The sequence below is a fragment of the Plectropomus leopardus genome, chromosome 17 (genome assembly GCF_008729295.1).
Source record: "Plectropomus leopardus isolate mb chromosome 17, YSFRI_Pleo_2.0, whole genome shotgun sequence".
NCBI lineage: Eukaryota > Metazoa > Chordata > Actinopteri > Perciformes > Serranidae > Plectropomus > Plectropomus leopardus.
Genome location: NC_056479.1, coordinates 11,225,123 through 11,345,610, shown reverse-complemented (window position 1 = coordinate 11,345,610; position 120,488 = coordinate 11,225,123). Strand labels below are relative to the sequence as shown.

General features: G+C 39.9%; 7 protein-coding genes across 9 annotated transcripts; 5 read left to right on the top strand and 2 right to left on the bottom strand.

The window, feature by feature from the left end:
* Positions 1–1,736: 1,736 nt before the first annotated feature.
* aclya (ATP citrate lyase a) lies at positions 1,737–27,300 on the top strand. 2 transcript variants are annotated; one of them, XM_042504698.1, is made up of 28 exons: positions 1,737–1,852; positions 4,664–4,843; positions 7,583–7,705; positions 10,739–10,801; positions 10,948–11,138; positions 13,711–13,790; positions 14,372–14,502; positions 16,992–17,110; positions 17,836–17,972; positions 18,062–18,123; positions 18,218–18,335; positions 18,441–18,595; positions 19,491–19,584; positions 21,054–21,195; positions 21,354–21,522; positions 21,610–21,714; positions 21,800–21,996; positions 22,074–22,155; positions 22,245–22,355; positions 22,478–22,605; positions 22,719–22,812; positions 23,809–23,963; positions 24,051–24,201; positions 24,291–24,434; positions 24,623–24,736; positions 24,830–24,912; positions 26,132–26,208; positions 26,310–27,300. In XM_042504698.1, exons 2-28 carry the CDS (start codon positions 4,685–4,687, stop codon positions 26,402–26,404), a joined length of 3,279 nt encoding a protein of 1,092 aa, XP_042360632.1. In that variant the 5' UTR covers positions 1,737–1,852; positions 4,664–4,684; the 3' UTR covers positions 26,405–27,300. The 2 variants fall into 2 exon arrangements, with proteins under 2 accessions (XP_042360632.1, XP_042360633.1); XM_042504699.1 differs by having other exon boundaries at positions 1,737–1,857.
* Positions 27,301–28,660: 1,360 nt separating this feature from the next.
* Positions 28,661–33,998, top strand: LOC121957278 (kelch-like protein 11). The gene is made up of 2 exons (XM_042505839.1): positions 28,661–29,757; positions 30,741–33,998. The coding sequence occupies exons 1-2, from the start codon at positions 29,201–29,203 to the stop codon at positions 32,323–32,325; spliced, it is 2,142 nt and encodes a 713-aa protein (XP_042361773.1). The 5' UTR covers positions 28,661–29,200; the 3' UTR covers positions 32,326–33,998.
* A 1,037-nt stretch (positions 33,999–35,035) lies between these two features.
* Positions 35,036–46,077, top strand: LOC121956698 (cytosolic 5'-nucleotidase 3-like). Its single transcript, XM_042505062.1, has 9 exons — positions 35,036–35,143; positions 35,548–35,646; positions 35,739–35,808; positions 35,918–35,964; positions 36,849–36,934; positions 37,023–37,112; positions 44,332–44,494; positions 44,578–44,778; positions 44,920–46,077. The coding sequence occupies exons 1-9, from the start codon at positions 35,141–35,143 to the stop codon at positions 45,028–45,030; spliced, it is 870 nt and encodes a 289-aa protein (XP_042360996.1). The 5' UTR covers positions 35,036–35,140; the 3' UTR covers positions 45,031–46,077.
* A 1,426-nt stretch (positions 46,078–47,503) lies between these two features.
* Positions 47,504–53,101, bottom strand: LOC121956626 (peptidyl-prolyl cis-trans isomerase FKBP10-like). 2 transcript variants are annotated; one of them, XM_042504940.1, is made up of 10 exons: positions 52,823–53,101; positions 51,536–51,681; positions 51,260–51,449; positions 51,031–51,176; positions 49,999–50,188; positions 49,774–49,919; positions 49,454–49,643; positions 49,087–49,229; positions 48,833–48,996; positions 47,504–48,721 (listed from the first exon to the last, which is right to left on the bottom strand). In XM_042504940.1, the coding sequence occupies exons 1-10, from the start codon at positions 53,017–53,019 to the stop codon at positions 48,536–48,538; spliced, it is 1,698 nt and encodes a 565-aa protein (XP_042360874.1). In that variant the 5' UTR covers positions 53,020–53,101; the 3' UTR covers positions 47,504–48,535. The 2 variants fall into 2 exon arrangements, with proteins under 2 accessions (XP_042360874.1, XP_042360875.1); XM_042504941.1 differs by having other exon boundaries at positions 52,928–53,101.
* A 3,736-nt stretch (positions 53,102–56,837) lies between these two features.
* Positions 56,838–63,868, top strand: p3h4 (prolyl 3-hydroxylase family member 4 (inactive)). Its single transcript, XM_042505419.1, has 7 exons — positions 56,838–57,367; positions 59,479–59,628; positions 59,715–59,886; positions 60,598–60,726; positions 60,831–60,976; positions 61,472–61,555; positions 63,240–63,868. The coding sequence occupies exons 1-7, from the start codon at positions 56,927–56,929 to the stop codon at positions 63,387–63,389; spliced, it is 1,272 nt and encodes a 423-aa protein (XP_042361353.1). The 5' UTR covers positions 56,838–56,926; the 3' UTR covers positions 63,390–63,868.
* Positions 63,869–66,536: 2,668 nt separating this feature from the next.
* LOC121957020 (disintegrin and metalloproteinase domain-containing protein 11-like) lies at positions 66,537–88,125 on the bottom strand. Its single transcript, XM_042505507.1, is given in 27 exon segments — positions 66,537–66,618; positions 66,999–67,016; positions 68,408–68,498; positions 69,302–69,413; positions 70,946–71,114; positions 71,226–71,345; positions 72,049–72,154; positions 72,245–72,308; positions 72,391–72,441; positions 72,531–72,611; positions 73,519–73,611; positions 73,701–73,772; positions 74,034–74,133; positions 74,786–74,837; positions 75,351–75,441; positions 76,866–76,950; positions 77,039–77,205; positions 77,391–77,462; positions 79,082–79,263; positions 79,597–79,657; positions 79,781–79,844; positions 79,963–80,045; positions 81,872–81,938; positions 82,300–82,376; positions 86,182–86,372; positions 87,693–87,833; positions 87,836–88,125. Coding segments are annotated over 27 exon segments (2,481 nt in total). The 5' UTR covers positions 87,891–88,125; the 3' UTR covers positions 66,537–66,602.
* A 3,085-nt stretch (positions 88,126–91,210) lies between these two features.
* Positions 91,211–93,838, top strand: si:dkey-208k4.2 (P43 5S RNA-binding protein-like). Its single transcript, XM_042505508.1, has 9 exons — positions 91,211–91,386; positions 91,495–91,595; positions 91,674–91,770; positions 91,919–92,007; positions 92,285–92,358; positions 92,541–92,621; positions 92,707–92,936; positions 93,194–93,247; positions 93,556–93,838. Exons 1-9 carry the CDS (start codon positions 91,252–91,254, stop codon positions 93,817–93,819), a joined length of 1,125 nt encoding a protein of 374 aa, XP_042361442.1. The 5' UTR covers positions 91,211–91,251; the 3' UTR covers positions 93,820–93,838.
* Positions 93,839–120,488: the final 26,650 nt, after the last annotated feature.

Sequence of the window (120,488 nt, the reverse complement as noted above, 5' to 3'; positions counted from 1 at the left end):
TTTGACTTAAGTAAAAGTACAAGAGTATAAGCATCAATATACTTAAAATAGAAACATTCATTTCAGAATTCTAAAAATATTTTTTTCCTATTTCCCTGTGGTGGACTATAAAAAGCTACAGAAACCCTAACAGAAAATGGAAATACTCAACTAAATGTAGCTCAAAATTGTAGCCTTCTTAAGAAGCCTATAGTGCTTAAGTAAATTTAGGCCTATTTGATTACTTTCCATCATTGTAAATATCAAATTTAGAATAAAAAAAGGCAGTTAAAACACGTTTTTAAACATGCAAAAGATTGCATATTTCATTACATTTACACTATAGATTTAATACAAATACCATTTAACTGAAATGTCATAAAAGCCTTTTAAATATTGCATAAAACGGTAACAAGTGAGTTTACTCTCCACATTGCTGTAACTAAAAATAACTGGTGGTATTGGTTTAGGTCAAGGACAGGTAAAAGGCCATGAACTGGTGCTCTACATTCACACAGCTCACCTCAAAGTGCAGGATGATCCATGCAGGACTGGATGTGCTGGTTTTGTGCAAGATGAAGTGATTTCCTCATTGGTTGGTGTGTAGATAAAGAACAATGTCAACCAATCAACACCAGCCCTGAATGGTGTATGAGTGTGAGCTTTGTTAAGAAAGTAATGATGCCTTCAGGTGCTTCCCGGAATATTATGGGTTGATTTTGTCCAATTATCTTACATGAGGTTTGTGGAAAACTCAAGTGCTTTTGATCAGTTATAATTACATAGAACCAGTAGTGAAAGAAGTATATTTTTATTTGTTTATAAAAAGCCTTATTAAGTAAAAATAGCAATAACAAACAAAAAAACCCCCTGTTGCTGGTAAAACTACTGCATTCAAATGCTACTTGCATGTAGGTAACACAAAAGTAAGTAGAAGTATGCAGTGCAAACTAATGGTTGCTGAGTGTTATGTTAACTTAAATGATTATTACTGAAGCTCCTGTTTTTTGAGTAGCATGTAGTTGTTGTAGTTGGTAAAGGTTGAGCTAATTTAAAATATTTTGCATACTGTTACTGTCAGTCTACAACAATGCATCATACTGTATAAAGCCCATCATATTTTTGGTATATATAATTTTAATTTGTAATGTAGGCATAGCTATCAAATAAATGTAATGGAGACAGGGGCAAATCACATGACTTGGACTTGTGTCAGACTCTAGCCTCAAATTTAATGACTTTAGACTCAACTTGACAAAATCAAAAAAGACTTGCAACTCGACTTGGACTTACACCAATGACTCATGACTTTACTTTGACTTGAGCCTTTATGCTTAAAAAAAAAACTTGACACCTTTCCCCCAGGTCAAACATTTTAAAAGTATGTTATTTAAAAACTGTGCCACACATAAATTTGTTCTTTATTTCCTAAATCAACTAACAATAACACTATTTATGTCCAGCAAGTCGACATTTAATTCCCCAGATCCACTTTGTAGGTACCAATCTGACAACATCTATTTATATCTATATCTATATATATCTATATAGATAGATAGATAGATAGATAGATAGATAGAATAATTTAATAATTTCTTGTCTGTCTGTTTGTGCGCTTCTAGCCGCGTGATTCCAGTATTTCCCAGCGTCCCTGAAGGCAGCGATAAAACACGGTTTGGAATGAACCAATCAGAATCCAGGAAACATCAGCCAAGCCTATCGGCAGATGGGCGATGGAGACAAAACTCCCAGGAAGCTCTCCGGCACCTCTGGTATCCACAGACGGCGTGAGGGAAGCAACACTGCCGAGAAAACATACTCTCACAACCTCTACTTACTCCCAAAACCGCCAGAGGAAACAAAAAAAACCAAGGTAAAGTACGTATTGTTTTTAAAATGGGCATTTATTCTTTTAATCCTTCCCTTTACTCTGTCTGTTTCTGTCTTTGTGATGAATAAAAGTAAAACAACTTGAACTGCTCAGTCAACCAACCTTAACTTACATGATGATGGTTATCAAGAAGTTTGAGTAATGACTGTAAGTTTTCCCAGGAATTATAACTAAAAGATATGCTGCTGCCTGACCGGTTTGTAAATGAATGAAACAGTGAATCTATGACCTTTGACAAGTAAGGCAGGTTTTTACTTCATGACTCAGCAGGTAAGTTAAAAATGAACATGAAGATAAAACTTTTTTTTTTTCTCAGTGTGTTTGATTTGTGCACCCACACTGCTATGCATCATCCCCTGTTTTTTTTTTTTTTTTTTAATGTAATTGTGTGTCATTTGAACTATTGTTATTGCTGATGTAAAGCAGTGATGTTTAACACCTGACAGGTCAGTAGTACAGAGAAAATGGATGATGTATGGGACCTGGATGAGCTTTGGATAAACCATGTTGGCCTGGCCTGGGACCAGCGCTGTGGCGATGATCAATAGTGAGAAGGGACTATGACAGTCCTATTAATCCATTTAAGAAATGGCTGCCAGGGGCTGCAGAGCAGAGCAGGGAGTCCTCTTTGAGCAGACATTGGGGCTTTCAGCCTAATGAACCACACAGAAGAAACACATTTTGTAGGTAATCCCGTCAAGGTTACATGATACACAGCTTTGATTTAGGAGAGATGGTGATTAGTGAAAGCTTTTGTATATTATATACTTCATAAGCCAAATTTTCCAATACCAATGCACATTTGGTTTGAGGGATAAAATTTGCCTTGCAGGGAGCAGCTGGTCCAGTGTGCATAACAGCTGGTGTTGCATCAAAAATCATGCCAAAATACAATGCATCAAAATATAGATATTTGCAAAAGCAAAACAAAAACCCTAATAACATTTATATTTGACTTTAATGTCAGATCAATTGATAATTGCACTGCAGTAAGTTTAAGTGAGGGGGGGTTTGCCTTCTCCAATAATAAAATCGATTGCGTTTTCAGTCCACGAGATACAGATTTTTTGCTGCAATAAAAATAATGAGCATGACTGAAAACAGGTGTTAACAAAGTTTTCCCTTACTTTTCAGTTGAAAAAAGGTAATAAATCACAATATAATACAATATATGTTATTACAATACCCAGCATAATGCAAAACTATTAAAATCACAATTAGATTTTATCGTGACCTAAGTATTGCAAACATCATTTCCTATCAAGCTGCTATATTTCAGGATGGATTTAATGTAGAAATGTCAAAAGGGAAGTGCAAACATCAGGGATGGCTTCAGTGACGTCGCCAAATTTTTGCCGTTGATGTGGTTCAAAAATACGTCATTCATTTTCCTGTTTTTCCTGATCTGGGTCTACTCTGACAAAAAAAGATTCCATGTTATGTTTCTCTCCTAGAAAGATAAAGACACTTCTGTACGGTAAAAAGACAGCACCAGGAAACGCCACCAAGAAAATATCTGTTTATCAGATTTGGATTTATATGACTGTTTATATGGGAGTTCTCGTTGGTGGAGTGCACCTTCACACAGCTTTGGTCCGATGCCAGTATTTTCTATGTTAGTGCTTCCTCGTAGGAAGAAATTATTGGATATGACTTTTGTTTTAATATTCAAATTCTGATGCCCTGTTGCAGTTTAGTGTGTTTTATCCAGGCATCACACAGATAACAATAATGATATCACAAACCGTATAAACAAAATCAGCAGTCTATGTATTGAGTGGTGACTGAAAAGGCTCAGGCAGAAGCAGAAGCTTATATATGCCTTTCTACATTTTTATCAATTAAAGCAGCCCTCCAAACTAAAAAAATAAATGATTCAGGCGTGTAACACTCAAAAGTAGCTTTCTAATCATTCTTTTGAAAACCAAAAATGAATGCGTGCGCTGCGTGTGTTGGTCCTGCTGGAGATGACCTCATTGAGTGAAGCTTGTGGCCAAAGTGTAAAGGTCAAAACTCCTCCCTTTTGCAATAAAATTTATGAATGCTATTACAATTTAGTGGATTTCCTACTTAACCTCCGGCATATTCTGACGCTCACTCACAGAATGCATGCATGGAGAATGCATCCAAAAAAAAAAAAAAAAAAAATCAATGTCTTGTTTATGCTGTTTTCCAGTGCTGCCAATAACTGGTCAAATCAGATCCACCTGTCACTGACTGAATGATTTTTCCCTGCAGGCGTAGGCTGGTTGCGAGAGTCTAGTTACAACACTCTGTGCACTCTCTGCTGCAGGAACCTGATTGTTCAAGTGGCAAATAAGAGCTCATTAGTGTGCAGGTCAAACAAACTGAGGCTAATTGTGCTGGATTTAGCTTCTCTGTCTGTGTCTTGCTGGGTTCGGCACACTAAAAAAATCTGACTGTGCAAAAGGACAGACGGCCTGAATCTGCAGTTTGTATGTAATCTAATTTTCCAGTAGTCTTTCTTAATTCGGTGCAGTTAAAATGCATTATGTCCGGCAGTTCTTCTTCAATTTAATTACAAATTGCAATGTTGGTTATTGCCTCTTCTGACAATAGAGGACATCTAACAACATTTTTTGTTTTTCTCATTTGTAAAGGAGTTCTTGCATGATTTTAGAAAGCTGTAAAACACTGTAAATTCTTGTGCTCACTCTCTGTCCTGTCTTTTTTTTTTGTATTCATCCATCCCTCCACATCTCTATATCTGCTCTGTATTCATCCATCTCACTGCTCATCTGTATATCTCACAATCCCTCACTCTCCACTCAGACCAGTCCATCCTAAACAGTCATGTCGGCCAAAGCCATCTCCGAGCAGACAGGGAAGGAGTTCCTCTACAAGCACATCTGCACATCGGCAGCCATCCAGAACAGATTCCGCTATGCCAATGTGACTGCCGAGACCAACTTTGACCGGCTGGTGCAGGAGCACCCGTGGCTGCTCACAGAGGTGAGGCAGAAGATTGTTTTTTGTTTGTTTGGTTTTTTTTTTTTAATTTGATGAATGCATTTTTCAGTACATATACATGCAAACATTTCAGCAGACACACTCCATCCTCCCCGGACGCCTACAAAGTAAATAAATTAGAAAGAAAAATAAATAAATAAATAAAGACAGCCACCACTGCTCCTGCACCAGCCGGTCAAAGTTGGTCTCGGCAGTCACATTGGCATAGCGGAATCTGTTCTGGATGGCTGCCGCACATATATATTTTTATATATAAATCTAAATGAATATAAGGGTTATAATTTGAACCACTCAGTAGTTTACCAAGTACAAAAGGATATACACATATAAACATGCATACATATGTGCACACATAAATAAGCACTGCAGCAAACTCACATGTAAATATATGTACACATCCACATATCTTAATGTAAATATTTAAATATTTACAGAGAGATATGTATATCTTTTTTTGCTCATCAGCACTGCCACATACTGTAAATAAGGCAATTACTCTTTTTTTAACACATCATCTATTCCTATGAGGTAGAAGATTTTGTGACAGAACTGTATACATCTAATTGTGTGAGGATTTCCTTTTTTGTCCTGAGCGAACAGTCACTTTGTTACATCACAAATTTAAAGCCCATAACAGCCTGACGTGCAGTCCTCCTTAAGCTTGTGGAAAATGATCTCCTCTTTATGGAGACAATTACTTAGGCTGGCAGCAGAGTGCTCTCTTGGCGCTTATTAGCTGACGTCTCAGAGAGCAGAGTGATACTGCAGCTCGGTCACAGTCTTGGTGGAAATGAGGTGTAAATACTAAAGACACCCGAGCAGGAAAATGCTCTTTTTCTCTCTTATTCTTAATTGGTAAACACAGAAAGTATCACTGGCTCTGTCGACGCGGCAGTCGGTTCACTTCAGAGTTCAGTGAGGATTTCTTGAGCTCTCCAGGTACAGAAAAGTCGCATCGCCCTACCTTCAGATCAACCCTCACTACTCTTCATAGCGAAGCACTCGCAGATAGACGATCTGTAATAGAAGTTAATTGAATTAAGCCGTGACTCATCTGGCAGGATAAGATGACATTCCCCCCCATGTCTCCCTCCCAGCTGAAGGATTTTATCTGGAAGGTATGAGGAGGATGTGGAGAGCAGATACATGGAGATATGTGCTGCGGCAGAATTGATTAGGAAATTGCATTAACTTTCACCCTCGGCCCTCTCCTTCTTTGCTCACTGGCGAGCACCCAGATACTAATGGCTCCACTGTCATAAGTCATTCTCTTTATCTGGCTGGCAAGCGAGAGGCAGAGGACTCAGCTGGTGGGGGTGGGATGTAATTTTGCTTTTGCGTCAGAAGGAGAGATTCCTACCTAAATAATGTTTACGTCAGTATTCAGGTGACAAATTTTATCTGGATTTACCTTATAGACCCAGATATCCCTCTATAATACCATCATTAAATAAGTAAATATCAGATTCACTTATTTGAAATGAAGTCAAACAGAATGGACAAAGATCATCCATCAAGTTTTATTTTATTAAAAACTTTAAAATGCATTTATAAAACACATTTCCTTGCTGGATTTCAGATTTGTGATTTATTTATGTGGATCCCCATTAGCCACTACCAGGGTAGCACCTACTCTTCCTGGGGTCCACACAGGATTGACATTGAAATTGATACATGTCTGTTGGATCTAGGGCTGCAACTATTGATCCATCCCCATTCATTTGCCTTTTTTTTTTATTTTTTTTTTTTTATTGATCGCTAAATAAATTACTCTGTAAGTTGTCTAAAAACCAGTTAAAAAAAATAAAAGTTGAAAACTTCAAACTGTTAGTTTTGTCTGGACAGGAATCCAAAACCCCAAAATACTCACTTTACTTAATTGGAAAACTAACTGAAAAACACTAACAGTAAGAGATAAGAATCAGGAACTGGTTTTGAATTGTCCAATTCATTGGAAAATATGCCTCCAACCTCCTCTAATCCTTTTATTGATGCTGGCATACTTTTCTGACAGTTGCACATTGCAAAACTTGCAAAGATGTCGGACTCAAGCATCTATGCTTCTGGAAACTTGCAACAAGGAGTTACTATTGTTTTCTTTGACTAAGAAAACCTTAAAGAAAACAAACATTGTACAATTTTTTTAATTCCTTCCACACTATGTCCAGAAAAATGATAAAACAGGGTCTTGATGCTTCCCACACACAGAAAATTGATTAGTAATAAGGAAATTAATGAAGCACTGGACCCATAAGCAGTATAGATATCACATAAGATCTTATCCCATTCACATTAAAGAAGTAGCACCTTCTGATTTTTTTGTGTGTCTGACTTTATTATGTAATCAGCTTTGGGTTGTGTGATGACTAATTGTTTCAGTTTGAAATCTAAAGAAAACTAATCAAGAGTCTAATCAACGGTCTCTGTGAAATGTCATTAAGAGTTTGACATTTTAATGACTGTTTAAATAAATGACCATGTTCAGCTATCATCGAATAAATATTCTGTCATGTTGTTAATGCAGCAGAGCAGCTTGAGAAATGGCATTTATGAAAACACGTTCAGCTTCATTTTTCTTTCAGTTTTACTGCCTTGAAATATGTAACATGAAATGCACTGTGGACTGCTTATCCTTTTGAAGATAACACATCAGTTTTAAGGCTCAGTGTAGGTACCCGTTGGTCCCGCTAAAATCAACCATTATTTATCTTTTTCCTCCAGAGGCTGGTGGTGAAGCCAGACCAGCTGATCAAGAGGCGAGGGAAGCTTGGCCTGGTCGGCGTCAACCTGGACCTGAACGGCGTCAGAGAATGGATGAAGCCACGCCTCATGAAAGAAGCAACAGTACGTCATCCACCCCCTCCTTCTCTGCTGTTTCACAGCTGATTGCTTGTAGCCAGTCTTCTGTCTGAGAGTGTGCACTTTGCTGAACACCCCTTCAATCAATATTATCCAAGAGCTTCATCCAGACCCCCCTCCTGCTGCCCTTTCCTTAACCCTCCCCTTCCCTGTTTTGCATGGATGCATTTGGTTTAGGTTTTTTTTTTTGCCTGATGTATGTTTGCCTAAACAGCTGCCTTATTGCTGAGATATTCAGTATCAGTCCACTGGTAGTGAACCAGTCCAGTCAGCTGAAGTGCTGGTGAATAAACAGACAGTCCATCTATCCAGTCAGCATAACCACAGCACAAAAGATCCATCACTGTTCCACCGAGACACCGCTTTGCCTCATAAACCAAGACACAAGTTATGGAGGGACTAGGATGGTTCATAAAACACTGGAGAGTGTCAGTGTGTGTGTGTATGTGTGTGTGTTGCGGCACTGAGATTGCGTAGATGTATCTCTTCACAGATGAGATGCTGAGATGGAAGTGTCAGCTGCTGCTTGTGGCAGTTAATAAAAAGGAATGAAGCTCTATGAAGCTCTTTTGTGGACAGTTGGGACAGTGTTTCAGCTGGTTTTGATATTAATTGTATATATGTGTGTGTGTATATACAGTATATGCAAACAAATATATGGTCGTAGTCCATTCTTATACATATTTGTACCTGTCAGAATGACCTACGCCCGTATTTATACTGGTAATAGTCCATTGTGAAAGATATTTTTACAAATTTATTGCGAGGTAACTGAAAATTTATTGCAATGTCTGTGAACACAACACAGGCAGAACTCTCCATGAGTTTTTTTTTCATCAGCAGCAGTTTTTCACGTGCAGGGTGGATAATTGATCTTTCAATCCATTCAGAGCGATAAGATCAGATGGATAGATGAGAGGAGCAGCTGTTGCGAGTGAATGCAGACCTGTAGACCCCGCAGAATGAATGGTTTCACTTTCAAGGTGCCAGACAGTCTGCTGCTCCGTCTGTGCCCAGAGTATGCTCTACACTCCAAGAGGGTGAAGCCCTGAATAACTGAATGGTATATTTTGCGCTCCTAATGAACAGTTCAGCTCCACAAATAGAAAATGTATTTTTGGTGGCAGATGTTTTAATCAAGAACAAGATGGCGATGGCCGAAATGACAAATTCGGTAGTATATGGTTTTGACATAGTTTTACTGTTGTTGAACTTTTACTTCTTTCACCAAGATTTTCCTACACTTCTGGATTCTTTGTAAGTTTGCAGACATGTGAAAAAGACAAAATTTCCTTCATGAATTTTAAGTATCATAGGATGAGTGACTGATATAAAAATAATCATTTTGTGGGTGTAGTATTTCTTTTAAAATGTGTAATGTGCATTAAAATAGACATAATCTTCAATCTAATGTAACCATCTTGGTCTTATGATAGGAAACAAGCTGTATTTCATAATGTTAATTTAGCATATTGCCACTTACATATAAGTATCTTGTCTGATTATTACTGCTAGTCTGCTCCTTGTTTTGTGAGCTTGCCTGACATATTATTTTAGACAAATCAGAACAAATCAGATTAGATACTGGTAGCTTTGAATAACTTCATTTAGCAACCCCATTTTTACACTCAACGTATCTTTTTCACTTCCTTTGTTTTCAGAAGTTGTTCTCTGCTCTTCTGTGCTGCAGTTACCCACAGTGCTTCACTTTATTAAATGTCTGTATTTTGTGTTTTGTGTAATCATGTCACTATAAGTGGTTTAAATTTAATCATTCATACACAAATTTCATTCACAATGTGAATGGCTTTTCTTTTTCTCTCACTGTGAGGTGATAATGGAGGTGTCACTTCATTTGTCTGAATTGGTCTGAGCCCCTCGGGGGGATTTCAGTCACATTCTTTTTTTCCGTCCCCTCATCAGACAGCCTTTTTATAAACGCACTTCGAAATGGCAACTCCTTTTTTTATGATTTTGTTCTGTTCTCTGCGGCTGGCTGCTCTCAGCCGGTCCCTGGTTACTTTGTGCCTGTTGGCCTTTGAAAGAGGAGCGATGACAGCCTCAGCAAATGAGCTGGGGCTGTGTTAGTGGGCCTTTGCCTACAGTAAAACATGACATTTCCTTTATCCTTTTCCGCAACCTGTCTCCTTCTTTCTTTTAAAATGTCAATTCATTTTTGGGGACTGATTAATTAAAGGGTAACTTCGGATTTTTTAACCTGGACCCTATTGTCCACGTTTTTTTGGTGACTAATGGGAACGACACTTTCAGAAATTGGCTGATCGTATTGACTGAGATAGTTTCTGCCAGCAGCTGTGAAACGAGCTGCAATGTAACCACTAAAGGCAATTGTGCACCCTCATTGTTTGCCCCTAAAAGTACTTGGTATTGTCACTGACAAAAGCATTTATTTCAACCAAACAGAGTTGGTTGCTGTTGGATCAGTGCAAATATAAAACAAGATGGTTTTGTGAGTTTTATTTTGTTTCTGTCAATCTGAATGAGGTGTGCTTTCCAATGATAAAATTACTGTTTATTCAAATGGAGTCTGGTGGCTTTGGCGATGGTATATTCACAGCTGTTTCTTGTTAAACAAAAAAGATCTTTAACAAAAAGGTTTATTTGTAGAGATCCTTTTCATAATGTTGTCAGGCACTTATAATAACAATCTGAGTCTGTCAGTGACAAAAACAAGTACTTTTAGTGGACGTACATTAACAGTGCTAACATGCCCAAAATGATAACATCACAGCCTGTTTTGTGGCTGCCAGCTGCGGCTCCCTCTTACTCAGTACTTGACTTAAAAATATGTTTTTCCTATTAGTCAGGTAGACACAAAGGCATGGGGAATAGATTACAAGTTTAAAAATAACAGTGTTACTTTAATATGGAAACACCTACAATCTGAAGACAAGTCAGGTGCTGAGCCAATACCAACACATTGTTTCGCTTTCGTTTTTTCTTAATCTTCTAAACATTTCATCTCCTTTAGAGTATTATTTTGTTGATCATCTACAGGTGGGAAAAGCCAAGGGTGTTCTCAAGAACTTCCTCATCGAGCCGTTTGTCCCCCATAAGCAGGTAAAGCTCTTATCACACATCTACCATCTCCATTTTTAGATGCATGTATTACTACTTCTACCAGACTCTGTAGCAGCAGTGATGATGCAAAATGGCAAAGAAAGATTTATCTATTGACGTCTTTGTTTTAACGGTCCATTGTTCAGGAGGAGGAGTTCTACGTGTGCATCTACGCAACCCGGGAGGGCGACTACGTGCTGTTTCACCATGAGGGAGGGGTCGATGTGGGAGATGTGGATGCCAAGGCCAAGAAGCTGCTGATTGGAGTGGACGAAAAAATCAGTCAGGACTCTGTGATGAAAGAGCTGCTGACTCACGTCCCCAATGACAAGAAACTGTGAGTTGGAGTAGTGTACATGCAAAACTTCAGCTTTGTGTCAGTGATAGAGCCTAAAAAATTACTAGGACTGGACAAATCCAGACACTCCAAGAGTATGAGAACGTGAAAAAATGAGGAGGAATTACATTAAAAAGCCTTTATTATAGTGGCAAAATCATTAAAAAAGCCAACATGTTTCAAACAAACACCAGTCTTCAGTAACAGTAAAAGGTATTTTATTTTTTAATAGCCAAGTGAAAACTCTCTAAAAACGAAAGCACTCAAACACTTCAGATGTGCTTCAGCCTTAGACAACAGAAATCTGCAGACTAACAATGATTTTGCTTTCCCTCTCAGTTCGTCATGACTTATGACTTTAATTATGAATAGCCCAGTCCATTTTATCACTGCCGACAGATTACGGTAGCTCCATACTTAACTGCTAAAAATACCCAAAAAAGACAAAACAGTGGCATTTTTCATGATAAAATTAAACATCTGTCCAATGAAGGAAAACAAAAGCGTCACACAAATACAAGTAAAAGAAAGCACTTTGATATTGGCAGTTAATTTGTGGGGAGCAGGAGGAGATGGATGGAGGGTTTTCATTAGACAAATGACAAAGTCTCCTCTGCCTCGCCTCTCTTCGATCAGCCTCCACCCCCAGCCTTTTTTACACACAGCCACATTCACAGCACGTACGTTTATTTTGATGGGTACAATACAGTCGCTCGCTCCCTCCAAACCCTCCCATCCATCTCTCTAGCAGTCCTCTCGTGACGGCAGATCCAGGCCTGACCCACTGTCTTGGCTGACATTGAAGAAGCTGCCCCAGAAATCTCTCTGCCAACCCCAGCTGGCCTCCTCACCCCGTACTTTCTCCTCCTCACACTCGCTTTTAAAAACAAAAGCAGCACTCAGCCAGTCTTCCCACCCTCCCATCAGAAGCTGAGTCACTCAGGGGTTCGGTCACAGTTTCCCCCACAGGCCAGTCGGAGCCCTGACAACAGGCTGACGTGGTTACAAAGGCGCTGAGCTGCCTACACAACTGACAGGCAGGAGAGCAAAACGCTGCCTTCCCCTGCCTCCTTCTCCATCATCCCCCACTCCTCACTGCCTTGTTTTGACAAGTGAAGGAGGGAGTAAATTAGATTATTCTTTCTCTGCAGCAGGGCTAATTTACAGGTGGACTGTTTCCTGTCCAGCTCAGCCTTAACAATCTGTCAGTGATATTGCCTGTAGTTTGTCATGGTTTGAATTATGTGGAAATATTGAGATATAAACATAATACAATAATATAATAATGTATGATGGATAAATAAACAGCCATCTGCTGTACAGAGTAGGAGTACTGCATAGCCCAGTATCAAAGAATTAAGAATAAAATGATTTCAACTTTACTCTTGTTGTTGTTCCAAGGGAGATCTGGTCTGCAGATCAGAAAATGTAAAAGCAATGTAAAAATATACACGTAAGGATTATTAATAAATACCATATAGTTTTTTTGTTTACCTTTGGGTTTAATAATAAAAAAATATATTTTTAACAAATATACTGCCATAAATTAAAAAAAAAGACTAACTCCAATGCAAACTATAAAAACAATGAATATGTTTAAGAGTTTTGCTTTGCAATATTGTGAAGGTTTAGCGATATAGACGATAATTAAATGTGCATTCGGTTAACTAATATTTTCCTTTTTCTTCTACTTAAAGGTATACTATGCAAGATTGTCGTTTATTGTTTGTAAACTCACTCACTAGCTCAAGAAAGTAAAAGCCAACCTCAGATTCACTCTCATTTGGTGTTTTGCCTAACTATATATGTTTTTTTCCGCACTGTATCACTTGGATTCCTGCTGCTTACGGTCTGACACCTGGTCGCCACCTGTTTATAAATCCCCAACCTCATCGAAGCGCTGTGGGGGCACACGCCCATAAACATCCCAAACACAGAAAATAAGAAGAAAAAACAGACAGAGGGCAGAGTCTCTGCAGAAAAATACACAGCCACACACTGAGTGTGGGTCACAAGTGATGATTCAGAGGGATTACTTCTGTAGAAGTCTTCTGTGTGAGGTTTTTAGGGAAATCCTGTGTAAAGTTTCTTAAAACTTACAGCCATCCTTCATATTTAGGGCTTCAACTATTTTTTTATTGTCAATTAATCTACCTGTTATCTTCTCAATTAATCAATTGTTTGGTCCACAAAATCTCAGAAAATAGTAAAAATGCCTGTTACAATTTCCCAGAGCCCAAGATGACATCTTCAAATTACTTTTTTTGTATGACCAGCATTGTTAAAACACAAAGATGTTCCATTTACAATGATATAAAACAGAGAAAGGCAGAAAAAAATCACATCCAAAAAGCTAGTACCAGCAAACCGGTCACTTATCAAAGTAGTCAGATTCATTTTCAGTGGCTGATACATGGTATCATCATATCTGTGTTATTAACATAAGATCAATATTTAATTTTTAAATATGGTTATCATCAATATTGCAACACCTCTACTCCTTATGTTGTAACATAATTAAGCAGACATCCACAGTGATAAGTTTAATGTTTTGAACGTCGTCTCTCTGCAGAGTTCTGGCCAGCTTCATTGTCGGGCTCTTCAACCTGTATGAGGACCTGTTCTTTACATACCTGGAGATCAATCCACTGGGTAGGTTGCTTATTTTTTCTTGCTTGTTTATTTGTTTTTCCCTCAGTACATTGATGTGTTACATCTGAACAAGCAGTCATGATGGCATATGCATTTTATTCCAACACAGATTCATAAATATGTTATCAGATTATGAAATTATAAAGCGGACATCAAAAGGAAATTGGAGATGAAAACATCAATGCATAATAAAAGATCATCTTAAAGCCAAGAGGCAGGAGTTTATTCTGCCACATTTTTAACACTAAGGGAGGAAACCATTCAATAATTCATGCACTTCCTGTTTGATGAAGGCAGCGTGTATTTAGAATAGAGTAATTGGGCACCAGTATGTGCCCTCTGGCAGCTGTTTCTGTGGATTTAGCAGAGGCTGCTGAGACCAGCTCCCTGCTTTGATTTCATACCACCTCCTCCCCATCTTCACTTCCTGTCAACCTCCTGCAGGGACAGCAGGAAGGTTGTGGTCACTTGTAAGTTAGAGCATGCTCCTCCCAGGATAACATCATGAAACTCAGTGGGTGGGTGTTTGAAAACTTGTTGGAGTATAGATTTCAACACAGTTTTTTCTCCTCGTCTTTCAGTGGTAACAAAAGATGGAGTTTACGTGCTGGACATGGCAGCCAAGATCGATGCCACGGCCGACTACGTCTGCAAGGCCAAGTGGGGCGACGTGGAGTTCCCTCCACCTTTTGGCAGGGAGGCCTATCCTGAGGTGAGGGCGGACTAGAGAGACAGAGCGAGCATCAGATTTCAACCTGTTAGCATTAACATAGTTGGTGTTGTTCTCCAAAGAGGGAAAAAAAGCTAGGCAATATCACAACATGGCAACATCTATTTTTTGTTAAACAATTGACCAAATTCTTCTTCTTAAACTAGTCATGATGGGAATCCAGGCCGTGGAATCTTAACTTGCTGTGTGAAAAACACAAAATCCCCAAACCGTCCAGAAATGGCAGATATTTCCCAATTTGGTTGGTTGAAGCAAATAGATTATCATAATATGTTCATTGTCTCCCATGTGTTTCACTCAGTGCGATCCAGCATTTGATGTGGATAATCAAATCTTTTGATTGGACGAAAAACACTTTGACAAACTTTTCTTCCTTCAGTTTTAGTTATCGGAGTGGCACTAAAAAAAAGTCTTAAATCTAACTTGCCTTAAGCTGTAGGAATCCTGATAGCAGCCCCTGTCACAGCTGCCCCATGTGGAATTAATAAGGGAGGGCAGCAACAACACACCGCTGTTAATCAGCCTTTATGACTCATTCGGGAGAGGTATGGAGACGGGGAGGGATCCTCAAGTAAAGGTCGTCTGGGTGGAGATCTGTGCAAAAAGACTCAATATGTTGATGTCATGTTCTAATGTAATAAGGAACTGTTTGTTTTTTTATAAGAGGAGCAAAATGGAGAAGGCAAATAATTCTTAATCACTAGGAAGAAAAATAAAGTTTTTTATTTGGCATCATGGAGGGACATTCAAATGGTCATGTTTTGTATTTATTTTGAATATCTACTGAACCCCAAAACCCACAAGTGGGTGTCAAAGGCATGTTTTCTTTAGAAATCTCCAAAATCACATTATTTGTTTTAGCCAGAAACTGTGAGATATAGTCACTAATTGTGAAGGGAGCATCATGCATTTCCCTCCAGTCACTCAGTGAGGCTCAAGGAAAAATGCTTGTACATAGGTCCAATCCTACGCCAAAGTTCCTTAACTAACATTTTGGTAACTAATAGTTCGGATTGTGGCGCTACAGCAACCGTCTAAACTTTAAAGTTTTTAAATTTATAACAAATCATTGGCACATGCTATCACTTTGCAGCTTTCACCAAAATGTGGCCTCAGTTGAGTAGAAATTTTCACGTGCTTGGGCATTCAGGAGTTCTGAAGTCCATTTTTTTCTCTGCTCAAAAACTGTAAAACAAATTAATCTCCTTCCACATTTTTCGCTCAATTCACACCAAAGTTGCCGCACAGCATCTTCAGACTGTGCTCCACGAACGATCCAGTCAGATTTTTTAAATATAAGAATTTGAGCCCACAATGCATACAAATATTTTACTGTAAACAGTACTGTGAACAGTTACTGCAAATTCTTGTAAATAAATCTCCAATGTTCATGAAAAAAGGCCAAATTTTGACATCAAGGTTGACATAATCTCAAAACTGAATTTTTGACAAGACTTGAAATTATATTCTCATTTAAACTATTTTAATCAGTGGAAACAAAGAGCATAGTTAGTATAATCCTTTTGAAAAAAACTGACACCTTAATGTTGTCTAGATGGAGCACAAAATATAGAATTTTGTCTCTTTTGTTAACCGAATTTTTGACACTAGTATGAAATCGGTCTTTACATGCAACCCTGCTGATTGCCTAATTCATTGTGTTAGGCCAGTCTATGGTTTCTCACTTGGCTGGCAGCTTAAAAAGATCATGACTCAACCCTTGATGTCGCAGGTTGTGAGTTTGAGTGAAGCAGAAGAAACATGCTATTGCCTGCTAAGGCAATATGCTGTGTGGATGAGACACATGATTTCTATGATATTTTTTAATTTAAGAAGTTTTGAATAGTTATGGTCAAGGCAGTTCTGCTAACGGACCCTCCTGTATTTCTCATTTCTTTTCCTCTTTCTATTTCTTCCACCTCGAAATGCCAGACTTCTGATTTTTAGAAACTATTAAACTACTAAACTAACTGTCTTTTCAAACCCCTCAGTATTTACTATTGAGGAATGTAATTTGAATCACCTGCATGATAGAGCTCAGTAATATGTATACAGCACTTTATTTTCTATTTTTGGCTGATGCATGTAGGAGCTTGTTTGAGGCAGACTGTCTGTGTAGCAGACGGGCTGCTCTAATTGGGCTGCTGTGACTCAAGAGTGGAGATGAGAGACAGCGGGTGTCTTTGATTGGGAGCTTTTTTACTCTCAGTCACCAGCTGTGGCCCTGACTGTCACAAACAACCAATGAAGCACATCACATCCGCTCTCACTCTTAAAATTGCTACAATATTTCCAATTAATAGCTCTTAAAAGTCAATGCAAGAACAGGAAATGAATTGCGGCCAAATGGAGAGGTGCTTGTGCAAGTCCTGCTCTGATTAAGGCTGTGATCACACACACAAACTCTGTACTTATATAGCATTCATAACTGGTCTCTCACCTCTTTATTAACATTTTCTTTAACCTTGCAGGAGGCCTATATTGCCGACCTTGATGCCAAGAGTGGTGCCAGCCTCAAACTAACCCTGCTTAACCCCCGAGGCAGGATCTGGACCATGGTGGCCGGAGGAGGTGCCTCAGTGGTGTACAGGTACACCCGGTCCCAGTGCCAGTTTACATTAACTAAAGCCTGATTAAATAAGACAACACTGTCCATTTCTCTGAATAATCCTACTGGATGTTTTCTTCTGACTGTTTAAGTTGTCCCCTGACTTTATCCTCATTACATTGATTACACTGCGCATAAATGGGTTTAGCATTAGGAGTTTATGCCAGTGGTGCAGGAGTGAGACTGATGGTGCAGCAGCTCAGACTCTGCCCGTTCAGCTGCAGCGAAATTCAATTTTAAGATGTTAATATTTTAGTGGGAGTCTGGAGGAATGAGCAGCGTCACTTTACCGTCTGTCGCAGGTGTAAAGCGTGACGTGCAGATACATCAGCCGTGACTAATTATTCCCTCTGTGCACTGTTAAGTCCTTGTTTCTGTTTACAGTGCAATAATAATTCATAACAAACAGGAAAAGTGCATTTCTGTTTAAGTTAAATCTGAAGTTGAGTGCTCAAGTTAAAGGAACAGTTTTCCCTACAATCAAAAGTACATATTTTTCCTCTTACCTGTAGTGCAATTAATAATTTTAGATTGTTTTGGTGTGCGCAGGGGAGTGTTGGAGATATCAACCACTAGGTAACTTTACAGCTAAGCAGAGGAGGACACCATTAATGTTTACATCTCAAACTGTCACCGGCATGAGCCTCTCATCTATGTATCTCTGATTCTGTGTGGGAGACCAATGTAACTCCGTCTCTTTCTTTCAGTGACACTATCTGCGACCTGGGTGGCGTCAACGAGCTTGCCAATTATGGGGAATATTCAGGAGCACCAAGTGAACAGCAGACCTACGACTACGCTAAGACCATCCTGTCTCTGATGACCAGAGAGAAGCACCCTGATGGTAGGAAAAAGGCTCTGATGAAACGTTCTGTGTGTAATCAAAATGGTCTTTTTCTTCTTCTAAAATGATGTTTACATCGTGTTTTCCAGGAAAGGTTTTGATCATTGGAGGGAGCATTGCAAACTTCACAAATGTTGCAGCCACATTTAAGGTACAGTATCAGTTGCTTTTTGATTATTTGGTAGCTTTTCATAGCATTTTCTCAGTACCACGGTATTCACTGAGCACATCGTTGTCTTTGCTAGGGGATTGTTCGAGCCATCAGAGACTACCAGGTGCCACTGAAGGAGCATGAGGTGACCATTTTTGTCCGCCGTGGTGGCCCCAACTACCAGGAAGGTCTCAGAGTGATGGGAGAAGTTGGTGTGTTGTACCTTCGTACTTTACACTGATTTATACTTCTTGAGTACATTTTTATCTGAAATCACTGATTTTCACACTTAATTTGCATCTGCCTGCTCTTCTCAGGAAAGACCACCGGGATCCCCATCCACGTCTTTGGCACAGAAACACACATGACCGCCATTGTCGGCATGGCACTGGGCCACCGGCCAATCCCCAACGAGCCTCCTGTTGCTGCCCACACTGCCAATTTCCTCCTCAACTCCAGCGGCAGCAAATCGGTATGACACATACTGACTCCACTGAGACAAATAGGCTGTCGTGATGTTGTGTCCGCTCACTGTGCAGCGACTTAATATCATCAGCTTCACCAGTAGTGTGCTGCATTTTAGTGGCAGAGTGAACAGAGGACTCACATGCCACAGCCTCTGTTTCTGTTACTGTCTTGTCCTTTTAGTGAACCAGATTATCAGAAGCCCAATGGCTCTTTTGTGTAAGAGCATTGTTCGGCATTGTGGACTGCTCCCACTCAGCTAGTTGTGAGACCGCGGTCTGTAACGCACTGCGACTGCCCCGAGGCATCCATTAAGATTGTGTTGTGCGTAGGCTTTCAGGAAAGTGAGTGTGTGTGAGCCCACACGTGTGCACACACATGCATGTATTTGCTTGTTTGCTTCAAATCTAGAGGTAGACACGATGGGTGATGGAAAAACTACAAAGAGAAAATAAATACTATATGTGAAGGTTAATGAAACACAGCAAGTAACACTTATACACAATACAATACAACACAATATTTATTTCATGAACAAAAGCATGCATTTTTATGAAAGTTTGACCAGATTTTGTAAATGCTTCTGTATTTGTAGAATTGGGTAAACGTTTCCACTCGAAGGCTGAAATGAAGTCAGCAATCCTTCACAAAGCTCTACTTGTTTAGCCGATGGCCTGAAAAATCAAAACACACTGTTTAGCTTTCTGAGGTGACGTCTCAGAAAATAAGCTTGACCCTGCTCTATTATCAAGTTTCTAAAACATAAAGGACCACTGTTTTGCCAGCTTTTAATGTTTAATCAGATCAGTTCTCAGCAGAGCTGTCCTTATTAGCACACACAATTTTTAAAATGTGCATAGCAGAATAAAAAAATGATGAATCTTTTATTTTGTCATTTTCAGACCCCAGCATCCAGCAGAACTGCTTCTTTCTCTGAAAACAGAGCCAGAGTTGAGGGCTCACCAGCCAAGAAGGCCAAAGCTGGAGCTCCCATTGGTGAGGAAGCACACACACACACACACACACACACACACACACACACACACACACCACATACACACCACCATTGCACAGGGAAATATTTGCACTGTGAATGCTGGGGCTTTGATGTGTTTTCATGCATGGGTCCACCGCAGCAGGTTGGGGAAAGCCTCGTGATCATGCACGGTTGAGTTTAGGTATTACAGCTCCCCCCTCGGACAGCAGGGGGTCTCTGCAATCCAAACTCACTGAAATGGAAGTTCAGTGCACTGAATTTTGATTGGACACATACATGCCTAACCCAATACATGTTTAAGATGGATTGGGTTAATATTTATTGTTTGTTATTATTCAATAAAAAATCAGTAGTCAACAATAACAGACTCTTAAATGAAACATTTAATCTGTCTTCTTCATTAATGAAGCAGACAGATGACCAAAAGGTGTAACTGACCTGTTAATCCTCATGTCTGCAGTGTTATTGTTTATCTTTTAACTTCATTCAGTGTCAGTTCTGTTCATGTGCACCTGTTACTTTTTGGGTGTGTGAAATACTAATTGAATAAACTTTATGGAAACCAAAATAAATATAATCATAGTATAGAGGTTTTTATGTATATACATTCACAAGACATAAAAGAAGAAATAGCATACATGTTTGGGACAAACTTGGTATTTCACCAGGGAGACAATGCCATTTTTCCTGCGTCACACACAGAGTTATGTTTGCCTGATGCTTGTTTTTATCAGCTCACATTGGGTCATCTCGTCCCTTTTTGGATAAGTTAGTTAAACCAAAACTTAAAAAGTTAAAAAGTAACCTAATCTTTGCCTGAACCCCAAGAATCAACCTACAAGAGACCTTAAACTGAACTCTAAATGGAGATGATTTTAAAAAAATGTTTTTATGATCATCATTTTACTAAAATACAATTAGATTTTTCCTCCTAACATCAGTTGTTTCACATGATATTACCTGACTACTGATAAATTCTCAAACTGACCATCATTACATTATACTGATAAATATGTAGAGCTAAATAGAGCTTAAGTGTACTGACATTTAGCTGGACTAAATTATGTCCAACAACAAAAATCAGATTCTGGTGGGGGGGGGGTCTATAATCTGACATCAGTGTATTATCTTGTGCCAGTAGATGCCCAAACAGGCTTGTATGTTCTGAATGCCTTCATACGTGATATACATCAAATAAACTGATCTCATATTGTATGTCTGTCCATTATTCAATCTAGCTCGCCTAATGTTCCGAGCTTTAGAAATAAAAGTAGCCCATACTTTTACACACAGTCCAACATCTCATTTTCATCAAACCAAAATGATTCAGGATTTTTGTTCTGCATTCTCACAAAGTTGGGCACAGGTTATTGTATAAACCTGCACTCATGGGCTGAGACAGTCAGTCAGACAGTTTTTGTGACCTGGTATTCAGATTCGATCTGTAACAGCGTTCCTTTTCCTTTAGCCAAGGCAACTACCCTCTTCAGCAAACACACCAAGTCCATAGTATGGGGTATGCAGACTCGGGCAGTACAGGGTATGCTGGACTTTGACTATGTCTGCTCCAGAGACGAGCCATCTGTCGCTGCCATGGTCTATCCATTCACGTAAGTTTGCTGTGTCCTTCCTTCTTACTTTGTGTTCACATTGTTCTGCTGTCAGATTAATAGCTCTTAATTGTACATTTATTGGATTAAAAAATCTTTAAAGTAAACAGCGTCCTTTGACTGTGTGACAAATACTTCTCTGTTTGGCTGCCTTTCAGTGGAGACCACAAACAGAAGTACTACTGGGGCCATAAAGAGATCCTCATCCCTGTGTATAAGAACATGAGTGACGCCATGAAGAAGCACCCAGATGTGGATGTGCTCATCAACTTTGCCTCTTTGCGCTCGGCTTTTGATAGCACCATGGAGACCATGCAGTACCCACAGGTAAATGCACCATCATCCTGAACCATCTGCAAGGTGCGCAACATCTGAGAAACACAAAGTCAAGCATTTCTGTTCATTTGCTTTCAGATTCACACAATTGCCATCATTGCCGAGGGAATCCCTGAGGCCCACACCAGGAAGATCATTAAGGCTGCAGATGAAAAGGGTGTTACAATCATTGGACCAGCAACAGTTAGTCTTTTTATAAGATTCATCCCAGTTTCACTCTGCTTTCTTTTATCTGAGCAAACCAGCAAACCTCTGTGTTTTTGTCCAGGTTGGAGGAATCAAGCCAGGCTGCTTTAAGATCGGGAACACAGGTGGCATGTTAGATAACATCCTGGCCTCTAAGCTCTATCGTCCAGGCAGTGTGGCCTATGTGTCCCGCTCAGGCGGCATGTCCAATGAGCTCAACAACATAATCTCCCGCACTACTGATGGTGTTTTTGAAGGTGTGGCCATTGGCGGGGACAGGTATGTAACTGTCTTTTGGTCTGCACTGTTTAAGCATGTTGGTGTGAACTGCTGTGTAATTTTGTCATCTTCTGCAGATACCCTGGCTCAGTGTTTACTGACCACGTGCTGCGTTACCAAGACACTCCAGGAGTAAAGATGATTGTTGTACTGGGAGAGGTGAGGAATAAATCTACACACAGTGGTGACTGCAGCTTTTAAAGAGTTTTTGATTCATGAAATCCTGATTGTGTGTCTGTCATCTACAGATTGGAGGCACAGAGGAGTACAAGATCTGCCAGGCTATCAAACAGGGCAGGATATCAAAGCCAGTGGTGTGCTGGTGTATCGGCACCTGTGCTACCATGTTCTCCTCAGAGGTGAGAGGGCCGGAGTAGAGCCTGGTGCATTTCAGGAACCATCAGGCAGCAGCATGATGACAGATTCAGTTCATAGCTGACTAATTTTAATTACATTGTTGCAACGTTATCGTTCCCCTCAGGTTCAGTTCGGCCATGCAGGAGCCTGTGCTAACCAGGCCTCTGAGACAGCAGTAGCTAAGAACAAAGCTCTGAAGGAGGCTGGTGCCTTCGTCCCCAAGAGCTTTGATGAGCTGGGAGAGATTATTAGGTCAGTACACATTGTTATATTCATCCCTTCACTTTATGATTACATAAATATTATGTATGACAACATTTTTTGCATTATTTTATAACGATCCCTGCCTTTTTTTATTCGTGCAGTTCTGTTTATGACGACCTTGTTGCCAAAGGAGTTATCCAGCCAGCCGAAGAGATGCCTCCTCCCACTGTGCCAATGGATTACTCTTGGGCACGAGTGAGTATGCAACCAAGATCGCATTAATGTATAAATCAGGAGGTGCTGGAGCACAGACAGGCTGCTGATCCAGTGGGTCGGGGGGAGGAAAAGAGTCACTAAATATCAAAACCACAGTGCCTGCTGCATAGACAACACCATGCTGTTACTGTGCTGAAACTAAACAAGAATGACATAAACAAAGCAATGTGCAGCGCACTGATAGCAAATATTGTTGCGTCTTCTGACATGACAATATCACACTACTATGAGTCTGGTAAACACTTAATCACCACAGAGAATTTTAATATACTCATTTCACTGCACAGCACAAACACTCACTCGCTGTGGGGCTTACAGTAATAAGCTATGTCAAAATTTTACTTGCACATGTCATGCCCACAACAATGGGACTTCCAAGTTTTCATCAGCTATTTTACCATATCACAGTGCAAATGTCCACTTGTATGACTTAAAATAATTTAATCATATGTTGCAATGCCCCATTCATTGGCCTGATGCATTCATCACCATCATCCTCATCACCTTCCTGATCAACGGTCAACACTGCACAGCAAAGAATAGTAATAAAAAAATATGTGCTTACCTTTTCTGTTTATTGTCCAAAACACTCAAAAAAACCCATAGAGCAAAACAGAGTCGGTGAGCAGTACCCAATGCTGCACAAACCTCAAATGCTAAGTGACTAAAGTGTTTCTTGTTCTCTCTTTTAAAAAAAAAACCAGATTTAAAATGCATCCAAAATTAGCATGCAAGCAATTTACAAGTGACTTCAATAGAAATGACATAACAGAAAGCATTAAATATTACACAAAATTGATTTACAGATTTAGTAAGCGACGAAGCAGGTACCGGATCTGCACAAATAGGTACTGGAACACATGAACACGTGAGGAAAGAACAGATCATATTGTTTTAGATTGAAACAGATGGATCTCAGCATTTACATGCAGGGTAAACTTTCCTTTTCTCATCCTGTGTGTGTTTGCCCTGCAGGAGCTGGGTCTGATCCGTAAGCCTGCTTCTTTCATGACCAGCATCTGTGACGAGAGGGGTCAGGAGCTCATCTACGCAGGCATGCCCATCACTGAGGTCTTCAAGTCCGAAATAGGCCTGGGAGGAACTCTGGGGCTTCTCTGGTTCCAGAGGAGGTCGGCTATTTAATCATGTGATTAAAAATCTGAAAAATTCTTGCTGCACATAATAACTATTGTTGTTTTCCCTCTTTGTGTGCGCAGGCTGCCGAGATATGCCTGCCAGTTCATCGAGATGTGCCTCATGGTGACTGCTGATCATGGCCCTGCTGTTTCCGGTGCCCACAACACAATTGTCTGTGCTCGAGCTGGCAAAGATCTCATCTCCAGTCTCACCTCCGGCCTTCTAACCATCGTGAGGCGTTTAAGACTCCTGTGATTCATGTACTTAATTTTCAGAGCTGCTTAAAGTCCACCATGAACATGCCTTTTGTCACTCTTTAGGGTGATCGCTTTGGAGGTGCTCTGGATGCCGCAGCAAAGCAGTTCAGCAAGGCATTTGACAGCGGCATGCTGCCCATGGAGTTTGTCAACAAGATGAAGAAGGATGGCAAGCTGATCATGGGCATTGGACACAGAGTCAAGTCAGTGAGTAACACGGCTCTTTAGCATGTGTGTTCCAGTGTGCACATCAGCAGAGTGATCTTTAAATCGAGGAACAGAGCTGTACGACACTGCCAAATCATGTTCAAGGACAAGAACAAGAGGTAAAGGAAAAACAGATTGGTTGGAAAAGAACAATTTTTAATGAAAGGGAATTTTCTGTGCTTTCTCAGATTAACAACCCAGACATGCGAGTCCAGATCTTGAAGGACTTTGTGAAGCAGCACTTCCCGTCCAGCCAGCTGCTGGACTACGCTCTGGATGTAGAGAAGATCACCACATCCAAGGTGAGATTTATCACTTCTTCTTGTCAGTCACAGCCTTTTCTAAACAGTGTCACACTTTTTAAATGACACAATGTGTTGATTTTGTTCTGTTAGAAACCAAACTTGATCCTGAATGTGGATGGCTTCATCGGTGTGGCATTTGTGGACCTGCTCAGGACTTGTGGTGGTTTTACACGGTGAGCCAATAAATACGACCATATACTATACGTCCATCCGTATAATGTCTTTATACAGTTTACACCTCATTGCCCTTTACTGTATTTAAAACAAATTAAAGAAATAAGTATTAAAGTTGCATTTCTGCATTGAAGTCATATGACAGGAGAATGGAGATTCAAGGCTGTTTAACAGCTCAGATTGTTAGTTTCATGCTTCTATCACATAGAGTCATTTAAAGACAAATGTTTGTCATGTATTTATATAAATCAAAAAGGTGGGATGAAATGCTGGATCTACACGGAATACAGTATTTGACCATACTAAAAAATACCACTTAATTAAAGGGCAGGTCATCTAAATCAAAAATACATATTTTTCCTCTTGACTGTAGTGGTGTTTGTAAATCTAGATTTTGTTTCGGTGTGAGTTGCTGAGTGTTGGAGATATCAGCTGTAGAGATGTCTGTCTTCTCTCCATTATAATGGCAGTAGATGGCACTCAGTTTATGGTATATATTTGAAAAACTCAACAGCAAATTTCTTTCCAGAAATCATGACCCGGTAACTCAAGATAATCCATAGAGCTTGTTGTGAGCATTTTCAAGCAGGAATTATTTTCTTTCTACTTAACTACACCCGCCAACTGTATCAACGCACAGAGGGAAGCTACTTATGGATGAGAGACTTGTGCTCGTGACAGCGTGAGATGTAAATGTTAATGGCAGCTGAGCTGTAACGTAAGGTAGCTCTGTGGTGAGCTACAAGCAGATGCACGCTTCCTTCTGCGTGATGATTCAGTTGGTGGGTGTAGTTTGTTCGAAAGAAAATAGTTCCTACATTAAAACTGCTCACAGCAAGGTCTGTGTATTATTTTGAATAACCCGACTAACACTTGACATCTAGTTCATCGTGTTGTAGAGAAGGCAGTTATCTCTACGGCATATATCTCCAGCACTCTGTCACTCACAACAAAACAATCCAGTTTAATAAAAAGCACTTCAGGTAAGAGTTAAAAAAATATTTATTTTTGATTTTGGGGTGAACTATCCCTTTAATGCCCAAACTGCACTGAATAATAATAGTAATAATAGTAACAGAAAAAGTGTCAGCATGTGAAGTGTCACTTCACAAATCTTCAATATGTTTAAGTCTAGTCACAAAATGATTAGTATAATATCTAGATTGTGTGCAGCCATCTTTTAAGTTCATCAGCTCTCATCCATCATGCCCACCACAGGGATGAAGCGGATGAGTTTGTGGAAATTGGAGCTTTGAATGGCATCTTTGTCCTGGGACGCAGTATGGGATTTATTGGTGAGTCATTTCTGTGTGCAGACAATCAGCTACAGTAACATCTGCTAAATGAAAACATAAAAACATTTTCCAATCAATCCTCTCTGTTTGTATCTCCTTAGGACACTACCTGGACCAGAAGAGGCTGAAGCAAGGTCTGTATCGCCACCCCTGGGATGACATCTCCTATGTGCTCCCAGAACACATGTCCATGTAATCAGAGGGACTAAACCAGAGAGGTCGGCTTCTGTCCCCTCAACCCAGCCGTCGGTTCCCCACACATCCCGTGACCTGTCCCCTTCAAGCAGTGGCGTGATATAGGGAAGATGTTACTATTAATATAGCTGTAAATTGCAAAATGTTTAAAGGAAGAGTATGTTTTTAGTTTTGGAAACCTGTCAGTGCTGCAGTTCTGTGAATATTACTTAAACCTGATAAACTGTGAAGCTCCAGTAAAGACAAAGTCACAGTCTGACAAGGGAGTAAAGTGAATTATTCAACGACTGACCGCCACATACTGTTATTTACCCCGAGTATATATCATTGTTGTATTAACCTAGCATGTGTCACAGATTACTGAGTGTCCGTGCAGCTCTCGTCATTGTGCCACTTGAGACTCATGAGCTTGCCACCAGGTGTGAACATGTAGTGCAATAATGTCTAAAATATGAGAACATACTGTAGATCAGAGCTTTATTTATCTTAAGGTGTGTTAGTAGTAAAAAATTAAATGGTACAAGAATTTAATTTAATTTTATTTAATGTCTTTTGACACAGTGGCAAAAGTGAAACATCAGTCAGCTTACTGTGGCAAACGGGGCCATTTTATTAGTCTGTACCCAGGAAATATTCTCTCTCTCAACTACATAAATACATGGGAGTATTCTTCTCAAAGTTTTTAAATGGGAGTGAAGTCATAAGAAGAACAATTATGCTTTTATTCTCCCAAGTTATTTCACTGGATAAGGGCATTTTTGCTATAAACCCCAGGATGCAGTTATAGTGCCATCTTCGATAAGAAATTAGCCTGAAAGGATTACATATTCACTATTTTTGAAAGTCTTGATATTGGTAACAAAAATGCACTAATCCCATTAAAATAAGACAAATTGCTATAAGAGTATTTGTGTGTTTGCACTATAAGATAAACAATTTCAGCAGCTAAATCCCATCATTTCATTTATAGCGTCACATATAATTTAACGATTAATAAGTCAGCTCTTATTTTTTTAATTTTAAGTTTAATTTTCTCCTGATGTGAGATTTTTAAAGGTTATTCCATGCTGTTCCATCTGTAACTCACTGACTTTTTTTATTTGAATGAAACCAATTAATGTGACAGACAGTGTACAAGACTCACCGTTTGACACCTTTTCAGAGAAACTTCATAATCATTAGACTCTGTGTGCAGAGCAAAACTTCAATTCTCTTTGAAAGGAAAGAAAATAACACATTCCCCCATAATTTATGAGGTCCATAAGAAAAAGTGTGTCAGCCATCATGTCTTTTCCGTGAATGTTACAAAACTAGGAAAAAATTCTGTGGACAACAGGAAACCTCACCAGTGTCGTTGCCATGTTTGTGTTTATAACTGTCTCAATGTGAACTGAACGTGCCTCTATACTGATTTGTTGTTTGTTGACAACTGTGTAATTGAGTAAAATAAAATGCAATTAATGTAATGTACTAATACAATGTGAGTGCGTGTGCAGCATTCTGTTTTAAATATGTAGTAAACTTCTGGCCAGATTAAGAAAGTGCACATTGTGTCTAGGTTGGGTCATGCACTTTGACATCATTTTATTTCCCTTTTGAGCTCTACAACTTTGAACACCCTATATCTCTTTAAATTCACTTCAGCTGCTTTAAGGGACTGTTTGTTATTAATTAAAAAGGGGGGGTATATAAAATGCAGGCGCTTTATTTATTTTTTAATCACTGAGGTGGGAGTTTTGTTTTTTTGATTTGGCTAAGGGGAGGAACATTCAACTTCAAATGGTTGTATTTTCAATACACACAAAACCCACAAGTAGGTTTGAAAGGCCTGCTTTCTTTAAAAATCTTCAAATTCACACCATTTATTATAGCCAGAAATTATGAAATATATTTATTTATGGTGGAGCTTTGGATAGGGTTCTAACATTAAATAAAACAAAAACAAATGAAAGCAAAGTCACACCAAGGTACAGTCCTTAAGGTAAAAGAAAACATGCTTTATTCACACTAGATGAAGTGTTAAATCTGTAGAAACATTTTAACTTGTGAAACACCAGTGTCACTAATTACAGCAATGTTTACATAGCATGTAGGTGTGCATTTGGCAGGATCATGCTGTTGTGCATCTGGCTCAATTACTGGCACACCTAATCACACAGACATCATTATTATTATCAATTACGCCTGTGATTTTCCTGCTGACACAAGTCAAATGTCTGCAATGATTTTCCTTGTGTTTCTGTCTTCGACTACGAGGCAGTAAAACACGGAGAATATATAGCACTGATTTAAACACTTAAATATACATACATGGCGGTCTGAGGCAATGCACTTACTGCAGACTTGAGTGGGTCGACCTTCCCTGAGCCTGCAGGGCAAACTACATGCGTGTCAGTGCAAGTTTTTTGTCCATGTGCAAAGCTCATCTTAGCAGTGGGAGTGGGAGCTGCCACTGACGTCAGCGACGCGGTTACGCCTTTCACGCACTGCGCATGTCTGCGAATCTGTCTGTGTTTACCGAGCAGAAGTCGGTTCCTCATTCATCGTTTACCATCAAAAAAGGTACGTTTTTAGCTCTTCAGTTTGCATGCTCATTCCGCTATGTGTTAAATCTATCTGTAATTTGACATGAAAATCAATACTGTGCTTAACTTCTAATGGTTACCACTACAATTCTGCATTCAAAACCTATGTGTCATTTGACTTTTTAAGCCAACCGTGATCCCCCTTAAGTCGTAGATATGAAGCTACGAATTTGAAACTAGCTTCGCTGTCGCTCTCTGTTTTGACTCCATGTATGTGTGGCTGCGTATGTCGCCTCCTCTCCTGCACTAGTTTAACGCTTCTCCATCTCCCACCTCTGCCAACCTCCTCCAGCGCCGGCAGCACAATGGCAGCGGCGGCCCCCAACCCGGAGGATTCCGCCCGGAGCGGCGGCAGCAGCGGCACCAGCACACCCAGCGCCCTTGCCGGAGACGGGGACGCCGAAGAGGCCGAGGACTTCACGTCGTCCTCCCACTGCTCGGAGTTGTCTCGGCGGCAGAACGAGCAGAGGAAGCAGGGCTTGTTTTGCGACGTGACGCTGGCCTTCAGCAGCGGGGCGGCCAGCGGGAGCGTCCAGAGCTGCGAGTTTTCAGCCCACAGGTCTGTCCTGGCTGCGGCCACCGATTATTTCACCCCCCTGCTCGGAGGACAGTTCTCCGAGTCCTTGTCCGGACGGGTGGAGATGAAGGAGTGGAGCTCAGAGCTGGGGCCGGACCCGGATACAGTGGAGAGTGTCATCCAGTATATGTACACTGGAGAGATACGCGTTAGCACCTGCAATGTACATGAAGTGCTGGAGCTAGCTGATAGGTAAGATCTGTTTTAGGGACTGTTTGTTACTCATGAGATGGGAGGAGGTGGTGCAAAAAGGGGGAGGCATGTCAAATCATTAAGGCAAGAATCAAACAGAAGATCCACACACTATGAAAAGCTCCAATTCATGTACATTTGCACATACAGAAACAAACAGGATCACAGAAGTGCACTTAGTGCAAACATATAAACTTTAGACACAGAAACACTGATGGAAATATAGTCACACGGACACAGACACACCTCTCATTCATACACCTATTGTTACTGGTTTTCTTGTTATTTAATTATCTGTTCCAAAACCCATTTTTGTCTTTTTTAAAGTAATGGTCCATTTGTTAATTTTTAATAGTTATATTACAGCAAATACTTTTTTTTTTCTTTTTTTTTGCTGAAACTAACTCCAGAGAGCTGCTTCCCTACAATAATTATTTATATTTTCGATGCACATCTAAAGTTAATCTCTCTGTTTAAATTGTCTGTATATTATTAACTTACGTCATCCCTACTTTCCTATCCTATCTCTATGTCATACTTGTTTTTTGTTATTGTAAGTCAAACCGTATAACAATAAATTAAAAAACAGCTCCCAGTACTTTTTATTTGTGCAGCGTTTCAAATTAACAGAGATCTTTGTCAGGCATCATCATCACAAAGCAGAGCAAGCAATAAAAAGACAATATAAAGACTTAATATGTATTTATATAGCTTGGTCTGCTTTCTGCTGATGATTTGAAAATGTCTGATGACACAGTCCCCTAATATTTCAGTTTGTGAGTCAGTAAGAGAAAGTGATTTTGATCATCAAAGCACGAGGCCTTCTATGGCTGTTTTTAAAAGTACTGTTTTTGTGCTCTGCTTGCAGAAAACAAGACTGGCCTGGTCTAGCCAGTCGAAACAGAGCAGTATTATCTAGTTACAGGAACAGCTCATTCTGTCTGACATCCTATACTGTATTTTCTCTGTTGTCTCTATATTAGGTTTCTCCTGTTGCAGCTGAAGGATTTCTGTGGTGAGTTCCTGAAGAAGAAGCTGAGCCTGACCAACTGTGTGGCCGTGCACAGTTTAGCCCACATGTACACCTTGGACCAGCTGGCTCTACGGGCTGCAGACATGATCCGCCGCAACTTCCATAAGGTTATTCAGGATGAGGAGTTCTACACGCTGCCTTTTCACCTGGTTCGTGACTGGCTGTCTGATGCAGAGATCACAGTGGATTCTGAGGAGGTGCTGTTCGAGGCGGTGGTGAAGTGGGTGCAGAAGAACCCGGAGGAGCGAAGCCGCTACTTTGAGGAGCTGTTCCGTCTCTTGAGGCTGCCGCAGATCAAGCCCACCTACCTGACCAGAGTGGTGAAAACTGAGCGGCTTGTGGCTGCCAATGAGGCCTGCCTTCGGCTGGTGTCAGAGGCAGTAGAGGGCCACGCTATTCGCTTTGAGAACCTCAAGTCAGCTGATATGGAGTTCTGGTCTTCACACATGGCCTCCTTTCAGCCTCGCTTTGGTCAGAACATGGACGTTATCATGGTGGTAGGCGGTGTATCAGAGGGAGGGGACTATCTGAGCGAGTGTGTGGGTTACTTCATTTACGAGGACCGTTGGGTCAACCTGCCGCACATCCATAACCACCTGGACGGCCACGCCATTGCCGCCACCGAGTCCCATGTCTACGTAGCAGGTTCTATGGAACCAGGCTTTGCTAAGACGGTGGAACGGTACAATCCTAATCGCAACACTTGGGAGCAGGTGAGCAACCTCACAACACGCAAGCACTCCTTTGGCCTCACCTGTATTAAGGATATACTGTACAGCATCGGTGGCCATGGAAACTTCAGTCCAGGTTTTAAAGACGTCAGTATATACGAGCCTGAGCAGGACAAGTGGCACAATCTTGAATCTGCCCCCAAAATCCTGCGGGATGTGAAGGCAGTGAGTGTGGAGGACCGCTTTGTGTATGTCACAGCGCGCACACCTGTCGATACAGATAATGAGGATGGACTGAAGACGGTGACCACTCGCTATGACACAGAGAGCCGCCAGTGGCAAGATGTTGACTCCCTGCCTCTTATTGACAACTACTGCATCTTCCAGATGGCCGTAGCCTCGACTAACTTCTACCACACGGCCTCCTGCTGCCCCAAGAGCTACACAGTGCGGGATGAGGTTGCCAAGCAAAAGATAAGTGTGCGCATCTCTGATGAGATCCTGGAGAGCCTGCCACCTGAGGTTACCAGCATCGAGGGGGCTGCCATCTGCCACTTCGACGAGGACGTCTTCATCATCGGAGGCTGGAAGAACAGTGACGACGTTGACAAGCAGTACCGCAAGGAGGCCTACCGCTACTGTGCCGAGAGGAAGCGCTGGATGCTGCTGCCACCCATGCCTCAGCCTCGCTGCCGAGCCACCGCCTGCCATGTCCGCATCCCCTATCGCTTCCTGTACGGCTGCCAGCGTTACCCTATGCCCCAGAACCTGGCCCGCCAGCGAGATCGCATGCAGCAGATGCAGCAGCTTCACCGGCGCACACTCACCTTACGCCGGCAGCTGCAGTCGCAGATAGAGTGCTGAGCAAGTCGGTGTCCGCTTCACCCAAGAACTACACGGCTCTGTCCGAGGATACACTGCAAGCATCCATTCCATCGCAGCCATCCTCACTGACCCCCACTCATACATAACACGCTGCAGGGGGTCTTGTGTTGCTCTCATACTGGATTTTATTAAACTGAACTCTGTGCCATTGGCTTTCATGCTGTGTTGTGTTGATGGCTGATTTGTTGAAAGCCATGAAATGTGTGTGCAGGTGTGTGCTGACCAGCTGGTGGTCTTTGTGAAGGGATAAGGGGAATGTAAACATGTGAATAAGAGTGTTATATAGCAGCCAACAATTGAATATCCTTTTGTCAAGTATGTTGGTATAGATGCTGTTTATCTGTTTGTACATAAATAGTATAAAGCTGTATATGTAAACATTTATATGGATATTTTACATTCCTTTATTGTATGCCTGTACCAGAGAGGCTATGTGGCATTACCAATAACGCCATTCCTACATTCAACCGCTTAAAGAAGTCTCATTCCATGTTAACACTGTGACAATCTCTTCATGCCAGTAGAACAAATGTCTTAACTTATATTTTAAACGCTCTACTAGAATGGCTCTGCTTGTTACTGTTCAGCCTCAACAACTAAATGTGAATTATTTCAAAAAGGCTATGAATCTTAAAATCCTGTAGAATAGTTTGCTTTTAGATCGCAGTTTCCCTTCAACTGTTGTACTGAATATATTTAATAATAATTTAATTTTTTGTCGCTCATGTAACACTTGAAAACTTTTTCGTCAGGTTTCTGACAAGGCGAAATGATGAGACGCTGTGATGTTGAAAAGATCTGATAATATGTAATAAACTGATTCCTTTGAGTTATCTTAACATTGAAACATTCTATTTGGTTGCTGTAGGAAGCACCAATCACTAGCAATGGCTCAATCATTCCTATCTTTGGCACTTTGGCAGTCTGTTGCTTGGTGTTTTCCCATTCATTCAAGGAAAATCATTGAAAATGTATGCATATGTGTGAGTGCTGAGGTGTGTATGATTTGCAGAGCTTCTCTACAACTGCACTTTTATGACATCTAATTGTTTGTAAGGTCTTACTGAAGCGAAGGGATTTAAGTTGCCACTGCACTTTGATGGTTTCATTTGTTCCATATCAGACAAGGTGATTGTATTTTGAAAAGACTTTGTTTTGGCCAGTAAGTCAGTAAGTTTTGGTCCTCTTTCAAAAAACATGTAACGGTTATTTGCAGATGTGTTTCAAACATTAAATGTCTTGGTAAACCTTCTGTATTATACATCACTTTGCGCTGGGTGTATATGAGAGATCTGCTGTTGTTCTGTGGTCTCCTCTCACCTTCCTTTAAAAAAATGAGATGAAAAGGAATCTGACTGATAAAAAAACCAAACAGGACTGTTATACAAATGTGTTGTGACTGACATTTAGAAATTCCCGCTGTCAAGCAGCGCATTTTACAGCATAAAGGTTACAGAGCGAAGGAATTTCATTCATTTCCACTTTATGACCAACATAAATAGCACTGCAAATATTAAGTTATAAGCTATGAAGAATAACTAAGAGTAAGCTATGTAATTTGCTTTGCATGTGATTGTCTGACATTGTGTCCTTATATTGGATGTAAAATGCTTATGTCATCACTTGCAATTAAAGTTGTTTTGTAAGACAAATGGTTGCACACTTAGTGTATTATTGCTTTGTTAGATTTCACTAGTTAAATGAGTTACTACTGAAAAGTCTTGATGTAATCTGCATCTACTTAAAGACTGCTAAATTACTGTTAACTTAAAATGTTAAATGTCATGCTCTAGTGCTTATTTGTCAGGGACTGCTCACTATTTATCAGAGGAGAGGAGTGGCTGGGGCATGACTCTTTAATCTTCACCCTCTCCGACGCTGCAATCATTTTCCTTGAGCCACCCTCAGTGACTGAGCAAAAATGCATGGCCCTCCCTTCAACACAAATAGGCCCTAACAATATTTTTTTCATATTATAGGTACTGGAGCCAGTGCAACAGCATGAAAACAAGACTTATTACCAAAACGAAAGAAAACCAAGAAATTCCTTTCAAACAGGTCAGCGTGTTTAATTCAGAGCCAAAATGTTTTTTAAAAAGTAAGTCCATCCCAAGTGCTTAAAAACATATGTGCCATGTCTCCCCTGTGTTGCTCCACTTCCTTCCCCTACAAAAATTAAAAAGTCCTTAAAAAGATGGTAGTTACTGAGTATTATGACTCAAAAAATAATATTTATTTTAAGTTTGATTCATTTTAAACGAAAACTTTCACCCTTATGAGTTGGCCCTATTTTGTTCCCTCCCAAAACCTTGGAGGGACAGGGTGGGAACCTTTCAACTGCGCCTTTGCCTCGGGGGAAGAGTACATACTGTCCCACCCCAACTTACTTAAGTAGTAGTGCTGCCTTCACGTGTTCATCCTAGGCTCGCATTTGTGTGAACATCGGACGAAAAGCAATGTCTGGTCACTTTAGGCCAGAAACGTATGGCATTTAAGTATCAATACCGTCATCATAATTTGTATATACGGTTTACAAATATGTTTCCTTCTAAACGTCACATCGCAGTCACTGGAAAAATCATTACAAATGAACCGTCTACCTCCTTGTTTCGTCAGTTTTAAAAAGTCCCAACAATTTTGATAGTACCTGAAGGCAGCATCACCGCTCTTGCTAAAACAGATGATCCTGTCGCCCCCTTAGCAACACAAACGTTACTTATCAACTGACACTGTCTACCGATTACAAGCTTTTTATCCAAATAACCCCAACGGATCGGCAACTCATTGCAAGAAAATGGTAATCATGCTTTTATAAAGTTTTCTGAAGCACTAAAAGAAAAGCACATTGCTATCAACTTGAACACTAGTTAGATAACGTTGGGTTAGCTAAACGTAGCTAGCTTAGCTCCCCACCATTGGCTAATGTTATCTTACAGTAACTTCTATACCGTCTCAGTAAATTATAGTAAAACAAACAGATTATTGTTAAGGCTTTACCGTCAATGTTTGCTATTGGTAAATGATGTGCGGGTAGGGAACAAGTTAGCTAAACAGCATGTAATTTAATGTGGTGCTAGCACCTGACCGGGTAAGCTAACTATCTATTCAGGTGGACTACTGTTTGTAAGGAGTCAGTGCGTTTTTCAGACATACAGAATATTATGTAACCTCTTTTCACTTCTTCATAAACTCAATTCAAAGATTCCAGAGTTGTCCAACCGCTCTGTGTGTATGAGGGACCCTCAGAGGGTGCAGGAGATCCTGCAGTCCATGGTAAAGGCTGGCTCCAACACCGTGCAGGTATTCATCCTGATTTATCACATTAAGTGTTTCTTTAAGTATTGTTTTTGTCTTGCATGGACAATATGAAATTATCGTTATGTATCATCCAGGTGATATCAGATTTCGACATGACCCTGACAAGATTTGCATACAATGGCAAAAGGTGCCCTACCTGTCACAGTAAGTCCACAGACAAAGTAAGCTGCAGCTTCATGTTGTCATGCATACTGGATAACAAAAAGGTTGGTTTGGGCCTAACTGTCATTTTGTCTGTGTATTTTCTGTGCAGATATCCTTGACAACAGCAAGCTCATCTCCAATGAATGCAAAGAAGAGGTAGGAATGAGGCTTTAGTGCTGAGGCAGGTTTTCCATTACCACAAGTAAACTTCCAATATATTATTCTCTACACTCAAGCCACAGTGGAGACATCGGCATGTAACAGGATTTAATTTCATTTGTTGAATAATTTATTAGTCATTCATTCAGTCACACTGTTTGGTCTTTCTGCCCTCTAGTGGGCAGAAGGAAGAATTAAACAGACAAACTGAACCATAATCTATGCAATGTGAAGAGTTCTTATATAAACTATTGTTAAATTTCCTCTTTCCTCAGTACACTTTTGTATCTGCAATTTTGTATTAAGACCACTGATGTATAAAATCCTGTACTCTTGTCAATCTTGAGACAATCTAAACTCGTCTGATGTCAAAGAAGCTTTTGGTACAGCATGTATGCATCGACACAGATATACTAAAAAGTTGAAGTACATTACATTTGCTTGGCCTTATACAGTGTATGTCCCCTATTATACAAAATCATCTGAAATCGTACTACGTTGGAGAAAAAAAACCAATTTTGTTTAACCTTCAGTCCAGTCTGTTTACCGTTTACAAGGTTTCATCTTGTAGCATCTTAACACCCAGACACCCTAGAGCCCTGTCACATGCATGTCAACAGAGCAGAGCTCTAAGGGCTCTGAAAATTTCAAAATATAATCTTGTACAAATCATATTATATCAAATGTTAAACTTTTCCAAAGAGATTGTCTGGACTTTGTTAGTATAGCCTAATGGTTTCCTTCTGAAGCCCTTGGATATAATATGCCTAAAGTTATAGACAGAAGACAATCTCCAAATCTAATTGTGTCGAATACAGTTTGTTTTTTTAGATGTTTACAAGCCAGTTACAGTATTCTAAATATTGTCCTGTCACCGTCAGCTGAAGGAGCTGCTCAACACATACTACCCTATAGAGATTGACTCTTCACGGTCTATAGAAGAAAAACTGCCTCTTATGGTGGAGTGGTAAGTATCTAATAAATTATCCTTTACTAAATATGATATGGCGTTCTTAAGTGTGTTCATAAATGTGTTTTGCACCTATATGCCGCAGGTGGACTAAAGCTCATGAACTACTTGTACAGCAGAAGATTAAGAAAGAACTGCTGGCCACAGTGGTGCGGGAGTCTGATGCCATGCTGAGGTCAGAAAACCTGCTCTCTCAAGAGAACAGAAGATTTATTTGATACAAACGTATAAACTTAGAAACTTACAAAAATATGTTTTACATCATATGATACTATGAGTTCTTAAGACATTTTGATGACATATGGTACAATGACTTAATTGAATTATTATGCCATAGTTTATTATGACTTTTATTACATTTTTTCATTACACTACATTATGACCTCTTTATGACATTTTTTACATCACACGCTAACAACTTTTTTGTGGCATTAATGTTGACATACTATGCTATGACTTTTTATGATGACATTTTTACATCATATATTTGTTTGACATTATTTATGTCATACTGTGCTGTGACTTTTTAATGACATTTAAAATAGAATATAAAGAACACAAAATGTATGTACAAAAGGTGCAATGGAGGGATCGTACAGTTGTGCAGAAGTTGGAGTGACAGTGAAAATATTTTGAATCTAAAATAAATAAGTTAACTACAGTGTGCAGTGTAAAAAAATCCAATCCAGTGTGCTTTAATGTAACACATAAAAACAGATTTAGCCTAACAGTGTCATGTTTTTGTGACTCTGGGGCTGGGTTGGAGGGGATAGCACCAGTGTATTCATGATGTTGAGAGCAGAGGGAAAGAAACTGTTCTTGAGGCGTGAGGTTTTAGTCCTGATGGACCGCAGCCTCTTGCCAGAGGGGAGAGTCTCAAAAAGTTTGTGTCCGGGGGGAGAGGGGTCGGCCACAATATTACCTGCACGCCTATGGACCCTGGAGGTGTACAGGTCATGGATAGATGGCAGGTGGCAGCACGGATGATACGCTGCAGCCTGTTCTTGTCCCTCGACGTGGCTGCAGCGTACCAGACTGTAATGGAGGAGGTGAGGATGGACTTGATGGTGGCGGTGTAGAAGTGCACCATCATTGTCTTTGGCAGGTTGACTTTCTTCAGATGCTGCAGGAAATGCATCCTCTGCTGGGCTTTGTTGATGAGGGCGCTGATGTTCAGTGTGTATGCACAAAAACGTGGCATACACCCTTTTCCACGCTCACGTTGAGATGTATCAACATCAAGCATTTTTCATCTGATCAATGTATAGATCATATGTGATGCATAAATGCAATTACCAAACACTGTGGCAAGGTGGCCTGGATCAATGTACGATTCATTCATTCTAACGAGCAGCGTGGTTGACAACAGGCTACAAGCTGGCACAGTGCGCGATGGGTGGTTTCTTGTGAATAAATAATTTATTCATATAATTGTCCTAATATTAATCCCCCTGATGCGCACTGAGCATGTGCGCCCCTGAATATCATCCTGTCTTCACAGCATATTACTTGTCAGAGGTTCCAAGTTAGTGACTTGTTTTTTGCTGGTTAAACTAGAAAAAAAAAGTTTACCAACAAGCCCCTGTTTGTCTCTGTATGGAAAGTAATTATGTCAACAAACACATGCGTAAAGTTTGAAATTACTTGATCGGCCTAACCTTTTCCCCGGCGCACTGCTGCGTTCATTTGCGTTTTATATTTAATATGATGTGATCCATGTACGTGGTGTGTAAAATTAACAAATGGCAACTGTAAATCCATTTTGCACATAAAATATACCTTGAGGAGTGTCTTCAAATCGCATTCTGAAAAATTATTCTTCTCAGTTTTACTCATTGCTTATGTTTGTGTTATCTGATGGCGCAGAGAGAGGAATCCTACGTGCAGGGCCTATTTACATTAATCTGTATATTTATATGGGGGTGTGGAGAGGGAGGAGTCTGGTACTCCTATGGGTGTGCTCAATTCCACGTTGATTGGGATGTAAAAAAGGAAATGTGCTTGGATTCATGCCTGCACACAGTTTCATACAGCTGGATTTTTTTGTGCGTATGACGCTTTCTGGATTTAAGCCTACGCCACGTTTCAGTCGGAAATCCATGCAAGTCTTTGTACATGAGGCCCCAGGTCACCAGATGGTCAACCTCCCACCTGTAGGTGGACTCATCCCTACCAGAGATGAGTCCAACGAGGATGGTGTCATCTGGAAACTTGAAGAGCTTGATGGACTGGTGACTTGAGGTGCAGCTGTTCGTGTACAGGGAGAAGAAGAGAGGAGAAAGTACGCAGCCTTGAGGGGAGCCGGTGGTGATGGTTCTGCTGTCAGAAACATGCTTCCCTAGCTTCATCTGCTGCTTCCTGTCAGACAGGAAGTCTGTGATCCAGCTGCAGGTGGAATCAGGCACGTTCAGCTAGGAGAGCTTGTCCTGTAGCAGAGCCGGGATTATTATGTTAAAAGCAGAGCTGAAATCCACAAACAGGATCCTGGCATAGGTTTCTGCTGAGCCCAGGTCCTCTGGGATATAGTGGAGGGCCAGGTTGACTGCACCGTCTACAGACCTTTTGGCTCTGTAGGCCAATTGCAGGGGGTCCAGGAGAGGGTGAGTTTCAGGTGTGACACTACAAGACGCTCAAAGGACTTCATTAGGACAGAGGTCAAGGCGACGGGTCTGTAGTCATTGAGTCCTGTGGTCCTTTCTTTGTGGACAGGGATGATGGTCGAGTTCGTGAAGCAGGTTGGCACGTGGCATGTCTTCAACGAGGTGTACTATAGTATGTCGTCAAAAATGACCCAAGATGCCACAATTCACATTGACATTCTATACTATGACGTTTCTCGACATGCTATTTTATATGGCTTTTATCTGTTTTTTTAACATTCACATGCTATGGCCTGTCCCAGCACATTATTTTTTGCGGGTTTAAGCTGTTTCTGGAACATGTCATATTTTGACATTTTTCGCCATAGTTTTGTATGGCATTTTTGGTCATTTTTTTGACATGCTATTTTATGTTGTTCTTGGCCATTTTTGCAGCATCCTAGCCATGGCGTGTTGCGGCATGCTATTCTATGTGGTTTTCAGCTCTTTTTTGGACATTTTGACATTTTTCGCCATACTATAGTATGGGATTTTTGGCAGTTTTTTTGGCATGCTATAATATTGTGTTTTTTGGCCATTTTAGCAACATCCTATGCCATGGCATGTCTTGGCATTATATTTTTTGTGGTTTTATGTGTTTTTCAGCTGTTTTTTGGACATGTTATACTTTGACATCTTTCGCCATACTATAGTATGGCTTTTTCGGTCATTATTTCAACATGCTATTTATAGGTTTTGGGGCCTTTTGAGGATGTTTTTGGAACACTGTATACTATAGCATGCCTCTGCATGCTCAACTAAGTGGTTCTCAGACATGTTAAATTGTGACATGTTTCACCATACTATAGTCTTGCTTTTTTGGTCATTTTTTCAACATGCCATTTAATGGGGATGATAATTTAGGAATGAATGAATTAACCGGCCCAGCATCAACATGAGAGCAACACATACATAAACAAGCAAAGGGAGAGGGCGTCAGCAAGCGGCAAATCAACAATCCAAATAAAACAAATATTATGCCGACCCACACCAACCTCACAGCAACACAACATACAACAACAACAACAACAAAAAAGAGTCCAGATCCCTTTCACACTAGTTAATGTACAGTTTCAAGTTAACAACCAAATATATACTGGAATCGTGCAAGATAGAAAAGCACCAAGCACCAAGGCACATAATTGGAGCAGGGCTCGTCAAGAGGGAGGGAGGCAGGACAGTCGGTTGCACCGGATTGGCTGGCAAGAAGGTGTGGAGAAAAGGACAAGCTGCAGACTAAACAACATCCCAGAACACTGAAGGAGGGAATCCCCGGTGACGTGGCGGATCTCCCGATGATATCTTCATGTGAATAGACAGACTGCCAGAAGGCTCACTCACATAACAATTAAGAAAAATGCCAGTGCTGGTGACACTGACATACTGTAGTCTTGCTTTTTTGGTCATTTGGATATTTTTAAGGTTTTGGGCCATTTTTGGATGTTTTTTCAACAATGTATACAATAACATGTCTCTACATGCTAGATTGGTTTTCACAGTTTTCAGCTGTTTTGGCACGTTGTATTTTGACATTTTATATACTTTTATATAGCCTAGCCTAGCCTTGTTATACTTCAGCCTTACCTTTTTTTGGTCATTTTTTCAACATGCTATATCACCACTCTCCCCACTCTCAGCTGCTTTGGTTTTTGGGACGTGTCATTTTTGGCAATTTTTTGCCTTGCCTTTTCGGTCATTTTTTCAACATGGATTATCATGGTGTTTTTGGCCATGTTTGCAACATATAATGCTATGGCGCACCTTGGCCCACTATTTTAAGTTGTTTTGAGGTGTTTTCAGCTGTTTTTGGGAAATGTCATCTTTGGACATTTTTTGCCATACTATAGCCTTGCCTTTTCGGTCATTTTTTCAACATCCTTTATGATGGTGGTTTTGGCATTTTTGCAAGATATTATGCTATGGCGTGTCTTGGCACACTATTTTAAGCTGTTTTGAGGTGTTTTCAGCTGTTTTGGGGACATGTCATTTTTGGACATTTTTCGCCTTACTATAGCCTTGCCTTTTTGGTCAATTTTTCAACATGCATTATTATAGTGGTTTTGGCATTTTTGCAAAATATTATGCTATGGCACACCTTGGCCCGCTATTATATGCTGTTTTGAGGTGTTCTCAGCATTTTTGGGGACATGTCATTTTTGGACATTTTTCGCCTTACTATAGCCTTGCCTTTTCGCTCATTTTTTCAACCTGCTATTTCATGGTGTTTTTGGCCATTTTTGCAAGGTATTATGCTCTGGCATATCTTGGCACACTATTTTAAGCTGTTTTGAGGTGTTTTCAGCTGTTTTTGGGACATGTCATTTTTGGACTTTTTTAGTCATACTATAGCCTTGCCTTTTTGGTCAATTTTTCAACATGCATTATTATGGTGGTTTTGGCATTTTTGCAAGATATTATGCTATGGCGTATCTTGGCACACTATTTTAAGCTGTTTTGAGGTGTTTTCAACTGTTTTGGGGACATGTCATTTTTGGACATCTTTCGCCTCACTATAGCCTTGCCTTTTCGGTCATTTTTTCAACCTGCTATTTTATGGTGTTTTTGGCAATTTCTGCAAGATATTATGCTATGGCGTGTCTGGGCACGCTATTTTAAGCTGTTTTCAGCTGTTTTGGGGACATGTCATTTTTGGACATTTTTAGCCTTACTATATAGCCTTGCCTTTTCGTTCATTATTTCAACATGCATTATTATGCTTTTTTTGGCCATTTTTGCAACATATAATGCTATGGTATACCTTGGCCCGCTATTTTAAGCTGTTTTGGGGTGTTTTCAGCTGTTTTTGGGACATGTCATTTTTGGACTTTTTTAGTCATACTATAGCCTTGCCTTTTTGGTCAATTTTTCAACATGCATTATTATAGTGGTTTTGGCATTTTTGCAAGATATTATGCTATGGCACACCTTGGCCCGCTATTATATGCTGTTTTGAGGTGTTTTCAGCTGTTTTGGGGACATGTCATTTTTGAAAATTTTTAACCTTGTCATTTTTGGACATTTTTCGCCTTACTATAGCCTTGCCTTTTCGGTCATTTTTTGATCATGTATTATTATGGTGTTTTGGGCCATTTTTGCAAGATATTATGCTCTGGTGTATCTTGGCACGCTATTTTAAGCTGTTTTAAGGTGTTTTCAGCTTTTTTTGGGACATGTCATTTTTGGACATTTTTCGCCTGACTATAGCCTTGCCTTTTTGGTCATTTTTTGAACATGCTATTTCATGGTGTTTTTGGCCATTTTTGCAAGATATTATGCTATGGCGTGTCTTGGCACACTATTTTAAGCTGTTTTGAGGTGTTTTCAGCTGTTTTTGGGACATGTCATTTTTAGACTTTTTTCGCCTTACTATAGCCTTGCCTTTTTGGTCAATTTTTCAACATGCATTATTATGGTGGTTTTGGCATTTTTGCAAGATATTATGCTATGGCGTGTGTTGGCACGCTATTTTAAGCTGTGTTAGAGTCTTTTAAGCTGTTTTTGGGACATGTCATTTTTGGACATTTTTCGCCATACTATAGCCTTGCCTTTTCGCTTATTTTTTCAACATGCATTATTATGGTGGTTTTGGCATTTTTGCAAGATATTATGCTATGGCACACCTTGGCACGCTATTATATGCTGTTTTTTAAGTGTTTTCAGCTGTTTTGGGGACATGTCATTTTTGGGCATTTATCGCCTTACTATAGCCTTGCCTTTTTGGTCATTTTTTGAACATGCTATTTAATGGTGTTTTTAGCCATTTTTGCAAGATATTATGCTATGGCGCGTCTGGGCATGCTGTTTTAAGCCGTGTTTAAGTCTTTTAAGCTGTTTTTGGGACATGTCATTTTTGGACATTTTTCACGATACTATAACCTTGTCATTTTTTCAACATGCATTATTATTATTATTATTCCATGTTTTTCCACCACTGTATACTATTATATGCCTCTCAATTCTATACTAAGTGGTTTTCAGATGTTTTTTGGACATGCCAAATTTAGACATTTTTCGCCATTTTTATGTTGTTCCTTTTAATTGCTAATTACAGTTTTTTAAGCCGTTTAGTCGACATACTACACTATGACTTTTTGTGGCATTTTGAGTCATTTTTGGCAACATACAAAGATTTTTTTGGGACATTTTTGATGACATACTATACTTGTTACTGAACTTATTGTACTGTGAAGTTTTTTATGATTTTCAGATGACACAACATCCTTCATGATTGTCATAATGTTCTATGAGTTTTTTCATAATTTTTGGACGATGAACCATATGACTTTTTTTTTTTTTGGTCGAAATAGTGTACTATGACTTTTTATGATTTGTGCACAATACACTATTCTATGACGTCTTTTATAATTTTGGGATGACATACTTTACTATGACGTTTTTTATTATTGTCAGAGAAGACTGTATACTAGGTGGTGGGTTTTTTTATGTTTTTCGAATGACGTGGTCCAAGTCGGCTTAGTCTCATCCTGATGCTGGCTCTCCTCCCTCTCTTCGTCTGGCTTTCCCCCCTGGTTTGACTGGTCACTTGTGACATGCCATCAGTGGAGATTGTCTTGCAGTCTGCTGCATTCAGTCCAAACCCCACACAACTTTTCCCGATGTTGGCAAGTGCTTCTTTATCGCAGAAAGGTCTTGCTTCAGGAGGAGCTGCCATGGAGTAAAAAAAAAAAATAGAATATAAAATTAGTGTTATTAAAATGATAAGTAACTAACATACATGACTTTTTTTTTTAACAGGGATGGATACGAGCTCCTCTTTAACCACCTGTATGAGCACAGCATCCCTCTGCTCATCTTCTCTGCTGGAATTGGAGACATCCTTGAAGAGGTTATTCGCCAGGCTGGAGTCTTCCACCCGAACGTCAAAGTCTTCTCCAACTACATGGACTTTGATGAGTCTGTGAGTAACTACACCACAAACTACAATTTGATCCCAACACCAGGGATCAAAATATTCTATTGACTTTTTACCTGCCGTTACAGGGAGTGTTGAGGGCTTTCAAGGGAGAGCTGATACACATCTACAATAAAAGGGAAGGTGCGCTGCTCAATACTGGCCATTTCCAGGAGCTGCGAACACGACCTAATGTGCTGCTTCTGGGAGACTCACTGGGTGATCTGACGATGGCTGATGGGGTGCAGGACATGGAAAACATCCTCAAGATTGGGTTCCTCAATGACAAGGCAAAGAAAAAGCTTTGACACTCATATTAATTAAATGGACTCTGTTAACCGGTTCATATTTATTTATTTTTTAATCGTTATTCTGACATGACGATCCTGATTCTGACAATTCTCGTGTTTTTTTTAAATTTCTCCCCTCAGGTAGAGGAGAGGAAGCAGTCTTACTTGGACTCGTATGACATTGTCTTGGTAAAAGATGAGACCTTGGAAGTCCCAAATGCCATACTGCTCTACCTTACTGGCAATAAATGAACTAAGAATTGAGAACACCACTGGCCATTTGGTATTGAACACTCCAGTGCCATCAGCTGAGGAGGGCCCTTCCTCAGAAAGTGTCAGTTGAAGATTGAAGAAGATATCTACAAGTAATTACGAATGTTTTTATAATTTTCCATTTTACAAAACAATTATTCACAAGTCGATTAGAAAGCAGCAGCAGTGACACTATGTCACCCTTTTATATTTTTGTCCACTGGCCTTTCTCTCATGTTTATGGTTAAGCTGCTTTTGAAACATACTGTATGTAACGGAAGCCAGATTTGCATCGTCTAGTTACTGTGCGCCTTGAAAAGAGTATTTGTGTGGTTAAGGATTTTTTTTTTAATTTGTTGAGGGAGAGATTGCTCATGTCAGAAAGTTTTGGTCTCATATTCTCCAGGATGTAAAGACAAAGGGAAAGAAAAGTGCACAAAATAAATGGCAGCATTTGACTCTGCATGTGGTTTGAAAATTAATTCCAGATTCTTAAAATAAAACTCCTTTCCAGGTAATTTTAACATGAAATTTGACGCTTTTAAAAAGTTTCTTACAGTGTCAAGTCTTTTCTGGGCATATTGTCAAGCGTACAGTACAAGTTGTATTTTTTTATGACAACTATTGGGTTTTTTGTGTCACCAGTGCTACTAAGTGGTTAAATATAACTACTACTACTACACAAGATTTCAAAACTGAAATGTTTAAGAGAAAATTACGGTATGGCAGAGGTCAAATTATTTGTAAGCACTAACTGCTACCTCAGAAGTGTTACATTATCACAAGGAAAAATTAACACATGATTTCACCTTTAGTCATTTTAACTGTATGGTTTTGAAAAAGTCTGTTACTTTCTGCACTGCAATAAACAAGAGTTTCATAAAATGTAATAACTACAGGCAAACATCAATATCCATAAATGACAGATTCATTGTGTGTCATTCATGGACGTGCAGTCAGTCATGCTTTTTTTTTCCTCGGTTTTAATCCAAACTCATTACCTCTTTATATGTTCCAACTTGTCTGAAATAAAATGTGGCTCAATCAGTTTCAGATCGTCATGTTTCATTACAAATGTCTTAATGAATGACAAATGTATGCCACTCAATTAAAGTCTGCCAAACTGATTCACAGGTACGTCTGTACACAGACACTGTGAAAGACACAATAGGTGGCTTCATTTTAGTGCAGTATGTTGTCCAAAAAAAACAAACATACAAAAGTCATGGTACAGTATGTCATTCAAAATATATAGTCTTATTTAAGTATGTTATTCAAAATAGCACTTAAAAAATTAATAGTAGAGTATGTCTTCCAAATTAGCACAAAAAAGTCATAGTATAGTATGTTGTTCACTATAGCATAAAAAATGCATAGGGTAAGTATGCCATCCAAAATTTAAAAAATCCAGTCATAGTATCCAAAGTAGCATATATGTTATATATGTCATGGCATTAAAAGGTCATAGTACATCGTCCAAAATAGCATAAAAAAGTCATTGTATATTTTCTCATTCAAAACATAAGAAAGTTGTCATAGTATAGGATGTCGTCCAAAAAAAGCACAAAAAAATTTAAGTATCATATGTCCTCCAAAACAGCGTGAAAAAGTCATAGCATGGTATTTTTGTCCAAAACACCATCAAATACAGTTCTAGTATAGTTTTTCGTCCAAAAGAAACATTTTAAAACATCATAGTAAAGTATGTCATTCAAAATACCATAAAAAAAAGTCATCGTCCAGCATGTCATCCAAAATAGCAGAAAGACATCATGGCATAGTATGTTCAAAATAGCATGCAAAAAGTAATAGTACTATATGGTGTCAGATATAGTATAAAGAAGTCATCATGTAGTATATCGTCCAAAATAACATTAAAAATTAACTGTATAGTATATCATCCAAAAGTATGTCATGTAAGAGTATATTTTTCAAAATAGCACAAAAAAGTGATACTATAGTGTGCCATCCAAAATTACGTAAAAGTCATATGACAGTATGATGTCGAAATTAGCATAAAAAAATCATATGTCAGCCAAATTAGCACAAAGGGGCCATAATATAGTATTTTGTCTAAAATAGCATAAAAAGTCATAGCATCATGTCAATTGTTGTCTAAAAGAGCATACAAAAGGCACAGTGTGGTGTGTTGTCCCAAAATAGCACAAAAAAATCATAGTATCTTTTGGCTTCCAAATCAGCATAAAAAAGTCATAGTATTGTATGTCATTCAATATTGCATAAAAACGTCAAAGAATAGAATATTATCCAAAATGGCGTAAAAACACCATAGTATAATATGTGGTCTAAAACAACATGAAAAAGTCATAGTATAGTATGCTGTCCAAGATGACACAAAAAAGTCGGTGTAGAATGTCTTACAAAAAGCATGAAAAAGTCAGTATTGTTGCCTAAAATAGCATTAAAAAAAATTAATGGTATGTCATCGAAAATAACAAAACCATCAACCATCAACCATCAACTGTCAAAAACAGCATCAAGAAGTCATAGTATTGTGTGTCATCCGAAAATACATAGAAAAGTCACAGTATAGTATGTCGCCCAAAATCGCATAACAAAAAGTCATATTCTTAGATCATGACTAAAAAAGCCTGAAAATGTCTTAGTATGGTAGGTCCTTCAAAATAGAGAGAAGTAAAACAGAGCCAGGCGTACGTGATTTCACCCTCATAGTAATTTTAATTGTGATTTTTAAAGAGTTGACTCCAAAGTCTCTTACTTTTTACAAAGCTTTTTACATAAAAAATCCATGCTTTGTCATGTAATAACATGTCACATGCATTTCTTTTCTTCTTGGGTCCAAACTCATAACGTCTTCATTTGTTCTAATTTGTCTGAAATAAAATGTGGATCGTCTGTCTCTGATAGTCATATTTCATTACAAATATTTAAATGAAAGAAAAATGTTTATTCAAATTTAGGCCACTAAATTAAAGCTTATCAAACCAATCAAGAGGTCGTACACAGACAGTGTGGAAGAAATAAAGCAGGTGTTCATTTTACTATAAAACAGTTTATTTTATGTTCCACAGTAATAATTGTAATAAAATTTTCTATAATAGATATTCTAATATTGTACAAACTAGCCATTCCCAAACATACAGTACAACCAGTGAGTTTCATCCTTTTATATGAGGCACTAATTTTAGTAAGTAATATTCTGAAAAAGGGCCCAGCCCAAATGCTTTTTTTAGGAAGTTCAATGTAAATATTTGACTCAAATGTGCCTTTTTCAACACAACACAATTTGTCTCTTGACCATTTTTCTTCCCTTTCACATTTTCAAACACCTGCTTCCTGTAAGCAACACATTTTAACAGAATCTATCAAAGCAAACTGCCTGACTGTCTTAAATAAAGGCTCAACAATCTTTCAATCTCTGAAACATCTTCAAAATAGTTGCACGACAGTTGCTAAGGTGACAGTTTAACCTCCACCACTGCAGACGCGTTCCTTACCAACAATGAAATACTGTGTGTCCCCTTTACAGCTCGTCTCGTCTCGCTTGCTCAGTCTCGTCCACCTCAAGACCCAGTTCATCTTCTACAACCTTCCCGTCTTTATTATGGTCCTGCTTATCGAACATGTCCTTAATGATGCTGTCGGCGTTGACCCCTGGCCGAAGACGTCCTTTGCCCTCTTTAACTTGGAGCATGATGAAGGCTGAAAACTGGAGAAACAGGAGATACAGTTGCACTGTTGAAAGTATTTTCACTGCTTGAATCCAGGCTGTTGAACTGGCTGTCCAGGAAGTTAAACTGGACCTTGCTTGTTTGCTTACCTCCTCTAAAGGTACCTCTTTGTCACCATTGAGGTCCATAGCGGGAAAGAGGTTATCTGGGCCGTCCCCCAGCCACACAAACATGTAGCCTTCAGGCACACCTTTCTGCAGCTCCACTAGCTCCAGCTCAAAGAAGAGCACTGCACTCCTGGGAACTCCTCCAGCTGCAGACACCAAAACAGATGAGAGAAGACATGATTTGGGGAAAAAGAAAGTGTGTGCAGAGTGTGATCTGAGCAGCTCCGACGACTGACCTCCATTTTCACCATGTCCCCAGTGTGGGGGAATGACCACCTCCCTCTTCTCGCCGACACACATGCCACTCAAACCTTCCTCCAGACCTGCTATCACCTTGCTCGCTCCGAGAGTCGTGATGGAGGGCGAGTCGTACTGGTCCCTGGAAATGCACAGACCTTAATCTTAACAGTGGGGATTTACAAAAAAAATACAAGGTAAATAAAATATGTATCAAAACCTTGAGCCATGCAGGCATAGTGCTGTTGCCATGGATACATAAATGGTATGATATCTGCAGGCCCACTGCGACCTATCAGACGGGGAGCCAGCGATGAATACATGCAAGAACCAGGAGGAGGATGCAGTTTAGCAGAGGGCGCTCACGAGGAGTACAGCAGGGTGCCGTCCATCAACGAGCAATTGTAACGATACTGGATCAAATCGTCAGCTTCACTGGTCACTTTGCATTCCTCAGGCTTGTGGGTAACTTTAACGTCGACTTGGTCTTTGGGGTTGTGGAAGTCAATGACGTGAATGTCAAAGACCAGCACAGCAGAGCCAGGGATGAAATCTCCTGCAGCAGGAGAAGGAATGAATAAAAATAAACAGGGAAGACGGTGTTGCAAACATAAGCAAGGCTAAGTGGTTTGTTTGTCCATTCCAAGCGTCTTCCGAATCTTCCAACATGCATCTGCTAAACTCACCGACTCCGTCTCCGCCATACGCCAAGTGAGGAGGGATCGTAATCCTTCTCTTCTCTCCCATGCATAGCCCATGTAGGGCTTTGTCCATCCCTCGGATCACATATCCCTTGCCGATGTATGTGTTATAGGTGCTGTTTCGCTTGTAGCTGTTGAGGTTAACGTTAAATTGGGTTAATTTTCCTCATGTTTTATTGCTTTCTAATAATGGAGAAGTCTCCGGTTTACCTCGAATCGAAGGCAGTCCCATCCTGGAAGGTACCGTTGTAGTGGTAGCGGATGTAATCTCCAGTCACTGTCCTGCGGACACAGCCTTCAGGCACCTCCTTCACCTCCACAATCAGATCATCCTTAGGGTTGAACATATCAACCAACAGCACCTCGAACGCCAGTGTAGCCTGAGGGGGGACCTTTGTTCCTATTGGGGGGGGGGGGAAATACTTACAGTGCGTCTTTATCTCCCAGTTCCATGTCAACCAAATATACTTTAACTTAATTTGGACCATTTTTCACAGCATACTTATTTTAGATTATTTTCTTTCAGTCAACCCGATGAAGGTGTGAGGACTGAAGTGTTGTTTGCTTGACGCAAGTTACTGCAAGTAATAGGTGTTTGCAGGAATTCTCTTTTCGTCACGTATGGACAGTTTCCTCCTACACACCTTTTGGAAAGGTGTGCATGAGCCTCCACATTCAAGATTGGTTACCTTCCTTCGAGGCAGACCTTTTTTTTGGTTCTTATTTGTGAGGTATGGAACTTTCAACTTGCAGTGACTTGCAGAGGCAGAGAGTCATGTAGGACATTAGCGACCCTTTTTTCCATTACTTTTCTACAAATGGTCAGTGCATAATAACACACTCAACATGGACTCTCCTGTGTGTACCCACAAGGTCAACAATAATCAAACATGAACACTGTGAGAATAAACCTCAATCAGCTGCTGAGTGTTGAACGCACCTTCAGAAAGGCATTTTCAAAACAGTCTTTGCCCTCAACTGTGGTACCATATAACTAATGGCTGTTTATAGTTGCTTCTAGTGTACTTTGAATAATGCTCAGCTGCAATTAAAAGTTTGTGATTTGTAGTATATTCTTTGATAATGATCCAGACAAAGTAAAGTCTATTAAAGTCCACTGAAACATAAATTGATATAAATACCGCGATAACTGTAGGTGAGCAAGTTCGAAATGTAAAACTTCAAAAAAGTCAATTCATTTCTTTAACAGGTCATATTTAGGTGTGTGAAATTATTAGATACCATAGCCGCTCTCTCCATATGCCAGGAAGGGTGGGACGATGATAAATCTTCTCTCCCCGACACACATCCCCAAAAGACCCTCTTCCATGCCTTTGATGAGGTCGCCCTGTCCCAAGTAGGTGTCATAGGTTGCATTCCTCGAGTAACTACATCAAACACGACGTTTGTGAAAATCACAGAAACAGACAGACAACAGATGGCTTACTGTTAAAACCTAACCTCACCTCACCTGGAGTCGAAGGCCGTGCCATTCAGCAGGGTGCCATTATAGTGGTAACGCACAAAATCCGACGCCACGGTGGTGCGGTTGCAGCTCGCAGGTTTGCTGAGTGTGCGGATCTGGACCTTGTCCTCAGTGTTCCATATGTCCAGCAGGAGAACATCATACACCAACACAGCGTCAGGAGGTATTATGCCACCTGTGGGACGAAGAACACAAGTCGGCATAAAACCAGCACAGAAAAAGTGTCTGACAAAGCGGCCTGAATGTCGTGTGTATCTGCACCTGTTCCAACGCTTCCATAAGCCAGGTGTGGGGGGATTGTGATCCTCCTGTGCTCGTTGACACACATGCCCTGGAGGCCGCGGTCCATCCCTGTGATGAGTCTGCCCAGGCCGACCTGGCTGATGAAGGCTTTGCCTCGGTCATGACTGCACACAGAAAGGGAAAGCTGGATGAGAGTGTATACTGGAATCCACCAAAGGCAGAAAAGTTGCAGAGGTGCCAAAATAGTAAATGACAAAAAGAAAAAAAATCTAGAGGCTCATGTCATTGTGCAAGGAAAAATTTATGTGCAATTAAGTTAGCATTCAATGTTCCATCCATATCAGCAGTGTTTTTCAAGGAGACTTAAGTCCCTGTTGGCTTAATTATGATCAGACAGATTAAAAAAAAAACCCAAATACTTAGAGGGATGTTTGACACATGGCAACAATATCCACCACTATAGAAATTCAGCTTTTTCTCTATCTCAAATTAATGTTTGCATACTTAAATCCCAGCAAATCTATAATCATGCATTGTGTAAGCTATGGAATTTTTTAACCCTCTGAGCACTGAGCTGTTTTTTCCTAGTTTTGGTTTGCCTCTTTTTGTAATAATGCATTTATAACCTCAGCCCCTCAATGCACAATCAAGGTGTATACCTTCTTTTTTCAGGACAACCTGGGCTGCAGGTCAAGGAGACATCATGTCCCTCTTGGCTTAATTACGATTGGACAGGTTTTTAAAAATATATATATTTCATTTTAAGGGATGTTTGACACATGGCAACAATATCCACGGCCATAAAAACTCAACCTTTTCTCTACCTAAAATTAATTTTTGCATACTTAAATCCCAGCAAATCTACAATTATGCATTGTGTAAACTATGTTGTTTTTTTAAGAAACATTAAGGTGATGCCAAGTTATCATCGTGATATGACGACTGACACGTCTGCAGTGATCTTTGCTGCAGTAAATGATCTGTGAATCCATCAGGAAAGTGATTGTGGCATCCAGTGCTTTTTCTTTCTTTACAACAGTTGAATAACGGTACTATAAAGACAACATTTTGGTTGCAGTGTGCAACACTTTAACCTCTGGAAACATCATTTCTGCAAAAGCTATTACATGCGGTATGCTAGATGACGTGATAATTTCGCGGTTGCACGTGAGGTATATTGTTACCGTGGCTTGTTTTATCCTCAAACATAAAAGCTAACGCTCCTGCAGAGACAAACAGTTTACACTGAGAATAAACTCTGTCTACGTTAATGACATTAAATAGTGTATTTCGCTGTAACATCACCTGGAGTCAAACTTTTTCCCGTCTGCATAGAAGGTACCGTTAAAATGATAACGGATAAAGTCTTCTGTCTGCACTTCTCGAGGACAAAATCTCGGTATGTCGTACCTATCGATCACAACATCCACTAACGGCCCGGGGTTACAGTTCACAGTGATGACATGAAGGTAAAAGAAAAGCGAAGATAGTTTTAGATCCATTTGGAAAGTTGTGAGAATAACTGCGGAAGCTCGCGGGGCAGAAAGCCCGTCTACCGGAGAGGTGATGAGGGTGAGGAGGTGGAGACAGAAGTCCTGAAAGAGGACTGAGACACTGGAGCTGTGTCAAGACTGCCGGAGAGACATACTACTTCCGGTTAGGATCGCAAAATAAATGCCTTCTCGAGTAACATGGAATATAAATAAACAGACTATACTATATTTGTACTGACATTTCACGTTTAAATCAACAGATACGTAAGGTTACAGTAGTCAAACTCGTTTTCAGTTGACAAAATTATGGGGCAATAACTATAACGTTAGGGACCCTTCTTTATATTTGAAAAATGTGGAGGTACAGCATGTGAAATATTGTTTAGTAATGGGGAGTTTTTTTTTTTTTTTCATTTTGGCTAGGAGCATACAAATTTAAATGGCTTTATTCTAGGTTCGTTTTGCCGTCAGTTTTTGAAGAAAACATGCTCATGTTGTCTCTTCTTTATCAATCACTAAATTTACAGTTTATCAAAGCCAGAAACTATAAAAAGATAAATTGCTGGGTTTTTCAAATTTCTGAGTCCTTAAACATGTTATCAGGACAAAAAAATATAATCTTAAAATTGTGGTATTTCGTCAAAATCCCTTTCGTCAAAAAAGAAAACAACAAAAAAACATTTGCACTCACCAACCTGCATGCAAGACAAGAGTGAGAAAAAAAACCCTACAAGGCTTTCCTTAAACTCCTGGATTTTACCTCAACTTTTCACAATCAAATGTCAAAAGGTACATTTTTTAAAACTAGAAACTAATTTATGGTGGAGGGAGGGTCATACTTTTCCCTCGGGCACTAGGGTAAGTTAAATAAAAATAAAACAAACAAAATAAAGACGACTTAGTCAAACCTACGCCAGCCAACTGATTTGATAAATAAAGAATAGTCCCTTGGTTAACCAAAATCAAACGCACACAGTTTTACATCATTTCTAAACATATTATCATGTTGCCTCACCTGTTCTCCTAAATGTGCTGCTTTGGTTTGGTTGTCCCTCAGTTTACAGCGGTGTCCAGCTGCTAATCCTTTCAAAGAGGTGCTTGAACTCTTGAAATCCTGTCCATGACTCGGTGAATAAATTTTCCTCCGAATAACTGCTGAGCGCACATCTGGAGCAAGACAGCGTCCTCTCTGACAAGCTAGCTATCTCGTAGTTAGCCATTATTTCCCAGGAGAACCACTCCAACTTCAATCTTTTTATCCGCAGTTTGGTGTACAACAACATCCCGCGGCTGATGGGAGTGTTAAATCTCAAATGTCTGAATTAAAAACCAGACTTTAAAATGAGAGGTGAGGGAGATAGTTCAGGTAAATCGTCGTGACCCATTTTCAAATTCTAACTTCTGTCAACAAACCAATCAGGTTGCAGCTGGTTGCGGCTGCGCAATGGGAATTCAACCTCACGTGTTTAGCATTACTGGGCATGCGCATTACAGTGGAGGCCTCTATAATACATCCACGCTTAATACCCATATAATACACACGCATAATACATCCATGCTCTCGGGCGCATTTAAACCATTTTAAAACGTATCCAATCACAGCCAAAAAGACTAATAGTAATAATTATGAATATCAACAGCGATCCGAATTTTGACGATCTCTTTATTACTCATGACTAGGTCAGAAATTTACAGTATTTCTAATTGGTCTCAATCTCCATCTTTTTTTCTGTCTTTTTTTGAAGAGTCGATTTAATTACAAAGATAAGAGTGTTTCACTTCAAACTCACAAATTCAAACTGAACAGCCCCTGAATGCCATCACAGTGTTTAATTATTGTACATGGAGATAAAAGAGAGAAACAGTATCATCGGAAGAAGACAAAGACCATGTCACCTTGGAAATTAGTTAAGGCTGGGTTTTCCTTATGTAACCTATGTTAATTTCCAGGAGACCAAACAACACATTCCTCCAAAGCAAGAAAAAACCTTCATCGGTATTTTCAGAGATTAAATTATATAAATTAAGCCAGAAATTCTTCACAATGAGGCAATGCCATAATAGATGCATAACAGTTTCAGTACAATCTAAGCAGAAACTACAGTTCACATCAACGTCTCTCTAATCTTCTTTTAACATGTTCATTAGTAGGATATTTTAGTTAAGTTGATGAAAAAAATTCCCTTATTGGTGATTAAAAATTGATTAAATCTCCAGGGATCCTGCCTACCCAAAATATCACGTTGGTTATCTACCACAGAAGGAAACTCTTCATCATCTGTTATCATAATCGTGCAAGTTGCATCTTTAGAAAGATCAGCATGCTCTGAAATTACTGAAACACAGGAACAATCAGACCTTAAGTACTTGCATTTACAGTCGAATAGATTTCGTTAAGTAAACCAAAAAATGTATTACTTTGTGCTTTTATTTTGAAAGGGATACAGAAAAAACGTCCTGTCTTGTTCTGTCTCCTTGTATCTTACTTAACACATCTTTAGGGTCCTGTACCCCAGAGAGCAGCAGGAGGAGTGGCCCCCGGGCCCCCACCCACTTTTAAGTGGAATTCTGCAAACGTGTAAAGCCTGGCCCAGAGGCCCGGCCCCATGATTTCACTCACGTATGAAATCAGACCAAAATTATAGCTTGTCTCTCCATAATCTGAAATTATTCCTTTGTTTCACTGGAAAATACGGCAGGCGTATACTGCCTGTGTGTTTACAGTCTACATTTACACTGTTATTACGCACAGAACTGCTTCTGGGACACATCTGTCTGCCTCAGACAGACGGGTCCTGGGTCCTAATAACCATCCCACTCAGACATCTACCAAAATATGTTTGAGTATTACAACATTATGAAACGTTACAGATAGTACAAATTCCGGTTATTTGCCAAGAAGTGATGTGTCAACTATGCAAATGGATGTTAAGATCACCAACCCATGTCTCAGCATGTCAGGTTGGTCGGAATGCAGGTAACTAAACTGATCATCATCTGCTCACAGTTTCAGAGCTGGGTGCATGTTTTCATTATGACTTTTAAATTCTTCTTAACAGTAAGAATAATATGTTCAAATTTAGCTAATGGGTCTGTTGGGTGTTATGACCCTGGAAACACTGAGGAAAGCTGGACCCTTTTCAGGTCCGAACTCTTTGACGTCCGAGTCAAGCAAGCCAGAGTTATCACCATTTATACCGGAAGTGCTTACTTCTTCCTTCAAGGCAATTGTCAGTAAGGAAAGAGTTTTCAGTGATGGCTGCAGATACCAGTTAATTTGTCGATTCATATTCTCATATATGAATATACATACTGACATAATGTTTTTCGAGGACCAAATAGTCTTGAGACTTCGTGCAGTGAGACATTAATGTATACTTTAAAAGACCCGCAAGATACCCGGGAGGTTTACCAAGTGCTTTGTAAAAAAATAAAATAAAAATGCAGAGCTGTTCTCTTCTTGCTGGCAGTGACAGTGACTGGCAACCAACTTTCCCTTATAGTGCATACTAAAATGCATCCTAAAGCCATCCCCAGGTATAAATGGTGTTAACCCTAACCTAAACCCTAACCCCCTAACTTATATGACGTTTTTTTTTAATTTCCTTCAAAACTATTGGACATTAATGGAAATAATCTAAAACATTACAGCATACTCCAAAGAATGGCTGGCTTAAATATTAAATATCAATATTACAGTAAATGGGCACACTAAACTAAAAAGCACTCGTAGAGCCACAATCAGCGGGACTTTTATTTTGAAAGTCCTGACCAGAAGTTCTTATTTTCAGTATCTAGTGTGCATCACAGGAGCCTACGTGCAGGCAGACATGAGTATTCCCTGCTAAAGAAAGAGGAAGCTTTCAGCTCCATTCAAAACAAGATCAGTCTCCTGCAGGAGCCGGCGGAGGTAACGATGCTCCTGAAAAGCTTGTGTCTGGCCCTTCTCCTCCCGGCCCTGGCGGAGGCTCAGTATGAGCGGTACAGCTTTAAAAGTTTTCCTCAGAAGGACATCATGCCGCTGGACTCTTCCTATAACTACGCGCTGGAGCAGTACGGGCAGCAGAACTGGGCAGAGAGCATCAAGTACCTGGAGCTCAGCCTGCGTCTCCACCGGCTGCTACGGGACAGCGAGGCTTTCTGCAGCCGCAACTGCAGCTCCGTCAGCCGGGACAACGACACCCTGTTCACCGACAGCAGCCTCCGCGTCGTGCGCCACATCCTGCTGAGGGCTGCGTGTCTTAAAAAGTGCAAGGCGGATTTTCCAGTGTTTCAACTCAGTTATCCGCGGAGGGATTTACTGGAAACTTTCGACAAAAGGGTGCCGTATCGGTACATACAGTATGCATACTTCCAGGTGAGATGAAAGGTCTGATGCGCCTAGTGTTGTGCCAAATTCCGTGGAGTGCAAATGTAGGCCTTAACCAATAATCCTGCATTTACACAAAATACACCCCTAAGTCCCCGAAGTGGGCGTAATATAAAGAGATATATTAGTGCAATTTGGCCATTAGAAACTTACTGGGATATTCACAACGACGCAGGAACATACAGAAGGCTATTTAACAGTGCCATAACTGTGCGTAACGGGCGCAAACACACACCAAAAGTTAATGCAGTCTCGAGGCAGATTGACTCGGTTTGACAACGAGAGGAAATTTCTAGTAGGTGAGATGTGGTTGGGTTTCCCGGCTGCTTTGTTGCGCCCTCCTGCAGACCAAGCAGTAGTTGAGCATGTGCCACGTCTGCTCCAGTGTTACCCTGAAAACAATCCCCCGATTCTTCTCTGTCACACAAGGTGATGGGGACCAGGTTTGCTTTACAGGCAAAGACTGGTCTCAGTTTTGAATCCTTTTTGGTGTCTTTCAAAACCATGGGAAAATGGCAATGATCAGCAAAAGATGAAATGACTGAAAAATGTGTAATAAATTATTCAAAAGTACAAGAAAATGACCCCCAAAAATTACTTAAAAGAAAGAAAAAAGAGAAAGAAAATAAAGAAATAGGGAAATTACCCCCAAAGTGCTTAACATTTACAATAATTATGTGACATAATTCTAATATGAAATTATGATAATTAGTGTTAATTATATTGGCTTTTTTCGGCTCAACATTTTACCTCTATCTTTTTAGAAATAATTTTCTAAATCTACTAATTTCTTGCAAATTGTGGAACATTTCTTACCAAGTTGCTTAATGGCTTTTTTTCCAGCACCAATTTGCTCAGGGTTTATATTTTTGTAAAAGGCATCTAAAAGCAGCACAAGAAAAGTGTTGTTACAACAGGTTTCAAAGGGTTAAACTGGAGCAGTTTGTAGTTGTGTCTGCTAAGTTAAAAGGTGAATCAATGGCTCTCCATCTGGTGATCAAACAGCCACCCAGATCAGCAAACGTGCTTTTAAGCAGGCTTATAGGATTTGCATGACTTTGATTTTGTTTGTGTTAAGACACTGGACCATGAATATACGCAGCATCAAACAATGGATCTCTCCTCCTCTTTCTGGAGAAAGAAGGGAGTTGAATATGTTTATTACATGGCCATAGGTATATACCTGCTGCCATATCGTATTTTTTTCACATTCTTCCATAAAGCATTATTTTTCTATTCATCGACTCAAAAATATTTCATATTCCAACACCAGTGATCGACATCTGTTAGTAATTGCTGGAGCAAAGGGGTCAGCGGTCACGTTATCCAATAAAAAGTGTATTGACAAGAGCTACTGTTTCCCTTCATGCCAGCTAGAGATATTTTCCCCCCGAAAATACTGCATTCATTGTAATTAGGAAATAACGATAATTTTGGCACATCCTGGGGTGCCTGGCTGCTCAGTGCACAGAGGAAGTGTCCTCGCCGCAGCGGCTGCAGGTTAGATTCCAGTTCGATTCTGGCCGTGGCCCTTTGCTGCATGTCACCCCCTCTCTCTTGTACTTTAATGCTTTTGCTGTCCTATCGAATAGAGGCATTAAAAGCCCCCAAAATAATCTAAAAAAAAAATATATATATATAAAATATATACTGGCACATCCTCTCTCTCTCTCTCTCTCTCTCTCTCTCTCTCTATATATATATATATATATATATATATATATATATATAATATATATATAATATAATAAATATAATATATAATAAATAAATAAATAAATAAATAAATAAATAAATAAATAAATAATTATTATTATGGTTTTTGTTTGTTAGTTTATTTGGATCCCCATTAGCTGCAGCAAAGCTGTAGCTATTCTTCGTGGGGTCCAACAAAATTATACATACAATAAAGAACAACAAAATACTGGAAAAACCTTATCCAGCATGAAAAAACAAACAAACAAAAACCCCAAACAAACCCAAAAACATCACAGAGAAAAAAAACATTATAGAAATATATGTACGTATATATATTTTTAAATTGACAAATATCAATTCCCTGTCCATCCCTAACTGTATTGCTATCTATTCGCCCTCAGCTTAACAACTTGGAGAAAGCTGTGTCAGCGGCCCACACCTTCCTGAAGAAGAACCCAACTGATCCCTACTTGACCAAGAACATGAAGTACTACAAGACACTCTTTGATGTGGAAGAATATCTCATTGACCACGAGGAGCAGCCGTATGAAGTCCGTACATTAAAATTGTAGTTTTTTTCCCAGTATGCTTATTGAACGTGTGCTAAAATATTCAAAAACATCTCTTTGTTAACCAGAGTGTTTTCCTGAAAAGTGTGACACTTTACAACAACGGAGACTTCAGCAGCAGTGCCCGAAGTATGGAGCAGGCCATCACGCAGTACTTTGAAATATACAGTCTCTGCTTAGCGGGCTGCGAGGGCTCATATGAAATCATAGAGTTCAAAGACTTCTATCCCACTCTGGCAGGTAAGAAATGAGCGATTTAAAGAAATGCTTCACCCACAAAATGACCATTTCTAAATCAATTAGTCATGCTGTTACTTTGAATTCGTTAAGAAAGTTCTTTATCGAACGTCTCCATTGAAAATGAAACATATTGCCTTTTTGACTGACTGGGGATCGTGTTTAACAACAGCAAAAGTATATCAAAAAAATTGTTTATGAATTTCCCTCCTTTCTGCAATTGTACTTTTAACACAGAACGGCGAGGCGGCATAACAGCATGAGACTGGTGGTGAAAAACAGACTTAACTCTCCAGTTGGATGTTCAGTACTGCCCAAATATGAACATTATCACTAAAAAACCTTAGTATTGGAGTTTCATCTCAAAGAGAGTATAGATATGTTTCAATTTCTATTCAGTTTCAAATATATTAAAACGTTTTTAGTAAAAATGCATGTGTTTGGAAAGCACTGAACATACAACTGGATAAATGACAATGGGATTATAATGCAAAGGTTGTATGAGGGTGTGGAAACAGATGTTTTGATGTAGTGTTGCTGATGTTAAAGGTGGTTCCCAAATCAATTGATAAATCAAAATTTTCTTCTCGAATTCCAGGTAACACGATATGGCTAACTGTTTTATAAACGGTTATTTTGTGGGTGAAGTATTGCTTTAAGAGACGTTTCAGTTCTGTGTTTTATGGAAGAAAATCATGTTTGGTGTTCCCACAGATCTCTACACCAATGTGCTGAAATGTAAGGTAAAATGTGAAGAGCACCTGACACCCAGCGTGGGAGGCTTCTTTGTGGAGAAGTTCGTAGCCACCATGTTTCACTACCTCCAGTTCTCCTATTATAAATGTAAGACCTATAACAAAGACGCTGGGTGAGTTTATAGCAATCTGTGTATGACTAATTCTAAAACGTATTATTTTGCAATTTTTTTCTTTTTTTTTTTTTTACAGTGAATGATGTAAAGAACGCTGCTCCGTGTGCAGCCAGTTACATGCTGTTTGACAATAAAGACCAGGTGATGCAGCAAAACATAGCGTACTATCGCTTCTACCGGGAGCAGTGGGGACTTGAGGAGAAAGACTTTCAGCCTCGGCCCGTGAGTGAAACAAATACCTTATTACTATTCTCTTTTGGTACTTCCTGGGCTTCGGTGGCAGGACTAGAAGCAGCACAAAGTGTTAACAAAGTTCACACAGGCTGCACTTAACCAAAGCTGGAAAACTATAGCATAAAATGGTCTTGGTGTGAACATTAACGCAATTTCAGGGTGGTAATTAAAAAGCCATGTACTCTTGTAAAGACAGAGTTGTTTTCTATCTTTATATGCTTGGTATAGAGTTGGCAGCAGCTGCAGCTTGCCAGCGCTTTGGTGGTAAACATCTTCGCCTTCTGAAGCTGCCCCAGCTTCAAATAAAGCTGTTTCTGCTGTAAATACTTCAAGGCTGCCACACTAAGAGGCAAAAAAGCAGTAAACAAAAGGACAACAGGCCAAATGTGTTGCTTAGTGCTGAGTTATAAAACTATAAAACAGTTAGACACTGGCTTGTTCTCACCTGCTGTTCCATTCACTTATGTCCCTTTTGTTTTTTAGGAGGCCCTGACGTACTTTAACGAGACAACCAAGCAGAAAGAGATGCTGGAGTTTGCACTGAACTATCTACTAACAGACGATGAGGTATGTTGCTGCAGAGCAGCAGAATGATATTGTGAGCACAGTAGGGTTGCAGTGGTATATATAACAGTTTTGAGGTATACCCAGGTATGAAAGTTGACAGATTTCTTTGGTCATCTATGGTCATCTGCTGCAGGCACATGACTATGAGTGTTTACATTACATACGCTGCTACATGAAGGTAAATGCTAACGTAGGGGAAACATCTCATCTTGATTGCAAATGTTGTTAATTTCTCCCCAAGAAGAATAGTTAGGTTTGAAGGCTTTTTTGCAATGACGGTATAGACTGCAGACATGAAAATAGTGCAGACACGGGTGACCCAGAAACACTGACCAATCAGCGCAGACAAGGCTTTTTCAGGAGGGGGGCTTATAGAGACAAGAGCTAAAACAGAGCATTTCAGACAGAGGGTCAATAGAGGTGTTCCAGCATAGACAACATGAGGGGAATAAATGGTTTTTTTGGATATCAAAGTATATGAGCATTTTCTGTCAGAGACCCAAATTACAAATATGAACCTGAAAATAAGCAAACTTAATTTTTCATTGTAACAGTATCACAAGTAGAAAAACATTTTTTTAGTCAACCAGTCATACCAAACCAAATTAGGTTGTAGCAATAAAACTGTTTAGCACATTAAATTAAGTGATGGTGCATCTTTGTCTTATTATTTAAACTTTTCATTTGTGAGAGGGAGACTGTTACTTATTCTTTCAAAAGATAAACTGTCACACTTTAAGATAAGAGCCAAGTTTCCACTGTACTGAGGTATCAACAGATAATAAATCTGCAGAAATGTGAGCTCTACAGCTCTTATAACAATCTATGCACACAGAAAATTCCTTAAAGAAAATCAGATTGTCAACCAAAGGAACAGTTCACCTTAATTAGACATGTTATTTTTTAGTTGCTGCAAGTATCTCGCTGTGCTGATTTTATCTGATGAGGTTTTCAGATATCCATCCCTAAGACTTTTCTTCTTTGAAAACAAAATTCTTTCATACTCCACTGTGCTGGTGTCGTGGCAGAGGTTTCAGTAACAGACATCTCAGAACCTCAGAAGATAAAACCCAAACTGCCTGCGTGACCAGACAACCCAAGAGGCTCACAAGTATGAAAATATGTCTTTTGTGAACTGACACCTGAATAAACTCAACTAGATTGACTAATCCAGGTGGAATTTACTTCCTTGTTTTGCTAACTACAAATTCAACATTTTTATCCTTTTTAAAATATGTATTAAAGCATATTTAAGGATATAAACTTTTACTTTAAAAGAGTACCCTAGAAGACTAAGTGCAAGCTGCTGTTGAGGTTACGGAAAGGGGAGCACAAGAAAAAAGTAAAGGATGAAAGGGATAAAAAGGGGATGAAGGCTGCGGAAGATAGAGCAGGCGGGGGGCTGTTTTCCGCCAGCAGCGTGTGGTATGTGGCTTGGAGGTGTTGGCCACTGAGGCTGTGCCACATCCATTTAACTCAGGTCAGCCCCTCCCATCTCCACACACAGCCTGGACCTGAGAGCTGGGAAGGACTGTGAGAGCGCTAACTGAATTACAGGGTGCAGAAGTGACAGATTTATAGACATAAGAAGAAAAAAGTTTGAGTTTTTTGCCAGATAGAATAGAAGGAACAGAGTAAAACGCTCGCTTGCTGTTGACTGTGTGTGTTTTGTGTTACCTTTAAGGGCGAAGTTAGTCCAGAAGAAACGGTCTCCTCTCACTCGGAGCATCCTGATGCTGAGTTTGAGGGCATGGGAGACTATGAGGAGTCCTTCCTGGCTGAGTGGTGGCAAGAACCCAAAACTAAGTGGGACACCGGAGAAGTCGCTGACTGACATCTGTCCTTGTCTCCTGTCCAGCTTAGTCCAACCTGTCACAATAACAAACCAAAGAATGTTAACCATACAGACAGACAACAACAACATTCCCGACAGTATTTAGCAGGAAAAGCACAACTGTGTACTCTCACCCAGCTGAAGGATAGAACTCATCCGACATGTTGATCAAGATCAGAGATCGACTTATTCTGTCTTGGCTGTCATCAGCCTTTTTAAACTGTTATTTTTATAACCAGTCATTGGCCTGTGTATCAATACTCAGTCATTGACTTTTCTAGTTTTATTTCCAGTTTTTATTTAATGAAAGCTGAATGCCTCTGTGCCGTGGTGTAAGGAATGAACTATTTCTTATGCTGAATGATTTTTCTATCACCAACTGGGGTTTTGTTGTATTAATTTGCTTCTAATTAAAGAAATATTTTAATATACTTTGTTTTGCTTGTGTCATCTAATACTAAGATGATCAAAAATAAAGGAGGTGCAACAATGGATGTAAATTTAGTTTTGTTCGAATTGTTAGATAATTTTAAAAAAAAAAGCCAAAATGAGAAGCTTCACAAATACAGGTATTGGCTGCTTATTTCTTGGTTTTACATCACACACTAATTACAGGGGTTTAAACCAATGATCAGACTAAACACACACTTTAAGGGTGTCATTTTTTTTTATAGTAGAGCTTCAACAATTAATCGATAAATCGTCAACCACTAAGTGAATCGCCAACTCATCTAATAATTGTTTAATTGGTTTGAGTTTCTTTTATGAAATAGAGTAAAAATTCTCTGATTCCAGTTTCTTCAATGTAAATACTTTTAGTTTCTTTTCTCCTTTGTGACAGTAAACTGAATATCTTTGGGCTGTGGACAAAACAAAGCATGAGGACGTCAGCTTGGGCTTTAAGAAACATTAGTTGACATTTTTTTTATAATTTTCTGACATTTTATATACCAAACAAGTGATTGATTTATTAATAAATTAAGTGTCAGATTAATCTACTATAAAAATAATCATAAATTGCAGCTCTATTTAGTAAGTAAATAAATAAGTAAGTAAGTAAATAATAGACAAAAAAGAACTGATACACCTAAATAAAATAATTAGCATTGTCAGACATACACATACACACTACACATTGTCAGACATGACTATAATATTTAAAAAATGTCTTTCAGAAGCAGCAAACTCAAGTCTTACCATCTATTAAAACCATAAAATGTCAGATACTATAATAGCATGCCAGCGAGATGTGAGAGTAGGAGGTTTGGTTTCATGTTTTAGTATTTTAATTTCCTTCCATTTCAATTCAACTACAAGCTTTAGTTCATTTCTCTCTTTTTGTCTCATTTCAAAAAGAAATTGTCTAAAAATATGGGATACGATGCATCTTATTTTCTCTTTTTTCCCCCCATAATTTCAAAATCAAACAAATTGTATTTGATACCAACTCTGTACATATTGTAATAATAACAATAGTGCATCTGCCATAGTGCAAAGCTTAAAGGAACCAAACTGACCTCATACACCCATACAGTTTCAGACAAGCTGCCTCCAGGGACCCCAGACTAGATCTCTTTAATCTCATTTACAGTGGGGATCGTTACAAAGCCTCCGGGCTGAGGCGTCCACCCGGAGCTCAGGGCTATCAACAAATGTACAAAAGATTGATGACATTTACGTGATAGCTGGAATGATAAGAGAGACGCAAGACAGCTAGTTCAGCCGTTACGCCACATTTAAAGATGCGTAGACAGCGTTGACTACGGGAGAGATTTGCAGATGCGGGTCCTGACAGCTATATGTTTGATAACAGATACAACTCATTATTTTAACATAGCTTTTAAATAAATCTTCATACAGTGCATTTAACATTCAGTATATCTTGCACATATTTACAAATAGGTGTGCATACAGTTGGCTAGTGCTCGTTTTCTTTAGATACATGACATAAAAACTGTTTTATTAATGTGCTGCCTGTATGGTGCCATGGCTGCAGCGCACAACAGTTTGTAGAAAGAGATGATATTCTAGAGGTAAAAACCTGCCTATCTACCTGTGATAGGAGGAGTGTTTAGGTGTACATGGACACAAACTGCCCCTAATGTAAACACGCATACAATCTTCCTTTCTTTAAAAATCTCTTGCACGCATACATTCACCCGTGAACAGACGCACAGAAAAAACCTCCTAAGCACACAAATTTTGGGCCTGAAAGTGGTGCACACAGACAGATATTGTGGAATGTATATGTCGATCAGTCTGTGGTTGAAAACACTAAGTTACGGTCTCTGCTGCTTCAAAAATCAGTGGTTTAAAATGATCCCAAAACCATAACACCTAGCTTCCCTTTTTGTACCTGAAACGTGAGGGTGGGGGCAGATAGGATGCCTCAAGTTAACAAATCACAATGAACAAAAACTCAGTTACTAGTCCGGGCTGTGGCTCATGGCTGACTAGTTTTTGAGCCAGCATTTTGTACGATCTGTAGTCCTTACTCAGACTCTTTGGAAAACATGCTAACAACAGTCCAATGTATGGTTTCTTTTCAGTTATATCCATGTTGGCAGATGTAGATTAAAACTGTCGACTTCAAGATGCACCTTGTCAACGCCTGGCCTCGAAACAACTTCTCCTTTAAGAAAAATATTAAGCTCCTGTTCGATGGCCAGTCTGTGTGCTAGTCCAACACTCAGCTGTGGACCCAGTTGGTGGCAAGTTTAGTTTGCAGGCAGGCAGGCAGGCATTGGAAAGACATGTCTCATATTAAATTGGTCCACCGTTGATATGTTCTTCATCAGACAGTCCAAGATGTGAGTAAAGGAGGTACACAGACACCGAATCACATTCTTAGAGCAACCAGACTGGAGGAAGACCCTGGTGCCTCCCACAGGGAGAGCCACCTGCTCGCTCTAGGCGTGGCCCAAACACAGTCCTCAGCGGCCTGCTGGAAGCAGCCGCACGAGTATGATTTGGCTGGTATGGTGAGAAGAGCTCCACAGGCCCAAAGGAGGACGGAGCCAGGCAGGAGAACAGACGAAAGGAGCCGACGGGGGAGTGTGGAGGAAACAATGATCAGAAGAGGTTTGGAGAGATTTTGGGACAGGAGTGGAAGACTTTTTTTTTGTTCCCCTCTTCTCTGATGTGGAAACGACACAGTGCGAGGAGGAAGACAGGAGTAGACAGGACACACAGACAGAAAGACAGACAGACATCTTATCCTCCGCCAGATCTGAAAGAGAGGTGAAAGTGGAGTTTGTAAAGAGAAAGAGAAACGACAGACTGTTTCATAGGCAATAGGAGATGAAGATGCTCGAGAAATGAATAATGTAAGAAAGCATTCTGCTTTACAATGATAAAGAAAATATTATAGGATTGGGGACAGGGTCGGGAGATTGTTTTTTTTTTTTTTTGCAGGAATGAAAATGGGATGAACCATTCAAGGAAAAGGAGCAGTGAGATGCACAGTGAGCATGGTGCTCTGTGAGAATGAGCCAAAGGATGAACTTCAAGGGAATCAGGGATGATGGGAGGAGATGGGATGTTTTGTGATGGGATGTTTTCTGCTCCACCAACAGCATATCACATGGTCGTGGTCCTGCAAGCTTATACCTTCCTCTCCGAATGTTCCTGCATCCCATCAGCACACATCAAGAGAAAAGACAGAATGTCAAAACATATCAGCAACAGCAGGAAAAATAACAAATAACTAACAAGATAGGCACATTATAAAAGCATGTTATGAAGCTGATCATCTTGCATTAGAATTAAATTAAATTTCAAGAACAAATAAGCAGTATAGAAGAAAAAGATTACTAATTAACAGTTAGAATAGTTAACAGCTTAACCCATTAAGAGGCTTTAAAGGGACAGTTCACCCCAAATCAAGAAACACGTTTTTCCTCTTACCTGCAGTGCTATTTATGTTCCAACACTTGCCAGCTCACACCAAAACAGTTTAAATTCATAAATAGCACTACAGCTAGTATGTCTTTTTGATTTGGGGTAAACTGTCCCTTTAATAACTAACAGACAAAATCTGAATCAATATTCAAATTATTTTCTTTCATATTGGATTGGCTTTACATGGTTGAGATTTTACACCACTGTCAGATTTAAGAGTTAAAACACAAATTAAACATTGACTCAGTTATTCAACCCATTGTTTCATCCACCAGTTCTCTCAAAAATCTCTCTTGCCAGTTTACAGTAATGACATAACATGCAGCAGGTCTACAGTAGTCATGGCACTGACCCTCTCAGCCCCATAGAGTCTGACAAGGCGCTACGCCAAAAACTACTACACCCACCCTGTAAACCGGAGGTCTGAGTGGGAAGAGAAAACTTCCTGCTTACAGCTCATGCACACATGCACATACACTTACCTCTGACCCTAAAAGGACTGAGTACATGCTGCAAGTTATAAAAATCAATTAACAGCTTTTCATTGGCCACAAATATTAATCTACCTGCAAGTGAAGCAGAAACAGTCCTTTTAGTTCAGAGTATAAGGAGTGAACAATAGCCAGCATGCACAGGTGGAGCAGTGTAGAAGAAGCACAGCTGCGAGGGCATTTAGGGTTAGGATGCAGCCGGTTGAAGGAAAACTGTAGACTAAACAAGCACCAATGGTTAAACATATTAAAAAGAGTAATCAACTGTAACCATTAAGCTTTTTTTTCTTAAAAAAAGGCGAATAAATCTAGTGGACATAAGAGCAGCAGTTCCTGGCAGATAAGTCTCACTTCTGCCCTGTCATTACAATAAAAAGGACGCAAAGGTGCAGGATGGTTCTTAATGTTACAATCAAAGAAAACAAAACAGCCAGTGTGATGTTTCGATTTAGACGCCAAAAGCAGTTAAGCATTTGCACCGTTGAGCTCAGACTCAACCCCCCATTCCCGCTCTCCTGGTTGGGCGATGAGTTGCAAAGTCTTTTTTGGAGGGGTGAGAGTGGGAGGGGCGGGGGTTTCCTTTAGGTAGAAGCAGACAGGTACACAAAGGCATGCCAGAACTCTTACTTAAATCCCCATCCTGTTCCCCCTAGGACTATAGCTGCCAGGAGAATAGCACCTGCGATGGACCCTATTATGATATTGGTGCCACTGGGACCTGCGCAGAGGAAGGAGGAGGGAGGAAGGGTGCGGAGGAGGAGGAGGAAGAGGAAGAGGAGGAGGAGGAGGAGGAGGAGGAGGAGGGGCAGAAACAAAACAACACCACTAAAAACACACGTCAGAGGACAGCATCAACACTGTACATCAACAACAACAACTAGAGAGAGAAAGAGAGAGGCAGATGGTAGGATACCTGCAGACAGAGAAAGAGAGATGAAGGGAAGGAGGAGGATACCAGCACGTGGGGTGGAGGTGGGAAAACGGGCGGGTGAGCAAGGGAGGTCAGGGAGACAACAGTAACAAAAAAAAAAAACAAAAACAAGGAGAGAGAGTTTTATTACTTTGTTCTTAATCCCCTCTCCTTCTCTTTCAGCTGGACACCCTCTTGCTCAGGGTGGCTTTTTTGGCCCTATGAGAGCACCTGCTCAATTGCTCTGTGTCATTGGCAGACTGCAAGAAAGTAAGGAAGACACTTGAAGATGCCTGCAAGACATACAGTACCACCATACACACACACATACATCGACACACTGTACATGCACATATGCTCTAACGGATAAACATGTCTCAACACACACCCACACTCCAACACTGAAACCAAGACTCAGCAGGAAGGAAAACACCGTGGTCTAAATGTTGATGTTTCTCACGACAATCAAGGTGAACTACGCTTTGTGTTTGAGGACGAGACACTGCGCTTTGCTTCAGTACATAGAGAGGCTACTGTGATGATGGATAGAGACTATGAGGGGGATATGAGACAGAGAGAGAGACAAGGGCAGGTTGAGAGACGCTATGGACCTTTCTTCTCTGGGCCCGTCGGGACAGTCGGCTCGGGGATGGGATCAAAGACACTGCAGTCCTTCCCTGTGTAGTCCCTATCACAGATACACTTCACCTCATTACTGCAGGTCTACAAGAAAGAGACAGAGCGAGGGAGAGATGAAAATCAAGTGCAAAAGCTGCTAATAGAAAGAAACAAGCACAGCAATATGTTAAAAGTGCTATGTGGCCAGTAAGCATGAATTTGGTGATTTGCAGCCCAATCGCTAGAAGACAATGTCGGCATTGTACTCGTCTGCAAACCACAGATGTGTTACATTTGTACATTTCACATGTACCCTATTAAAGTTTCCAAAGTGATGCAGTATACAAACTGACTTTGTCATCAGAAGATGGACGGGATGTTGGATGGACACCCAGGCGATATGGGTTAGCCAGCCAAGCTGCAGGCCACGATTCAAGACCAGCAAACAACACCCGTCATCACTGAGTTTCCAGCGGCTTTCTCGCCATGAAACATGGGTGTTTTTCAGCAACACACCACTTTTTCCACTGCAGTTCAAGCAAGGACTGTGCCATGTGAGATGTGACATTGCTGTGTTTCCAGCCAGGATTGTGACACTAAAAGCAGTTGTTTTTTATCAAGACATTACTGCATTTTCAACCAGGATTGCGCCACCAAAAATCTGTGTTTTTTGTTATAGAGACATGACCGCATTTTAAACCACAGCCAGGATTGTACTACAAAAAGCAAATGTTTTTTCCTGAGACATAGCTGTGTTTCCAGTGGGGATTGCACCATCAAAATTGTATAATTAAAGCTGAAGCCAGAACATGAACTCTTCTAAACCATAACCCAGTGGCCATTGTGCCTACACAACGCAGAGAAACATAAAGTTTCAATATATCTGAAACACAGTAACGTTCAAATGTAATGTATCTGTTCTAAAGACATCTATAAATCTATGCTTAAAATGTAAATGTAGTGGCTTTTTAGACTTCAACAACCTTTCAATGACAATATTTCAACGTGTAGTTTGACCCAGTTTCACTAAAAAAAACTGTTGAAGCAACTCTTATGAGTAACTTTGATGAATTTTGACCTGAAATCTGGTCGATAACAAAGAAAAGGAAATCTGTAACACAAATATATCACCCATATTTAAATGTAAAACAGGTCCTAATCACACGTTTGATTATAAAATTGAAACAACGGTTATAAATACATATTGTTATTTTTGTTGACACTATCATAAAAACATATAAAGAATAAATATCTAATATTATATAATAAATGATATGTGCATTGAGGCCATCATTAGAAAAATTAGAAATTTTTTTTTAAAAAAATAACACCTGTAGCTATGACCTAAATAATTAATTAACATATATTTTTTTCCAACATTGTTGTCCATCATTATGGGCTTAGTAAAGATAGATATTATGGCAAGGCTGAATAAGCTTGCACAAGTGTACCTAATAAGTGGTCACTGACTGCATGTAAGTAATATGTCTAAAAACCTTTACTTTTAAGATGAGAGGGACTTTATAGTCATCCACATGTACAAAGCGCAGTACAAAGAGGAATATCTCGATGTATTTTGACTTGGAAATTATCAAATCAGTGCTTGCAGAACAGTTGTGATCTCAGAAATTCTTTACCCCGTGGTCTGAACAGATGCGCCCATAGTTGGATCCTGAACAGCTGCTGAGGTTGAACGCCGCCACAGGGAGGCAGCGTCGCTCCAAACACATCATGTTGGGACCGCAGGGTGTGCCGTCCTCCACATAGCCCAGGTCTGAGCCATCCTCCAACAGAGCATGGCCGCCTCTGGGAGAAGCATGTCAGACAGAGACGAGGGGGTAAAACTATACATTTAGGAACATGATATTTTAATTTTTCACACTGGATTACTTGTAGCAAATGAGGTAGACGACTTACCTACAGTCCAGGTACTTGTTCTGGTGGTAGAGGGTGAAGCTGGTCACCTCACCTTGCAGGTCTCCAAACTTTGGCTTCATTGTCACATTGGCACAGAACAGGAAGCCGCATAAAACATCTCTAAACAAGAAAAAGTGAATGGCAGAGAACAAAGCAAATTTTAAAGCAGAATCAAGTCAATGCACACTCTTACAGGGTTCTTACAGCTTAAGGCAAGTTAGATTTAAGGCTTTTTAAGACTTTTTCCAATACCACTCAGAATCAAGATTAAGACCAATTTTTTAATAACCAAAACTGAACAAAGACACACATGCACAAATGTTTACTGTGACAAAAAAAACCAAATCCTTATCCAGTGAAAAAGTTAAGATTATCTACATCAAATGTTGGAAAAATAATTCCTTTTAGGGTGAGGACATGGAAGTCCATGAACATATGATATTGTCATAAAGGTATCTATTTAGTTTACCACCAGAAGTGGGAAATATCTATAATTTCTGACCTGTTTTCTGGACAATTTTTGTGTTTATCAACTCTGCATATGAGATTCCACTGCTTAGCACGCCATCGTGATGAGTTGAAGCAAAGTATTTTATTTATTTATTTTAAACATGTTACCAATTATTTTAAGATTTTACAAAGCAATGTCAGAAAAAAAGATAAAATCCCACTTCCCATATCTGAGCATTTTTAAGACTTCTGAAAGATTAATTTAAGTCAATTAAATACAGTGCCTTTTAAGATTATTTAAGGATTCGCAAGAACCCTGCTTTTAGTCTTCTAGGCGAATATCAGCAAGGGAAATCAGAATGCTGTGACTCACGGCTTGTTGCACTGCAGCCAGCCCTGGCCTTCAGGACCCGGACCACAGTTGCCTTTCTCTGTCCCCTCGGCGTTCAGCTTCTCATAACAAAACCTGTCTGCTGAATCTGGGAGGTCAAACAAAGGTATACATTAGACTGTCGCAATGAGACTGAGACGACCTCTCCAGGTACGAGATGCATGTACTCTATACTTACTAAAACCCCAAAGTGCTCTACACTGTCCATCACGAGTCCTGCATCGTCCACCATAACAGCGGCCCTGAAGAAATGAGAGCAATAATCAATAAGGATAAGTCGGAGTGAGCAGCGGGATAGAAAACATGTCAGAGACCAGCCCTTACCTGATTAATATCACACATGTAGCCATCCAGCTTGTGGACATTATGAGGACACTGCAAGAGAAGGAAAGTACTGAATGTTCTGGATACTAGTTGATCTTGTAGTTTTTTTTTCCTCAATGTTACATCACATTGAGCTCTACCTGGCTAGAGTCTCCGGTGCAGGTCTCTGGGATATCACAGTCGTTCACCGCCTCTCGACACACCACGCCTCTCCGCTCATACTAAGTCACAGCATAAATAGGCATCAGGTAAATGCTGCATAAGTGCATCAATTGATCATACAGGCTGGCATTTTTTTGCATTCAGTTTAACTTGTCCAAAATAGCTTTTATGATCTATAAAAAGGAAAGTAATGTATATTTATCTACTGATACACACACCATAAAACCTGTCACACTAAGATGAAGGTTGTGGGGGTTAAAAAAAAGTATCCTATCGTATGCAGAAAGAAGAAAAACTATTGTTATATTGACAACACACATCAGTGGGGCTGTAAAGTGTGTCTGACTGGTTTGAGAACTCTTTTGGCCTACCATACACACTAAGCTGGTGTTTATCTTTTCTCTGTCGCTTTTTGACCTTTACAAGTAGCTTGGGCCTATAATGACATTTTTAATCATCAACATGTGTGTGTCCCGGTATGTAACCAAGCAAACGGTCAAAACTCAAATTAAATTTTACCAACATCTGACATTAGAGACACTGTAACAACTGCAGGGCTAGGTGAATTATTATATTACTCACCCATTTACACTTTATTATGTATATGGGTGAATACAGGCTTAAAGTTATCCATATTTCAGGGCCGCTGTCTCCCACTTTCTCTTTTTTGTCTGCTTTTAATAATTTCTTGCAATTTGCAGGACTTTTTATACCAAGTTGTTGACTACCTTTTAAAAGAAATAAAAAACAATGCGCTGAGGTTTCAAAGGTTTAAATACTTGTGAAAGGTGTCTGAACACAGCACAAGAAAACCCATGTCAATCCAGTTTTCAAAGGATTAAATGGAAGTGATCAAAATTCTTTGCAATGGTAACAGTACAAATAAATTGGCCACCACCCTGGCGATGTTGATTTGAATGGTTATGTCCGTTCTACCCATATTCTATTTCTATTTGGCAGACTCACCTTGCAGGCACTGCAGCAGAGTCCATTACTGCACATGGCATCATGGGTAAGTGTGCACTTTTTACAGCAGGCTCCTCCACTACGGGCGCACTCCTGCAGCCACAGACGGGAAATCAAACCTTCAGCTGTGCTCCACAGAGCTTGTGCTGGCTTTAAATCATGATGTCCAACTGGGTACTCACCACCTGGGATCCACAATCACACTCTTCTCCTGGCTCCACAAAGCCATTCCCACACTCTGGAGGGTCCAGCAGCTGAGAGAGACAGACACAGACATATATGAGTACATATATATAACTGGTTGACAGATGGATGAGAGATGAAACGTGTCAGTGATGTAGGAGAGAGTTGGCTGAAAGTACAGAGCTACTAATATGCATTACTTCAAAGAAGAAAACAAAACATATTCTATGGTCTTGTAAGTATGTTTTCTGTTGGAAATTAGAGGACAAGACTAATTAATTAGTCTATAAATATAACGCTCAGCACATCTTATATCCCCACATGGCCCTCACCTTGTTTGGCTTGTTGAAGAGGCAGCTCCCGCCCCCCTGGAGCAAGAACTGGATGTACTCATCAACACTGCAGCGAGAAAACTTTCTGGGCAGATAGTATCTGTGTTCACACACACACACACACACACACACACACACACACACACACACACACACACACACAAACACAAACACAAACACACAAAGATCGAGACCAGGACATGACAAAAAAATTAATTGAAATAAAAAAATAAAAAAAAACAGTACAATGGTTTTCCGCCAGTGAGGAATGCCAGATCCACTGTGGGTGGCTGTGCCATCACTTTGCAATCTGACAGAAATGTTACCATCTGTAGTAGGATATTACTCAAACGAATAATTGAAATCAGTATTGTTCCATCTGTTAAGGAGAGCCAAATCCAAATCACGCATAGTGTATAGTAAATACTTTAAATTCAATTTGAAATTCTGACAAGGTGATTGGCACACTGAGGTCTGATGTTTTAACAAAATTTCTTAACACGCCAAATACAAGCTGTGATCATCACAGGCTTGGCTCATTGAAGACAGAGTAAAAGTCAAAGCATCCCTCTGTTTCAGGTGTTTAATTGTCTAATTGAGTGAGATAAATGAAACAAATCGCAGCTTAGAGGGAGAGCGAGAGGAAAACAGGCCTGCTGTTTAATTGTGTCAAGTAACAGAAGAGATGGATTTTACAGGTGTGTTGTGTTCTTTTTGTTGTTCACTTCAGTGAGCTTTTGATGGATCTTTACCCTGTGTCTTCCATGATGCAACCCAGCCAGGCATCTGGGCACCTGCAGTCTCCTGTGAAGAAGAGCAGTAGGAAGAAGAGCACAGATGAGACAGGGAATAAATAACGTGGAAAAAAAAAGTGGAGATCACAACCCAAGCTGTGACGTTTCACACGCTGCAGCAAGATTTATGATCACCAAAGAAGACTTTCTATAGCAGAGGTTAGTAGTGACAGAGGTATGGAGAGCCTATAGCGTGTGCGCTCAGCTTCTGTCCTGGCATTGAATAATGGACCTGATGGCTCTTCAACATTAATCACTGAGCCCATTGTTCAGTGGCAGCAATGATCTAACCACCAGCCCCACCTTCTTGGACGCAGGTGACTAATCACCTAATGGATAAGTCTAATTACAGAAGAGAATTGCAAGACACCCAGTGCTCTCTCTACACCCCCCTCAAGACTGTCCCTCACCGTCTTCATCCTTCCCACACTGATATTGCTCTTGTGCTTTGATAACTTATTCAGATCAACCCCTGATTTACAGCCTCCCTGCTGCATTGTCAGGCCTTCCTGTGGTCTTTTACCTGCAGAGTTACGTATGTTGTTCCACCTCATGCCGACGTTCTGGCCAAGACTTTGGCACAAAGTGATGGCCATTGCGCCTACATTCCCATACTGCAACGAATACACATAAAATCAATTAGGAGAGCTTTAATGTGACATTGCAGCAACACTGACAACATTGGATCTACGTTAAGTGGTAATCTGGAAGATTTCAGTCCCGGTTGACACATGCGGTTACTAGTGGTAACAGCAAATGCGGTTAATACAACAGGCCACAGTCCTGGGGGCTGCAAAAATAACTGTTGTCGTTTTAATTAAGAATTCAGGCAATCATTATCTCTTTCCATCATTCTGTGAGCAACTATGATCTGATTTGGCTGATTTAACAATGCACACGGCACAAGTCTGCAGACATCAGGGCACAGTGAAAGGAGTTGGTTACCCCACTAAGCTGAAGCTCATTGTGGCTGCTGCTTCTTGCATGACTCCTTGCGAATTTTCCAAACTGATTCACTGTTAACAAATGCTGAAAATGACTGTTCTCTCATTTTGTAAATGCATTTTTGATGATAGTAGTAAGTGCTTATCTCAGTGACAAACACATTGCAATTCCTATGACCTCCTCATAATAAAAGTCAACTTAGTTTCCGCCAGTTTAAATGTTTTTAATGTGGAAATGTTCAGTTTGCATTAACAGTAACTTAAATGAATAGCTCAGGATTTTTGAAGTGGGGCTGTATGAGATGCTTATGTATTGTCACAGTATTACCTACAGTAGCTGGTGGTCGGTGCGCTCCCGCTTTAAAGAAACGGATGGGATGTAATATCAAAAAGTATTTTAGGCCTACCTAAAAAATAAATATTAGTCTAAGTGGACACTATATTTGGAGTATTTTCACTGCTTTACCTCGCCGTCACACAGCCTCTTCCATTGGCACTACATTTCTCATCCCCCACTTTTTGCTGCAGAGTGAGTGCTCTTGACTTTCTCGCTACTCTGAAGCTGCGGACATGTAGGCAGTGGCACAGAGCAAGGAAAGGCCTATTTGCTTAAAAGTGGTCAATTTGCAGGTCACAGCAAAATAATATGATACAGTCTCTGGCTTTTGTTTGAAATCTTGTGCAAAATATGCACTTACGACCCGTCGTTAGTGCAGTTAGTTTGTTTACTATCTTGCCACATGAATGCCACTCTGCGGAGCCCGTCAAAAACTTGATATGGAAAACAAAACAAATTTTCAAATATTCACATCTAATAATCCAATCTGATTCGACTGGTATAATTCTTAGTTGGGTACAGCCCTACACATCAGCAACAACTTTTAAATTACAATTTAACCTCTGATATAAAATGGCAGTTGAAATGGTTCAATATGAAAACTTCATTCATTCATTCATTCATTCATTCCACTAAACCTCAACAAAAATGAGATTAATTTTAATTCTGGTTGTAATTAATTTAATCTTATATTCTAATAATTTAAATTGATCCCTGTTGGTGCCACAGAAATATAACCTTTAAAGATCTTCCTCACCTCATTGATGCCTCCTCCCCTTGTCAGAGAGCACACTCCTCCTGTGTAGGCAGTCCCACTGCGGCTACTGTGAAACGTACGTCCTCTGAGGACAGGAAAGTTACCATGATTTAAAATAAAACTTTACCTACCTCCCAAACATCAAATAAGATATTATATTTTTGTCCTCTTACGAGAAAAGATGGACGACATCACTCTGGTCTTTGATGTTGTCTTTCCTGTATTTCATGAAGTTCTGCAGTGTTATCAATGGATCTTCCACTACTGGCATCATATTTTTAGAGGTCCAGGTCTCCATGGCAACCAACACGATCCTTGTGTTCAACTGTTCCTTGTAGATCTGGGGACCAAAAACGCCCATCAGTTTACCGCTTTGTCGGCATGGCACCTGTGCTGTGAACACTGTGTGCTTTCCTGGATAAATCATTTGAAAATGTGGAAATAAAACACACTTCGACAGGTGGCGGTGTGTGTATGCAGAGTTTAGGAGTAGGAGGATCATAATCCTTCAAACAAAGCTCTTACCGCATCTGCCATGTTGACCACTGCTTTGGCAAAGTTCTTGGTTTGGCTGCTAGAGCTACGCACCTGTACAAACTGTGGAGGCACAGAGATACACAGATGGTGTAACATCCACTCTCACACATGATTGTATTTCTGTACTTGTAGGGATTCTGACATAAAGCATATCTTTATGGGAATGTTTCACTGGTTTTATTTCAGTTACTGGCATCAGCAGTCCACAATGCTAGCAAGAATTTGTATCCAGTTTTAAACGTGGTCTGTATTTCCAGCTTTTTGTTTTGTTTTTGCATAATTTCCATTGCCATATCAACATATATCATGTATTTCTACACATGTGAGGTCAGCTGTAAAAGTGATTTTTGACCAAGACATACTCTGATGTCAGTAGATGCAATAAAACTAGCAGTCTGCCTGTGCTGTAAGCCTGCCTGTGTCAGCTTTGTAGCTACAGAAAAATTTCCAGAAGCCAGAATGAAGTGTTTCTTCTGTGTTGGCATTAGTGAGACAAGCAAACATGATTACAATAAGGTTAAAGAAAACCTTCTGTATTTGTCAAGCTGGAGCCTATTTTCCATATTTTTGTGTCTAAGGACCAAATGAAGACTATGTTTTTTTTTATTGGAGAGGGCTTCAGCCAACAGCAGCACAACAGGCAGCAATGTAACGTTGATAGACCTTTAAACAAAGTAGATGTACATCTACTTTAATTGCTTTTTTTTGCCACTGACAGGCTCTGACTGTTATAATAAGTGTCTGACAATCAGTGAAAGGACCCTACACAGATAGGCCTTTTTATTAAATAGTAAGATTCTTTTTGTTTCAACAGAAACAACCCATAAATCTCTATCACCAAACCCACAAGACTCTTTAAATAAAAATAAAATGACAAAAAAGTCTTGCATCATCTTTCTACTGTTTCAACAATCACCAACTCTGGTTTTCTTGAAATAAACCCTTATTTAATCACTCAGATGTGAAAACAGCCACTCTGTATATGCTAAAATTACTGTTTATTTAAATAGTCTGGTGGGTTTGCCGCTAATGATTTCAGGGTTGTTTCTGTTTACACAAAACCAAATTACTCTTTCACAAAAAGGTCTGTCTCTGTAAGGATCCCTCCTATACTGTTGTTGGACACTTGTTCCAAGAATATGAGTCTGTCAGAATCAAAACAAGGACTTTCAGAGGAAACAAATGACGGTGCACAAAAGCACCAAGAACTGGGCGCAAAATTTACTTCTTTCCACCAGCCAAATGGCAAGTAAAAGTTGACATTTTGCTATCCATTTTGCTTTTGTTTTGGTTAGCTGCACATTTTACCAGCATTTGTCATGTTTGTCTAGTAGTGGATGGCTCTAATTTTGTACCCTGCCAGAGTGGTTGTATTGTAGGCCTTTCCAACAGTGCTGGCTGCAGCCCTCTTACTCAATACTGAACAAATTTTAAATACAGTTTTCTCATTAGTCACTTAGACACAAAAACATGGGAAAATAAGGTCCAGATTGAAATATACCAATGTTACCCTTTAATACACACATCCCCAAGCTAGGCTGGTGGATGGTTAACCACATAAAACACTTTGCTAGATCTAGGCACTGTTGGACAGCCTTTATGACCTGCACAACTTTTTTTCTCTGGACAACAAGACCAACAGTGCAGAACATTGCAGCAAAAAAGTACTTTAAACTCACCATTTCATTGTCGTTGACCACCATCAACTCAATATATTTGGTCTCAGTCTGGACAGAGGGCTTGCGGACATATCTCTTGGAACGCCTCAGCCCTCCAGACACCTGCTGCTCCTTCATTTGGTCCGTTCTGTCATCATCACCATCGTCCCCTCTGTTATCCCACTCACTGTCCTCTGTACAGTCTGGAAACAGAGAGGCAGAGCTACAGGCATTTAGAACATTACTTTATTCTTGTGCTGTAAAACACTGAACCTTTAAGTATTAATTGTATTGGTTCCAGTAAAACTGAGGTACACATAATGAAAGGATGAATAATAATTTAAAAAAAGAAAGAAAGAAAATTGTTAGATAAGAAGAAAGCTTTCTGAACAAGAGAGAGACTACAATAGCTGGTGTTGCAGGTTTACTGGACAGTGTCAAAAGCAGTAAATATGGTACTTAAATACATGAAAAGGCATTTACAGTAAAAAGTGATAAAGATAAGACTTTATTTATCTTTAAGTGCACTTATGTACCTTGGCAGTGGGGGGAGAGCCTGATATCAGGCATCCTGCGGATTAAGTGAGCACCATCATCCTATAACAGAACACATCCAGTTGACATTAGACACATTAACACCTACAAAAAACAAAATCAGCATACAGACACACAAAAAAAATCAGCAATTATGACTATAACTACTATCCACTGGCTATTTACCTGATTGCTCCCATTGTTAAGGGGCTCAATCCCATAAGAAAAAAACCCGTCTGAGAACATGCCACTACGAGCCAACGACAAGAGAAAGACAGAGATGCAGAGAAAAGTTAAGAAGTAATTATGTGAGCAGAAAAAATAAGCAGGAAAACAAATGTGATTTTATAAATAAAGCTCAGGCTCACCACAAGCCGTGGCAGGTGGAGAGAGCTGCCCAGGACTCTGGTAAACCTCGTAGTCTTCCCTGGTAGTAGCAGTGCTCCCCTCCCTGTGGACACAGCACACCACTGTTTCATCAAACAACCTCTGACACACTTCAGGCTCTCTTTATACTTCATTAGGTATCGTAATAGGTCAGCTCTGAGGAAAAAACTCTCACAACCTCTGCATGTGTGACCCCGCTGCCCTCCTTCCCCACTATGGCGTTTATGGCACAGTTTGTGACCTACTTGTGTCCTGTGTTCTACTCCACTCTATTCTGCTTCACTGACAGTAGAGGTAGAGGTAGACCCTTAACAAGGATCTCTTCAATAAATCAACACTCATGTTGCCCACACAGTTAGCTCTGACAATTTAACATGGGATGACTGTACAGTAGTCACTCTGTAACAGAAAAACACAGGGTGATGATTAAAAAGGGAACTGTGTGCTGCTCTTTCCTGTTCTCGTAAAAACCTTGACTACCGCAACAGAGCACTGCTTCACAAGGTCACAGCGGTGAAAATGGACCACCAGGAAAGGTGAGGGATGTGAGAAACATAGGTTCACCTGGATCAAATTGAGCTCAGCAGGGAGTCTTGGCCTTGCCGCAACAACTCAGCTAAATAACACATTGGTGCTTTAAGTGGAAACAAAAGTCAGGTGACACGCTGCCCTGAATTCAACACACCTGCCATGTCCAGCAGCAGCACCACAGGCGTCACGTGAGGCCTCCATCCAGCTGAGCGACAATCTGGCCTGACTACAGGTCTCCATCCCCGACCCTAAAAGCCTCCTCTCCCTCCCACCTCCTTGAGAACAAGCCAACTGTCTATGAACACCCCCAAAATTACTCCTCCCCGTTCCAAGTCTCATCTTCCCTTTGTATTAACTGGCATTTTACTCCTCATTTTCCCTCCTCCTCCTCCTACTCCTCCTCTATCGCCGGCTCTGCTTTTCCCTCCCTCTTGCTCTTCTTTCATTCTCTTCGCTGCCAAGAACTTAATGACACTGCTGAGCAAACTCATTGCTATGGAAACAGGCTCGCGATTGGTCCGGAGGACTGAGGGAGAGTTTGGAACAGTTGTGGGTGGGGACATGGAGTGCTGGCTGGGTGGGTGGGTGTCTGCTAGGGGGGCAATGAGTGGCACATTTGTACAGAAGAGAAAAAAAAAACATTAGCCATCCCTCCTGGCTAGCAGAATGCAGTGACATTCCTCTGGTCTGTCCTGACAAGCGTACATCACATTAGATGTCAAGGCTTTCATCCATTTTCCTGTTATCTCTTAATTTGTTCTCTGAGCCAGTGGTTTTGCACCACAGGCATCTACTGCCTTTCTTCTTGACTGTCTGAAAAAGGCCAGAGTAGAGAAGCATGCACTCACAGCGCTGACAGGAAAAACCCACGTATGCAGAGCACAGGAACATGCATAATCTTAACAGTTACACGGCAGCCTACTGTTGAAGCAGAGAGCACACAATGCACTTTCTATAAATAGATAAAAAAAGAGAGATCAAACTTTAGCAACATCAAAAAATGTCGCAATCGTGAAAAAACAGCCTTCAAAGATATAAACAAACAAAAAGCGTGTGTTTCATTTCCAAAATTAGACTTTGATCTGCGTTAGATTACTTTAAAATACCTGAGAAAAGGAAATTGTGTTACATAATGAGCCACTGCATCTGACAAACAAAACTTTAAATTAATTCTAAGATTCACTGGCAACAGCACAAATGTAAAATGTGACAAAGTCTCAGTTTCCACAGCCAAAGAACCGAAGGCTGCTCCGCCACTCTGACCATCTCATTAATATGCTGCCTTCTGTGTGCCAAGAGACAAGTTCACTCACTAAAATCCTGTCAGCACACATCCCCACCCCACGTAAACAGTCTCACCATTGACTGTGAGGGTCTGCCATCCTGGTTAAAGTGCCGTTCCACATATTCTGAAGACAGAAGGTGACTGCAAAGAGAGGAGATACCATGAATACCTCTGAAAACATCATCTCTGTCACTATGTAATAAAAATTGGTTTCATGTATTTCACAAAGAATAAGTGAACATATTAACAAATGCTGCTAATAAAATCAGTGGAACCTCATGAACATGCAGCAGTGTGTGTGTGTCTGTGTGTGTGTGTGTGTGTGTGCCACATTGGTATTCCCCATCTTGTCATGTAACATAATAGAGGCGCTAAGTGCATTTGCTTAAGTGCTGGGAAATGCTAATGAGAACAGCTGCAGTGAATTAAGAGCGCCTACTGATACGGTACTGAAGTGTGCACAAAGAGGCAGATCTGATGATTTTTGGGCGGTAATACTAACTGGTTTAACTCCAGATCCAGAGTGAAGGTGTGTCCAAAGGCTTCCACTTGAAAACAGCTCTGGGCCAAGTGGACAGGCTGAAAAAAACAACAACCCAACAACACAGTGACAGAGACAGATTTGATAGTTGATAAATCAAAGTGTAACAAAGCAATTGTGGTTGCTGCTCTGTAAAACGCCACAGAGTGATTGTGGAAAAAGTCCCATGAATAATTCAACAGAATCAATAGTGCGTACGCTCTAAAAGCAACTCGGCAGCTGAAATATTATGATTGATAAAGTCTCCATTGATCGACAGCGGCTGCCAACATTCAGGCAGGCCATGGCTGAGGAGAGCTATGGCTGTTTAAGAGCCAAGCTGGAATTTCATGATAGAAATGGATGGAGAGGGAGGAGGAGAGGAGGGGAGAAGGAGGAGGAGGACATAACTGTACTGGTACGGTCTATATCAGGGGTCATCAATTAACTTGGTCCAAAGGCAGGATTTTTTCTGAGCAGACATCGGGACTGAATTCAAAAATAAATACATAATAATCATTTAGACCTTATTATCCTGTCTGTTGATTTAATTACTTTTTTAATATAATATAATTATTTTAATAATGAAAAAATAATCAACACAAAATGTTAAAAACAGTGCAAAAAAACAACTAGATATTTGGGACACTCAGACACATTTATTTCCTCCTCACATTTTCTAAATGTATTAATATTTTGCAGGCTGGATGAGAAGCTTTGGCGAGACATATGCGGCCAGTAGGCCGCTAGTTGATGATCACTGGTCTATATTCAGCCATGCTATGCCAATGTCCCTGATGGACAGCTGCCAGAGCTGAGGATGTAAGGAGACAGCAGGGCCAGGAGAGAGAGAGAGAGATATTTAGAGCAGACTAAACTGTGCGTCTCTTCAGCCGCTCTGACTGTGCCAGCGTAGCTTTGATCTCAGTCTGGAGCAACCAGGCTGCAATGAATCACTGGGCTTTTACAATATAATACATCACTATCCAGGAATTATTCCCTCCAATGAGCACGGACAACAGATTTCTTAGAACTGTCTCGGAGAGGCTATGGCACGATGTCCATCAGTGTCATCTCTGTACGATAATGTTGCTCCACTGCTTCATACCAGTTACATTTGTTCTCTGATCATTATGTGTGACTGCTCGTGAGGTGGTTGACAAATCAGTTTCACCTAAAGGTCCTTTTAGTAGTCGCTCTGGTGCTTTCAATTCTATCACACAACCTTGCTCAACAGAGGGAGTTGACAAAAAATTGTAGGTGTACACAATTATACTTTGTTTTTAGTACTTTAAAGGTATACTGCGTAGAAAATGTCAGTTACTGTTTGTAAACACACTCGCCAATGAAAAAGTTTGTGAAAGCTTGTTTTGGACGGAGCTTTGTCCGCTTGGCTTGCTTTATTTGGAGTTTTTAGCAATGTGTCTGGGATTTTCCTAGAGTCGTCCTTGATGCTTACAGTCGGCACCTGGTCACCACCTTTTTATAAAGGTACGACCTCACTTGAGCAAAAATAAGAAGAAAATAGAAATTACAGTCAGTGGGCAGAGTCTCTGCAGAAAGATACACTGACACACACTTCTAGTGGGTCATAAGTGATGATTGAGAGTGATTATTTTTGCATGAGTCATACATTGTCTTTTGGGAAAATCCTGTATACCTATAAGGATTTCTCCTCTAAGTTGGTTCAAAGACTAAGATTGAAAGTTTATTCTTCACCAAACAATTTCCTCACAAGCCCCTTTTTCTAGCTGCTCTGGAGTTCTTGATCACATGACTTCCATCTTCCTTAACATATTTTGATCCATGATGGATATCAAAATGTTACAATGTAAATAACTCATTATTTACCATAAAATCAATACACATTTTTAAATAATCATAGTTATGCCAAAACATGTGTGTTGCTTCTTTATGTGAAACAACAAACCAAACAAAAATCTAAGTGGATATTGGTCTCACAGTGAGTGTTTTCTTCATGGTTTTATCCTTAAAATGTGTTTCTCATATAACATGAGATATACAAGCCATTAATAAAAGGTATACTAGGCAGGATTTTCCTAATATTAAATCATACAGAAGTAATCCCCCCTAATCACCCCTTATAAGATACCAGCAGTGTGTGATAGTGTATTTTATGCAGAGACTCTGCCCTCTGCCTGTATTTTCTCATTTTCTTCTTATTTTTCTGTGTTAGGGACCATCCTGCGCACAACCTGCAGTTGAGGTCGGGACTATATAAAATGGTGCCAGACCATAAGCAGCATGAGTCCAGAGTACGTGACGAAAATCGCAGACACAGCGCCGAAAATACACACACATAAGGCAAATGAGAGTGAATCAATGTCAGATACATGATATTCACCAACCAAACTTACAACTGAACCTAATTATTTAAGGTTCAGTCTCAAAATGATCACATCAGAAAAAAAAAAACAAACTAGTGATACAAAAATGCTGCCTCACCTCTTTTCAACGCATCTTGGTGTGACAGAAAAGAAAGAAAAGTTCAGCCCATCCCTTGCTGCTTCTAAATTTATCATCTCCCTCATTGCAAGCATCTTAAATATTTCAAAAAACAAAACACAGCAGGTCTAGACACGTACAGCAGCTTGAACAGGGACTTCTGAAACCTTGTCTACTTGAACAGTGTCATCATTTTTATCTTATGAATGTGTACCATGTAAGCTGTTGCTGTTTTTTTTCTATATTTTATTCATTTTATGTCTGTATTGGTTAGGACAGCTTCTCTTCCAGGGGCAGTAATATTCATCTAAGTCTTTAAACGTCCGACTGTGTGTGTGTGTGTGTGTGTGTGTGTGTGTGTGTGTGTGTGTGTGTGTGTAAGGAGCCTAATGCAATCGCTCTCATAACGGTTATATGAATTACATCATATCAGCATGACAAGGAGACAGAAACAGGGGAGTGAGGGATGGGGGAGTGCTCAAGCCTCTTGGACCATGCAGCACTTCTCACACAGGCTTGCTTCATAATTAATGGGGACATACTTCAACACACCACTGAATAATGAAGAAGTGGAAGGCTCAACGAGGATGACTGAATATTTCACGATAGGCTAAGCTTTGTCATGTGGAGATGAGGGCCACTACAAACAAGCACGCAAACATTTAAGCAGCCCTTTGATAAACCGTGCACTTACTACAACACTTGCACACTACAAATGGCAGGTTTTAGTTTAAGAACTTGTTGCCAAATGTTATGGCTTGAGTTTAGGCAGTAATAAAAGGCTTCAAAACAACGATTTGTCCGTCTTGGTTTCATCTCAGCTGACATTACCTCACTGTGGACATTTGGAAGGATTTTCAGACACTAACTGGGTCAAAATCAAGAGAAGCAGAGACTGCTGCAAGACACCACCCTGCACTGTCATCCCTGTGTAGCAGGAGCTGCATGAGCAGTAGAGAGCTGAGCGCTGCACTAGAAACTGGTTCCCCTCAGCAGAATAACAGTCTGCCTTGGTACTGTCACACACATATTTATCCACACAGACTTGTTACAATGCTGCGTTCAGTGAGGATGCATGCTGAGCACAAGACTTAATAATTTTTAAGGGTTTCCTAAGATGCCCATGAAGCTAAAAGCCAACATTTCCAATGATTTTAGCCCAGAAAAAATGTTCTATCTGAAATATATGGGGCAATAATGAATGCACTGATTTAAAAAGCCATTTTCATACTGTCTTTCATACTGATACTTCGTTTTTATCAAGTTACAGAGAGATTATTCTATTCCTTCTTTTATTGGGAGATTCCTGAAACCTTGTCAAGGAACACTTGGTGTTCCTGTCCCCTACATTAAAATCACATGGCTGAGAATCACAAAGATACATAAGAAAGAACTTACCAAAGTGTCCCCCGTGCTGTTCTTCACCCTGGTACCCAGGTAGTCATGAGCCATTTCCTCCTCCGACTCAATCTGCTGCACCAGCCGCTTTGGATAGACAATCTTGGTGGCAGTGTCGCCGCTGTCCAGCTGCCCTGCTGGGGTAAACCAGTCCCAGATGCCTCCATCCTGCACCGGGCTTCTGTCCACACCTGCAGGTAGAAGAACAGCCACACACTCACCATAGGCTCATGAGTGTGCAGAGGGCTTAGGGACACACTGAGTCTGTCTAAATCGACAGCGGTGTAGTAAACATAGGTGGAGATTTCAGGATGAATGCAGGGGACATGTCCACCTAAATATTTAGAATGTGTGCATTTGACCCCCCTAATTAGATTAGATTATATTTCACTTTATTGTCAGAAATAATTCTGAAATGCGTTTTGCATCCCAGGATGTTAACTGTTTCACATACATACAAAAATACAACCAACATTTAACCAAACAACAAAATTACACAATAAACTCTACAAATTACAACAGCCGTTATGAAAAGTATATGCAATGCAACATATTACTCATTACCTATTGCAGTCAGTGCTGCACTCGGTGCACTGAGGCTACTTGCAGGCAATAGTCTAATTTAAAAAGTTGACAGAATAAGAAACAAGAAAAAATTCTCGACCTGTTCAGTCTAGCATGTGGAACACCTAATCTTCTGTTTGAAGGCAAAATAAAACATAAAATAAAAACATAAAAGTAGCAAAAGGCTTTTATTTTGACAAAACTTGAGTTGACTAGTCCATAGAAACTTACCAGAGTGCAGGAAATTAAGTATTTATTGGTCAGAATTTTCTGGCAGAGGACCCCCAAACTCTGAAACCTATGCCCTTGGCAGATGGCTTAGGTAATGGTAGAAACTGATTTGAAACTGATATACGTTTAGTAAGTCATACTGTATCAGATCAGTGTTTTTTTTTCTTGTAAACTAATGGTCTGGTGACCTAGTTTTTCACACTTACCAATTAATAACGTTTAATCAGCTGCTGTTTTAGACTGATGAATTCAGTGGACATAATTAGGTTTTGATGGAAAATAATTAATGTAGTAATATGTCACAGTTTATAGGCTGACGCCCTTATGGTCATAAACGGGGCCTAGTAGCTTAAAAATCTCAACAATCGTCAATGAGGCTGTAAAAACATGCTGCCCTAGTGACTGACAAGTTATATCAGAGTGCTTTAGATGTTAATTGCATTAACCCTCGCTGGAAATGGTTATGGGTATGTTGGACATAGGCGATGGGGCTGCGATGGAAATGTGTTGATGCAGCAAATCTACCGCATCGGAGGGTGCTTTCAGGCCAGCACGCTGCTTGGCTCCGTCTCCCGCTACAACACAATCACAGCCAACACATCGGGGTTACAAAAGTGCTGGTGCAAGGGGAAAAAATGTGGATGCAAAGGAAAACGAAAAGGGTGCTCCCGCTCTTTATCCAAACCCCCTCTCTCTCTTCTCTCTCTCTTTCTTACCTGAGACCGCAAGCCTCTCGCCCACTGCAGCAAAGACCATGAAGCACCACACCGCCAGCATGATCTTCACATATTCCCCCGGATTACAACATCGAGAGCCGCAAAATGTCACGAGCCCGACCAACGGAGGGGAGCAAAAAGACCAAAAAGCGCACCGCAGAAATGATGGCGAAAAGCGACAGTGAATCTGCTAAACATCTGATGATGCGCGTCCTCTCATCTCTCCCCTCTCTCTCTCTCTCTCTCTCTCTCCCTCTAGCTCCCTCTCAGCTCCAGCAAACACCGTTATTGAGGATTTTGATTAGCATATCAGAATAGTGAAAAATGAATCATGACCTAGGTCAGGGCGGAGATGATCAATACGGGCCTATACATTGAAAAAGTGAGGAGAAAACGGGAGAGTGCGCAAAGCGGATGCATAGCTCCGCAAGAATGCGCGGGTGCGTATGGGTGTATGGATGAGGCTCTGTGTGTGTGTGTGTGTGTGTGAGAGAGAGAGAGAGAGAGAGAGAGAGAGAGAGAGAGAGAGAGGGTGAGTGTATGTGTGTATGTGAATCTGCGGTATGCGGAAACGAAGGGTTGGGAAAGCGAAGACAAATGCAATGCGTTGGGTCTGCGGTGGGAAGGACACGTGGGACCGCGGTACCCTCCCTCATTCCGAGCAGCCTCCTCCTCCCGTTGCCAGGGAGAGGATGCGACAGCCCGGCTGCAGGATGCTGTGGTGCACGGCCGAACAGAAGCCATAAAGAGGAGCAGGGAGGAACAAATCATATATTTTCTCAGTGCGCGGTTATCAAACATGTCAGGACGTGACGACTGGGCCTGCAGAGGATGAATATGTCCCGATCGAGGAGAGACACAGCTAAACGCAAAAACGTGTTGACTAATGCACCAGAGGCTTCATCGTCATGTAGCCCATAATGTTCCTCCTGTTTCTATGGTAACCAGCTCAAACCATTCATATTTTTACAATAAAAGATTTTCATTCTGTTATCATCTGCTGTTAAATACAACATAAAGCCAATGACAAAACAAAACATTTGTTGTGCTTTTGTTACTGTTTGCGTACATACACTATACAATTTAAGTATTTGTTTTAACTTAAAATGTTAGTGTCCAGGCTGCCTTCTAATATTAAGTTGACTACTTGAGAAGACAATTGATTAATCGACAAAATAATAGATTAATTCACAAAATAAAAATAATCTTTAGTGGCAGTCCTGGAGACTTGACAGTGTAGTGTTCAGTCATAAAACAGGGCAGGTTCTGGACAGTTAAAACAGATTTCATAGCATCTTAATTTACAAACAGCAAACATTTACATCATATCATATTAACTCTAGACCTGAAAACCACACACATCTGCACGTCAATGAAATTAAAAATACTGGTACACTGAAAATGACCAGCCATGTTTCATAACAATACTATAAATAATAACCCTACGAGAATGTTTGAAAATGGTAAGGCTACTTTAAAATTTGATCAAAATAAACATATTGCTTTATAGAACTACACTAAAAATACATTTACTATAGTGCTTTATGGCATGAAAATTCCTGTACAGTACTTCAAAAGGACAAATTACTGACATACAATGAACTGGTTTCTTATAATTATGAACCATAAACACAGATCAAACACTGAAGCTGGAGACCTGCGGTGCTCTATGTGCTGCTGTCTCAGCCCTGTGACCTGCAGGGTTAGCTTCTTTGATGCATTTTAAGTCTTCCAGCAGCCATCCAGCAACACATCCTGCTAATGGAGGCACATTGTGCACTGACAGCCCCCTCTGAATATTTCATCTCCGCCCCCTTTGAGACCAACAGGATCAAGAGATAGCAGGGAAAAGATGGAGGGCAGAGCAGCGAGAGGAGCGCAGCATCAAGGGCCAAATGTGATCATCCTGTCCTTTCTCCCAAATATTTAGAAAGACTGCTAAGATATTTTAGCTCTCAAATTCAAAACAGACATTGAATCAGTTCAGACTGGCCTTTTTACTGTTAATCTGGGAAAAAAACAAACATCACCAATGCTTCTTTTAGTGATTTTAATCTGATGAGCGCTGATGCAGCAAATTAAGTATTCAGCAGTGGTCAAGCTGAGTAACAAAAACTGCAAAGAGAACAGTGAGGAGTCAGGGCAGCAGAGAGAAAGCTGGCTGTGCTTCACTTGTACACCACAGTTATCAATATTAATGGATCCCAGGATCTCAGGAATTCATGTGGACCCTGAAAAGGGCTTAAAAAGATAATCACAAGAGAATGACTACTTGAACTTCCTCCATTTACAGCAGCTATCACCAATCTTCTCAAATGTGTTCCTCCAACAAAATCTTTGACAGGCCTAAAAGATATTAGACATCTGTACCATCTTTGACTCTGCATGAAAAAGACACGAGGGAAGTCTCAACAGTTTCCAAACTAAAACTATATTTAAAAGTACCGTTTGCTGCAGCCTTAGAGGAGTTTGACTTAATCATTACAGATCTGTGATAAAACACATGGCAAGTGAAGTCAACATAAATGCCTTGTGAGACAGAGACACACTACCCTCTACTGTGCAAACAGCACTATCACACTTACAGCTACAAAAACTGTGCTTTGTGCAACTGCATCAAGTAACAGATTAATCTAAAGTGTATCAAAATCTCTAATTGTACCATTTATCAACCAGGTATAGTCCTGCTTTTATTTTAAAGGCCTAGTGTGTAAGATTATGGGGGATATATTAAAACACATAATAAAATAAGTGTGTTTTCTTTTGTCTAAAACCATCAACATAAGGATAGTTGTTTTCTTTACCTATAATGAGCTGTTTGTCTACATAGGGTGCTGAACGGTGTCAGAAAAACACTGATTTTACCGTGAAACTGCTTTATTCGATGTTTCTCCTGGTTTAAATCACCTGTTCCGTTTGTTTTGGATGGGTAATAGACCTCAGTAGATAATTCTGCTCACAGTAAAAACCTCACGAGAAATTAACACTATCCAGGAGTTCACATAAAGAACACAGGGGAAGTTTCCCTGGTTGTAATCTGCAGTCCTGATGGCTAGATGCCACTTAATCCTGTACACTGCTGAGTTTAAATGATCAGTCATGAGCACACAGTTCTATTCTTTGTAAGAGGTTTAGTCGGCTACTACATTTAACTTAGTCTCATTTTATAACTATTCTAATGTTATGTACTTCCTGTGTTTTTTCTCTTTGTGATGTCTTCTGGAAACCACCCTACTTTACAGCGGATCATGCAGTAAAAAAAATGCTAGTCCTATTTAACACTGACAGGCAACAACTGTCTGGCTTTGAGTCTGGTACATGCCTTGGCTTGCCCGTGTTTCACGTTTGTCAGCACATAGCTCAGTTTAAGAAGATATTTAGGTTAATTAGCTTCAGCTTTACATCTTGAGTGTTACAAAGTGTTGAATCAGCCAACTCTGCTGGTGACCCCATGCTGCTAATTAACCAATTAAGTTCTTTCAAGAGGCTATAAAACAGGCTGACAAAAGCGCCCGCCTTTCTATATCAAATTTCTTTGAGTGTTCAGACATTGAGGAAAATGAACGGTGTGCGCAGCGAGAGACCTGCCGGCGCTCCGCCGCTGCAGCTGTTCAACTGCGCCCACGCGGACTGTGGAGCGACTTTCACCAGACAGTGGAGACTGAGGGAGCACGAGACGGTGCACACCGGGGCGGTGAGGAAGAGAGTCAACGCTTGCAAAACTACTGCATAAAGACAACACTGTGCTGATTATTTTAAAAGTTGGTTATAAACATGTTAAACTGCTGCCCTATGTCCACAGCGCCCGTGTGTCTGCACAGTTGATGGCTGTGGTCGTTGTTTCTCGAGAAAATCTCACCTGAGCCGACACATGCTTCAGCACGGAGGGGTGAAGCAATTCCAGTAAGTCAAAAGTCACATTTCTACTGGTTTTCCTTATAACCACAACACGCCACCTCTTTGTGATTTTGCTTTCTGCAGATGCAAATTTGCGAGCTGCAAGCAGAGTTTCATCCATGCAGGCAAGCTGAAAAGACACGTGCGCTACGCCCACGGAGACAAAACCAAATATTTCAAGGTTTGTCTTAGTACACAAATGTATCCACGAGATGGCGCCAAAATGCTTCATTTTAACAAATGTCATCCTCTGAAACTCTTGAAGTTGAGCAGCTAGTTCTCAAATCTTTTGACATTTTTTAACCGCTTAAATGTTTTTCCTTTCACAGTGTGACCAGCCAAACTGCTTCTTGACCTTCAAAAAACGCAGACTGTTCAAACTGCACTTAAAGGAGCACGGAGCACCTGCCAAGTTCAAGTATGTCTGTAGAAAATCTAAAAAAAAAAAAAAAGATTGGATTTTGCTGGTGTAAAATCTTGTGGTGTAAAAGCAGACTGTAGCTTTGTCCTGTGAGTTAATGAAATGAGATCAGAACCAGACTGCCTGTTAAAGATAATGCACTTGCCATTTTAATTAATCAGATCTTTGATGCCTGGAGTACAGTCTCTAGCAGGAGATAAATGAGTGGGTGTGGCCCCAGTTGACTTAGTTAAATTTATTTTTACCTCTGCCTGTCCCTGGTGGGGTGCTTTAGGTGTACAAAGGATGGATGTGCCTCCATGTTTGACTCCCATATTGCACGCAAAGCCCATGAGAAGAAGCATGCAGGTTGGTCTAATTTCAATCTTAGCAGGGGGCCTTTCATCTTCAGTCCGTGTAAAATTCTTTAATTAAAATGAGGTTGTGACAAGGTTTGCATGATATATGGTTTTGTCAGAGGGGTCCAGAAGGTTATTAAGCTTTTTTTTAAAAAAAATTTAATACTCATTGGTTTTGTTTGGTCCCTGCAGGTTACCGCTGCCCTCATCCTAACTGCCAGGTATTTGAACGCACCTGGGGGAAACTTCAGAAGCACAAGGCCAAACATCCAGGTAAAAATGTTGTCCTCAATTTTCAAAATTTCCTGAAATCTCTCCCAATTGTTTGTTTTTCAACAATTCTTTAAATTTGTCATAGCAATGTTCACATGCCAAGCGTGTAAGAAGGTGTTTAAGAAACTGGATGCTCTGCGGAGGCACAAACGGATCCACGCTTCCCATAAGCCCGTGTTGGTTTGTCCCAGGGATGACTGCCAGGCCTACTTCTCCACAACCTTTAACCTGCAGCACCACATCCGCAAGGTGCACCTTGAGCTTCTCAAATACAGATGCTCCTTCCCTGACTGTACACGCACGTTTGCTATGCGGGTAAGTAGCATGTCTACTACTGGTCCTTGTAAGGAGATATATCGATCTAATTCCATTTTTTTAAATTTGCATCATGCAAAACTGCCATTTTAAAAGGCAATTTTCTGATTGGGATGCTGTTTACACCAAGGACATTTAAGTAATCTGACAGTGGTTGTGAAGAATGTACTATCATAAGTGACATTTTTACACATTTTACTGGCATGTTGTGTTGTTTCAACCTGTGTTTTACATTATGGCTTCCTTATTTTCCACAGGAGAGTATGACCAGACACCTGCTTCGCCATGACACAAGCGCCAGCACTCTGAAGGTTAGTCTGACGTCAGTATTCAGCTGTGCAGATGTGAACTTAAAGCTACCACACAGTAGTGAGCTCTAAAGCTTATCTGGCCAGGAGACTACTGATTTTGGATCACTCTTTAAACATGTTGTAATCCGACTCCTCTGTGCTTCTGTCCAGCTTAAACTTGAGTAAGTTGGGGTTTTAAATGATTTTGTGCCCAAGAATATCAGATTTCTACAATTTAAGTGTTTTCAAACAATAGCCTGTATCAAACTACAAAAACTGCTGTGCTGTTTTGAAACTTAACTCCTAATTGGTTAAATTCACCTCGACAGAAACGTCAGCGGCCCAAGAAATCCTGGCAGAAGCGTTTGGATGGACATCATCTGCCCCTTGTGGAGGAAAACTTGCGTGCCCTCTTCGCTCTGCGCATGCGCCTCTCCCACCGTGCCAAAGTGGAAACCAACCTCTCAGGCCTCTTCAATGAACGCAAGATCCCTCATTATGTTGACCCAGAAGTCAACCTGCGCAATCTGTTTGGTATCAAAAAGCCTTGTCCTTTGGAGGAGAAGCCTGAGGTCGCACCGCTAAAAGGTTGAATAAAATCTATCCAGACTAGCTCTGCATTTAGACTGTTTTGTTTGAACTTACTGAAATCTGTGCAAATGTTTAAGTTGTTTGTATTAATTGAGAAATTGGGTCTCTCTCTGTTTTTGAGTTTTCTTAATGTAGAGGACATACATTAAATATTTCAATTTCAGTGTAATTATTTTGAATGTCATTTGACACAGATGTCAAGCTTTCGAGAATTTCAAAGATTGAATTGTTGTTCCTGAAGACAAACAGGTCCTAATTGAAATGCTTATTTTGTAACATGACATGTGTTGACCCAATAAAATGATTTCATTTTGATCAGTGTGGCATAGTGACGCTGTTTTTACAGTCTTTTAAATGCTTCGAATCAACAGTCCTGGAGGCGTGCCCATCAGCAGCAGCAGCTGCTGGAGTGGTGTCATCTCCAGTACTAAGATTTGTTTGCTCAATCTCATTTAATTGCAATGGAAAGAGCATCTCATTGTTGGCACACTCAAACAGCTGTTCTCCTCTAGCATATCTCTTGTGCTTGCTTTGGCCTTCACATATTGGTTGACATTTGCTGAACACTTTGGAGCTCATTAAGCATGGACAAAAGGACCTGCATGAGTAAACGCTGAGTCACAAAGCATGTCACTTTTGGGGGTGGATGAGACTTTTGAACATGAAGTAGATGCGTATCAGCTGTCAGTTTTGTTCAGCAGAGGTTAAGCTACTGCAGTTTAGATTCTGACCTCAGGAACATTTACACTCAAAAGAACTGTAATGTGGCTGTGTAATCTGAGAAAGTTTTATCACTCGGGTTAGTCTAATGGGCTTTCTAGGATTGCAGTGGAGCCACATCTGTTTTCATCGTCAACTAGGCTATTCATTTTCTCTATTAATCATTTAATTTGCATTTATTTTTTGTTTCCATTTGTCCAAGATTTTTAATTACACATTTGTTTTACATTATGATGTAATATTTACCTTGAGTGGACCCTAGAGTAGTTGCAACATTAGTAATGGGGATCCAAATAAACAAATCTATGACAGTGGGTTATTGTGCATTGTTTGTTGGCACTATTACTTGAAATTAAAGGTAGCTAATGGCAATATTGAGCCGTCAGACTTCTATTATAATATACACTGAACAAAAATGTATTGAATCACTGTTTTTTTCCCTCATTTTTCACAAATTTAAGTAACAGTCTCAGACATTTTTTACGCACTCAGTAGATATATTTTTTCTCAAATTTTGGTCACAACTTTAAAATTTGTATTAGTAAGCATTTTTTTCTTTTCCAGGATTATCAATCCACCCTGTCTTACACCAAAATGCTTTTTATTGGGATGATCACAATAAAGGCCACTTTAAAATCATCTGCAACTTAAACCTGTACAAAATGGGAGCAAAACCAAAGGTGTTCTGCTGTAATGAATTATAACTTTTGATACATTGCTTTACTATGCAAATGCAATTTTATAATAAATTTAAGTTACATAAAGCTGTCAAGTAAGTGTAGTGGAAGTAAATATCTGAAATGTAACGACAGTGGCGTAGGAGCATAAAGGACATTAAAATACTCAAGTAAAGCACTTCATAACAGTAATTGAGCACAGAAACGTTAGTTAAATATGTTACTTCGTTAGAGTCTTTCAAGTATTGGACATGGACAAAAAGCTCATAAAACAATATTACTTACCTGTCAGGAGGACAGAGAATGAAGCAGAATTTCCATGTAAATAAAACTGATAGCTGCAGCTTCAACATCAGTCGATGCTAACAGTTAGCTTAGCATCCGAAACTTTACAACAAGTAGCAGTGAGCCGTGAAATAACAACGAAACGCCATGGTCCAAATAACTTCACTACGGACGAGGAGAGACACTTAAAGTTGCGGGGAACAAAATATCCACAAATTATTAGTAGACTACTATGAAGTCTTTCGCTAGTAGCTAGCCAACATTGCTAAGTGCGACGCCAACAACTCTTCTTCGTCTGTCACGCACTGACAGGTAAAGGGGTCATAAGGAATCCGTAGAAGAAGACAAAGGAGGTGGCGCTCTTAACTCGAACCTCATAAATTATCTCATAAATAAAATGCTGCATATAAACTGAGAGGTCTACCTAGACATGTGTCCTATTAACTGTATTGTGTAATAATATAAAAACGTTTCAGTACATTTGACCACTTAAGTTACATATAAAATGCTGGAAATAGTAGGCTACACAATTTGTTTACAATGGTACAAAACAGACAGAAGCAGAAAACAATTAAAAAAAATTTGCTTAAAAATAATTTAAATGATTTATCAATTATCAAAACTGTTTCCAATTCATTTTCTGATCGACTAATTGATTAATTGACTTATCATTGCAGCTTTGTTTGCAGCCAGAGATGTTACACTTTCCTGCCACTAGGGACTGTTCGTCATCTGTGAGAGGGGAGTGGGTGGTGCAAAAAGGGAGAGGCACCTCAAGTGCTTTTTTATGCACTGGGGAGGGACTTATATTTTTTCTTTCTTTTTTTCCGCATTAAAAACTGGAATTAACGTTTTTAAATTTCAAATGGTCTGCAAACAAAACTATGGGATGAACACTTCAGTAAGTGAAAACAAAACATACCAAATCTGAGCTTAAAATCGTGATCAAAATCAAAATCATTTTATTCAATATGTCTCATTTAAATTTTAATCATAAAACAGATTGCACAAACTAACCAGCATGTGTGACAAGAGTGAAAAAAACGAGGCTGTTTTCAACTACAGGGTTTCTTTTTCAACTTTTTACGTTTAACTTTCAAACATCAAGGGGTACATTTTTAACAACTAAATCATGGCCGAGGGAGTGTCATGCATTTTCCTCAAGTGACTTGGAGGCTCAAGGAAAAAATATTTCTTGCTTTGTAGAGTGTAAAACAAAAACAACCACAAACCGAAGTCACACTGCAGCCACCCCATCCTCCTATCCTCCTATGAATGAAGGACAGTTCCTTTGGAATATGAATGAAAAAGTGCATTTTTGTAAGCCTTAGTATTAATAATAATAATAATAATAATAATAATAATAATAATAATAATAATAATAATAACAATAATAATAATAATAATAATGATAATAATGATAATAATAATAATAATAATAATAATAATAATATACATTAATGTATAGCACCTTTCATACAAGAAATGTAGCCCAACATGCTTTACAAAAAATAAATTACATGCACCAAGTGCCCCACATGAAAAGACATAATAATACCTGCATGTAAAAATAAACTCCAATCAGAATACACAGAATGCAACTTAAAATACTAGTTAAAGTAAGATAAATAAGGATAAAAATTAAATGCACAGAATGCATAACATAAAATGGAAAATAAAATGAATATGATAAAACCCATTGACATTATTGATAAAATAAGGTTAAAAATAGAGTATTTATTATTAGGAGCTGACTTTAATAACGTCTTCTGGAGTTCGCCTACAGTCAAAAATTACCTGTAGAAAATTAAATAGAGCTACATCTTAAAATCAAAAAGGTTCCTTTTTGTTTCAAGAGTTCTGCGAAATTGCTCCTTTTTGTGTTAAACAATTCATTTTTTTCAGTCCAGTGGAGCAAGGCAGAGTCCATTTCAGAGCTTCAGCTAAGCTCTGTAGCAGCTTGTCAGTTTGAGTTCAGACAGTGTCTTTAGTGCTGTGTTTTTCTTTGCTTCACCAAAGGTCATTCTCTTGACTTAGCAGCCTTGGGCTACTTTCCTTCTTTTTCCTTCACTAGCTGCTGCTCTGCCTCTTTAGGTACCATACATTAACCTATCTTACAACAGCTGACCTGCAGGCTCTTTGGATCTGAGGGGTCTGCCCACAGCTTCATACAACAGAAACACATGCCTCAGCAGCCGGCAGTGTCTTCTGTAACTGTGTATCTCATTCCTTTGTAAAATGTCAGAATCACAGATAAAAGCATCAGTAAGACACTGAGTGCCTCTTAAAATGTGAGGCTGGATGCGTAGCAAAGCTTTCAAAGTCAACACTTCTCTGCTGAGCAGGAATTTAAAAGGATGGCCCTGTTTCTATGGTGATGCAACGCAGCAAACAAGGTTTTCGTAAATCTTTGCTCTGTTCCTTTTCTTGTTTTCAGTGGGGTTTTCAGAATAAACGAGTCTGTGTTTGCAGGTGTTCAGCAGGTGTGGAAAGTACTCGAGTGATTAGATGTTCCCTGTTGACAGAAGAGTTGTTTTCCACTGGTGCCACAAAGTCCCACAAGAGTGATGACGCTGCCTGCTGTCATAGATGCCAAGCACTGGACTTGTACCAGCAACACTGTCAAACTGAATCACAAACAGTTAACCACAACTCACCATCACCCTCTGACTCTGTGGAAAGGCCATGCCAATTATCCAGATAGTGAGCATGACATTTGGTGTAACACACCGAGCTTGATTTGTGCAGCATGTGATTCACAGAGGAGCACAAAGGAAAAGTCACAACAAAACCATGACAGCACGGGAGACTGGGACACTCATTCCACATTCATGATTGCCTGATGAGCTCTAAGAAAACATTTAATGGGTAAATGATGGATTTTAAATAGTTTTATTATCGTGTGCCCTATAATTGCTACAGAGAGATTAGTTCCTCTGACCCTATGAAAAAAGTCAGCTGATAGTGAAAGTGAAAAAAATCAGTCATCATCTTATACATATTTGTAATCACTCTAGTGTTAATGCAGTGATAGCTGTAGCCGGAGGTATTATCTTTTCAGATTGTCCCATTCTCATGAATGCAATATCTCAAGAACCCCTCAAGATAATTTCTTCAAATTTGGCACCAACATCCACTTGAATTTGAGGATGAAGTAATTAGAATTTGGTGGTCTTAGGTCAAAGGTCATGGTCCCTGTGTCTTCACTGATCAGATTTTGGTGTTTAAGGTGAACGTGGCCTTGTGTCTGTCTGATTCTTGTGAATGCAATAGTTCAAGAAGGCCTTGATGGAGTTTCCTCACATTTTGCACAAACATCTACTTGGACTCAAGAATAAACTGATTGGATTTGGGTGTTCAAAGGTCAAAGGTTAAGGTCACTGTGACCTCACAAATCATGTTTTAGGCCATAACTAAGTAACTTATATGCAAATTCTAACAAAAAAATTCACACAAATGTCAAACAGGATATAATGATGAAGTGATGACATTTTATATCCAATAGGTTAAAGGTCCACTTTACTGCAATATCATAATCTTCTGCAAAACACTTTTCTGGCCATCATTCATTGTCACACTCAGGAACAGAAGGAGAGACATTTGGTCAGATGCTGAATTGGCGACACAAATCTTTCCCATCTTCAAACTGTGCTGATTGTATAGATCTAATGTGCTGCTGCGTTGACGATTTGTGTTTGCAGCAACACCCATATTTGAAGCATCGTCTACTGTCATAGCTACATATGATTCTTGACAGAGATGTAAATGTAACCTGACAAAAGTGGCATTGTTTTGTTTTGGGTTTTTTTTTTAAATCATACTGCACTCTACATTGATTCCAACCTATAACAGCCTCAGTTATGTGGGAAAAAACATTTCACATGATTCATCAGTGTGAGCTGTTTATTGGCTTCTATGTTTTAATCTATGCTAATGAGTGTAACTAAAGTTTGACAGGGCTGAAATGTTCAATGCAAATCTCAAGCTGTCCTGCAAATCAACAGTGGACATCTGTGATGACAAAGCTGAGATGGGTTTTGACTGCTGATTAATTTAGAGTTTATCAACAGAAATGGATAATTAGTTTCTAAAGTAAAGGAAAAGCTTCAATAAACAGGGTGTACAGACATTATAAAGGGGTCACAATTTGCATTGATCTGCTGGTGGCTCCAGAACAGAAGTGATTTGTATTTTGACAAAGTGTCTGTGAAGACTTCTCTGCTTCATTCAGGCTGCAAAAACATGTACAGTCTATTCACATAAATCTTATCTTTGAAGCTTTAATTACTGGCGATGTACATTTCCTTGTTTGTTTTGGCCACACAAGGGCAAAAATGCACCTATAAAACACTTGAAATACCTTGATTCTGTTGTGAATCACGTTTATTCTGGTGACGACAGCTTCTTGATAAAAATTGCCTTGACCCACAGGAACAAGCGCTCACTGAGTGGCTCGACAAGCAACAAAATGATTCAACTAATGTCTTCACTACAGTAAATAAGCACTTTTTGCCTTTAACACTAACACAACAAACAGTGACACTGAAGGTCTATTCTTGTACTGTCACAGATCTGCCAAGAAACAATGTAGATGGTTGTTTTGGTCGAACTATAAATGAACAAGTACTGCATTGTATTCATTTGGCAGATGCTTCTGTGCCAACAAGTAAAAATAACTGCGCAGCTTCCATAGGAACAATAGCTAGAATTCATGAAAACTGTAAGTGCATTCCTAACAAACAACTTAGAGGACACATTATATTAACCTCTGAGGCTTTTAGGTGCTAAAACAACTCTAAAATTTCTGAGATAATTTTTGAGGTAGTTTGTGGTGTTCCTTTGTTCACCCTATTATTAATAAAGTCTTATCCTTTATTCCACCCAGGATACTTTTCTTTTTTTACCAGTAGTAACCCACATTTCTCTTCTCCAGTCTCATTCACAGAACATTGCTACTGGGGAAAAACTCAGGCAGTCACAGAAGAAGAAAAACGTTGCTTGAGAAAATCCTGAAACAAGGAGATAAATCGAAGTAGGTTAACCATATACAGTCGTCATGCCCTGATTTAGCCTGCTTCCTCCAGAATAGATGACCCAAAACCTCTTCTCCCCTCCCTTTTCTCCCTTTTCCCATGGCCCTGTTTGAAGGGAGCTTTTTGTAGCTGTAACACAACTACATGCCTGCTTAACCGACAGGATTAACAAAATAAGCACAAGATAGGCAGCCTTCTGCACAGGTGTAAACACGCTCAGCTCTTCAGCCTGCATCAAAGTGTTCAGCACTGCAGCTGTTTGGCAAGCCATGCCAAGCTTAAAAACCTGTGGTGCCAAAAATAAATTAAAAAGCATGGTCAGTTCTGACGTGTGTGTTACTTTGTGAGTGGCAGATTAAAAGATAATAAAAATCATTTTAGATTTTTTTTTTTTAATGTTTTCAAGGTGTTACCTTGAAAATCATTTAATGAGTCTTGCTGTTAGCAAGGCCGAGCCACTTGTGATAAATTGTGGAGCTTTCATTCGTCTGAACACAGAAGGTTTGATCCAGGGCTGATGATGGAAGATGTGTTTAAAATCATTTTGAAGATTAAAAATAATGAATTTGTGAAATATTGGTTATGTTACTTTTAAAACCATTGCTTCAAGGAAGAATTTAAGTGACAGTTCACCCCAAAATCAAAAGTACATATTTTTCTCTTACCTATGATGCTATTTATCTATCTGGATTGTTTTGGTGTGAGTTGCCAAGTGTTGGAGATATCGGCTGAAGAGATGTTTACCTTCTCTCTAATATAATGTAACTAGATGGCAAAAATATTTTCTTTACACCTGCAAAACCGTAACTTCGAGCATGCATCTACTCATGGATGAGAGGCTCGTGCTCATGGAAGTATGAGATGTAGGCCCAACATAAATGGCAACCTCCTCAGCTGAGCATTAACATAGCTGTCACACACTGTTGATATAGTTGGTGGGTAAAATTCAGTAGAAAGAAAATAGTTCCTACATGAAACTGCTCACAACAAGGTCTGTGGATTATTTTGAGTAACTGGGTCATGCGTTCTGGAAAGAGACACTGCTATTGAGTTTTTCTGATGTATTTTTTTTGGTGCTTTGAGCACCACATGTCGAGTGCCATCTAGTTCCATTATATTAGAGAGACGGCAGCTCTACAGCTGATATCTCCACCACTTGGCAACTCACACCAAAATGATACAGACTGGTAAACAGCACTACAGGCGGATTGGGGAGTCGTTATTAAATTACAAAATACATGTAAATGTAATCAGTCACAGTTACTGGGAAGAAAATATGTAATTAAATAAAAAATATTAATAGATGTGTTGGTGATTACAAAGGGGTTCCGAATATTTTCTATTTGTAAAGTTTGTATGTAGAATATAAAAGTCATTCTGTTGCTTTGCATCTTTTCATTGTGCAGGGATGCCTTCTTTTGGCATTCCCAGTCATTTTTCAGCTTTAGTCACCTGTTTAAAATCTTTACTAGAAAAGTAATCAACAAGTAATTACATGTAATAAGTTACATTGCTTTGAAGAAGTAATGAAATAGTTGCACTACTTGCATGATAACAAGTAGACTGTAACCTATTACATTTCAAAAGTAGCCTTCCTGACCCTGACAACAGGTAAAAGGAATATGTATTTTTCATTTTGGGGGTGAACAAGACCAAGAGTATACAGCCATACCAGCAGCTCTGTGAGGCTGTACAGAAGCACAGAGCTTTTAGCTAAATGCTAATGTCAGCATGCTCACAATGTCAATACTAACATGCTAAGCAGGTATAATGTTTACCATGTTCACCATGTTTAGCGTTTTAATGTGACTGATACTAAAGCCATTAGTTTCAAAGGTATGTACTGTAGACATAACGCAAAGTATTGGACAAATTGGAATTCTGACCTGTCAGAGGATCACCTAAGCTATTAAAAATCATCCTGAGGGGGACACAAATGTCTGTGAAAAAATTTAATGGCAATCCATCCAATAGTTGTTATCTTAGTCTGGACCAAAGTGGTGGACCGACCGACCATCCCTAGAGCGACGCTGCAACCATGACTGAAAAAATAGACTGGGACTTTAGGGATGAAATTTCAACTTTTAACCTCTCAAGCTTCACATTCACACACAAATGAGATACCTGCAGTTCAGTTTTATTTGAACAGTGAAATGATTCTAGTGAGTATCAACACCAGAAGCATATTGCCTGTTGCATTATTCTATAAGGACATCCGCTCTAGACCAACATGACCTTATAGTCCTTCAAATTAACCCTAGACTTCCCTCAGTGTTCAACACTGACCTTTGCACAGAGTTAATATATTAGTGTGTGCAGGCAGTCATGTCATTGCCACTGACCTCACTAAGCTTTTACTCTAGGTGATTTAATATTCCTTCATGAATGTTTGAACGGTCTAAAAGGGACAGTTTTGCCCCCCGCTTTTTTGCTTGCCTTCCTTCAGACAAAGTTAATGGTGCTGTAAATCCATGACTCACAAGCTATTGAACAAACAGTGAATCGGGACAGTGAATCTATGCTGGCAAAATTTGCCTACACAAATTCATTTGGCTCACAAAATTGACAATCCAAGCAGGAGGTCCTAGTTCCTAGGAAACTGGAACAGGCGCAGCAGTGTCCAGGACACTGAAAGTCATCCAAAAAAGCATAGATTGATGGTGTCTGTTTTAAGACTCCTTTGACGTTGTGTCGCGAGCTGAGAATTCAGAGAAAAAGGTTTTCCCTCTGCAGGACCACTTCTTAATTGAATACTTTATTGGGAACATTTGGTCTATTGGCAGGACAGAAGAGATCTTGTTTTTCTTCTCATCATTTTATAATAAATGCCCCTCAGTGACCTACCATTAGCTGTAGGCTGTTTATCATCTTTTCTTGATCATTAAATCCTGTCACATCATACATCAAAGCTCTCCTTAGCTTCTCTGCTATTTGTCTTCACGCTCTGTTTTCTGTTGGGGGTAATTTTTACAGGAAAATATTCATTTGCAATTTTTTTCCTATGCTTCCTTTGTCTGCATCTGCAGTCTATAATCCTTGCAGTTTTCCGCCGTTCTTATGAAAAATTGTGCAAAGATGACTCTATGAAGAGTGCATAATAAGGTGAGTGTGTTTCTTTGTCTCAGGCAGGGACGGTGACAGTGGTTATTTATCTTTTTTTGCCTAACAAATGGCTTTGTGTCTTGCTGTGGTGCAGATTATGTCGTCTACTAGCTCTGCTGCACCAGATTAAAGTGAAACTGAATTGCAGTGAGTCACATGTCCGCAGGCTGACAACAGATTGATGTTGCAGGTTAAGAAAACTCCTATTATTCCTTCCATGTGATGAGAATTTGCATAATGCGCGCAAAAAAGAGTCTCTGAAAATGAGACGCTGACATGATTTATCTTGGCAGACTATCAGAGTCATTTTGATCAGATTAGATGTGATTTTCTTAGCCACTGATCTGCATTGCCTCAGATGAGACCTGATTACCAGGGACGACAATTTAGGGTTGATTGCACTTCCTTTTGTTGACATCAGAGCATCCAGTGTTGCCCTTATTTCCTCATATTCATCGTGTTTGCTGCTTCATCAATCAAAGCCCGGCTTCTGTGCTCCAGTCGAGCCTCACCAGTAATTAAAAATGCTGCAAGGGAGCAATCAGGAAGTGTGACAGCTACCTTGTTTTACAACATCTTGAAATGTCCGGCAGAAAAACTCTGACCATTATAATCATTAATCAAAGCAGCCAAACAGGGAGAACCTGATTAAATCGACCTTGATACACAGCGTATCACTCTCCAGGTTGTCTTCATTTGTCACACGCTGAAGTTTGTGTGTCGACGTGTCTGACTGTGTGAGACGTGCAGAGAGTCACTGATTGATTTCAACCTGCTGTTGAATCATCGTAAAGGAAAATGCACACAGACCAGCGGGTGGGCCTGTGTTCAATTACCAGCCATGTAATGCAGAATGATTAGTTCGCATGAGCTCAACAGCACGAAAGGAGGAAAGGGTTACAATGACGTACCAGCAGTGGAAAACCAAAAGCAGTCTTGCATTAAAAAAATTAAAAAATCATTGATCCCTGAAGGCAAATTGAGTCACTGTAGTAGCAAAAGTTATTCAGCAGGGATCAAATGAAGTGGAAGTTAAGCACAAAACAGGAAAATAGAAGAACTAGGAAAACACAAAATAGAAGATAGTAACCATTTGAGAGTTCTTATCTCTGACTGTACTTTTTAGCCTGATAAATCTATTTCAAGTTCCCAAAGTTCTTGTGCAGCAAATGGAAAATTGTTATGTCAATATGAGTAATGTATCATCTGATTCCTTTCTTTCTGGAGAAATATGGATCTCAGATAGAAAATGCTGATATATTTCAAACCAAATAAATATCTGACAAACAACACCTGTGTCAACAATAAACTGTCACGCTTAACAAGTTGAAGGGATGGTTTGACATTTCCCGAAATGCCCTTGTTTGCTTTCTTATCCAGAGTAAGTGAGAAAATCGATATCACACTACAGACTGTTAAAAACAATGGACGTAGCTACTGTGATGTCACCCACTGGTTTGTGGACTCCCATTTTGAAGCATCTAGTGAGGTATTTTGGGCATCTTGGTTTTTAGAGCCAGAAGTGACCATATTTGGGTGAGAGGCTGGCACTGTGGAGGAGTGAGACGTGGATCTGGCTGAAAACCCAAAGCAACTATTGGGGTCTCTGGGGATTAAGTGGCTTCTGAGCCAGCCTCAAGTGGCCGTTCTACTTCCGTCTTTGTTTGTTTTGTTTGTTTTTTGCTTGTACCGCACTCATGTATGCATGCTAGATAGTGAAACTATTTAATTTGTTGTAGTTCTGACATATCATCCTAACCCCAGTGAATAAAGACTGCATTTCCCATGAGCATGACCACCTCTTGCTCTGTCTAGCGCAACCTTTTTTTGAAAGCCAATACAAGAAAATCACAGCCTATTTTTAATACTATTCTTCTTTTTTAAGACAGCTGTTTGCAGGATGTATAGCACTGAGGTAATGCATCTATTTGTGGCTTCAGAATTAGTAACTGTAATACAGTGATACTAAGTAGACTTTGTTTTAAAACCACTGATACACCTAGGTTACATTTGAGCTTACAAATAACAGATTTAGTTGCTCCGTAATAACTGTTTTGTTGAGAAAGCTTAAGTTATCAGCATTTCCTACAAGTTAGTCATCATGTTTATAATCACAGAAAGCTTTGTAATGCTTGATCTGCTCACCAAATGCAGTTAAACCTGGCAAAATTCAACTTATGTTTGCCAAAGTGTTAGTTGGCTTTGTTTTAACCTCTAATTTAAATCGATATATTGATGTAAAACCACATCTTACAATGTATTCAAAAGATAAAATTTACATGGCAAAAACCCCAATTCAAGATCGGTTTTAAAGAGTTTCAAAGCCGGTAGTTCTCTCATTAATTGAATGACCCCAGTATTAGCCATTACCACAAAATATTACGTTAAAAATAAAAATCTTTTCCAAAATATCTCCTTCTGCTTCCTTTTCACTGGCCAACATTTCTGCAAAATGGTGAAAATGTAAACATAAGCTCTCACATTCTGAATGATGTAAACCATTTCACGGGGCATTGGACTGGAGATTGGACCTTAAGAATAACTATAAAGAAATAGCCTATCTTCTCTGGGGTAGTCTAGTTTTTATGGACATATAGAGACATCGGTATTAAGCTGAAACTGTTTCATAATTTGATCTACAAACTGTAGCAGAGTGGACATGAAAATTGAGATTTATGATACTGTAAATTAAAAACTTTTTGTTTCATCGTATAGTGAAATAAAATAGTCTAGAGACTACAGTTCAGGCTGCAGGATGAGTGCCTCCTCTTTTTCCTCTTCATCACTAGGTGCTCACAGTTTCATTTCATCTATCTGTCGTCTAAAGTAAAGGTCAGCTGTGTAGAGAGAAGGATGACGTGAGTTGTTCACTATAACAGCTCGTGTGTGTGTGTGCGTGTGTGTGTGTGCGTGCATGTGTGTGTGTGTGTGTGTGTGTGTGTGTGCCACTAGCAATGCCTCTGGCTGCAAACTCCTGGGGAGAGAGAGAAGAGCAACAAGAAAGTAAAAGAGATGGGGAGGGCGCAGTGAGGCGGGTAAAAGCTCATGTTTCATTAATAGGGCATGCAGTGTGTGTGTGAGTGTGTGTGGGTGTGTGTCTGTTTCTTTGTGTGTGTGTGTGTGTGTGAGAGAGAGCATGGTTGGGATGCCGGGTCACAGTTAACTTTAATTAGAAGGAGAACGTGTTAAACAAATGTAGGGCAATCACTGATTCACAGGAGCATGGCGTCCATGTTAGTCTACCTTTAATCAGCGCTGATCAGGGGCAGAGCACACGAGCCGCATTAAATGGCATGAGACACCGAAGAAGACTGATGAGTCAGTAGCTTGTTTGAAGCATCAGTCATCATTACCGATTGAGTGCTGAATCACAGTCAGACCAACGTCTCCTGGTATTATTTTCCACAGAGGGATGGTGAAGCTGCCCACCTATCTCCCTGGTCATCCGTCAGTCACTTCCAATCAACACATCTGTAATAACCTCTGACTCCTGTCTGGTCATGGAGCGACTGACCTCCCCGGCCACCTGTCTGTCTGTCTGTCTGCCTGTCTGTGGGTCCATCCTGTCTCTCTATTAGCAGGATTTCTTGTTGACAAGTGCAGCCTTTGCTCTGCTGCTGATAAAAACATGAGCTGATTAAATGCTGAGCTGCATGACAAAAAACAACAAGAGTCCTATTACAAGAGCAAATCAATAATTTTAGAAAAGGTTAATCTGTTCTGTACTTACATGTTGCCTGATAAAGATATTGAATTTATGCATGTATTGGGGTTAGATTATTGCTGATTAATGCTTCGTTTTCACATTTCAGTGTACATTTTGTCAAGAGAACATGCAAAATGTGTCTTGCATTTTTCAGAGTAAGAGAGTTTATTTTTTTACTATGCCAGCAGCATGGCTCTAAGAAAAGCAATGTTTTGCACAGACACTCATGGTGCACTGAATTTTCCTCCTTAAATGTGAGGCTGACAATTGTAGTTCATAGTGAAACACAGTGGCAATTACTGGATGCATTGATGAGAAATTTGCTGCAGACATTTAAGGTCCCTTGTGAATGACTGGTGATCTTCTGACTTTTCCTCTGGTACCACCACTGGGGCAAAGTTATCTTTAGTTTAGTGCCAAATGGCAAATACTAGCACAATTACTAACAATTTTAAGTTGGTGAACATGGTAAACATTACAGACAGAATCACAGTGAGCAAACTTGTTCATTTCTCTTGTCATTTTCGGCTTTAATTATAATGTTTAGAAATATATAGTTAAACTTAATGGTCTGATCGATCCGCTGTTGCTGTTGAGGTTATTTTGTGTTCTGTGTTACTTTGCTAGCGTCTTTGATAAACCAAATCTTCTGGCATGGAAGCTATGCAATGTAGTACTTGAACATGTGGCGCAGCAAAACCTTTTTAGCAACCGTTTTAAAAAAATCTGTATCAGGAGAGGTTTCTTCCCAGAGGTTATTGTACATAAACACTGTGATTTAGCCTCCTGCTTTACACCAGCACATTAGCATACTAACAGAAAAACTTTTCTCAAAGCACTGCTTTGCATTAAATTGGCTGCAACCTCACAGAGTTGCTAGCACGGCTGTAGAGTTTTGTCATCAGAAGGATGCTTTTGTTTATACATTCTTTTAAATATATAAAACTGCACTGAAAAAACATCCTACCAGCTGATGCAACAGAGTGGTTCAGATTCTAATTCCTAGTTGACCATCTTAAGGTTGAGAAACCCCCTTAAACTGCTGACACTTACTCAAACTCTTATTACCCCTTCAAAGACAAAATGGCTGCTCTTAACCAGCAGTAGGGACAGCCTCATCAGTAAGCCAGTGGTGATGAAAAGGTCTTCTGCATATTTGTATTAAAAGTGCATTCCTTTGTGAGCATGGGAAAGCAGTTGGGGAGGAAAGGTAATGTGATGCTGCAGTGTGGGCAACATGAGTCTACGTGCTTGGGAAACTACCTCACAACCTGAGATCCAATTTCCATCGCTTAATTCACCATCGCATTCCCATCCCCACACTTCTTGACCCTTCTGACCGGTTAGACTTTGAAATTCAAGTTCTGGTGGACATTACCAATACAGCTCGAAAAGGGAAGCTTCAACAAAGAGAGAACCAAGAAAAGTGACTCTGTGGACTTCAGTCCACAGAGAAGACCAAAACCATCTTCATAGCCACAGAAAATAAGTCAGCTGAGGTCGACACTAAGCCTTCAGTCCCTAAGGAGAATATGAAGAAGTAATCATTAACTTAATGCATGCATTGACTTTAAGCAGCTGAGGACACCTCAGAAACAGATGGATAATGCCTGCAGGAATTGTGGATAGACCCACTGTAACGTGGGAGGTGAGGGGAGCTGGCAGCATGGGGTAGTTAGCAGGAACTCTGAGATAGCAGACTAGCTCAGAGAGTTGACAGACGATGAAATGGAGATTTCCACAGTAACTTTGTCCTATACTACTTAAAATGGACCATAAATGCCAGGTCCACTGCGCTTAATTCTGTAATCATACATGAGCAGTGCTTAACCTTCTAGTCTAGTTCATCACAACAAAACACAAGGAAGGCACCATTGTGTGGCATCATTTGGCATTGCAGTTTTTCCACAAATGTTACACCATCAGGCCTTTGAGTGTAACCTGACATTGTATTGTTAGACAAGCAAGAACCGACACCTACTTGTGGGTGAGGTAAATGAGAAGGCCGTAACAGAGCTGGGAACACCAAGGAAGCTCCTTTTCACAAGCACCTTTTCCCCAACCATTGAGGGAAACAGAGTATGTTCTCTACACTGATTCGCCTGTGGAAGGACACAAGGTTCCTCTGGAGGTCATCACACTCATCTTATGTAACAGAGATAATACCCTTGAATTGTATACCTTACTGGAACTGGATAATCTTCCTCTGTACAGAAGCTCAGCAGTTGGGCCTCCAGGGATAATTAGAGGACCTGCCCCGTTCTTGTTCTTCATAGGGTGTCCATGTCATTTAGGCTCTCCCCTGCCTCCCAGCCAACATGTAGTGTACTCTTTTTCTTGATCACTATCTGGCAAATAAACACTTTTCATACATGTCCATGTTCTATCTTCGGGCTTCAAAGCAGCAGCTGGTAATTATACTATTTAATTGTTTTTTTCCATTGGTCCTCAGTCAACTTGTTTGAATTTTATTAAAAATACCTTTCAGAGGCAAATGTAAAAACATAACAATATATAACTAGACTGAACACTGAACAAAATTCGTAATGTTCTATAATTCTTCAGTCTTGCTGGGTGCAGGATCCTCATAAGCAAGACCACTTTAATTGAGACGAAGTTAAGACCAAGACCAGAGTGTATCAAGACCGAGACAATACTAGGACTGTGAGGGGTGTGAGGGAACATATGCTGTAAACCATGGGCACTCCTTAAATCAATCTGAAAGATTCTCATCACCATAAAAACACCCAGAGAATTAATGATTCATTTTCATTTACTTATTTGATCGCCATATTGTATATATACTGTATGAATAAGTGTTATCATAAGAAATTGATAAGATAATCAAAAGGCATTGCAATATTATGTATGGGAATGTTCCTTTGTTTTCTATGAGCAAATACATACAAACACTAAGTAACTGAAATCAACGAAACCATCTTTATTTAACACTTCTTTTCTGCACAGGCAACTTTGTGATATCCCCGTACTTGACCGATCCTGAAATAAAATCCAAAGTTCTCTTTGTCTGAAAAGGTGGTCTTGAGATCAGTGTCAAGTACTACAACACTGCTCAAAAGCAGGTTGTCAAGAGTTGGGAAACAAATAATGAGATGTCTAATACAGCACCCCAACTAAGTATGCAAGCATCTTGTCCAAAATGTCTAAAAATAACAGGAATATGGTGTTAACTTTACAGCTGCTGAGTTTTAAATCTGATTTTGGAGATAGTTACCAGCAGTCACTCAATATAATGTATGCTCAACTGTAAGCATTGAGAGCACCAGAGCAAACAATCTACTTGACACATGAAGGATGATGTTTATATTCTTCGTCTCTCTTAAAAGCGAAGTTGACCAGTGGTCTAGTCTCCCCCAAAACATAGTTTATTCTTCTGATAGTTTATTCTTCTCTCAGCAGCTTTGTCACACTGCACTCCTTAATCCCTGATTCATGCCGACGTAGCTGGAAAGACAGAGGTATCATGTCTTCTACAAGCTTTTACTTAGAAGTGAGTGAGTGAGAACAAAGAATACCAGTGATCGTCTTTTTCTCTCCCTCACCACTTCAAACCAAAACCAGCTAAGGTGGCCTTGGATTTTTTTCTTCTCTAAATTACTTCTTTTTGGACCTTGTGCACTCAATATATCTTGAGCTTTTTGGTATGTGTGTGTTTTCTTCATTTTATTAAACAAGGCTGTTCTTTTAGGATGTTTTTCCTCTTCTGTTTTGTTATGTGTAATGCAGGGAGAGGAAATGGGAGTGTAAATGGAATGGTGAAGATATAAAACAAGAACGAACTTCATCCTTGCCCCCTTGCCATCTGCAATCTACATATATGTGACAGCATTATAAATTGCTTTTTGTATCTTTTTTCTCACTGCCAGCCCATACTCTATATTTATGTGTTCGGTGGCTTGGTGCCAAAGGGTAATGGTATGTTGTACTCCTAGCTGAAGAAATAATTCTTTATGCTTCTATCAGCGAGCAGTAGTGACAGGTGTGTGTGTATGTGTGTGTGTGTGTGTGTGTGTGTATGTATGTATTAGCAACCCGTGATTACCTCTATTCTTAGAATGACTATTCATTTAATCACCCCTATTTTAGCAATTGGATTCCCCTGACAGCTGCTTTTGTCATTATTTGCTTGCTTCGATAATCGCTCGCCTCCTCCCTGCAGAAACAGAAAGTGTGAAAATTGCATACTTATAAAAAGAAACAACAAGGAGGGGAGAACCTCTCCCTCTGTGTGTGTGTATGTGTGTGTGTGTGTGTGTTGCAGGAGGTGGTGGATTGAAATCTGTTTTTCTACATGAGAAACAGCTCATTGCATCTGTAATTTAAGTTATTTTGGTTTACATTGCTGCAATTTGTACAAACAAGGGACTAGATTTGGGTTATCATTTAGTTAATAGTTTTGTAAATTCTGTCTCTGATACTGATTATCATTGTGGTTCTCATGGGATCCTTATTCACTTACTTTTGAACATGCTCTGTCCATTTGATGTTTTGCCTCGCCTAGAGTTTTAAACCTTCACACACAAGTCAAGTTATAGTTTACAGTTATAGTTAGTTTATAGTTTATCAACGTGTGCCAAGACTCATGTAGCGTTGACAGCGGACAATGCTTCAAACATGGATGCTGCTGCAAAGAAGCAACAAATTCTAAAACATTCAGTTCAGTATCTGACCAAATGTCTCCCCTTCTGTTCCTGAGTTATGACACTGAATAATGGCCAGCAAAGTTCTTTTCCAGAACATTATGACATTACAGTGAAGTTTGTCCTTTTAGGTATAAAATATCATTTTATTCTAGTAGACATTTGTGTGAAATTTTGTCATAATCAGCGTGTGAATTCTTGAATTATGGCCAAAAATATGTTGGCGGCAAATTTTGAGTAATTCTCTCAGGGCCAGTATCACATTCAGGAGAATGAAACGGACGCAAGGTCACAGTGACCTTAACCTTTGCAGCCATCAGTTCATCTTTAGGCCATGACACACCAAACCAATATCAGAAAACTAGTGGAAACAAAAGCGCCCTTCTTTGTCACCTCGTGTCGCCATGTCTTGGCCAAGAAGTTGCACATAAACAAACTAACGCCAAACCGGTTTATATGTTCTGCACCTGCATGAGAGGAAATACCTCTCCATACCAGCAGACGGTGGTTTCTGTATTCATCATTCAAAACCGGAAACAGGAAGACGGCCATGACATTAGTTAGCTAGTTAGCACATTAACAAGCATATGCTGCTGAGTGACAGTGAAAAATAACACAAACCATCAGGAAATGTTTTTGCCAAAGAGCTCAATGGATGAAAAAAAGCAATACCTTCTCTTATATAATAAGTTTGTTTTGACATCACTCATCTCTTGACTTAAGCCCTTTGTTTACATTTCTCTCTTCTGTTTCTATTCTCCTGCGCTCAGCTGTATGGCCAGTAAGAGTGATTTCATTTACCGATGGGCTCTATGGCTGCCGTTGATTCAACCTGCTGAAGAAGGTCAGCGTGGACCAACTGTGTGGGACACACCATATATGCATAGTGCCATAGATGCTTGCCGTCAGCCTAATGTGGGCGGATGGCCGACTGTCAGCTTGGTGTGTCACGGCCTTTTGAGTCCAAGGTGATGTTTGTGCAAAATTTAAGGAAATCACCTCAGATATTGTGTTCACAAGAATGAGACAGATGTGGTCACAGTGACCTTTGACCACAAAATACTTATCAGTTCATTCTTGAGACCAAGTGGATGTTTCTGCCAAATTTTAATAAAATCCCTGGTGGAGTTGTTGAGATATCACATGCACGAGAACGAGACATACTGATGGAGGGACAGATGGATGGATGAAGGACAGATGGATGGATGGACAAGACAGTGGACAACCTGAAAACATAATGCCTCTGGCCTCAGCTGTTGCTGGCACACAGGCATAATAGGAAAACAACGGTGGAGCGCCCTGTAGCTCAGTTGGTAGAGCAGGCGTTTTGGTTGGTGGTTGCATGGTTTTAAATTCTGGCCTTGGCTCTTTACTGCGTGTCATCCCCTCTCTCTCCCCCTTTCATACTTTAGCTGAAAGCCCAAGCCCCCCCAAAAAGAAAATAAACAAATATATATATATATGTGTGTGTGTGTGTGTGTGTGTGTGTGTGTGCGTCTGTGTATTTTTTCCCCTTTTTTTGTAAAAAGGTAAAAGAATGCAAAATATAAACATTTGCTTAAGCTGGTGGTGAAGATGTTCAGCTGAAGGGAGCTGCTCACTCACAGCTGTCAAGCAAAACTAGGTTTCGTTTGTTCTTGCTCCTCATATTGTGATTTTGGTCCACACCCAAACCCCACTGGAACCTCCAGCAGAAACATTTTGACGCTAACTAAAACAGACCACGTGGATGATGGGAGATAAAAGACGAGGAACACAGTGTTCGAGACAGCAGCTGATGCTCTCTCCGTTCCTCTCTCTCTTTCTGTCTGTCTCTATTGATGTGATGGTTCTCTCTTCACCTGGACTGGGGCCGCAGGCGCAGGGCCTGTTAGTCCTCACACTTGCTTGAAGGCACAGCGAAAGGTCATGAAATGCAATAATAATAGCAGGGGACCTTCTGAATAATGATAGTGGACGTTTATTATACAGGAGCACAAGTAAACCCCTGCAGGGTCTGTGAAGGGTCAGCCAGATTTCAGAAAAAAACACATGTACACAGGGCCTTAATTGTCCCCCTCCTGTCGCTGAACTACCTTAGATAGTGGCCATTATGGCCAAGCTGAGCTGGAGCAGCCAGCAGAAATGAGGCATTATTAATAGGTAATTTTACTTTGAGCATTTTCCCCACCTCCTCTGATAATCAACTCAGGCAAGGCAAGTAGCAATAGAGCATCCTTATAATAACTTCATAAATCATGTCAAAACAAGAACTGGAAAAAAATTGGAAAGGAAGTAGTCATTCTCTTGTTTGCCTCTCTTGACTGTGTAACTCAGAGCTAGACTGACGCAAGATAGAGAGACATCGACATGAAGACTCTGACAGAAACTGATAGGAGCATAAAGAGAGACTGAGCCAAAAGATTGAAAGACGGAGGAGAGTATGAAGGTCTGTGCCAACAAGAGAGAGTACGAAAGGAGGCAGTGAGTGATTGAGAGACACAGATTGAGCCAAAAAAAATGAAATGAGAGGATTAGAAGAGTGAGAGAAAGATGGAACTGTTCAACAATGCTCCTCCACACTGGCAAAGTTTCATCAGCTTGAGAGGACTCACCGCGCTCTGAGTCACAGCAGATGGGCAGCACTGTCAAGTGTTAATAGAGGTAAAGCAACCAGTGTTGGTGGCAAAACCCTGCCGCTTCACCAAAGATCCCTTCTGTCAAGACAGTAGCTATAACTTAAGTGGTGTTAGCTGGTGTCAAACAAAGTCAAATTTATAGCCAAAAATGAAACATTTGCACGAGTAGAGTTGGCCTTAAGAGTAAAAATATCAGCCAAAAATGAAATTATTGCCATTTATTTAATTATATGTCAAAACATTAGAAAACAAGTGCAGCTCTGTGCTAGAATGTGAACTAATTATTTAAAACTCCAAAAAGCCCCCAAAAATGATCTGTCAGCATCATAATCCAAATATTTTGAAGCTAACGCTGTCCTTAACATAGCTGTTTACAAAAACTCACTATGTGTTCACACAAGTTTACACAGGGTTTCCCTACACGTTCATTTATTTGTGGCAGTCCACCACAAATAAAACATCTGCAGCCATAAATAGATTTTCTAGTGCTATTGAAAGATATATACAGTGCAGTTTTTTATTTAATTGCACCACACTCTCAAAACGCCAAGTATATTGTTGTGACCGAGGAGCAACAGAACACACAATGAAAGTGATGTTTATTGTGCTGGGTGTAAACATTTGTTTTTACTCACTCTGAATCCTGGCATGGATAACTGATCAGCTGATCCAGTCAGAGCTGATGTCTTTGATGGATGAGAGGAGAAGAAGATTGCAAACTACTGCTGAGGGATCAAAATAACTCATGCTGAGTTTTCACTGCGCCATGTTCACTGACCTGCAAAAACATCCAAAATTAGAGAGGGGGTAGAGAATGCTTTTTTTTTTCTTTTTTTTTAATGGAGACATGCATACAAGTTTTTTTTTTAAAAAGGGCAAAGTTTGTGGACACTATACAACATCAGCATCACCCCTCACTCCCTGTCGTGAGCTACTGCCACACATAGATTCTGATTCAGTGGAAAACACTGTTACATGATGCAAAACAGCAACAGCTCTGCTCCAACAGTGACTTACAGTGAGAAGCACCTACAGAACCACTAGACCACTGTACTTTCAAACAAAGAAAAAAAACTTTCTGAGGAGAGGGTAACATGCAGGCAAGTACTAGAAAGCTGTAAACTTTATTAGATCAAGCAGTCGTAGCTGGTAAAAAGTATGACCGTGTGTTCCCACGGATCCGGAGAGCATTTCAGACATGGTGCAAATCTATGTAAAGTTACTGGAAAAAATTAATACATGCATAAGCCTGGGCTTTATGATTCAGTTTTATGGAAGAGCAATATTGAAAACTCTTTCACTTAGCAAAAACTCTTAGCAAATATCCACTCTTGGTCATTGGTTCTAAATGACAAACTATGACGCTCTATGTTTAAAATATTCTTAGGACTGTTTGGACTGTATGAAAGATTTTTGGGTAAGGTTTTCTGGTTGCCAGGAGACAGGATAAACAAGGCTGTGAGGTCAGGCACATCAAGTCACTGAGGAATCTTCTTCAATTATGACTTATTGTGGTTGCACATCAGGAAGTCTGGCACATTAGTGCTGCTGCTGTTTTTTTTATCTAACCACAAAATGTAACAAGTCTTAATCACCATTAACTAAATCTAATACAAACAAATCACTTAATCTAATGCAAACATTTAGCTACCCGCTAAGGAAAATCAACACATGCAAAATCATTCCAACTTCACATTACATAACTCAAGCATCCAGATACAAAGAACAAAGGAGCTCACATTTTTCAATCAGTCCATCTGTGTAACTAAACAGCTCAGGTTTTTTGCAGCAGGCAGTTCATCAAGTCAGGCTCCTCCTTCTTCCTGCTTCTCCTCCAGGCCTGCATGAGCTGCGTTCAGCCCTGACAAAACGTTGCAAAATGTTGATTTAAACAAAAATGGTTTTGCTTTGTTTTTCTCGTTCGTTTTTAATTGTTTGTTTCTCTTTCTGTTTTGTTTTTGGTTATTAAATTTGGTTTATACTTTATTATCATTATTTCTGTTTAGTCATACATATTGGGACCAGCAAGGTGGGAGGTAAATGCTGAGTTAGTGAGTGCTTTGTGGGAAATGATATGCACGTGTTGTCTTTACGTTGAGTAATTATAAAATGTTTTTAAAAAACAACAGAAATGGTGGTGTGTTGAACACCCTGCTTTATTATGTGGGTGCACTGCCTGCTAATACTGCAGGGTTTGTTCATTTTTAATCACAGGGACTTTATTGATGTGGAAAATTCTATATGCCACAGCAAGTGCGAAATAAAAATAAAAAAATAAAACATATGTACAGTAAGTGAAGAACTACCAGAATTTTCTTTATATACACATCACTGCTGATTGCGTACACCTCTGACACATTCACCAAACAAGAGAAAACACACCTCAGAGCCTGCTACACACTGTATCAAAGAAACACGTTGTTCAATCAAGAAACTAGCAAAATGTTGCACGCCATGTTGAGATTGAACGTGCCCCTGCTCTTCATATCAATCCAGTGTTGGTTGTGTCTTTTTAAAATAAACTTCCATTTTCATAGGAAATTACAGATTTTGCTTGTAAAATGCAAGTCTATTTAATTTTTCTTTTTAACAACCTTAGAATACAGGTCAAAAACTGTTTTTAGGTTTCTTCCACAGGTTAAGGCAACAAATGCACATGGTTAGGTTTTAGAAGGCATATCTATCTATCTATCTATCTATCTATCTATCTATCTATATATATATATATATATATATATATTGACATATATATATATATATATGTCAATAGCATAGGATGCTACACACACCAGCACATTACATTATTAAAGTAGTTTGATTAACTTTTTGTTTAACACGGGAAACAAACAGTGGTCTCCCAGGGTGAAAGTCCGGTGTTTGTTTGATCCATCTACCAACCCCTCCCACCTGCCAGCCCCAGAGTATTAAAAAATGTTGCTGCAAAAGGGTGCATCTGTGTCGATATTTACTGCAGAGGGCCGCTGACCAAGCATTACCATTTAAAAGCAGAGGTTTGTGTGTATGATATGCAGAGTTGAATGTGAGCAGGTATGCTCCAGCTGCAGGCGAGGCGGCGGAGAGGCGGGAATCATTTGTATTTTCATAGATCCATGCATCCTAAATGGAGCAAAAATATTACATGTAGGCAATTTTAAGCCACATAGGGATGTTTTCATGAAAAACAAACTACCATATACTGAATATATTTACGTGTTTGCAATCTGGAATCAGTCGTAAGGTAATACTACTGGAATGGGATTTTCTTTCGACATGATGTATGTTTGGGTAAAGAACCACTGACAATGGACCACTTACTACACTGCCCACTGGTAAAACAGCCATCCAATGATGAGCAAAACACCGTGTCAGGTCTGACTCAACAAGATATTGTATGTGCATGGACACGCTGTGAGGGAGATAAAGGCACAGAGACAAACAGAACAAAAGGAGAGACTGGAGGGAAATAACAGAGAACAAAAGGATGCTGAGCTGAACCCAAACACACAGAGAGACGTCTGTATAGTCGGTACATTTGCTATTTGGGACATATAAACACAGATCACACAAACGGTCCAGTGTTCAATTTCATGCATATGACACACAGCAAAAATTTACTTTGCTTCTGTGTGAACACACCTTTAAAATGCTTATAAGTAGAAACACAAATGCAGCCAAGCGAATGTCAGGCCGTATCATCTGGGAAAACCACAAGCTGTCAAGGAAATATTTTGATCAAAAAATAAATAATAATTTCTGATAAAATCACTCATTAATCTTGAGTGAGACCCTTGTGTGACGTACAGCTCTGCACGTATAAGCTTGAACATGAAAAGCAGGTTGAGTGTAGAGAGTTAACAGGGGCATTTGTGCCTTAAATTTATCATGAAGTCTGGTGTAAATATGAACTATTTTGAACTCAAGGGCAGCTTTTTGCTTTGTGATGTACTCTTGAGAAAATGTTCAGCTAGCAGCTAAATCGATGTGCTGACAAACAAATTTAGCTGTTGAGCGAGTAAATAAGGACTGTGTTTATGTTTTTGGTCCAAATAAAGTCAAATCAGTAAAAACCAATCGGAGTTGGTTTCCTTGATTTGCTGTTTGCCAAAAATGTCATCACTCTCCCTCTGGTTCATGTGGCTGTGTGTGATTATATAAAAACGTCTGAATTGCTCTCCCTCCAGCAGTGCCATTATGTGATATTTATGTCTGTTGCTTTTTTCAGCCTCATCTTGGCATCCGTCTGAGCATAGCAGTGTGTATTTGTAGAGGCTGCATTGCGCATTGCATTGTGCATTGATGCCACTGGACCTCACCATTTATGCAGCCTTATTTAAACGATCTAGGCGTTGAATACAATTACATATACAGAAATACATCATAAGCTTGCCTTCTGTTATGCAGACCTGCATGATCAACAGTCTTCACACATGCATGTGCATCTTCAATGTTTGCAATACAATTTGCATACATGAAAAAAGCAGAAACTGTTTCATAAAGATTTTTTATTGAGGTATGTGGCCAACCAATGACTCTTGAATACGTCCAAACACATACTTAACATTTCGAATTCTCGAAGGTGTGAACATGTGACGCTACATTAACCTAAGCATAATGCAAGATAACAAAGTGTTTACATGGAAAAAACTCTTTAAATCCAGTTCTTCTCCTTACTTGAGGACATATGTAATGTTTATGCTGCGGAGGGAATCTCAGGGGTTTCCATCTTTTTACTTTAATCAAAAAAACATAAAATGCACAAGGACAAGCCATCAGACCTCCATTTAGAGAGCTCCATTCTGATAAGATGCAGATAAAATATCAGTGAACAGGACAGCTATCACTGTGAAGGAGATACCTCAGCAAAAACAACACATTCTCAACCCAACTCGTCAAATATCGCCACTTGGTCAGTACCATTTACATTGAAATATAGTGTGCCGGGACAATGTGTTAATTTACGCCTGCAAAACGCATTGTATCTTTTCAAAATTCACTTTCATTTTCAAATGAAATGTACAGTTTCTGTTAGATGCAGACAGTCTTTTTTCTCAAATAAACTTACAACATTGGTCAAACACCTCATTTTTTAAATTATTTTCTTATGCAATACAATCACATGGTTATATTTAGGAGACAAAAACACGTGTTTAGGTTTTGAAAAAACAACAACAAAAAACAGTATGGCTCAACATCCATAAGGTGAGTGAACACAAGGCTCGTAGGTGAAAGTCCAGGGATTGTTGGACCCGCTCGACCCATGGGGACTTTCAGACTCCTTATATTAAGTCGTTACCAGCAGCGGTTCAAACTGACATTGTCTGGCAACATATTGGCTGCAACATGTTCTCATCCCAAATCGTCGGTTCCGCTTTGCAGTGAACTTTCGGGTCTACATATTTTGCTCAATTTATCCCTCTGCGTATATTTATGTTCCAGGATGCCGCTCCCGTGATGTCAAAAGAAGCACATGATGGAATTCAGCTGCACCTGGTTTGGTTAAGAAAACAAAAGCACATGGCAACCAACGCTGGGATGTCAACAAATGCAGATGCTGGCATGGATGGTTAGGTTATGCAAAAGAGGCACATTATAAGGTGTAGAAAAAATCCCATCACATTCAGACAGTGAATGAAGTGAACACTAGACTCCCGCATGAAATTCTGGGGTGTATTAGACCCATCCACTGCCCCTCCAACCTGTCCTATGGGGACCTTATATTACATCGTGTGTTTCAACCTGACGCTGTCCAGCAGCGTATCATGTGGACGTGACAGGTTCTGTCCAGCTGCGTTCTCAACTGACACCGCCTGTCCGCATATAATGCTGCTGCAGCAGGTCCCATGCAGTGTTGTATAATAACACTGTAAAT

Excerpts from the sequence above, each read along its gene's own strand:
- aclya (XM_042504698.1), top strand. The coding sequence starts at position 4,685 with ATGTCGGCCAAAGCCATCTCCGAGCAGACAGGGAAGGAGTTCCTCTAC. Across the intron at positions 18,124-18,217 it reads ATGTTGCAGCCACATTTAAG|GGGATTGTTCGAGCCATCAG; the intron begins GTACAGTATCAG and ends TGTCTTTGCTAG. Across the intron at positions 24,435-24,622 it reads TTGGACACAGAGTCAAGTCA|ATTAACAACCCAGACATGCG; the intron begins GTGAGTAACACG and ends GTGCTTTCTCAG.
- LOC121957278 (XM_042505839.1), top strand. The coding sequence starts at position 29,201 with ATGTGTGGCTGCGTATGTCGCCTCCTCTCCTGCACTAGTTTAACGCTT. Across the intron at positions 29,758-30,740 it reads GTGCTGGAGCTAGCTGATAG|GTTTCTCCTGTTGCAGCTGA; the intron begins GTAAGATCTGTT and ends TCTCTATATTAG.
- LOC121956698 (XM_042505062.1), top strand. Across the intron at positions 37,113-44,331 it reads GAGTCTGATGCCATGCTGAG|GGATGGATACGAGCTCCTCT; the intron begins GTCAGAAAACCT and ends TTTTTTTAACAG. Across the intron at positions 44,495-44,577 it reads ACATGGACTTTGATGAGTCT|GGAGTGTTGAGGGCTTTCAA; the intron begins GTGAGTAACTAC and ends CTGCCGTTACAG.
- LOC121956626 (XM_042504940.1), bottom strand. The coding sequence starts at position 53,019 with ATGGATCTAAAACTATCTTCGCTTTTCTTTTACCTTCATGTCATCACT. Across the intron at positions 48,997-49,086 it reads GGGACATGGTGAAAATGGAG|CTGGAGGAGTTCCCAGGAGT; the intron begins GTCAGTCGTCGG and ends TGGTGTCTGCAG. Across the intron at positions 48,722-48,832 it reads AAGAGGTACCTTTAGAGGAG|TTTTCAGCCTTCATCATGCT; the intron begins GTAAGCAAACAA and ends CTGTTTCTCCAG.
- p3h4 (XM_042505419.1), top strand. The coding sequence starts at position 56,927 with ATGCTCCTGAAAAGCTTGTGTCTGGCCCTTCTCCTCCCGGCCCTGGCG. Across the intron at positions 57,368-59,478 it reads TACAGTATGCATACTTCCAG|CTTAACAACTTGGAGAAAGC; the intron begins GTGAGATGAAAG and ends ATTCGCCCTCAG. Across the intron at positions 59,629-59,714 it reads ACGAGGAGCAGCCGTATGAA|AGTGTTTTCCTGAAAAGTGT; the intron begins GTCCGTACATTA and ends TTTGTTAACCAG.
- si:dkey-208k4.2 (XM_042505508.1), top strand. The coding sequence starts at position 91,252 with ATGAACGGTGTGCGCAGCGAGAGACCTGCCGGCGCTCCGCCGCTGCAG. Across the intron at positions 91,596-91,673 it reads GGAGGGGTGAAGCAATTCCA|ATGCAAATTTGCGAGCTGCA; the intron begins GTAAGTCAAAAG and ends TGCTTTCTGCAG. Across the intron at positions 92,937-93,193 it reads CACGCACGTTTGCTATGCGG|GAGAGTATGACCAGACACCT; the intron begins GTAAGTAGCATG and ends TATTTTCCACAG.